Source organism: Myotis myotis, unplaced genomic scaffold (assembly GCF_014108235.1).
Source record: "Myotis myotis isolate mMyoMyo1 unplaced genomic scaffold, mMyoMyo1.p scaffold_m19_p_40, whole genome shotgun sequence".
NCBI lineage: Eukaryota > Metazoa > Chordata > Mammalia > Chiroptera > Vespertilionidae > Myotis > Myotis myotis.
Window position 1 is genome coordinate 1,665,566 of NW_023416347.1, and position 130,752 is coordinate 1,796,317.

A 130,752-nucleotide genomic window follows, 5' to 3' on the forward strand; every position below is an offset into this window, starting at 1 on the left:
CTGGGCCAGGGGACATGAGGCCGTGTCCCCAGCCATGGCAGGGCTTGACAGGGGACCTGAGGGCGGGCTGAGGGACCTGAGGACATGCCCCCTGCCCCAGAGCAGGGGCCAGGGGACCTGAAGCCGTGTAGCCCTGAGGCCAGGCCTGGGGACCTGAGGCTGCACCGCCCACTCCCGGTGGGGCATGTTGGGGACCTGAGTGGACCTGAGGCTGCGTCACCTGCCACGGTGCCGGGGCCGAGGGACCTGAGGCCAGGCAGGGGGACTTAAGGCCACGCCCCACACCCTGGCGTGGGGCCAGAGGATCTGAGGCTGAGCCAGGGGACCTGAGGACACACCTTCTGCCCTGCGGGGCTTGACAGATTTGGGGCCGGCTGAGTCTGGGTCTCACGATTTTGAGACACGCAAAGGTGGGCGCGGATTTGACTATGGGTCCCGCAGCATGCCGCAGCATGCCGCAGACTCTAACAGGAGGGAGATTTTCATATACATTTTACTAATTTTCTTTAGTCTCTAACACTTCTATTATAAAGGGCAAATAGCAATATTAAAATATTTCCTCTAATTAATTCCCTTTTAATGTGCACGTATTTTTTGCACCCCACCATTAGTCTATATGTATAAAAAGGCATAATGTATATGTATATAAAGGCCATAATGATCTAACAACCAGTCACTATGAAGACCACTGTGGCCAGCTAACCGACCCCATCAGCGGGTGGGGCTGATGGCCAAACTCATGGCCCCTCCCCCTGCTAGCCCGCCCCTGATCGGATTCTCACACCCAGATTAAGAGCGGGGTGTGCTGGCCAAATGTCCCCTCCCTTCTCCCTGGCCATACGTGCCCCTGATCAGCCTGCCCCATCACGATAGGCCTTCAGCCTCTCCCCCTGGCTGGCCTTCCCCTGATAGCACCCTCCCCAACCCAATAGGAGATGGGGCTGGGCAGCCAACCTCCTGCAGCCCCTCTTCCTGTCCAGCCCCAGCCCTGATCAGCACCCCACCTCAATAGGGGGTGGGGCTGGCCGGCCAACCTCCTACAGCCCCTCCCCCGAGCTGACCAGAACTCAGATGGGCCCCCACCACCCTGATCGGCCCACAGCCCATCCCTCTGGCCAACCTTCACCCATGATTGCCACCCCACCACAATAGGGGGCAGGCCCAGCCAGCCAACCACCCATGGCCCCTCCCACAGGCCACTGGTCCCAGATTGGCACCCTCCACCCACCCTATTTGGGGACAGGGCCCACCGGCCCACAGCCCACAGCCCCTCCCCATGGCCTGCCCCACCCCCAATTGGCCCCCAAGCCCAATTAGGACTGGGCCCGCTAGCCAATCACCCACAGTCCTTTCCCCCAGTTGGCCCGCCCTGGATCAAGGGCCCTGATCAGCACCCTCCCGCCATCTCCTGCTCCTGACAGGCCCGGCCCCGATCCACCCTGATTGAGGCCAGGACAGCAAGACCCTACCTATGCACGAATTCGTGCACTGGGCTCTAGTAAAAAATAATAGTGGGCACAGCTAGTGGCGTTCAGTGGTTGAGTATGTGCCCAGCAACCAACATATCGCTGGTTTGATTCTAGGTCAAGGCACATACGAGGTTGGAGGCTCCATCCCAGTGAGGGTATGCTGGAGGCAGTTGGTCAATGATTCTCTCTCATCATTGATGTTTCTTCTTCTCCCTTTCTCTCTAAGAAATCAATAAAGACATTTAAAAAATGAACAGTGTTAATATTGGTTTGACTCAACAACAACAAAGTGATTGTGGGCCATCACGTTTTCTTCCAACTCTTGTAAGCAAAACCTTGTCCTTTTCTGTCTTCATACAGGATGTCCCAGGCATAACTTTTAGGGAACAGGAACCAGCCTAGAGCTGGTCTGCCTCAGCTTGGCCTATAGTGTTTGAGTTCTTGACTTCATGCAGAAAAGATTTCACAACAGGAGTTCAGAAATTTCGAGAGAACATTTATTAAAAATGGGGATAATGAAAAATATCTAGGGCTTAGGATAGAACAAGGACCAGCAGAGAAACTAGGTGGGGCTCCTATGGCTCTCTAGAAACACCACTGTGAGCTCACTGGAGAATCAGAGAAAAGGAGGCCTTGAGCACAGGTTGAGGGGGTTCGCCCAGGATGAGCTGTCCCTGCTCATTGCTGCCTCAGTTGCAGGTCCAGCGGGATCCCTTAAAAGCTTAGAAGAGCCTGGCCGGTGTGTTTCAGTGGTTGAGCACTGACCTATGAACCTGGAGGTCACGGTTGCATTCCCAGTTAGGACACATGCTCAGGTGATGGGCTGGATCCCCATTGTGAGGCATGCAGAATGCAGTCTATCAGTGATTCTCTCTCATCATTGATGTTTCTATCCCTCACTCCCCGCTTCCTCTCGGAAATCAATAAAAATATAATTTTGCATTTATCTTTTAAATCAATTATACTTACACCAAAGTTTAAAAATGATTAAAACTTGCTACTTCCCTATTATTTTACTATTTTATTATGAAAGTTCTTGAGCATGTTTGTACCGACTGTATCAATAAGTTGGAAATAAAATATAATGATTTACTACTGAAGTCTTATCAGGCTCATGTTTAGTGCTATCACTTTGGAAGTCTGAAAGTGACGATGATGAGAGTATTTACACCAGAAAAAAAATGGACAAATACTACAAACCTTGACTTCACTTAATATACTATTGAATGCTTCAACTTAAACTGAATGGTGGAAAATAGTAGCAATGCAGGTTAATCTTATAAGTGTATCATGCAAGTGGGCTTTAAATTGTATATAGGATACAATTTTAGAAAAACAATGTTCCTCCCACTATTCAAGACTGATAGCTCCAAATGGCAAAGAAAGAAGGTGAGTCCTTGAGGACTGAGTGATGTCCCAGTCAGTAGGCCATGCGGGCTCATTTCCGTCAGCTAAACCATCACTATAAACGTTATTAGCGTGCACAGGAGTGAGTCCGTGGTGGGACTGCAAGTGGTCTTGCATCGTGGAGGCTACTCTAGGGGGCACTAAGGCTCGAGGGCTTATTAATTCCTTTCCACTTAGCAGTACAAGAACCACCGGAGGAATATACTGCAGAGACATCAATGCAGCTGTGGATCACAAGGTTTATTACATTCACACGGGGAACTTACAAATCTCCTGGTGCCTTGGGCACTGGCTCAGGGGACCCAGGTGCTGATGTTGTCGGGCCGGTGTCTCTGGGTGCAGCTGGAAGGGCTCGGGTTCTGGAACAGGCTGTGCCCGGAGCTCAGCAGTGCCCCGGGGAGTCTCCCTGGAGGAGCGGCTCAACCTGCAGCAGCAGGCGTCCGACCTCCACCAGGAGCGGAATCCATGGAGCCTTAGCCTTCCACGGGACTCAGGGTGCGGCAGCAGGTGTCTTCCATCCAAGGGCTGAGCACAGTGGCTCGGGATCCCCAGGAGAACTTGTATGCGTCTCGGGGACTGTTTCTGTAGCCAGTTTGCTTGCATGGCCCAGGGCAGCCCAGGCCTCCTCTGGGGGGAACAGACTGTGGGTGCGCTTATGGGGGCTGCGCCCTGTGCAAGGTGTGGCCAGCAGCCTCATTGCGGCCTGTCAAACGTCACTCAATCTTAAAGCGCTTCCCAATGTTCAGGTCTACTTTCTGTTACAATTCACACTTTAAATTCATGAATTATCACTGTCACACCCAGAAAAGACACAAATATTAATAATATTGGGGAAATTCTTACGCACTGATGGTCTGAAGATGACGTGAAATTTCTTCAACCTTCCACCCAGGAAATACCATCTGGAAAACATGACACATTTCTTCGTGGAACGTGTGTTAATTTTGCCAGCCAGCATTACTGTCCAGTTCCAGTATGTCGGTGAGGCCAGAGGAAAATCGCCTCAGTGGGTGTATGCAAGGGGACAAAGGCTCTCTTCCTGAAATGACCATTCAAAGGCCTGGAATTTAAAATTAGAAGTAACCTAGTGGCCTTGCCTTCTTTAAGCCATATTATACCCCAGAAACAACATCCTGGGGAGTAATGCAATCATGTGCCCTTTCCCTCTATGTGACTTACTTTCCTGTTACTCCATTTCTCTCACTCTAACGGTCACATTAAATGTTCTTTCTGAACCGCTTTGCTGTGAATGTCTAGGAAACAGCACAGTTAGCCTTCCACCTGGTATGAACAATAAGAAACCCCTCCCCAGAGGAAAATGAGAGGTACACTGAGCAAAGTTTTCAGTGGGACCCCAGCACTGAGGCCCTCCAGGACATAAGTAGTGTCAGCACTGCTTGTCATTCTGGTACAAGGGGGTCGCCTGGTTGCAGACACACCAGGAGAAACACAGATGGAGAACCACTGGGAAAAATCAGGGCTGATCTGTCCTCCTCATTGGATTTGTACCTCGTTTCCTCTTACATGCCCCCTCTACACTACAACCTTGATAACCTTGAAGAAAAAAGGTGTTTTAATCTTGTTTGTTTGTTGTTTTAAAATTCTGGTAAAAGTTGTGCCTTCCTGGCTTATCCCTCCCTTATTACACCAAGCGCCCCCTTCTCTCAGGAGTGACCACTGGTGCATTGACCCCTCTTTGTCGCCTGAATATATTAGTGGAAAATGGCAAAGGGATGTGGGGCCAGAAGATAGTCTGACCACAGCCCGAGAACCAGATTTCTTTCTAAACTGTCTTTCTAAGTGTTTACTTCAGCACTTCCTGTGCTTCCTGTCTGGCCAGCTGTGCAAATGCCCCTTCCTGGCTGTGCTCACCTCACCCCGGGGCAGGCAGCATCAGAGTGGGGAGGGGAGCGGCCACGTATTCCATCTGTGCATGGGGTGGGGACTCACCTGCTGTTCCCTTGCCCTCTGTTTGAAGTTCAGCTTTCCTTTGTGGGAACCTGGGAGTGGGTGGAGGGAGTGGAGTAGGGGTGGGGACAGGTGCACTCAGCAGTGTTAAATTGCTGTTTTCTGGCAAAGCTGCACAAAAGACATGCCTACAAAATTTGGCCTTCCCTTTGCTGCTCTCTTGTTTGGTCAGAGTAGAAGGGGAGCAATAAGGGTGCCTCTGTGTCCCTGCAGAACCCCCACGCACTCTAGGATGCAACGTAGGAGGGCTGCTGAGACGGGCCTTGAAGCCTAGGGTGTGGGCCCAGGTGGAGTCACTGCAGGTGAGGGATTCATCTAACTCAGCAGATACTGCAGGCAGGCATGACAGCAGCTAAATGGCTTGGCATCCTGGCCCTATGGGGCACATTAAGATTAAATCATGAAATTCCAGAAAATACCATTCTTATTGTGTTTATGCAAACAATCAGGCCTAATTGAATACAATAGATCAATTAGTCTTAATTTAGCTCTTTTAATAAACATAAGGGTAATTTTAAGGAGAAAAATTCTATTTCAATAGAAGTTATTAAAACTGAAATGTTGCCGAAACCGGTTTGGCTCAGTGGCTAGAGCGTCGGCCTGCGGACTGAAAGGTCCCGGGTTCGATTCCGATCAAGGGCATGTACCTGGGTTGTGGGCACTTCCCCAGTGGGGGATGTGCAGGAGGCAGCTGATCGATGTTTCTCTCTCATCGATGTTTCTAACTCTCTATCTCTCTCTCTTCCTCTCTGTAAAAAATCAATAAAATATATTTTTAAAAAAAACAAAAACTGAAATGTTTTCTTTCCCTTCCACCAGACCTTTTGTTGTAACCTTGCTATTTTAATTACTACAGTTTGTCTCTGCCAGGTCACAAGCCCAACCCCTTCTGTGCCCAGGCCTCATCATCCCTCTGACAGACAACAAGGATCTCTTGGCTTTGAAATAAAACTCCGTCCCTCTTCAGCATGGAAGTAGTCAGAGGAACCACACTGACGTCCATTTTCCCTGAAAGAATTCAGAGCCAGGATCCTTGAGGTAATATATTAGGCAGTAAGACAGACATGAGCAGAGCAAGGACGATGGGCCAACTAGCGCTACCAAATGTAACTAAGTCTTTCCACCTCTATGTATGGGAGACAAAGGAACTCCCCAGAAGCAAAAGGAAACTAGGCTACAGATAAAGCAGCCCAGGAGGCTGCCCTAAAACCAGTAGGGCCTCTACAGATTCTAGTGACTCTTCCAGACCCTGACCTACCCACCTCACCAGCTTACATGGAAAACCAATCTAGAAAAGCTGGAATCCTTAACCAATCTTTACTCAAGTTCTTACAGGCTTCTGGATTGCTTCACCTAGGAAGCAATCCAGAAGCACGTCCAAGATGCTCTGCCTGTGCCAAGTTCTCATCCAGTCCATCCTTTTCGCCCTGATGACTCTGTTTGGGTAAATAAATTTACCACTCAAGGACTGACTCCTGCCTAGAGGGGACCACATGCTGTTACCCTGACCACCCCCACAGCAGCCAAGGTCGATGGAATCCCGACACGGCTTCAGGCAGCACAGGCAGAAAGATAAAACTTTCACATGCGCCAGACTATGAATTCTCTTTATAGGACTTAGTAAATGGAGCCTCAAAGCTGAGTAAGTTAACGATGTTAACAACCCCCAAGAGTCAATGATTTGACTCATTTACATAAAACCAGTGGGGAACGAAGCATTGTAACCTCCATCTTGAATAAAAAACTGCTGTTTAAAATTCTCTGCTATTGGTAGATAATCCCTTGTCCTGCAAACTCTGTCACTTTAAGACAGTCTCTTATTCTATAAAATGACTTTGTTTTTAGTTTAAATAAAATAAAAAGATAAACTAAACTGTCTGATCTTTTAAGCTAGTCATCCAATGTAATAGACTAATACTGATAATAATTCCCATATTCTTATGCCAAATACTAACTCATTATGTATTCAAGGTTACAAATGTCTGTAACAATAACTCACTGAAAATTCTTTGTAATATCTGCAAACAAAGAGGCTCAAAAAGTATAATACGGAAAACTTCCTGTATGTGTTGCTCAGAGATTTGGAAGACACCTCCCTCTGGGCCACGAGAAATAAGCCAATTAAGGCATCTTGTATCTCATTCACTGATTTATGAAACAACATTATCAATAAATTAGTGTTGGGTGAATGAAGATCTACTTGTATTTGTTGTGCTTTTGTTGGTATTGGCTTCATTATAATTCTTTCTAAAATGTAACTTTCCCCTCTTTAAAATGGGGGTTGTTTTGAACAATGTACATTAAGTATAAAGTCAAGGAAGGAGAAGACATTTCTGTAAGTGTAGAGTCGTCATCTTTCTTGTTGGAGCTATGGTGGGGTAGGTGGCAAATGATTGCCCTCTTTCCCTTCTGATATTAGGACCTAGGAGTCAGGCAGATGGAGGTGAAATGACTAGCTTGGTTACTAACATGTCATAATGAATTGGAGGATGAGTTCAGATGTGCGGCCACATTGGTCTTTGGAACACAATACAAGAGAAAAAAATTTTTAAAAATTGTATACTTGGAGAGAACCAAGATGGCGGCATAGGTAAACACCGGAAATTGCTGCCTCCCACAACAAATTCAAAAATACAACTAAAAGACAAAACGGACATCATCCAGAACCACAGGAAGGCTGGCTGAGTGGAAATTCTACAACTAGAAGGAAAGAGAAAAGCACACTGAGACTCAGAGGAGGTGCGGAAGTGCAGAGGTACGGAGGTGCACGCGGCAAGGGTTGGCAACTGAGGACCCGGCTGTCTTTTTTTTTTTAATATATTTTATTGATTTTTTACAGAGAGGAAGGGAGAGAGATAGAGAGTTAGAAACATCGATGAGAGAGAAACATCGATCAGCTGCCTCCTGCACATCTCCTACTGGGGATATGCCCGCAACCCAGGTACATGCCCTTGACCGGAATCGAACCTGGGACCTTTCAGTCCGCAGGCCGACGCTCTATCCACTGAGCCAAACCGGTTTTGGCCCGGCTGTCTTTTTGAATCGGGAGGGAGTCACAAGCCCCCAACTGCACTGAACTCCAGTTCTGGGTGAGCCTCTGGGGACCTAGACTCATACGGAGAAACTGGACTGTCTGGCAGCGGGCAGAACTTGGAACTCGAGGGCGGCTTTCTCTCAAAGGTGCTTGCAGCGATTACCTGGACACTGAGACGCGGGGCCCCTTAGGGCAGGGCTGAGGATCAACCATAGCTGCTTGCTCAGCCCTGTTCATTCCCTGAGACCCCGCCCCACCCAAGCTGTGGCAGAAGTTTTTGCATATGAATGCCCTGGCCCTTTGCAATCTGAAAATTACCTAACAAACTGCAGCTGGGCCAGACAGACCTGGAACTTCCAAGAGAAGGCCCAAGGCCCCACAGCAGCTTGCATTGCTTCACAGCTGGGCCTCATTTGGGCACCTTCAAACCCCAAACAAGGAAGGGAAATCTGCAGATCTCTTCGTAGCTCCTGCTGGGTAGCCTCAGGCAGAGGCTAAATTAGCACCTCCTTAGAGATCCAAGTGCCAGTGTACCCAGTGGTCAGAGTGGGACCATCCAGATTACAACTCCTCAAATCCATAAGGGACACACTCAGGGGGCAGACTCAGTGAGCACCAAAGCTCCACTGAAGCAAGTCTTGCCTCATAAGGGTGTCTTCAGCAAAGAAGTTCTCCCACCATAGACACAGCTGATTCTCACAGCCAATTGGCCTGGAGGTCAATTCCTCCCAGTGATACCTACAACAATCAAGGCTTAACTACAACAAGACTGTGCACACAGCCCACAAAGGGGTGAGTGTTTGCAATAAAAAAAGTCCTGTGTTCTGGGTTTATAGAATAAATGCAAAGACAAAACAATGAAACTGCTCTTTGGTCTCTCCCCAGCACTGTGCTGCTTGGGCCTCCTTTCATGGGGCAGCCTTTTGGGGCTTTTGTCTTTGGTCCAGTTTCCCTGGCAGCCACCTGTCCTGTGGCTTTTCCTTACACAGTTGGGTGTTACCCACGTCATGAAGGGACGCAGCTTTGGTAAGCAACACAGGTTTCTCCTCACCCTCTGGGCCCACTGGCTGGCAGTCCTTCTCAAGCCCACTTCCCAGTTCTTGCCGTCCTCTAGGCGTCCTCTGCCCTTCCTTGTTGTACACTGTCTGCTCAGCTGCATGTAATTGTTAATACCAGGCGGATGTTCTTCAATTTAATTGTATTTCCAGTCTGGCTCAGGACGAGATGCACAAACCTGTGCCTATTCGACCACCTTTTATTTTATTTTAATTTTTTTTTACCACTTTCTGATCTTTGCTGTTAAAAACAGCCAGAGTGACCTCCTTACAATTCTCAAATGCACAGGGCATGCTCCCTGCAGGCACCCACCTGGAGCCTGCCACCCCTTCCCAGACTTCCTCAGTGAAGACCCCACTGACAAATGCTGGTTTCACCTCCCCCCATACCTGCTTTCACCTGTCACAGGTATCCTGGTCCATTGTGGACTGTCCTCCACTAGATGCCAGTTCCCAAGGGCAGGGGACTGTATTTGGGGAATCTGAAACAGTTAGACTCAACAGTATCCAAAGCCTCAATCTTTATGTGTCCCCCATGCCCACCCATGGCTGCTGACCCTCCATCCAGCCTGATTCAAGTTCTCATCCCTACAGCCTTCCCTCGGCCCACACACTCAAGGAACCTGGCCCATGAGCTGGCAGAAACACGTGTCACAGGCACCCAACCTCTCTGCCCCCTCAAACACACTCCAGCAGCACACTATTCCCCAGAATCCAGGAACTATTCCCTCATTGCAGGTCTTCCATGCACAGGCAAAACTTAGGGAGGGGGCACATCAACCGAAACCTATCCTCTGAATGTGGAATTATATTGAGACCAAGCCTCTCCTTCTGGAAACACTTGTATTGCAGAATGTTCTCACCATTGAAAACACACAGCACCATATCCTGGAGAACCCATGCTACCTCCAGGACTGGCTGTGCAATGGGGTGGGAGAGTGGCATGCTTTCTTTTTAAAAAATTAAAGTGTAAAATAATCCCTAAAATGAAAAAAAGTGACTCAAACACCAGTGGGCCTCAGAGTGTGAGTGGGTTGGCTGGAGGCAGGATTTTCTAAAGGTAAACTGATTTGGAGGCCCCTAGCATCAGGTGGATTCTCCCACAGTAGGTTCATTTGCAGCAGGCCAGGTGCCTGGGGGTGGGGAAGAGCAGGCTGGAGGGACCACTGGAATGGAGACAGAAGAGCCCTGGCCAGCACATCTCTGGCAGACACAGAACCCAAATCCCTCCCAGGGCCTTGCCTGGGCCTCCTCTCTGCCACACCCTGGGAAGGGCACAGTGAGCCCAGCTGCAGTGGGAACATCCCAGGAAAGGGCAGGAAAGAGTGAGCAAAGGAGGGCTGTGCAGGCAGAGGCCCCATCTCAGGACACCAGGGTGAATGCTTGGGTTTTTTTAATAATCCTCACCTAAGGATATTTTTCCATTGATTTTTAGACAGAGTGCAAGGGAAGGGGGACAGAAAGAGAGAGATTGAGAGAAAAAAAAATTAGATGTCTCCTACATAGCCCCATAGGGGCAAGGATCAAATCTGCAGATTAAAACCACAGAGTCACAGTCTTTATTTCAAGGCCTTGAGCAGCAATGCAATATGACTAATATTGGTCAAGGAATTATTTTCTTGCATTATGCTATCCCTCCTAAAGCACAGAAAGTTTGGATCCACACAATATCTGTTAACTCTACATGATGATAGATCACAATTGTGCTTGAAAATCATCCCTGGAAATGAATATAACAAATTAAAGGTGCAAAAGAAAAAAAACACCTTTACTGAATGATCATAATCCAGAACAGAGGACAGCAAGCTGTTTGCAGGTTGGTGAATTAGAACCTGAAACAATTCATCACAGCATAATATGAGAACCACATGTCCCTGACAGAAGCAGCACTTCTTAGCTGAGGACGGGTGCCCTTGATGAACCCAGGTGCATTACCTCCTCAGAGATAAAGGAATGAAGATCCTGTCAAGAGCTGGAGTAATCATAATGTTCTCAAGAACAAGTGAGAACACAGAATACCTTTCCCCTGAGCACGCAGGGGTTGGGACTGATACACACTCTTCAGGTGAGCCAGGTGGTAGAGGGGAAATTGTTACAGATAACCGGAATAAATCAAGCAAAGCTCAGAGAGTTTGGAGTCACACTTTATTCACCGCAGTGGGCTTAGAGGAAATGAATTCAAATTCTAAGCAGAGCTACAAGCAGAACTTCCCTTTTCATTAAAAAGCCAGCCCTATGTGTGCTTAGTGGTTATCTTGCTGGTGGCCTTGAAAACATTACAGTTCTATCCAATTAAAAAATACACCTGGCATGGCATTGAGAGTATGGGTGTATCTAGTCTCTGGCCGACAAGGTCAGACAGCTAAGTTTATCTTCCTCATTATTCAAGCAGGCTAAAGCAGGCTAGAAAGCAAGGTTATTTTTTTTAGAATAAGAGACCATCTAAAGAATGGCAGAGAATTCCAAACAGTAGTTTTACAAAATAGGGTTTAGCTTTCTCAAAATCTCTTCAGCCTCAAATCAATCAGGTATTAGTTCTGGGCATCTTACCAAGTGCAATGCACCTCCGTCAAGCCTCACTTGTACCAGAAACTTAGGAGGAATCTAGCAGAGTGTATTTTCCATTAAAAAGGGGTTTAAATTCAGGAAAATAGGTCCCAAAGAGTCATCATCACTGTTGTTATTCTAAGTGAATAAAATAAAACATTCCCCACACATTTAAAACTTCTCTCCAGTGTGAACTCTCAGATGTTTAATAAGACTATTTTTTTGGGTAAAAGACTTCCCACATTCAGTACATTCATACGGCTTCCCTCCATTGTGAACTCTGAGGTGATCAGTGAGATGAGCCCTTCGACGAAAGGACATCCCACATTCTCTACACTCATATGGCTTCTCTCCAGTGTGAACAGTCTGGTGTTCAATGAGGTGATCCCTTTCACAAAAGGACATCCCACATTCTCTACACGCATACGGATTCTCTCCAGTGTGAACTCTGAGGTGTACAGTGAGGTGAGCCCTTAGACGAAAGGACATCCCACATTCTCTACACTCATATGGATATGGCTTCCCTCCAGTGTGAACTTTGAGGTGCCCAGTGAGGTGATACCTTCGAGGAAAGGACATCCCACATTCTCTACACTCATACAGCTTCTCTCCAGTGTGAACTCTGAGGTGTCTAGCGAGGTTAGCCCTTAGACAAAAGGACTTTCCACATTCTGTACACTCATATGGCTTCTCTCCAGTGTGAACTCTGAGGTGTACATTGAGGTGAGGCCTTTGACGAAAGGATATCCCACATTCTCTACACTTATATGGCCTTTCTCCTATGTGAACTTTGTTGTGTTGTTTGAGGGTAAACTCATAACTGAAAAACTTCCTACAATGTCTGCACTCATATGGCTTCCCTCCAGTGTGAACTCTCTGGTGTTTAATGAGTGCGGGTCTTTTTCTGAAGAACTTCCCACATTCATTACACCCATATCGCTTTTCTTCAGTGTGAACGCTCTTATGTCGAATGACGTTCAAGTTTCGTCTAAACACTTTCCTACATTTGCTACACTCATAAATCAGTTCCCCAGAACACACACCCTGGCAGTGAACAACTTTCAGGTTGTGGCTGGCAGCGTTTTCACATTCACCCCACTGGTGATGACTTCTTGCATCAAGCAATTCCTGTGAAATCTCACTGCCACAGTGGAGCTCCTCAGTGTTGAGAGTGGCCTGGTGCTGGGGAAGCTCTGAGTTATACTGCAAGTCTTCCCCAACCTCCCTGCTGGCTGAAGGCAGTGAAGTTAAGGAGAAGCTGCACCTGCTTACAAAGGAGGCCCTGTCCATAGCTTCTTTCCAGGGCTCCTCTCCACATTCATTCCTCTGTTGCTGGTGAGGGTTTGCACTGAAACAGAAGTCTCCAACACATACATCAGTACAGAAGGCTTTCTGCTCAAAGTATGCTGCATGTGACCCAGTCAGGTGCAAAATATCTTTTAACACAAAGAAACACCGCTTACACAGAGGAATCTTCTGGGTGGCTGGAGCTGTCTTAGAAGCCCTGACCTTTGACTCTCCTTGTATAGATAAACTCTGAATTGAACAGGCCTCCTCATCTTCCATTTTATGCCAACAACCTGAAAAGTGAGAAATGGTGAGGAAATGACTGTTGAATGTGTGACAGGGGGACTTCCCATTGCAAAAGTGTGTTACACATCACACCTTGGTCCCATGAAAATGTCTGAAAATAAGAGATGTGCAGGAAGGATTAATAAGAGACTCTCGTGACTTTCTGGGCTAATGAAGATCACAACACGGGGAGGCCTCACCAGAAATATGACACAAACATGGCAAGCACCACATGGAATAGAATATGGATCTCCAGCTAATACTTCAACTAACAGCATTTAGCATGGCTTGTCTGCTGGGGATCAGGGCGAGCTGTGCAAGAGGTTGGTTCTGCCTTACTCCAAGTAAAATTCAATAACGGAGTAGCTGGTTTTGAGCATGTATGTGCACTTCATAACTCATGTGCAAGAATAATGTTGTAGAATACTGCAGAGGCACTGACAGTGCAGAGGAACAGGTGATATAGAAATGAGCAGTCACCACTGGGCCAGAGCAATACAGCTTGCTATAGTATTCAGGGAAGAAAATATTACAAACATTCGAATGGGGGCCTTACAAGAAGAGCCAATGGTTCATGTAGGTAAAGACGATAACATGGCACAGGTTGCCACTAAGAAACTTTACCCAGAGAAGGAGTGCAGAAGTGGAAGCAATGCATGTGGACACTATCAGCCTCCCATGAAGAGAAAGTGCAAGCTGGGACCCATTAAGCTCACTGCAAGACTCCTGATTCCCTAACACTTTCTGCACTTTTTGAGGTTATGGGTGTTAGGGATGTTCATGGAGTCCTTTACTCAGGGCTCCCCATCCAGCTTATCCCTGGCAGTCACAGCACATTTGACAGGACAGTGGGGGACATTAGCAGAGGCCATATTCTGGCTGTGGGAGAGAGAAAGCTACGGCTGAGGAATAAGGGAAGAGAGGTCATCACCTCAGGACACTGGGAGAATGCGGAGGTCTTACCTAGAGATGATACAAGGGCAAACACTTCCAGCATCACATCGCAGTACAGACGTCTCTGAGCCTCATCAAGGAGCCCCCACTCCTCCTGAGAGAAGGCAATGGCCACGTCCTCAAAGTTCATATCCTGGCATAATGGGGACAGTACAGCCCATGATCAGATTCACTCCTTAGATTATAAGTCTGTCATAATCCCCACCCTCCACACCCATCTGCTCTTCACATCAGATTAAATACCAGGCCTTCATCCCATGAAAGCCACTGTCTTATTTTCCTGCTGATATTTTTCTTCCCACAACAATTAAGGCAGTTGAGCAGATAGAAGATACCTGAGTTCTGGACCTCCCATGTATGCCACACTGCCTCTTATCAATAGAGTGGGTGTCAAAAGCATAGGTTAGAGAGGGATGTTGGCCATAAAGAGAGTGTGAGTGATTTGATACTGGTCTTCTCAGGAAATAGCCTTATAGTCCCTCCGACTGTTCCTCTAAGACAGTGGTCGGCAAACTCATTAGTCAACAGAGCCAAATATCAACAGTACAACAATTGAAATTTCTTTTGAGAGCCGAATTTTTTAAACTTAAACTATATAGGTAGGTACATTGTTATTAACTTAATTAGGGTACTCCTAAGCTGGCCTCTGCTTGATTGAGGTACGTTCGCTGAGGTCGACACCTTCCAATTCTCCCATCCACACTCGTCTTGTATACTTGTTTCATTTATCTCAGTGGTCGGCAAACTCATTAGTCAACAGAGCCAACTATCAACAGTACTTCTTCAAAATAGACTCGCCCAGGCCAAAAACCGACTTCTGGGCATGGGCCATGAAGTTTCAATCACACTGTACATGCGCGCCCCCACGTGGTATTTTGTGGAAGAGCCACATTCAAGGGGCAAAGAGCCGAATGTGGCTCTCGAGCCACAGTTTACTGACCACAGCTCTAAGACACCAAAAATGTGGCATCACAATCCACCCTCTTGACCCTAATCCAGGGGTGGGCAAACTTTTTGACTCGAGGGCCACAATGGGTTCTTAAACTGGACCGGAAGGCCGGAACAAAAGCATGGATGGAGTGTTTGTGTGAACTAATATAAATTCAAAGTAAACATCATTACATAAGAGGGTACGGTCTTTTTTTTTTTTTTAGTTTTATTCATTTCAAACTGGCCGGATCCGGCCCGTGGGCCATAGTTTGCCCACGGCTGCCCTAATCCCAAGGTGCTGAGGCCATCACTTTTCACAATCTGCTGCACATAGTTCTTTGAACAACTTCTCTCACACAGCTTCATTCCCAGAGGCACAACTTTAAACGTACTGCAAACATGCGGAGGCGTGGATGAATTTTATCCTAATCACCTTCTTTTCCAAAATTATAGTTCACCACCTCCATAATCTCGTTCTCTCTTACCTTTCTTCCTTACCCATGCCAGTGGAGATTTACAAGCCTGGGTAACACTGATGAATGCTACCTCATTCCCACCAACCAGTGTGTCACTCCCAACAACAAAAGGCAGGTGGTTAGTTAAAGAGCACCTAAGCTCTTACCCTAGAATGTAGCACACCCCTCCTCTTTACAGGCAATTATCCTAAAATTCACTTTCTTGTTACATCCAGGCATCACCAGAAATACACTCTTCCTTCATTCACTCTCATGTCAATGTCATGGTGCTGTGGCCATGAATCCACATTCCCTCTCCAAGTGCACATCACTCTTTATACCACACCTCTCTCAAGCCTGCACTCCCACAGCCCCAGCCCCCAAACTCACCTCCCGGCCTTTACTTATTACTCAGCATGTGTGCTACAGAGGAGGGTTGCCAGATTGAAACAGGATCAAGCACTGGCCAGACTCTGATAGTCCTCACTCACAGAGGCAGTCTTGAGTCCTGCTATGTAGGCCTCGCTCCATGACTGTTTTTTTTCTTCAACCTCAACTATTAAGAACAACAATCAGATCTCAGATATCCATAGCCCATCTCCTGCTACGTTGCACTTGATTTCCCTTCACTAGTCACAGCCAACATCTCTCCCTTAACCTTCACTCAAGTCCCAGCCCTGATGGCCCTCTGCAGCATGCCCAGTGAGTCTCACAGATGACCACTCAAGCCTCTTAGCTAATGTACAAGACTGACTGCAACTCCCCACAGCCAGGACACACCAAGGGTCACAACAAAATCCTGGTGAGAGTTTAGAAATGTTATGTACCAGCCCTAGTCTCATGTTTGAATTACTCTTTGGTCTCCATTTAATCTCAGGTCCACTCATCCTTTAAAGGCCTTCACCACTGCAAAACGATTATCTCTCCCCCACACTCTACATGAAAACTTCTGTCCCTATGCTATGTTGTGACAGCCACCTCCCACAAACAGTGGCCCAGGAAGAAAGGCAGTCCTGAGAAACCAAGATGGCGGCATAGGTAAACACCGGAAATTGCTGTCTCACACAACCAATTCAAAACTACAACTAAAAGATAAAACAGACATCATCCAGAACCACAGGAAGGCTGGCTGAGTGGAAATTCTACAACTAGAAGGAAAGAGAAAAGCATACCGAGACTCAGAGGAGGTGCGGAAGTAAAGTGCAGATGTATGGAGGCACATGTGGAAAGGGCTGGCGGCTGAGGACACGGTTGTCTTTTTCAATCGGGAGGGAGCCTCGAGCTCCTGACTGCTCTGAACTCCAGTTCCGGGTGAGTCTCTGGGGACCCAGACTCATACGGGGAGAGACAGACTGTCTGGAATCGGTCGGACTTCGAGGGCGGCTTTCTCTCAGATGTGCTTGCAGTGATTACTGGAACACTGAGAAGCAGGGCCTCTTAGGACAGGACTGAGGAGCAGCCATAGCTGCTTGCTCCACCCTTTTGATCCCCTGAGACCCCGCCTCGCCCAAGCTCTGCACCAGCTTTTGCATATGAAAGGCCTGGCCCTTTGCAATCTGAAAATTACATAACCAACTGCAGCTTACATTCCTGTACAGCTGAGCTCCTGCTAGGTAGCCTCAGGCAGAGGCTAAATTAGCACCTCCTTAGAGATCCAAGAGCCAGTGTAACCAGTGGTCAGAAATGGGACCATCCAGATTACAACTCCTCAGATCCATAAGGGACACACTCAGGGAGCAGACTCAGTGAGCACCAAAGCCCCACTGAAGCAAGTCTTGCCCCAGAAGGGTGTCTCCAGCACAGAAGTTCTCCCACTGCAGACACAGCTGATTCTCACAGACAATTGGCCTGGAGGTCAATTCCTCCCAGTGATACCTACAACAATCAAGGCTTAACTACAACAAGACTGTGCACAAAGCTCACAAAGGGGTGCACCAAGAGTGTCCACCTCAGATAATTGGGGAGGCTGAGCCACTGTGCGCTATAGGACACCTAGCACAGAAAGCCACTCTATCAACACAGGGAAGCATAAAAAATGCAGAGACAAAGAAACAGGTCACAAATGACAGAAATGGAGGAAAGCAAACTACTGGATATAGAGTTCAAAACCACACTTCTAAGGTTTTTCAAGAACTTTCTAGAAACCGTCGATAAATTTAGTAAGACCCTCAAGAAATCTAGTGAAACCGCCGATAAATTTAATGAGATCCTCAATAAGTCTAGTGAGACCCCTCAGGGTTGTGAAAAAGGACCAACTATAAATTAAGCACACATTGACCGAAATAAAGAATATTATACAGACTTCCAACTGCAGACTAGAGGATCGCAAGAATCAAGTCAAAGATTTGAAATACGAAGAAGCAAAAAATATCCAATCAGAAAAGGAAAAAGAAAAAATAATCCAAAAATATGAAGATAGTGTAAGGAGCCTCTGGGACAACTTCAAGCATACCAACATCCGAATTATAGGGGTGCCAGAAGAAGAGAGAGACCAAGATATTGAAAACCTATTTGAAGAAATAATGACAGAAAACTTCCCCCACCTGGTGAAAGAAATAGACTTACAAGTCCAGGAAGCGCAGAGAACCCCAAACAAAAGGAATCCAAAGAGGACCACACCAAGACACATCATAATTAAAATGCCAAGAGCAAAAGACAAAGAGAGAATCCTAAAAGCAGCAAGAGAAAAAAAGTCAGTTACCTACAAGGGAGTACCCATAGGACTCTTAGCTGATTTCTCAACAGAAACTTTGCAGGCCAGAAGGGAGTGGCAAGAAATATTCAAAGTGATGAATGCCATGAACCTACAACCAAGATTACTTTATCCAGCAAAGCTATCATTCAGAATTGAAGGTCAGATAAAGAGCTTCACAGATAAGGAAAAGTTAAAGGAGTTCATCACCACCAAACCAGTATTAAATGAAATGCTGAAAGGTATCCTTTAAGAAGGGGAAGAAGAAGAAAAAGGTACAGATACAAATTATGAACAACAAATACACATCTACCAACAAGTGAATCTAAAAATCAAGTGAATAAATAATCTGATGAACAGAAAAGAAAAAAAAATAAAGAAAGCCAGTCCTCATGCTCACACTGTCCTTTCTGACCTACCAACCTGCCCATGATTCCCTGTATTAAAGTGATGTACAGTTCTGGATGATGTGTCTCAGTTGATTCAGCATAGACCCATGCACTGGTGAGGTCACATCCCTGGGTGATGGGCTAGATCAACAGTAGAGATTGTGCAAGTGGCAACCAATCCTTGTTTTTTGTTCATCCCTATTTCCCTCTCTCTCTTCCTCTCCCTTCCTTTCTACATTGAATATCAATAAAAATATACATGTATTTTGAAAAATATACCTGCAGGTTCCTGAATCAGCTCACTCTTCACTGCTTGCCTTTGCACATTCTGGACCCTATGTCTGGAGGACCTCGCACTCATTACGCTGGTTGCCAGGAACAAGGTCCACGTCATGAAGCCCTACTCCTGGCCTCAGATGTCAGGGCTTAGTGTCTGTTCAAAGTCCGCAGGTCCAAGGGCTACAAGAGCGGCTGACAATCCCAGGACTGTACAATCTCAGAGGTCACAAGTTCCACAAACCCGTACACCTAATCGATTCTGCATTTGCAGGATTTTGTGGAAAGAAAATGGTCTGTTGAGAGCCGAGCAACCACCAGGCTCTATGGGCTCAGGCTGCTCAGTGCCCTTGCCCAGCCGAGTCCAGGTGCCCTCCAGATGCCTGTGTTATCTCAGGGCTCAGTCCTCAGGGCTCACTCTGCCAGTTCCCTTATCATTTACAGGACTTCCCCTTCCTGTCCACAGCTGCTGTCCTCTGTCTTCTAGTCTGTCCTTCCTCTGAGCAATGTCAGGAAAAATTAGAATCCTGCATCAGAAAATGTCCCTCCTTTTTTCACAACCATCTATGCTCCCAGCGTTCTGAGAGTGAAAGTAAAACTCCTCGTGCAAAACCACACCTCATCTCTTTGTTGCCTTTACACCCAAAACAGGCCCGGGTTTCCGAGTCCTCCCTGCGCAGTCGCACCATCACGTCCTTACAAGGCGGCCCTGCAGCCTTTCACCCTCTTCCCCCATCAGCCCTGTGTCACCCACGAGGGACTCACCATTCTGAGCGCTGGGACCTGGGCGGCGGGACCTGAGGGCCGGTCCCCAAGGCTGGAGGGTGAAATGGGGTCCGGCTGCGGGGACGCTGTGAGCAGGGAGGAGTCCGGGGGTCACGGGGACCCCAATCTCGGGCTGTTGGGCTCAAGGAGCCTCAGACACACCCCGCACGGCAGGCGCGCTGCCTCCCAGGCCGCCTCCTCCTCACGACCAGCGCCCTGAAGCCTGGGAGTCTGTGAACAAAGACCTAAAAAGCTAAAATGACCACCGGGAGGTGGAAGACGGAAGTCCCGCCCAAGCCGGATGCGCAGACACCAAAATGTCCTTTAGCCCCGCCCACATGAGTGCAGTTCCTTCTGGGTAATGTAGTTTTCTCAACCGCCCAGGACAGTGCTATCATCCCAGCCACTGACTTAGGTGAATAAAGGTGATGTGGCATAGAGAGTGACGCCTGGGGAGGGAATAGGTGGGACCAGAGGCCTGGCTGACTGGAGCAGACTAACAGATCTCTGAGGGGAAGAAGGTGGGAGAAATGCAAGAGATCCACCAAAGAATATACACAGAGGGGGGAAATGAGAGACATCGATAATACTATCACCAATAAAAAATACATGTACTTTTCATAAACTTTAAAATAATGTAGCCCAGCTGGTGTAGCTCAGTGGCTGAGCCTCGACCTATGAACCAGAAAGTTATGGTTTTTTTCATTTTATTTTTATTTTTTAAATTATTTACTGTTTAAAGTATTACATATACTATTACATATAACTCCTTTTTCTGCCCAGCCACCCCCATATCTCAGCACATGCCCTTTCCCTCCATAGTGTCTGTGTCCATTGGTTATACTTATGTGAATGCATATAGGTCCTTTGGTTGATCCCTTAACCCCTCCCTCCCCTGACTTCCCTCTGAAGTTTGACAGTCTGTTTGACACTTATGTTTCTGGATCTATTTTTGGTCATCAATTTATGCTGTGATTATATTCTACAAATGATGAGGTCATGTGATACTGTTTCTTTTTCTATTCAGGGCGCATACATGGACTGCAGGCTCAATTCCCTTTGTGGGGGTGGAGTCATGCATGAGGCAACTAATCAGCAATTCTCTCTCATCATTGATGTTATTATCCCTCCTTCTCCCTTCCACTCTCTAAAATCAACAAAAATATTTTAAACAAAGTATATACATATATACATAGGCCATGGACATAGACAATAATGTGTTGAGGGACTAGAAGCAGAGGGGGCAGGGTAGAGGGAGAAAAGCTGGGTGGGAGGAGTATGGCAGAAATTGGGAACATCTGTAATAGAGTCAGCAATCCTATATAATAAAGAGCTAATATGCAAATGGTCATCATGCCCTCGAGCCCATGTGCCCTTGCGCCAGGGCCAGGGGACCTGAGGCCATGCTGCCTGCCTTGGCAGCAGGACTGGGGGAACTGAGGCTGGGCCAGGTAACCTGAGGCCATGCCCATTGCCCCGGCACTGGGGCCGGGGCCATGGGACCTGAGGACACGCTGTGGGACCTGAGACCATCACCATCCCCCACCCCAGTTCCGGGGCCAGGGAACCTGAGGCCACAATCCCTGCCCTCCTGGTCTTGATGGGGGTGGGACCAGCTGGGTCTGGGTCTCGCGTGATTACGAGGTGTGCATGGGTGAATGCGGACTTGACTCTGGGTCCCACAGCCCACCCCAGACTCTGACAGGAGGGGGATTTTCATAAACATTTTACTGTTTCTCTTTCATCTCTGACACATCTATGATAGAGAAAGGGCAAATAGCAATATTAAAATATTTCCTCCAATTAATTCCCTTTTAATGTGCATGAATTTTGTGCACCTGGGCCACTAGTCTATTCATATAAAAAGGCAGCTACCATAACAACCATAACGATCTAACAACTGGTCACTATGATGCCCACTGTGGCCAGCAAACTGGCCTGATCAGGGGGTGGGGCTGGTGGCCAAACTTGTGGCCCCTCCCCCTGCCAGCCTGCCCCTTATCCTGAGCAGGGCGTGCCAGCCAAATGACTTCTCCCTCCCCCCCACACCCCCCCCACCCAGGCCAGCTGCAACCCCAGCCCCTCCCTGCAGCTAGCCCGCCCCTGAGAACACCCTCCCAACCCAATAGGGGATGGGACTTGGCAGGCAACCTCCTGCAGCTCCTCCCCCTATCCAGCCCCACCCATGATTGCCCCTCCACCTCAATAGGGGGTGGGGCTGCCTGGCCAATGTCCTGTAGCCCCTCCCCCCTGCCAGCAATGCCCCCGATGGGCCCCCACCACCCTCATCAGCCCACAGCCCCTCTCCTTGGCCAGCCCCAATCCTGATCACCACCACACCTCAATAGGGAGCAGGGATGTATGGCCAACCTCCTAAAGCCCCCACCCCCGGCCAGCCCCACTTATGATCCCCCCAAACCAAATACGGGGTGGGGCTGGCTGGCCAATCTCCTGCAACCCCTCCCCCCACTTGGCCCCATCCCAAATCGGCTTCTCCACCCCAATCAGGGACAGGGCTGGCCAGCCAACCACCTATGGCCCTTCCACCAAACCGATGGCCCTGATTGGCACCCCTCACTCACCCCATTTGGGGGCGGGGCCAGCAGGCCCACTGCCAACAGCCCCTCCCCAAGGCCTGCCCAGCCCCCAATAGGCCCTGCAACAAGAATCAGGGGCAAGGCACATGGCCAATTGCCCAAGGCCCCTTCACTCGGTTGGCCCAGCCCTGATTGGGGGCCCTGATGGGGCCCTGAACCAGGCATTCTGGCCAGCAACCTCCCACCATCTCCTCCTCTTGACAGGCCCAGCCCCGATCTGCCCTGATTGGGGCCAGGCCGGCCAGACCCCACCCATGCACTAATTTGTGCACTGGGCCTCTAGAAAAAATAATAGTGTGTACAGCTGGTTGGGCTCAGTGTTTGGGCATGTACCCATCAACCATCATATCAATGTTTCAATTCCAGGTCAAGGCACATACCCAGGTTGGGGGCGCTATCCCAGTAGGGGGAATTCTGGAGGCAGCTGGTCAATGATTCTCTCTCATCATTGATGTTTCTTCCTTCCCTTTCTCTCTAAGAAATGAATAAAGACATTTAAAAAATGAACTGTGTTAAGATTGATTTGACTCAACAACAACAAAGTGATTGTGGGTCATCACGTTATCTTCCAAGTCTTGTAAGCACAATCATGCCTTCTGTCTTCATACGGGATGTCCCAGGCACAATTTGTAGGGAACAGGAGCCAGCCTGGAGCTGGTCTGCCTCAGCTTGGCCTATAGTGTTTGAGTTCTTGACTTTATGCAGAAAAGATTTCACAACAGGAGTTCAGAGATTTTGAGGAACATTTATTAAAGATGGGGATAATGAAAAATATCAAGGGCTTAGGACAGTACAAGGAACAGCAGAGAGACTAGGTGGGGCTCCTATGGCTCTCTAGAAACACCACTGTGAGCTCACTGGAGAATCAGAGAAAAGAAGGCCTTGAGCACAGGTTCAGAGGGTTAGCCCGGGATGGGCTGTCGCTGCTCATTGCTGCCTCCGTTGCAGGTTGAATGGGATCCCTTAAGCTTAGGAGAGCCTGGCCGGTGTGTTTCAGTGGTTGAGTAATAATGACCTATGAACCTGGAGGTCATGGTTGTATTCCCAGCCAGGATACATGCTCAGGTGGTGGGCTGGGTCCTCATTGTGAGGCATGCAGGAGGCAGCCTATCAGTGATTCTCTCTCATCATTGATGTTTCTATCCCTCACTCATCCCTTCCTCTCTGAAATAAATAAATATAATTTTGAATGTATGTTTTAAATCAATTATACTTACATCAAAGTTTAAAAAATGATTAAAACTTGCCACTTCAAAGGAGACATATGTAATACTTTTTGTAATACTTTAAGCAATAAAACAATTAAAAAAAACACAAAAACAAACTTGCCACTTCCCAATTATTTTACTATTTCATTATGAAAGTTCTTGAGCTTGTTTGTACCTACTGTATCAATATGTTGTGAATAAAATATAATAATATACTACTGAAATATCTCATCAGCCCATATTCAGTGCTATCACTTTTGAAGTCTGAAAGTGATGATGATGAGAGTATTTACACCAGAAAAAAATGGACAAATACTACAAACCTTGACGTCACTTAATATACTATATTGAATGCTTCAACTTAAAGTGAATGGTGGAGAATGTTAGCAACTTAGGTTAATCTTATAAATGTATCCTGCAAGTGGGCTTTAAATTGTACATAGGATACAATTTGAGAAAAACGATTTTCTTCTGAGTTTTATGGTTCCAAATGGCAAAGAAAGAAGTTGAGTCCTTGAGGAATGAGTGAGTTACAAACAGATGACTTAGATGGTGAAATGACTTCCTATTGATTAAATCATAAATTCACTTTAAGAATTGGCAAAAGTTTCTGACCAGACTTTTCAGCTAAGGAGATAAAGACAGTGTAAATATTGCATAAGGAAATGCTCACCATCAAAATTTCTTAGGGAAATGGGGTGCCCGACCCCACCCCTGGCCCCTGACTCGGGACCCCCTCCCCTCCCGGGATCCCCTGGGATTCCCCACCCCTCCAGCACTGCCGGGGATCCGGCCGGCCTGGCGCGAGTCCCTGCCCGGGAGCGGAGCGGGGGAGGGGGGGGGGGCCGGGTCGGAGGAGCCCGGAGCCCGCCCTAGGAGCCTTAGCCCAGCGGAACAGTGACTGTAGTCGGGAGATCTCTGGCTTCCTGCTGCTCCTTGCACTTTCCAGGATCCATTCTTATGATTCTCAATGGAGAATGAAAACATAGATTCATAATGAAAACCAGCCCCCATCGGCCACTGATTCTCAAAAGACGGAGGCTGCCCTTACCTGTTCAAAATGCCCCAGGTGAAACATCAGAGGAGGAGCCTAAACGGCTCCCTGCCCAACAAGAGCCTGGTCAAGCACAGGCCTCCAATGAGGTGGCAGAGTCCACCTCTTGCAAGTTTCCGGTTGGGATCAAGATTATTAACCACCCCACTATGCCCAACACCCAAGTGGTGGCCATCCCCAACAATGCCAATATCCAGAGCATCATCACAGCATTGACCGCCAAAGGAAAGGAGAGTGGCAGCAATGGGCCCAACAAATTCATCCTCATTAGCTGTGGGGGAGACCCCACTCACCCTCCAGAACCCCAGCCTCAAGCCCAAACCAGCAATGATACCAAGAGGACAGAAGAGATCACCAAGACCCCGGGACCAAAACCTGCAGCTACGGATGGGAATCTTCCTAGACTACCTGAAGCCCTTCTCGGGCAGAGATGGGAGAACTGTGCTGGCAGTGAGGCAGCAGGCTGCACTCTTAATACCAGCTTGACCAGTGGCTTGGAAAGATGAGTTCTGATGGCCTGGGCTCCTGCAGCATCAAGCAAGAGATGGAAGGAAAGGAAAATCAGCACTTGGAGCCGAGTCAGGTTAAGGTTGAGGAGCTCCCAGGAGGGTCAACATCCTGGCAGGACTCCGTGTCTGAGCGGCCGCCGTACTCTTACATGGCCATGATACAATTTGGCATCAACAGTACCGAGAGGAAGCGCATGACCTTGAAAGACATCTACACGTGAATCAAGGACCACTTCCCCTATTTTAAGCATATGGCAAAGCCAGGCTGGAAGAATTCCATTCGCCATAACCTTTCTCTTCATGACATGTTTGTTCGAGAGACGTCTGCCAATGGCAAGGTCTCCTTCTGGACCATTCACCCTAGTGCCAATCGTTGCTTGACCTTGGACCAGGTGTTTAAGCAGCAGAAACGACCCAATCCTGAGCTCCACCGGAATGTGACCATCAAAACTGCACTCCCACTGGGCGCACGGCGGAAGATGAAGCCATTGCTACCCCGGGTCAGCTCATACCTGGTACCCATTCGGTTCCCAGTGAACCAGCCACTGGTGTTACAGCCCTTGGTAAAGGTGCCATTGCCCCTGGCAGCTTCACTCATGAGCTCAGAGCTTGCCCGCCACAGCAAACGAGTCTGTATTGCCCCCAAGGTGCCGCTAGCTGATGAGAGGGTCGCTCCTCTGCCCACTGCAGGGCCAGTGAAAGAGGAGAAATTCCTGCTTGGAGAAGGGCTGTCTCCTCTGCTTCCAGTTCAGCCCATCAAGGAGGAAGAAATACAGCCTGGGGAGGAAATGCCACACTTAGGGAAGCCTATCAAGGTGGAGAGCCCGCCCCTGATAGAGTGGCCCTCGCCGTGCCCATCTGTCAAAGAGGAGCTGTCTCAGTCCTGGGAGGACGACTCCCCTCACTCGCCCACTCCAAAGTCCAAGAAGTCCTACAGTGGGCTCAGGTCCCCAATCCGGTGTGTGTCTGAAATGCTGGTGATTAAACGAAGTGAGGGAAGGGAGATGAGCCGGTCTCGGAGGAAACAGCACCTACTACCTCCCTGTGTGGATGAGCCTGAGCTGCTCTTCTCAGAGGCCCCTGGGACTTCAAAACCAGCCACAGAGCTCACTCTCCCTTCAGAGCCCTCTGTGCCTGCCTCCCAGCTTGGCTACTCCCAGGAGGAGGGAGGACCTTTTAAGACACCCATTAAGGAGACGCTGCCCGTCTCCTCTACCCCGAGCAAATCTGTCCTCCCCTTGAGCCCTGAATCCTGGAGGCTTACACCCCCAGCCAAAATTGGAGGGTTAGATTTCAGCCCAGTACGAACCCCTGAGGGTACCTTTGGCCCCCTACCTGACTCCCTGGGGCTGACAGATTTCAGTACCACCCCACTGAAAAGTATCCCCCTCTTTGACTCACCCCAAGAACTCCTCAATTCTGAGCCCTTTGACCTCAACTCTGACCCCTTCAGTAGCTGTTCCCCCTCAGAAATGGAAGTCCCCAAGCCAGACTACCCCATGGTTGGGGAGCCACAGGTTGCCAGCCTTCCAGCCAACCGTTCCCTGACAGAAGGCCTGGTTCTGGACACAATGAATGACAGCCTGAGCAAGATTCTGCTGGACATCAGCTTCCCTGGCCTGGAGGAGGACCTGCTGGGCCCTGACAACATCAACTGGGCTCAGCTCCTGCCTGAGCTGCAGTAGAGACCTGACCTTACCCTTGCTGCTCAAGCTGTCCACTCTGGGCCATCCAAGAGTGGCTGGGCCATCCAAGGCCTGAGAAAGGACGGCAAGCAGGGACTGTCCGCCCTCTAGCCCCACCTTGTTATGCCAAGGCAGACATCGTGCCATAGTCACCACTGGGCCCGCTACAAGCCTCGAGGCCCTGGTATCTGAACTCTGTGCCACCCTATGCTCCCCTAGAGAATCTGATACCTCAATCCCCCTGTGAGAGCTGAAGGGTGGTCATAGCAGAAACAAGGATGAAAAGAGATTAGAAACTCCCAAAACTGTTTGTATTGTGCCCAGCAGTTTCACCTTCCCTGTTCCTTGCAGGGTGTCCTGTAAATAGTGTATACGCTCCAAATTATCCTCTAATTAAAAAAAAAATTTCTTAGGGAAATGGAGTTAAAACAAAACAATTTAACACTACTGATTTTCAGGCCTATAATTTAAAAATATTAAACAGCACATGTGCTCACAGGGAAAATGAACAACTAGAATTTTCATTATTGTGAGTGTCTGGGAAGGCAAAGAAAGGACCATTTTAGATCACAGTTCTGCATATCTTAAAAGTAAAATACTCACCTATACTGCAACAGCTAGATAAGAAAAAAAGATAAAGAACTGAACACAATATTCCCAGAAAATTTATTTATAATACCTCAAACCTGGAAATAACCAAAAACTATAGTCAGATCAATAGATAACATGATTATTCACAGAACACAATACTACTCAGCAATAAAAAAAAAAAAATAACTAACTTTTCACATAAGCATTAGTGTTGAACCTCAAATTAACTGTGTATCATGAAAGAGTCTCATACTTGCTAAAGAATACACACATTATAGTGTTTTTAACATTATGAAAAATATGGACTAATCTTGTAAAGGAAGGAAAATCAATGACTGCATTTAGAGCTGAGGAAGGCAGAAAGAGAGTTTATAAAAGGTAGGAGATAGCCGAAACTGGTTTGGCTCAGTGGATAGAGCGTTGGCCTGTGGACTGAAAGGTCCCAGGTTCGATTCCGGTCAAGGGCATGTACCTGGGTTGTGGGCACTTCCCCAGTGGGGGATGTGCAGGAGGCAGCTGGTCGATGTTTCTAACTCTCTATCTCTCTCTCTTCCTCTCTGTAAAAAATCAATAAAATATATTTTAAAAAAATAAAATAAAATATATGCGGATTAAAAAAAAAAGGTAAGAGATAAATATAGGGTGTGGTAAAGTAGGTTTAGGATTGTTGGTAAGGAAATTAATACAATAGTTAGTAAATAATAGCTGAAACCGGTTTGGCTCAGTGGATAGAGCATCGGCCTGCGGACTGAAAGGTCCCAGGTTCGATTCCGGTCAAGGGCATGTACCTGGGTTGCGGGCACATCCCCAGTGGGAGATGTGCAGGAGGCAGCTGATCGATGTTTCTCTCTCATCGATGTTTCTAACTCTCTATCTCTCTCCCTTCCTCTCTGTAAAAAATCAATAAAATATATTAAAAAAAATAGTTAGTAAATAATAAAACAAGAATAATCTCTTCTCTGGCCATTGTACTTCAGTTGTTTGGGCACCATCCCTTGCCCTGAGAGGTCACTGGCTCCAGCCCAGGTCAGGGCACACGCCCACCTGGATGCCTTGTAGGTGGCGGACAGGAGGCAGCAGTTAAATGCTTCTTTTTCTCATCGCCATTTCTTTCTCTCACCCTTCCTCTCTTTCAAAAAGTCAATAAAAATAGTTTAAATATATAGAAGACTTATTTAAAAAAGAGAATAAACTCTGTGTTTTGCATATTCACATCTGTAAGCCTACTTTTGACCTAACCTGTATATGTGTGAAAGATACGTTTATTTCACATGTGATGTATCCATATGTCCGAACTCACCACATGTACACATTAGAAAAAGTGCATTTTGTTGCATTTCAGTTACAAATATACTTAATAAAGCCTTAAGAAGCACTTCCAAATAAAGGCCTGGATATCTGTCTTGTTGGGAAATTAAAATGGGAACTTTACATGGGTTCTACCATCTCTCTCCTAATCTCCTGGGAGGACCAGTCTTACCTCAGGGGAACAAATATTGGCAGTCAGTGTAGGCTTTTGCCATCAGAATCCCCAGGAATGATGACAGGTTACAAAAAAATAAAACCTGGGACTGATTATAGGATTATCCTTCCTCAGCTCTGAGGTCTTGACAGTTGAGGAAACCTTGAAGTGAACACCCTAGATGGGCCAGGAGACTCCAAAAGAATGTGTGTTTATTTTTTCTGCCAATGACTTCAGCCACAGAAAACAGTAATGGAGGCCCTAAGAATGTGTGTAAGCAAACATCACAGAAGCCACAGACCGTTCATCATTTGTGGAAAAACGTTCAGAAGTGGCACTTTTCAACCAATTTACTGGTCTTTCCCGCTCACTATGAACACAGTGTTTCTGTTCTAATGTTAGTTCCATTTAAACCTCAGAGTCTTAACAAGAGACACCAGCCTATGAAATTTCATACATCATGGCACATGGCTCCTTTACAGTATGTGGGGAAGAATTCTCCTAAATCATTGTAAGTCACTGTAGTCTTTCCTACTCACTACTGTGGTTCCATCTAAGCATCAGTCTTACAACAAATGATATCAGCATATACAATTTTGTACATCATGGCACATGGCACTTTTCCAATATGCGGGGAGGATTTCCCCTAAACATTACTGAGAATTAGGTAATACATACTGTGAACAGAGACTGTAATTCACATTGTTCACACAATGATGGCAAAGGCCTCCTCTTCACGGAAAACATTGACCTCACCAATAAAAGAGGCACTAGACTGCAAATTAGAACCACAAAGTAATGCAGTCTCTCTTTCAAGGCAGCAATACAAAATAAGCCAACATTTGACAAAGAGGAGTGTTATGCTATCATGCTATGCCTTCCAAAGCAGAGCATATTCTTGTATTATTATTTATTAACTATAGGCCTGGTATACAAAATTCATGCACGGAGAGGGGGTCTCCTCAGCCCAGCCTGCACACTCTCTAATCCGGAACCCCTTGGGATTGGACCTAAACCAGCCGTCAGACATCCCTCTCACAATTCGGGACCTCTGGCTCTTAACTGCTCACCTACTTGCCGACCTGATCACCCCTAACTGCCCCCCCTTGCTGGCCTGGTCGCCCCATGCAGCCTGCTGTTTGGTCATTACTGTTACTGTGACAGCGCCCTGGACAATTTATTGTAGTATAGATAAATTATTATCTATTATTAGTATAGATTATATTTTTCATACCATCAAATCTAAACCTACATTGATGCCTCCTGCCCTTTTATAATTTCTCTGTTTTCCTCAGTCCTTAATGCAGTCATTGATATTCCTTCCTATACAATAGATTAGTTCATATTTTTCATAATTTTATAGGCACTCTAAGGTGTGTTGTTTAACAAATGGTCGTTTTCTTCATGCAATACAGTAATTTTGAAATTCAACTCTTGTCCTTATGTGAATAGTTAATTTTTGATTGGTGTGTAGTATTATGTTCTATGGATAATAACTTTGCATATTGATCTTTCTATGATTATGGTTATTTCCAGGTTTGGAGTATCATAAATAAACCAGAGGCCTGGTGCACAAAATTCATGCACTGGGGGGGGGGGGTTGTCCCTTAGCCCAGCTGCACCCTCTCCAATCTGGGACCCCTCAGAGGATGTCCAACTGCCTTCTTACAATCCAGGACTGCTGGTTCCCAACCATTTGCCTGCCTGCCTGATTCACCTAACCGCTTCTGCCTGCCAGCCTGATCACCCCCTAACTGCTCCCCTGCCAGCCTGATTGACACCTAACTGCTCCCCTGCCAGTCCGATCACTCTGAACTGCACTACCCTGCAGGCCTGCCTTCCCCCTCCCCCCGCAACTGTTCTCCCCTGCTGGCTATCTTGTGACAACATGGGGGTGGCCATCTTGTGATGCTAGGGTATGAGGGTCAATTTGCATATTACCTCTTTAATATATAGGATATGCTTGGAATATTTGTGTTCAGTTATCTCTACTTGCGTATATGTTTTACTTAATCAAACTGTTCTTGTGTGGGTGAATGTAACACACATTAAGATATGCAAAAATATGACACAATATGGTCATTGCTTTTGCCTTCCACAAAGCTATGGTATAAAATAAATCCAGTTTTTATGCAACTCTGCTAGCACCCGCAATTATTAATTGTTTTAAACAACACCTGGAATTGAGTCTAGTGTTAACTCACTTTTGTTTTAATTCTATTTACCTAAGAATTTTTTATGTTGAACATTTTTTTCATACATTTATTTACACTGTCTTTATCCTTTGTTATAATGTCAGCTTATAATCTTTTTCATATTGTTTAAATAAATTCATTATTTTAACCAGGAGGAGGACTGTGCAGCATCTAAGATATATATTTGCCTTTCACTCATTCCCTAATGACTCAAGTGACTTCTTTGTCATATGGAACCATAGGTTTAGAATACTGGAAGAAAAACTGTCTTTCTCAATTATTATCCTCTGTTCAATTTAAGCCAACTTGTAGCATATACTATACATTTAATCTGCATTATATACTTATACATTTAATCACATTCTCCAGTATCCTTTTTTAAGTCTAACATTGAATAATACATTAAGTGAAGTCTAGGTTTATAGTATTTGTTCCTTTTCCTGGTGTAAATATTCTCATCACTGTCCCTTGCAAACTGCTAAAATGATGGCACTGAATATGAACATGATAAGATATTTCAGTAGCACATCATTATATTTTATTTGCAACATGGCATCACATTAGCAACAAATATGTACAAGAACTTTCATAATAAAATAAAATTATTGGGAATTGTCAATTTTTTAAACTTTCTTGGAGAAACCAAGATGGCGGCATAGGTAAACACCGGAGTTTGCTGCCTCGAACAACCACTTCAAAAATACAACTAAAAGACGGAACGGACATCATCCAGAACCACAGGAAGGCTGGCTGAGAGGAAATTCCACAACTACAAGGAAAGAGAAAAGCATATCGAGACTCAGAGGAGGCACAGTGCGGAAGTAAAATACTAAGGTGCGGAGGTACATGCGAAGAGGGCTGGCGGCTGAGGGCGCGGTTGTTGTTTTCAATCGGGAGGGAGTCTCAGGCTCTGAGCTCCAGTTCCGGGTGAGTCTCTGGGGACCCGGACTCATACAGGAAAAGCGGGACTGTCTGGCATCAGTTGGAACTCGAGTGCAGCTTTCTCTCAGAGGGGCATGCAGCAATTGCCCAGACACTGAGAAGCGGAGCCTCTGAGACAGTCATAACTGCTAGCCCCGCCCTGTTGATCCTGTGGGACCCGCCCCACCCAAGCCCTGCAGGGAGGCTTTTGCTGGATAGCCTAAGGTAGAGGCTAGATTGGCACCTCCCTAGAGTTCCAGGAGCCAGGAGCCACCCAGAGGTCAGAGTGGGACCATCCAGTTTGCAGCTCCGTGGAACCATAAAGGACACACTCAGGGGGCAGACTCAGTGAGCACCAAAGCCCCATTGAAGCAAGTCTTGCCCTGGAGGGGTGTCTCCAGCACAGAAGTTCTCCCACTGCAGACACAGCTGATTATCATAGCCAATTGGCCTGGAGGTCAATTCCTCCCAGTGATACCTACAACAATCAAGGCTTAACTACAACAAGACTGTGCACAAAGACCACAAGGGGATGCACCAAGAGTGTCCTCCTCAGGTAATTGGGGAGGCTGAACCACTGGGCCCTAGAGGACACTTAGCACAGAAAACCAATTTATCAACACAGGGAAGCATAAAAAATGTGGAGACAAAGAAAAAGGACACAAATGACAGAAATGGAGGAAAGCAAACTACTGGATATAGAGTTCAAAACCACACTTTTAAGGTTTTTCAAGAATTTTCTAGAAACTGCCAATAAACTTAATGAGACCTACAAGAAATCTAATGAGACCCTCGAGGTTGTGATAAAGGACCAAGTAGAAATTAAGCATACACTGACTGAAATAAAGAATATTATACAGAGATCCAACAGCAGACTAGAGGATCACAAGAATCAAGTCAACGATTTGAAATACAAAGAAGCTAAAAACACCCAACTGGAAAAGCAAAATGAAAAAAAGAATCTAAACTTTCTTAAAGTTTGATGTAAGTATGTTTGATTTAAAGTATGTATTTTTTAAACACATGCTTCTGGTGTTTTCATGCATTACTGCATTGCTGAAAGCAAGATCCTTCTGCCCTTATATCAGTGTTTCATTCTCGGCATATAAAATAATCGATGCAAAAACACAGTCTGCCTTAGAAATAACTTACATAAGATATATCCATGTAAAAAAAGATACTTATGAAATTCCATGAATCGTATTCTAGCTTTCCACCACTATTTGATGGTTTTATATCTGTCTATTCTCAGGTACATTATTGGGATTATTGGATTATTTTACTTAAATTGCCACATTTGTCTGGGCATGGCCAAATAGTGCAGTGGGTCAGAGAAGCATCATGATAAAGCCAAGGTTGCAAGTTCTTTTCCCTGTAAGAGCAATTACAAGCATCAACCAAAGAAGGTATGAAATTATGGGGGGAAATGCTGTGTGTGGCTCTATCCCTGTTTCTCTCTCTCTCTCTTAAATATATATATTTTCAACCAGGCATTTCACACACATGTGAGCATCAGCACAGCCTAGGGACCCCATGGTGACCAGCAATGACCCAGGGAACAGTAAGGGAGGTGCCATCACTGTCAGTGTAGCAGGTAGGGAACCCAGGCTGAGCTGCACAATGACCCACAGGGCATGATACCATCAGTGTGGACCCTGGGACTAAAAGAAAAGCAGCTAGGAGAAGCTTTGAGCTAGGACATGTCCCTTGTGGTTTCTGCACGTTCCAGCCAGGGGTTGGGACTGGGCTATTTCACATTCAGGTGTTTGAGGAGCCCAGATTCCTCTCAAGTGACAAGGCTGGTGGCAGCTGGGCACATGAGTTTTGGGAGGAAAAAGCCCAGGGCATTTGCCAGGGAGAGTTGGTGCAGGGCCATGTGTGTGGCTCTGAAGCCCTCTCTAGTCACAGTCCAGGCTGATGGTCTCTCTGTTCTTTGGGGCTATGGATAGTGGGAAATGGAGCAAGCTCGGCTGCAGGAGTTCCGAGGGCGTCATGACCTGGGAGTGAGCATGTGCTCCAAGAAAACTTGTGACCCAGGCAGGGCCAACCTAGTCCACTGTATTGAAGGCTCCAGCCATTGACCTGCCCAGGGAGGGAGAGGAGCTGTCTCTGCAGAGGCTGATTCCCTATCTGCCCAGCAGGAGGGGGTGCAGGCTTCTGAGACACATGGTCCTCTGCTGGGCTGCAAGTGTCATGAAATGTAGTCACTAAAGAAGGTTCCAGATATTTATCCATCTAGAGAGAGAAAGTGTCCCTGATCTTTCCTTCATGAATAAACATCCACCCTGCTACACCCTGAGACTGGTCTACTGCCTGCACAGCCGCACTCCCTGCTACACTCTTTCCTGGCTGTGCCTGGGATGTTCCCACTGAAGGTGAGTCATGCTCCTGAAGTGAGTTGATGGACCCTGAACTCTGGGCATAGTGTGTTGCTGGGGTGTGTGGATGAAGGAGCAGAGAGGTTGGGGTCTGGGACAGGGATGGAGAGGGGCAGGGTCCTTGAGAAGGTGGGCTGAGGGAAGGCTCTAGGAATGAGAATTGGAATCAGACTGGATGTAGAGGCAGCAGCTAAGGGCGGGCACAGCTGAGACCTGTGAGAACCAGGGACATGAATACTGTTCACAAAACTGTTCCAGACTCCGGAGATACAGAGTCCCCTTCCCTTAGGAGCTTGTGTCCTAGTGGAGGACAGTCCACATACAATGAGCAGGACAGCTGTGACAGGCGACAGGAGCTCAGGCATAAGGAGAAGCCAGTGGTGGTCAGTGGGGGCCTCCCTGAAAAAAATCCAGGAAGGGCTGGCAGAGTCCAGTTGGAAGGCCTGCTGGGAGCATGCCCCTCCCCTCTTCCCGCCCCATTTGGGAGATGAAGGGAGGTCACTATAGCTGCTTTGGACAACTGAAATTAGAAAGGGGGGTCCTGGCTGGCATGTGGGCACTGTGGCAGGACTTGACCTTCTCCTCAGGCGGCCTCACAGTTTGCCTCCAGCCCCAGGCTGCCTTCAGAAGGGCTGGTGGGCAGCCCCTTCAGAAAAATCATTGCCGAAGGGAAATTCACAGTCCTGACTGCACATAAAGAATCCAGGGGCTTAAGGATGTTTGCTTATTTAGGAATAAAAGTGTATCTGTAAGGTGCTTTAGTTTACTCACCACAAGGATAGTTCTCTAGAGAAAATGACAAACACAGAAATGTACTAGGAGACAGTTATGATGGTAAGCTTCCACAGAATTTCAAAAAACTGGCTGGAGGATACAGTAATGGTGCAGGATATGCAATAGAAGAAATACTATTTGAGGTAATGAGGAGCCATAGGCATTTAAAATATATCTGTCTCAGAAATCATCTTTTAAATCCCAACACCAGCCTCCATGTGATCTCCAGAGGACTCTCTGCTTTAAGAAAGACTGCTAGTTGGCTGACTTGTGCCTCCTGTGTCCCTGGCTATATTTATAGACATTAAGACCTGGGTTTCACTAGGGAAAGCACAGTTTCTAGTTCACCATGGGCTCTGCTCACTCCAGTGTCTAAAGCAGGGGTCCTCGAACTATGGCCCACAGGCCACATGCGGCCCACGGAAAACATTTATCCGGCCTGCCAGGTGTTTTTGCCGCAGCTGCCTGTTGTTTAGGCCGCAGTGCGCATGTGTGGAATGTGCGCCGCACTCTCCGACTCCTTTCCTTCTTGCTGTCTCTCGACTCCTCCTCTCAGTCTCGGGTGTGATCGGACGAGTCACGAGCTTGCCTGTGCAGGGCCTGCTGCTGCCTGAAGACCTAGGTAAGAACAAGTTAGTATTTATTTTGTTTTTGAAGTTAGGAGGTCTATTTTTTATTTATTTTGCAGTTAGTAGGGCCTTTTTTTTGAAGTTAGGTGAGCCTTTTTTTTCTTGAAGTTGGTTAGTTGGTTGGGGGTGGTTTCTAGGGGGGGGGTTGCATCACAGTGATAACACAAATTGTCAGTGCTCAGAGGTAATGCAAATGGTCAGCGCTCAGAGGTAATGAAAATAGTCAGTGCTCAGTGGTAATGATAATTGTAAGTGCTCAGTGTTAATGCAAATGGTCAGCGCTCGGTATTAATGCAAATTGTCAGCGGTCAGTGTTATCACAAATGGTCAGCGGTCAGTGTTAATGCAAATGGTCAATGCTCAGTGTTATCAAATGGGAGCCCTAAACTGGTAATCTGCCTAGGGCCCTAAGGGAACTTAATCCGGCTCTGCAGACAGCCAAGGAGTAGGAACCCCAATTTAATTGACAGTAAGTGCATTTATATTTTGATTGCTATTCAGTTGTGTATGATGTTGTATGTTGTGTGCTGTGTAAGCCCCGGTTCACACTGTTGCAATCTCTGAGCAGTGCGAGTTCAGCCATATGCTTGTATGGCTGAACTTGCATTAGATTCGGAAGAAAAAAGGCATACGTGCCTTCTTTTTTCCTGCAGTGGAATCTGATCGCATGGGTCTTCTCACCCATGCGATCAGATTCCTGTGAGAGTTCGCAGATCACAGTGCGGTTCGCACAGGGTAACGTGAACTGAAAAGGTGGTGGAGGAACCGGCTCTGTAATAGTGCCGGTTCCCGCACCGCACCAGTGTGAGCCTGAGCCGGAGTTCCACCAATATGGGCACTGGTGAGGCTGAAATGATGTGGACTTGGAAGGCTGCATTAATGGACACTGATCAGACTGCATTGATGGGCACTGATCAGACTGCATTGATGTGCAGTGCAATCTGTATGTCTCTGTGTGGGCAAAGTTATTGTTGGTATATTGTTTTTGTAGCGATATATATATATATATATATATATATATATATATATATATATATATATATATATATATATATTTTACTAATAGCAATTTGGAATCCCTAGGAAACAATGATGTCAAGAAATAGAAAAATTGACTCGGAGTGTAGGATATTCAAAGAACAGTGGACTTATGATTACTTTTTCATGCAGTACAAGGAAAGAGCTGTGTGTTTGATATGCCAGAATATAGTGTCTGTGTTCAAAGAATACAATTTGCGTCGACACTATCAAACTCAACATAAAGATAAATATGATTGTTTGGTCGGAGAAGTGAGAAAAGATAAAATATTAAAACTGAAAAATACGTTGACAACTCAGCAAAATACTTTTGTGAAGGAGAAGCAGCTAAATATTTCATCACTGCCAGCAAGTTTTCAAGTTGCCAAGCTAATAGCGTGCACTGGCAGACCATTCGTGGAGGGAGAATTTGTTAAAGAATGCCTTCTTTCTGTTGCCAAAGAGATGTGTCCAGAGAAGGCCGAATTATTTAGTATAGTGAGTCTTTCAGGATCTACAATTACACAAAGGACTGAAGAAATGGGAGACAATTTGCATCAGCATTTGCAAAACTCCGCAAAAAACTTTCCTATTTTTCCTTGGCACTCGACGAAAGCAATGATGTTCGCGATTCTGCACAACTTCTAATTCTTATTCGTGGGACGAATGACTTTTTCGAAGTCACAGAAGAGCTTGCTGCACCGCAAAGCATCAAAGGAACAACTACAGGAGAGGATACCTATGAAAAGGTTTGCCGAACTGTGAATGGTTTGGAGCTGGCCTGGGCTACACTAGCCAGTGTGACAACTGATGGTGCTCCAAGCATGGTGGGGTCTAAGAAAGGAGTAATTGCCGCATTAACCAAGAGATGGACAAACAACCATGCTCATCCAATAGCCATACGCTGCCGCATCCACCAACAAGCGCTGTGTAGTAAATCACTGAAGTGGGGCTCTGTTATGAAAATGGTGGTATCTTGTGTTAATTTCATTAGAGCTAATGCACTAAACCACAGACAATTTCAGGAATTTCTGTCTGAGCTAAATGTTGCCTATGAAGATGTACCACACAGAGTCCATTGGCTGAGTCGAGGGAGAGTTCTGAAACAAATTTATGACTTACTTCCACAGATTACAGCTTTTCTGCTTTCAAAAAACAGAGTACCAGAGCTCAACGATGCAGAATGGAAATGGCACCTCGCCTTTCTGACAGATGTAACAGAGCTACTCAACAGTTTCAATGTGCAACTTCAAGGAAAGGGAAGCTCAGCTGTGATTGCAATCACATGTGAAAGCATTTGAAGTAAAATTAGGCCTCCTCATCAAACAAGTGAAGGAGGGAAATTTCTGCCATCTCCCCACAACTCAAAATCTGTTAGCGGAAAAACCGCTGATTGCATTCCCAAACAAAACACGTGGAGGTTCACTGGAAAAGCTGCAAAAGGAGTTCCAGTTTAGACTGAAAGAGCTTCATCTCCATAAACGGGACATACAGCTTTTCCGTAACCCATTTCCTATTGACATTGAAAATGTGGAGACAATTTACCAAATGGAACTGGAACTGGCCGAACTGCAGAATTGTGACTCTCTGAAAGACCCATTCAAGTCAAGCAGCCTTCCTAATTTCTATGCATCTCTCCCCTCTGAGACATATCCTAATCTCAAGAACCATGCACTCAAAATGGCAATCATCTTTGGCAGCACTTAGGTCTGTGAACAGACTTTTTCCGGAATGAAACATCTGAAAGCTCCAATCAGATCTAGACTAACTGATGCACACTTGCATCACTTGTTACGACGAGCAGTGACAACTATGGAACCGGACATTGACCATCTCATTAGCCAAAAGCAGGCCCATAGTTCCCATTGAAATACTGGTAAGTTTGTTGATTTAACTTTACTTGTTCTTCATTTTAAATATTATATTTGTTCCCGTTTTGTTTTTTTTACTTCAGAATAAGATATGTGCAGTGTGCATAGGAATTTGTTCATAGTTTTTTTTTTAAACTATAGTCCGGCCCTCCAACGGTCTGAGGGACAGCGAACTGGCCCCCTGTTTAAAAAGTCTGAGGACCCCTGCTCTAAAGTTATGTTGGAATCCCCCAGAAATAGCTTCTCCCGTGGGATAGTTAATATTTATCACTCAAAGACTAACCTAAGTTAAAAAAATAGATGACTTTAATCAGAAACCATCAGATTTTAGGGCTTAAATAAAAACAAGGTGGGGATCATGACTCTGACACTAATAATGAGGGTTTTTTCTGAAATCCATGATATTGATTCTTTTAGCCTCTTACATGAAAGGAGACAGACTTCTATGGAGTTCACATGATAATGATAACTGTTCTAGAGAGAGAGAGCTTTAGATTTAACTGTATGTACTTGAAACATCAACACCTTCGTTTATTTAATTTGCTCTTGGGGAATAGTTTATTGATTTGAGAGAGAGAGGATGGGAGAGAGAGAGAGAAAGAGAGAGAGACATATCGATGTGAAAAGAAATATGGATCAAATGCCTCCTCTATGCTTTCTGAACAAGGATCAAATTTGCAACCTAGTTATGTGCCCTTACCAGGAATCAGGCATGGTTTTAGGGGGGGGTGCTTTATGGGAGAATGCTTCAACCCACTGCGCCCCTGAGCAGGATAGCACCTTAATTCTTAATGTTTCCTTTAAGAGAGTAAATTAGGCCCGAGCTGTCTTGGCTCAGTGGAAAGATTTGGCCTGTGGACTAAAGGGTCTCGGGTTCAATGCAGATAAAGGGCACATGCAGTCGGTCGTGAGCTCAAATCCCAATGGGGGGCGTGCAGGTTTCAGCTGATCAGTGATTCTCTCTCATCATTAATGTTTCTATATCTCACCTCTCCCTTTCTCTCTGAAATCACTTTAAAAAAACTATTTTTTTAAAAAAGAGTAAGTTAGTATGCCAGCATTCATGGGGTCTCAAACTTTATGTGCTTTGGAAGGCACATAATAATGGCAGAAAATCACTCTTTGTCCAATATTGGGTTATTTTGCATAGCTGACCAAGGCCTTGAAAGAACGTCTGCATGACTTTGTGGTTCTAATATGCATCCTGGTGCCTCTGTCATTGGTGAGTTCAATGGTCACCCAGGATAGGAGTCCTTTGTTGTGCCTGTATGAACAATATGAATTACAGTCTCTGTTCACAGTAAGTATTACATAATTCTCAGCAATTTTTAGGGGAACTCCTCCCCACACACTGTTAAGGAGTCATGTGCCATGATGTATGAAATGTCATAGGCTGGTGTAATTTGTTCTAAGACTCTGAGGCTTAAATGGAACCACTATTAGGACAGAAACACTATTCATAGTGAGTGGGAAAGACTGCAGTCAATTGGAGGAAAAGTGCCTCTTCTGAACGTTTTCCACAAACGATCACAGGTCTGTGGCTGGTGTGATCTTTGTGTACAGACATTCTCAGGGCCTCCATAACTGTTTTCTGTGGCTGAAGTCATTGGCAGAGAAAATAAACAGTTATTTGGAGTCCCCTGGCCCTTCTAGGTTGTTCACCTCAAGGTTTCCTCAACTGGCAAGATCTCAGAGCTGAGGAAGAATAATCCTATAATCAGACCCAGGAATTATTTCTTGTAACCAGTCAGCATTCCTGTGGATTCTGATGGCAATAGTCTACACTGCTGCCAATATTTACTGAACCTGAGGCAAGGCTGGTCCTCCCAGGAGATTAAGAGATGGTATAGCCTATATCATTTTAATTTTCTAACAAGACAGGGATATCCAGGCCTTTATTTGGAAGTGCCTCTTAAGGATTTATTACGTATGTTTATAACTGAAATGCAACAAAATGCACTTTTCTAATGTGCACTACGTGGTGAGCTTGGACATATGGATAAAGCTCTAAAAACATCACATGTGAAATAAAAGTATCTCTCACCCATTTACAGGTTAGAGCAAAAATAGGCTTACAGATGTGAGTATGAAAACACAGAATTTATTCTTTTTAAAATAAGTCTTTTATATATTTAAACTATTTTTATTGAACTTTTAGAAAGACAGGAAGGGAGAGAGAGAGAAATGGTGATATGAGAAAGAAACATTGAGCTGCTGCCTCCTGCACGTCACCTACAGGGCATCCAGGCAGGCGTGTGCCCAGACCTGGAATGGAACCAGTGACCTTTCAGGGCAAGGGATGGTGCCCAACCAACTGAAGTACAATGACCAGGGAAGAGTTTGTTCTTGTATTATTATTTATTAACTATTGTATTATTTTCCATACCAACAACCCTAAACCTACTTTACCACACCCTATATTTACCTTCTGCCTTTTATACTCTCTCTGCCTTCCCCAGTTCTAAATGCAGTCATTGATTTTCCTTCCTTTACAAGATTAGTTCAGATTTTTCATAATGTTATAAAAATTATAATGTGTATATTGTTTAAAAAATATGGGACTCTTTCATGCTACAGTTGTTTTGAGATTCAACACTAATGCTTATGTGAAAAGTTAATTGCCTTTTTATTGCTGAGTAGTATTGTGTTCTATAAATAAGCACTTTATCTATTGATCAGTTTATGGTTTTGGTATTTTTAGGTTTGAGATATTATAAATACATTTTCTGGGAATATTGGGTTCAGTTCTTTATATAAATGTATGTTTTTCTTATCTAACTGTTGCAGTATATGTGAGTGTTTAACTTTTAAGATATGCAGAACTGTGATCTAAAATGGTCCTTCCTTTGCCTTCCCAGCACATGTGCTGCTTAATATTTTTAAATTGTAGGCCTGAAAATCAGTAGTGTTAACTTGTTTTGTTTTAAATCCATTTCTCTAAGAAATTTTTAGAGTGGCCATTTCTTTATGCATTTATTTGCACTGTCTTTACCTTTTTATTGAAAATTCTGGTCAGAAACTTTTGCCAATTTTTAAAATGAATTTATGATGTGATCAATAGGAAGACAGTTCAGCATCTATGACACCTGTTTTCACTTCACTCATTCCTCCAGGACTCAACTTCTTTCTTTGCCATTTGGAACCATATGTCTTGAATACTGGGAGGAAAATTGTTTTTCTAAAATTGTATCCTATGTAGAATGTACAGGCCACTTGCATGATACACTTATAAGGTTAACCTACGTTGCTAACATTCTCCACCATTCAGTTTAAGTTGAAGCATTCAATAGTATATTAAGAGAAATCAAGGCTTGTAGTATTTGTCGTTTTTTCTGGTGTAAATACTCTCCTCATCATCACTTTCAAACTTCCAAAGTCATAGCACTGAACATGAGCCTGATAAGATACTTCAGTAGCAAATCATTATATTTTATTTCCAAGTTATTGATACAGTAGGTACAAACATGCTCAAGAACATTCATAATAAAAAAGTAAAATAATTGGGAAGTGGCAAGTTTTAATTTTTTTAAAACTTTGATGTAAGTATAACTGATTTAAAACATACATTCAACACTATATTGATTTCAGAGAGGAAGGGAGGAGAGATAGAAACATCAGTGATGAGAGAGAATCACTGATTGGCTGCCTCCTGCATGCTTCTCAATGGGGATCCAGCCTACCACCTGAGTATGTGTCCTGACTGGGAATGCAACCGTGACCTCCAGGTTCATAGGTCAATGCTCACCCATTGAACCACACCGCCAGGCTCTCCTAAGCTTTTAAGGAATCCCCATTAACCTGAAACGGGAGCAGTAACCTGCGCTCAAGGCCTTTTATTCTCTGATTGTCCAGTGAGCTTACAGCAGCGCCGCCCCCCTCCCACCCCCAACCCCCACCCACCCCCCCCTTGGCTCATTTATTTCCCACAATGTTTCTAGGAGCCAAAGGAGCCCAGCCTAGTCTCTCTGATGTTCCTTGTTCCATCCTAAGCCCTAGTTTTTTGTTTTCATTATCCCCAGCTTTAATAAATGTTCCCTCAAAATCTCTGAACTTGTGTTGTGAAATCTTTTCTGTATAAATTCAAGAACTCAAATACTCCAGGCCAAGCTGAGGCAGATCCGCTCCAGGCTGCTTCCTGTTCCTTAAAACAGTTATGCCTGGGACATCCTCTATAAAGACAGAGTAAGGCATGACTTTGCTTAGAAGACTTGGGAGAAAACGTGATGGCCCACACTCACTTTGCTTTTGTTGATTCAAGTCAATCTTAACACTATTCATTTTTTAAATGTCTTTATTGATTTTTTAGAGTGAAAGAGAAAGGAAGAAATATCAATGATGAGAGTCATTGACCAGCTGCCTCCTGCATCCCCCATACTGGGATGGAGCCCCCAACTTGGCATGTGTGTTGACCTTGAATTGAACCAGCAATATCATGGATCATGGGTCCATACCCCACCACTGAGCTCACCAGCTGTGCACACTATTCTTTTTTATTGTTAACCCTTTACAGTTGTTCCCAATTTTTCCCATACTCTTCCCCCCTTTTCTCCCTCCACTCTGCCCCCACTGCTTCTAGGCCTTCACCACATTATTGTATATGTCCATGGCCTATGCATAGCTACACTAATAAAAGAGGAAGATGCAAACTGACCATACCTTTGTGATGCCCACCAGCCAATCAGCAGTGACTATGAAAATTAACCCAACAAAGATGGTGGGTTAATTTGCATACACAGGTGCCAAGTGGCTGGGGGTGGTGCAGGACACCCCCAGCCACTCTGGCCTCTGGTCAGCATGCGAAGGCAGAAAGGCGGCTCCAGGCTGGGACGAAGGCAGAAAGGTGGCTCCGGGCTGGAGCAAAGGTGGTGCCAGCAGCCAGGGAAGTATGGCCCATTCTTGCATGAATTTTCATGCATCAGGCCTCTAGTATGTATATAATTTATTAAAATATTTTTTATTCATTTTAGAGAGTGGAAGGGAGAAGGAGAGATAAAAACATCAATGATGAGAGAAAATCACTGGTAAACTGCCTCCTACACCTTCCCACCCCACACTGGAAATTAAGCCTGCAACCCATGTATGTGCTCTGACCAGGAAAAGAACCAGTATCACATGACCTCATCATTTGTCAGATATGATGAACAGCATAAATTCATGAACAAAAATAGATTCAGAGACATGAAAGCATCGAATAGATAATTGAACTTTAGAGATCAACCAAAGGACTTTTATGCATGCATATAAGCAGCACCAATGTACACAAACACTAGGGGGGTGAAAGCATGTGCTGAGGAGTGGGGGTGGCTAGAGAGAGGTCAATGGAGGAAAAAGGAGACATGTAAAAATACATGTAATACTTTAAACAATAAAGAATTAAAATATAAAATAAATAAAGGACTCCTCCCTCTCCCCCCCCCAAAAAAAGAAAAGGTCAAGGCTCAACCAATGAGCTACACCATCTGGGCTATATTATTTTAAAATTTAAAAAAATACATGCAGTCCTAAACGGTTTGGCTCAATGGTTAGAGCATCAGCCTGTGGACTGAAGGGTCCTAGATTCAATTCTGATCAAGGGCATATACCTTGGTTGCGGGCACATCCCCAGTAGGAGGTGTGCAGGAGGCAGCTGATCAATGTTTTTCTCTCATTGGTGTTTCTAACTCTCTATCCCTCTCCCTTCCTCTCTGTAAAAAAAATCAATAAAATATATTTAAAAATTTAAAAATACATGTATTTTTTATTGTTTTTAGTATTACAGATGTCTCCCATTTCCCCCCTGTGTATATATTCTTTGGTGGATCTCTTGCATTCCTCCCCACCCTCTTCACCTTAGAGATGCCTCCGTCTGTTCCAGTTAGCCAGGCCTCTGGTCCCATGTTGTTCCCCCCAGGCACACATCACTTTTATTCCCCAAGTCATTGGCTGGGGTGCTAGTACTCCCCTGGGCGGCGAAGAAAACTACATTACCCAGAAGGCCATGCGCCGACGTGGGCGGAGCTAAAGGGCATTTTGGTGCCTGCGCATCCGGCTAGGGCGGGACTTCCGGCTTCCTCCTCGCGGTGGTCATTTTAACTTTTTAGGTCTTTGTTCACAGATTCACAGTCTTCAGGGCGCTGGTCGTGAGGAGGAGGAGGCCTGGGAGGCAGCGCGCCTGCTGTGCGGGGTGTGTCTGAGGCTCCTTGAGCCCAACAGCCCGAGATTGGGGTCCCCGTGCCTCCCGGACTCCTCTCTGCTCACAGCGTCCCCGCAGCCGGACCCCATTTCACCCTCCAGCCTTGGGGACCGGCCTCTCAGGTCCCGCCGCCCAGGTCCCAGCGCTCAGAATGGTGAGTCCCTCGTGGGTGACACAGGGCTGATGGGGGAAGAGGGTGAAAGGCTGCAGGGCCGCCTTGGAAGGACGTGACGGTGCGACTGCGCAGGGAGGACTCGGAACCCGGGCCTGTTGTGGGTGTAAAGGCAACAGAGAGACGAGGTGAGGTTTTGCACGAGGAGTTTTACCTTCACTCTCAGAACGCTGGGGCCATAGATGTTAGGGTCGCGGAAGGAGGAACACACGGGGCCAAAAGGAAGAAGAATCATGGATTTATTAGGCCACCTGGAAGGCCCGAAAACGGTCCTGTTGGGGGACCTGGGAGGCAGAAGCTGGTCCCGAGGCTGCCACAGCCTCACTTGTCTGCTTTTGCTGCTTTTCTGGGCCTGGAGCTGAAATGCAACTGAGGCCTAGATGTGATCCTTAGGGAGGAAAAGGTCAGGGGTCTTAGTTGCCTGACTTGTTATTTGCTAGGGGAGGGGAGGTTACCCTGGGGGCGAGGTTCTTGTTCCCCAGTTTTGTCCCTTGCTTTCTTGTAGGTCCTGGAGACAGGATTTCCAAACGGGAAGAGCAGTGGTTAGGCCCCCTGTGCCAGTTCCATCCTCTGCTGTGATGCCCAGGGTTATGAGGGGAGGGATTATCTGAACTGCCCTTTTGAGTCGCATATGGTCGGTTATGGGGACAGGTAAAGACTGATATTGGGGCTACATCTGCATTGGGTGAGCGATGGATGAGGGTAAGGTGGGGTCTGGTGGCCCAATCTGGTGGCTGTAACAGGGGACTCGAGCTCACGTAATGGAGGTGTTCCTGGGATGGGTTTTAATCTGGAAAGGTGGAACCACGGGGTTTGCTCTGATAGTTAGCTGCAGTGGGGTGGTTAGGAGTACCTGCTAAGAGCTTTGCAATTTGGGCTGTAAATTATTTGATGGGTGGGTTTCCTTTAGGACGACCCAGTCCCCTGGCTGTAGAGGCTTAGCGGGATGTCTCCTGTAGAAGGTGGAGGGAGGACTTGATCAGCATGTTCTCTCAGATATTGTTGGACGAGATTTAAAATGGGGACATAGTCTCTGAGGGGGGTCTCTGTGGAGGGAAGTTTCCTAATAAGATGGGTCTTCCATACATGAGTTCAAAGGGACTAAGACAGGGGGGTGCATGGGGGGAGGGGATTGCCCTGATGTGCATACAGCCTAGAGCAGTGGTTGGCAAACTGGGGCTTGCGAGCCACATGCGGCTCTTTGGCCCCTTGAGTGTGGCTCTTCCACAAAACACCACATGCGGGCGCCCACATACAGTGCGATTGAAACTTCGTGGCCCATGCGCAGAAGTCGGTTTTCGGCCTGGACAAGTCTGTTTTGAACAAGTGGCATTAGAAGAAGTGGGGGGTGTCGGTTGGTCGGTGATGGGAGACCCGGCGCAGGCGGGCCGTGGATACGCAGCACGAGGAGGCGCGCGCAATTCATGCACGAGTTAAGTGAACCAGTCAGTCAGCAGTCTCATGGGCAGTGGTTAGTGCTAGTCGTGTCCGCAAATTGCGCGTGGGTGACAAAAGTACCTACTCGAAGCATAAAGTTACCTGTATTTTTCCAACCAACTGCAAATCCTAAAGGTATTTCTGTCGTCAGCTTAAGAATTGTAATTCTTTTGTGTTGGTGGCTTTATTATTGTAAAATGAAACATTTTTTTAGGTGCCCTGTTTGAGATGGCTACAAAGAAGAAGCAAAGAAAAATGGAAGACGAAAACCATGAATTTAAAGTTGAATGTACCTACCTATATAGTTTAAGTTTAAAAAATTTGGTTCTCAAAAGAAATTTCAGTTGTTGTACTATTGATATTTGGCTCTGTTGACTAATGAGTTTGCTGATCACTGGCTTAGAGATAGGAGAGGAGTTTAAGGATCTTTAGTTTCGTGAGTTAATTTGGTTAGGTAGGACTTCATTAAGGAATTTGCCTTTTCTACCTTGCCTGTAGATTGGGGCTGGTTGGGGGGAGGTGTACATTCCACAGGATGTTCAGAGTGGAGGAGACCTGTTGAGTTATTTGAGGTATGAAAGCAGGTCCTTTATCTGATTGTCATGAGGTGGGGAGGCCAAATCTGGGAATGATGTGCTGAGTGGGAGCTTGTGTCATCTCAGAGGACCTTTCAGACACAGTGGGGAGTGCTTCTACCCAGCCTGAGAAGGCATCTACGAGGGTTAAGGGATATTTGTTTTGTTTTTCTTTTAATAGGAGGCATGTGAGTGAAGTCAATCTGCCTGTCTTGTCCAGGGATTTGGCCCCTAGTCTGATGAGTGGGGAAAGAAGGAAGTCTAACCTGTCCTTGGGGAGATACTGAGTGACAAGTAGAACAGGTCTTGGTGACCTCTTGCAGTAGGAAGACTAGGCTAGGACAGGTGATGAGGGGTTGTAGGAGTTGTAAATGTATCTTACACAGTAGGGAACTGTGAATAGCCCATAAGATATCACGGGCCTGTCCCTGGGGAAGGATGTATTTTCCCTGAAATGTTAACCATGGATCTTCCTGCATAGCCCCAAGAGCTACTAGGGACTGAAGTTCCTCTGGAGCAGGGGTCCTCAAACTACGGCCCGCGGGCCACATGCAAATACAGATATTGTATTTGTTCCCATTTTGTTTTTTTACTTCAAAATAAGATATGTGCAGTGTGCATAGGAATTTGTTCATAGTTTTTTTTTTTAACTATAGTCCGGCCCTCCAACGGTCTGAGGGACAGTAAACTGGCCCCCTGTTTAAAAAGTTTGAGGACCCCTGCTCTGGAGTATATTTGGGTGTTAAATGGGGTGTAGCTAAGAGTTTTGGAGACAGAGGCTTCCTCTGAGCTGCTGCTTGGCCTCCTGGTCTACTTTATTTCCCTCTATTATGGGATCATTCCTGACTTGGGGTCCTTTGCAGTGTGTGACTTTTAAGAAGACTAGAAAAGGGAAGAGAGGTTCCTAAATACCAAGCAGGAAGACCTGTTGATGCTTTCAATGATAGTGTCCAGGACTGTGATTGAGCGGTGGAAATAAGATAGTCTAGGCCAGTGATGGCGAACCTGTGACACGCGGGTCTGAGGTGACACATGAACTCATTTTTTTGGTTGATTTTTCTTTGTTAAATGGCATTTAAATGTATAAAATAAATATCAAAAATATAAGTCTTTGTTTTACTGTGCTTGCAAATATCAAAAAATTTCTGTATGTGACACGGCACCAGAGTTAAGTTAGGGTTTTTCAAAATGCTGGCACACCAAGCTCAAAAGGTTCGCCATCACTGGTCTAGGCTCAGAAATCAGGACTTAAGCCACAGGAGAGCCTGGGTGGGGCTACTTTAGCATATGAGGAGAGAAGGGGTCCCTTCGGACATCAGGGGTGATCAGATCCTGACTCACTGGAAACACAAACCTTCTACCCATTCACAAATAACACATTTTAAAGACACTCTTACTTTCAAGAAAATATATACCCAACAAAGTACAAGAGACCTTCTGTAATCAAAACTAAGGGCAAGTGAATTAAAACCTGTGATGTTTACCATTTAACCCAGCAATGCTCCAAAGCCTTTCAGTTACCAAAGACTTTGGAAAATTATGTGTAGGCACATCAGGCTTTCGAAAAGGCAGGGAGAGGAGGGAGCAGGCCTTGTAGCCTGTGCCCAGGCCTCCAGACGCTTGGATTTAAAACTGTCACATTTTGTCCTAGACAGCTTAGCTCAGTGGATAGTGCATTGGCCTGCAGAGTGAAGGGTCCCAGGTTTGATTCTGGCCAAAGGCACATGCCTGGGTTGTGGGTTCATGCAGGAGGCAGCCAATCAATGACTTTCTCTCATCATTGGTGTTTCTAATCTCTCTTCCTCTCTGAAATCAATAAAGAAATATACTGTGTATTTAAATAATTTTTAAAAATTTAAAAACTCTTAAAAACAAACAAACATAAACTGCCATATTTTCCCTTAGGGATAACATGCTAAGGTTTCAGTGATAATGAGTTCAGCTTCTGATAGTACCCAGACTGTGAAACAGGCATTCCTAGTTTTGCAGTAAAAAAAGTTCTTTGGGAAAGGTGCGGGGGAGGGTGAATAGGCACTGAGGTGAAAGCAGTTTTCAGAGCATTAAAGGGGTGAGAATCTGACCTAAACGCTCAATCAGGGAATTCCCTTCCCATGTCATGTCATAGAAGAGCTTGTGGGAAAACTGAGGTTTGGGACTCTGAGGGGAGAGTACCCAGCAAGCCTGAGAAAGGAGAGTATTTCTTGTTCAAAGGAGGGAACAATCATGGAGGAGATAAGGCATTTACAGTCTAAGGAATTAGCTCAGCTTTGTGGGCTGAGAGTGAAACTGAGGTAGGTGGCTGTCATTTGGGACAACTGGGTCTTACGAGGGGATGTGCTGTAACCCTGGTAGGGCACCGAGGTAGAATGAGAAAAGAGTTGATTGGGTTGTTTAGTAAGATACAGTGTGGAGGTGAGGTGGCTAATGACTAGTCCATCAATCCCCATAATAGAGACTGAGGAGGGGACAAGGGTCTGAATTCCGAGAGGGCAGAATTGTGGGGAGCCGGCACGGCCATGGCATACTCAGCCCCAGGGCACCTATGTGCCATGCCAGCTCAGCCTGGTTCAGTGACCCTGAGTGAGGGGGTGAAAGGATTGAGAAAAGACAGACATGAGAATGAAAGCTGGATCTCGGTGGGATGCTGCTCCCTGATGAGGAGACAGCGCCCACAATCGTGTCTTTATTTTATAGCAGATGCCATGAGGCAAAGTAGGGGCGTGATCACGTTTACAGCATTCTCGTGAGTTTCAACCTCACTCAACTACATGCACTCGAACTCTATCACAGGCATGTGGGGCTACATGTTTGGACCATAGGTTCGAGCTTACAACAACAGCTGTTGGCTATAATTGTGCTGGGAGGGCCCTGCCCTCCACCTGGGACTTGCACGTGGCAATTAGAGGACCCTGTCCTTTCATTAGTCCGAGGCTCAAGCTTACAACAACAGCCGTTGGCTATAATTGTGCTGGGAGGGCCCTGCCCTCCAGCTGGGACTTGCCTGGGCAGCTTCAGTCTTTGGTGGCCATTCCCAGGAGGTCTGGGAGCTCCAAAGAGGATCCAGAGGGCAGCCTTGCTCGGATGGTTGATGTCTGATCTGGAGGGGCCAGATTTCAGTCTGATTTCCAGTGGCCTTTCCTTCTGCACCGTGGGTAGGGCCCAGGCGGGGGTCTCGGGTATGAGCTGGACTGGGCTCAGTGTCTTCCTTGCTGCATTTGAAGCATGGGCCCGATGGAGGCTTAGCCCCTGACTTACCATTGGTTGAAAGACCGGCATTTCATTTGGGGTTCTAGAGAGCGGTGGCTAGGAGCTGAAAGACCTTCATCTGAGCTTCAGCCTTGGCCTGATCTCACCTTTGTTTTTGGATTTTGGTCTCCTCATCTCTATTATTAAAGACCTTAAAGGCCAGGTTAACAAGGTCTTTTTGAGGGGTTTGATGACTTGTGTCTACTTTTTGAAGTTTATGGTGTATGTTGAGGGCTGATTGAGATAGTAAATGGGTGTTCAGAAGAAGGGCTCCCTCTGGGGAGGTGGGCTCTAAGGTGGTAAATTTGTGTAAGGCTTCCTTGAGGCAGGAGAAGAAGAGAGCTAAGTTTTTGACAAGGCCCTGAGTGATTTCATTAAGTTTGACATAATTGACTGCCTTATCAGCAGCCTTTTTGCGTCCAACGATGAGACGGGCTACAGAGCCTGCACCCTGGAGTCCCATCTTGGGAACTGGCCTGATAGTCCCATCTTGGGTCAGTTCGGGGTACCGCATTAGCACCAACTGGGTTGGCCACTGAGTCCTGTCTATGAGGGCACAGCATGGTCCTGACCTGCTAGTCAGACGTGCTCCTTCTCCTCTGGGGTGAGAGAGGACAACGGGATGACTTAGATGTTGTGCCAGTTCAGGTCATAGAACTGGGTCCGGTACTTAAATTCCTTAGTACAGGTGGTTGGGTTGGTGGAAAAATACCTGAGGTGCCTTTCAATCTGTGCGAGGTCAGACATGGAAAATGGGATGTGTACCCAGCCAGTACCCTCGGTTCCTGCTCCTTCTCTCAGGGGTAGAATGGGTGATGGAATAGAAGCAGCTGTTGAGGAAGGCAGTCTTGGTGTGGCCTGAGTGCAGGTGTTAGGTGAAGAAAGGCTGTATTGGAGCTCAAGTACTTGGGATTTGGGCTCTTAGGGGCTGGGGGAGAAGGTGGTTGCTGGTTAGGATGATCTGGGTTTTGGGAATCTATTGCAGGTGAGGGAAGGGATGTATAAGGGGATGGAGGGCGATGTTCTGCTGGGTCAAACGTAGATTCAGAATCAGAAGTGTTAGGGGTATGATGTTTTGTGTGAAGGAGAAAGATCTGATGGGTGGAACATAACTGAGAAAATTGGGACTGAAGGGTGAAAAAGGCCTGGGCATAGGGAATCTCTCATCAATTTTCATTGCAGTGACAGCAGTTACCTAAATTGTGCAATGTGTTAAAATTAAAAGTGCCATTTTTAGGCCATTGAGACGTATTCATCTAGTTTATATTGTGGCCAAACAGTGTTACAAAAGAAAATGAGGTGGTTGGGCATGATCTCCCCTGTGCGTGTGAAAGAGGGAGTGTGGCATGGCCCACAAGAGAGGAAGGGTGAGTGACAGACCATAAATCCAAAGGTGACTGTTTAGGTGACTGTTTAGTGACTGTTTGCATCCCCACTCCTAAACCAATCACCATGAGACATGAGAGGTGATCCTCTGGACTAGGCGCCCCCAATCTAGAAGGACCCAAAGCGAAATGGCTGAGGAGTCTTCTGGACTAGCATTAGGACTTTTGAGACAAGAGACTTTCGAGAAGTTAGTGAGACAGCGTGGGCAGAAGACTCGAGACAAGGGAAATTGTGGAACATCACTTACCTAGAGAAGATTGGCTGGTGTGGGATGGAGGGACGGACAACAATGGAGAAAGGGAGGGTCCTGATCCAGCATCCTCCTTGGCTGGCTCTGGAGGGTCCATAAGGTCAGGAGGCCTAATCGAGGCCAGCAATCGAGTCACTGGCATAGGATTTGGAGGTAAGCCCAGGTAGAGCTGCCGCTGCCGCTGCCTGCTGCTCTACGAGCAGCAAACTTAGGGTGACTGAAACTGGGGCGATGGCTGCCTATTCCCATAGAACAGAACCCTTCCAGTTTCAGCACCAAATGTTAGGTTGCTAAAGGAGGAATGCACGCAGCCAAAAAGGGTGAAGAATTATGAATTTATTAGGTCATCTGGATACCAGATGGGATGAGCCCCAAAATGGCACCAGCACCCAAAGACAGGGAGTCAGAGGTTTTTAAAGGATTCTGGGCAGAGAATTCTGTTTATGTCTGGATTCTTGGAATTTCCAGAGGGGAGAGATAATGGTCTTAGCAGGTGGAATGTGATCTAAGCAAGTGGAATGTCCATTGTGTAGTGGCCAAAATGTCAGTTCCCAGAGGAGGGGTATTAATTCAATTATTTGATCAGACCTAATAATAGATGGTTATGGAAAAAAAAGGGGGGACATTTTCTGAGGTAGGGTTCTAACTTTAACATTAATCAGAGGAAGAACAGACTAGAAAACAGAGGACAGCAGTTGTGGACAGGAAGGAGAAGTCCTGTAAATGATAAGGTAACCTGCAAGAGTGTGCACTGAGGACTGAGCCCTGAGATAATAGAGGCATCTGGAGGGCACCAGGCCTCAGGGCTGGGCAAGGGAACTGAGAAGCCTGAGCCCATAGACCCTGGTAGCAGTTGCCAGGCCCTCAACAGACCATTTTCTTTCCACAAATTCCTGCAAATGCACAATCAATTAGGTGTACCGGTTTCTGGAGCTTATTTCAGGGCCTCACACTCTTGTGGCCTATGAGATAGTGGTGTCCTGGGATGGTCCAGCCACTCTTGTAGCTTGGACCTGGGTGCTTTGAAGAGACACTAAGCCCAGAATCCTAAGGTCACAACCAGGGCTTCATAAAGTGGACCTTGTTTTTGGCAACCAGTGTGATGAATGGGAGGTCCTCCAGGGCAGCAGTCAGCAACTGGTGGTCCGCGGATGACAGGTAGTCCGTGAGGTCCGAAAGGTTGGCAACCACTGCTCCAGGGCATAAGATCCAGAATGTGCAAAGGCTTGGAATGAAGGGTGAGCTGATTCAAGAACCAGCAGGTGTGATATATCTATATCTATATCATCTATATCTATCTATCTATATCATCTATGTTTATCTATATCTATCTATCTATCTATCTATCTATCTAGATATAAAAAAGCCCAGCGATCAAATGGTGGGACGACCAGAATGACTGGTTGAACAGTTGCTATGATGTGCACTGACCACCAGGGGGCAGACACTCAATGCAGGAGCTGCCCCTGGTGGTCAGTGTGCTCCCACAGTGGGAGCAGCCGCTTTGAGGGCGGGTCCACAGCTGCTCAGCTGGCTGGGATGAGTGGCACTCCCACAGTGGGCCGATCCCCGCAGACCACATCCCTAGTGTGTGTGTGTGTGTGTGTGTGTGTGTGTGTGTGTGTGTGTGTGTGTGTTAAGGAAGGAAGAGGGATAGAGATAGAGAAACACTGATGAGCAAGAAACAGGGATCAGTTGATGCCTCCACAACTCCTACTATAAATCCAGCCCACAAGCCAGGCATGTGACTGCACCAGTGCAGGGGTCTATGCTCAACCAACTGAGACCCATCAGCCAAGACTGTACATTATTTAATATAGGAAGTCATGGTCAGGTTGGTAATGGTAGTAGCAGTTCAGAAGGGACAGTGTGAGCCTGAGGACTACCTTTCCTGCTGGGGCCACTGTTTGTGGGAGGTGGCTGTCACAACACAGCATAGGAACAGAAGTTGTCATGTAGAGTGTGGGGGAGAGGTAATCATTTAGCAGTGGCCAAGGCCTTTAAAAGATGAGTGGACCTGATATTATTTAGAGGCTGAAGAGTTATTCAAACAAAGTGAGACTAGGGCTGGTACATATTAACTTCTCTAAACACTCACCAGGATTTTGTTGTGACCCTTGGTGTGGCCTATATGTGGGGAGTTACATTCAGTATTGTGGATTAGCTTAAAGGCATGAGTGGTCATTTGTGAGACTCCATGGGTATGTGCAGAGGGCAATCGTGGCTGGGACGATTAAGTGAGACATTTTGGCAAGTATTCTCTGGACAACACATACTGAGTAATAAGTATGAGGACAAGGAGAGGACTGTGGGGTCTAAGGCTGTGAGAGTGCATGTGTGAGAGAGGTGTGGTAAAGAGTGATGTGTACTTGGAGAGAGAATGTGAATTCATGGCCATAGCACCCTGACATAAGAGTGAATGACGAGATAGTCCACCTCTGGTGGTGTCTGGATGATCCAATACAGTAACTTTTAAGGTGATTGCCTGTAAAGAGGGGTGTTTTGGTGCTACATTCTAGGTACAGAGCTTCGTTGCCATTTAACTAACCACCTGCCTTTTGTTGTTGAGGGTGACACACAGGTTGATAGGAATGAGATAGCCTACATCAGTGTTACCCAGGCTTCAAAATCTTCACTGGCGTGGGTACGGGTTAAGGGTAAGGATAAATGGATTATGGAGGTTCATATAATTTTGGAAAAGAAGGTGATTAGGAGCCAATTTGTCTTCGCCAAATCAAATATGCATTACCTTTGAAGTTGTGCCTCTGGGAATGAAGCTGTGTGAGAGAAGTGTTTTGTTCAAAGAACTATGTGCAGCAGGTAGTGCAAAGTGATGGCCTCAGCACCTTGGGATTGGGGTCAAGAGAGTGAACTGTCATGTCATGTATTTGGTGTCTTTGAGAAACAATATAAGGTACTATAAGGTATTGCCTGACAAGACCAGTATCATATCACTTAATCACTCTTTATGGCCAGCATCTCTCTTTAACCTATTTTTCTTAAACATCTTTTTATTGATTTCAGAGAAAAGGGGAGAGGGAGCGAGAGATTGAAATATCAGTGATGAGAGTGAATCATTGATCGGCTGCTTCTTGCACATGCTCTACTGGGGATTAGGCCTGTAACTGGACATGTGCCCGTGACAAGTATTGAACCTGGGACCCTTCAGTCCGCAGTGCAACAATCTATCCACTGAGCCATACCTGCTTGAGCAACCTATGTTTTTGACACCCACTCTATAGATTAGAGTCAGTGTGGCTCACATGAGAGGTCCAGAGTTCAGGTATCTTCCATCTGCTCAATTGCCTTTATTATCGTGGTAAGACAAAATATCAGCAGTAATATAAGAAGAAAGTGGCTTTCATGGGATGAAGGCCTGGTATTTTCTCTGATGTGTGGAGTGGAGAGAGCAGATAGATGTGGAAGGTGGGGACTATGACAGACTTAGAATCTTAGGAGTGAATCTGATCATGGGTTGTACTGTTCCCATTATGACAGGATATGAACTTTGAGGATGTGGCCATTGCCTTCTCTCAGGAGGAGTGGGGCCTCCTTGATGAGGCTCAGAGACGTCTGTACTGCGATGTGATGCTGGAAGTGTTTGCACTTGTGTCATCTGTAGGTAAGTCCTTCACGTTTTCCCACTGTCCGGAGGTGATGACTTCTCTTCCTTTACTCCTCAGGCATAGCCTTTTCTCTCCCACAGCCAGAACATGGCCTCTGCTACCTTCCCCCACTTTCCTGTCAAATGTGCAGTGGTTGCCAGGGATGAGCTCTATAGAGAGTCCTGAGCAAAGGACTCCATGAACATCCCTAATACCTGTTACCTCAAAAAGTGCAGGAAGTCTCAGGAAGTCAGGAGTCTTGCAGTGAGCTTAATGGGTCCCAGCTTGTAGTTTCTCTTCATAGGAGGCTGACAGTGTCCACATGCATGGCCTCAACTTCTGCACTCTTTCTCTAGGTTACAGTTCTTTATGGCAGCCTGTGCCATGTTGTGGTCTTTACTTACATGAACCATGGGCTGTTTTTGTAAGACCCTCGTTCAGTTGTTTGTAATATACTCTTCCCTGAATACTGTAGCAAGCTGTGTTGCTCTGGCCCAGTGCTGACTGCTCATCTCTTCATCACCTGTTCCTTTGCACTGTTGCCTCTGCAGTATTCTGCAACATTGACTTGCACATGTGTTATGAGGTGCACCTACATGCTAAGTAGTCCATGAAACCAGCTACTCCTTTATTGAATTTTACTTGGCGTAAGACCTAACCAACCTCTCCCATAGCTCGCTTCCATGTCCAAAAGACAAGCCATGCTGAATGCTGTCAGTTGAAGGATTAGTTAGAGATCCATATTCTCCTCCGTGTGGTGCTTGCCATGTTTCTGTCATATTTCTGGGGAGGCCTCCCGGTTTTGTGATCTTCATTAACCCAGAAAGTCACAAGAGCCTCTTATTAATCCTTCCTGCACATCTGTTCTTTTCAGACATTTTCATGGGACCAACATGTGATGTACAACACACTTTTGCACTGGGAATTCCCCCTGTCACCACAGACAACATTTATTTCCTCACCATTTCTCACTTTTCAGGTTGTCGGCATAAAATGGATGATAAGGAGGCCTGTTCTGAGCAGAGTGTATTTGTACAAGGAGAGTCACAGGTCAGGGCTTCTAAGACAGCTCCAGCCACCCAGAAGACCCTTCTGTGTAAGCGGTGTTTCTCTGTGTTACAACATATTTTGCACCTGACTGAGTCACATGCAGCATACTTTGAGCAGAAAGCATTCTGTAGTGACGCATGTGTTGGAGACTTCTGTTTCAGTGCAAACCCTCACCAGCAACAGCAGAATGAATGCAGGGAGGAGCCCTGGAAAGAAGCTATGGACAAAGCCTCCTTTGTGAGCAGGTGCAGCTTCTCCTTATCTTCGGTGCCTTCAACCAGCAGGGAGGTTGGGAAAGACTTGCTATACAACTCAGAGCTTCCCCAGCACCAGGTAACTCTCAACACTGAGGAGCTGCATTGCGGCAGTGAGATTTCACAGGAATTTCTTGATGAAAAAAGTCATCACCAGTGGGGTGAATCTGAAAACATTGGCAGCGACAACTGGAATGTTATTCAATGTGAGGGTGTCTCTTCTGGAGAACTGATTTATGAGAGTAACAAATGTAGGAAAGTGTTTAGACGAAACTTTAACCTCATTCGACATAAGAGAGTTCACACTGGAGAAAAGCTGTATGAGTATAGTGATTGTTGGAAATCTTTCAGACATAAGTTTAACCTCAATCAACATGACAAAGTTCACACTGTAGAAAAGCCATATGAGTGTAGAGAATGTGGTATGTCCTTTCGTCGGAGGGCTTACCTCACTAGACACCATAGAGTTCACACTGGAGAAAAGCCGTATGAGTGTAGAGAATGTGGGATGTCCTTTCGTCGAAGGGGTCAGCTCACTGTACACCTCAGAGTTCACACTGGAGAAAAACCCTATGAGTGTATACAGTGTGGGAGGTCCTTTCGTCAAAGGGCCCAGCTCACTGCACACGTCAGAGTTCATACTGGAGAGAAGCCATATGAGTGTAATGAATGTGGGAAGTTCTTCAGAGAAAGGGCTACACTCATTAACCACTATAGAGTTCACACTGGAGAAAAGCCATATGAGTGTAGAGAATGTGGGATGTCATTTCGTCTAAGGGCTCACCTCACTTACCACCTCAGAGTTCATACTGGAGAGAAGCCCTACGAGTGTAGACAGTGTGGGATGTCCTTTCGTCAAAGTGCTCAACTCACTGCACACCTCAGAGTTCACACTGGAGAGAAGCCATATGAGTGTACTGAATGTGGTAAGTTCTTCAGTATAAGAACTACACTCATTAAACACCAGAGAGTTCACACTGGAGAAAAGCCATATGAGTGCAGTGATTGTGGGAAGTTTTTTAGTGATAAGTCTTACCTCAAACAACACCACAGACTTCACACTGGAGAAAAGCCCTATGAGTGTACCGATTGTGGAAAGTTTTTCAGTGCAAAAACTAAACTCATTAAACACCAGAGAGTTCACACAGGAGAAAAGCCCTATGAGTGTACTGATTGTGGAAAGTTCTTCAGTGAAAAAACTAAACTCATTAAACACCATAGAGTTCACACTGGAGAAAAGCCGTATGAGTGTAGAGAATGTGGTATGTCCTTTCGTCGAAGTGATCACCTCACTGTACACCTCAGAGTTCACACTGGAGAGAAGCCATATGAGTGTACTGAATGTGGCAAGTCTTTTAGGCAAAACTCTAGCCTTATTCATCATTTGAGAGGTCACACAGGAGAGAAGCCATATGAGTGTAGTGATTGTGGGAAATCCTTCAGTTATAAGTCTCATCTCAAACAACACCAGAGAGTTCATACTGGAGAAAAGCCGTATGAATGTAGACAATGTGGGATGTCCTTTCGTCAAAGTGCTCACCTCACTGCACACCTCAAAAGAGTTCACACTGGAGAGAAGTGTTAAACGTGCAGGGAATGTTTTATTTTTCTCACTTAGAATAACAACACTGAAGGATACTCTTTAAGACCTATTTCCCTAAATTAAAATCCCTTTTAATGGGAAATAAACTCTGCTAGATTCCTGCTAAGTTTCTGGTACAAGTGAGGCTTGAAGGAGCTGCATTGCACTTGCTAACATGCCCAGATCTAACACCTGATTGATTTGTGGTTGAAGAGGTTTCACCTCTGTCACCTGGCTCACCTGAAGAGTGTGTATCAGTCCCAACCCCTGCATTCTCAAGTTAAATGTATTCTGTTCTCACGTGTGCTTGAGAAAATTATGATTACTCCAGCTCTTGACAGGATCTTCATTCCTTTCTCTCTGACGAGGGAATACACCTGACTGAGGGTTCTTCCAGGGCACCCATCCTCAGCTAAGAAATGCCTCAGCCACACAGTGATTCTCTCTCGTTGATGTTTCCATTTCCCTCTCCCTTCCTCTCTGAAATCAATAAAAATATATTAAAAAAAGAGAAGTGCTACCTCTTTCAGAGACATGTGGTTCTCAAATTATGCTGTGATGAAATTGTTTCAGGTTCTAATTCAAGCTGCCAACCGCTCTCTGTCCTCTATTCTGGTTTACGATCTTTTAGTAAAGGTGTTTTTTCTTTTGTACCTTTATATTTTTGGTTATATTCACTTCCAGGGATGGTTTTCAAGCACAATTGTGATGAACATCATGTAGAGTTATCAGATATTGTTTGGATACCAACATTTCTGTGTTTTAAGAGTGACAGCAAATCACTCTTCAACCAGTACTGGCATATAGTGCATTGCTGCCCAGGGCCTTGAAAGACTGCATGATTTGGTAGTTCTAATTTGTAGGTTTGATCCCAGCCCCTATGGGGCTATGTAGGAGGCCTCTAATTTTTTCTTCTCTCTCACATTAATCTCTCTCTCTCAATCTCTCTGTTCCTCTCCCCCTTCTCTTGTGCTCACTAAAAATCAGTGGGAATATATCCTCAAATGAGGATTACCAATAAAACTCAAACATTCACCCCAGTGCCCTGAGGAGGGGCCTCTGCCTACACAACTCAACTTTCCTCACTCTTTCCTGCTTTTGCCTGGGATGTTCCCACTGCAGCTGGGTACACTGTGTCCTTCCCAGGGTTTGGTAGAGAGGAGCCCAAGGCTAGACCCTGGAAGGGATTTGGGTTCTGTGTCTGCTTGAGAGGTGATATCCAGGGCTCTTTTGTCTCCATCCAGAGGTCCCTCCAGCCTGCTCTTTCCCCTTCTCCCAGGCACCTGGAACTCTGCAAATGAACCTAGTTTTGTATCTTGGAGGAGCCACCTGATGCTTTGGGCCCCCAAATCAGTTCACCTTTAAAAAAATCCTGCTTCCAGCTAAGCCACTCACACCTCTGAGACCCACTGGTGTTGAGTCGCTTTTCTTCATTTTAGGTATTATTTTGCACTTGAATTTATTAAAAATGAAGCATGCCTCTTCCCCCACCCCCGCACCCATCTAGTCCTGGAGGTAACCCTGATTCTCCAGGATATGATGTTGTGTATTTTCAATGTTCATAATATTCTGCAATACAGGCGTTTCCAGAAGAAGCTTGGTCTCAATGTAATTCCACATTCAGAGGATCAGGTGTGATTGGTTTACCCCATCCCTAAGTTTTGCCTGTGCATGGAAAACCTGAAATGAGGTAATAGTTCCTGGATTCTTGGGAATAGTGTGTTGTTGGGGTTTGTGGTTGAGGGGGCAGAGAGGTTGGGTGCCCGTGTTTCTGCCAGCTCATGGGCCAGGTTCCTTGAGTGGGTGGGCTGAAGGAAGGCTGTAGGGATGAGAACTTGAATCAAGGCTGAATGAAAGGTCAGCAGCCATGTGTGGGCATAATGAACACATAAAGAGGCTATGGAGAGAAACCAAGATGGTGGCATAGGTAAACACCTGAAATTGCTGCCTCGCACAACCACTTCAAAAATACAACTAAAAGTCAAAACAGACATCATCCAGAACCACAGGAAGGCTGGCTGAGTGGAAATTCTACAACTAGAAGGAAAGAGAAAAGCACACTGAGACTCAGAGGAGGTGGGGAAGTAAAGTGCAGAGGTACGAAGGCTAGAGCACGCACAGAAAGGTGCTGGCAATGGGGGATGCCAGTGTCTTTTGCAATTGGGAGGGAGGCACAAGCTCCCTACAGCCCTGACTCCAGTTCTGGGCAAGTCTCTGGGGACCCAGACTCATACGGGGAGAAACGACTGTCTGGCACCGGGCGGAACTCGAGGGCGGCTTTCACTCAGAGGTGCTTGCAGTGATTACCAGGACACTGAGACCCGGGACCTCTTAGGGCAGGACTGAGGAGCAGCCATAGCTGTTTGCTCCATCCCGTATTCCCTGAGACCCCACCCCACCCAAGCTGTGCACAGAGGCTTTTGCATATGAATGGGCTGGCCCTTTGAGATTTAAAATTACCTAACAAACTGCAGCTGGGTCAGAAAGACCCAGAACTTCCAAAAGAAGGCAGCTGGGACTCATCTGGGCACCTCCAAAACCCAAACTAGGAAGAGGAATCTGCAGATCTTTTTGTAGCTCCTGCTGGGTAGCCTCAGGCAGAGGCTGAATTAGCACCTCCTTAGTGATCCAAGAGCCTGTGTACCCAGTGGTTGGATTGGGACCATCCAGATTACGACTCCTCAGGTCCATAAGGGACACACTCAGGGGGCAGACTCAGTGAGCACCAAAGCCCCACTGAAGCACCCCATAAGAGTGTCTTCAGCACAGAAGTTCTCCCACTGTAGACACAGCTGATTCTCACAGACAATTGGCCTGGAGGTCAATTCCTCCCAGTGATACCTACAACAATCAAGGCTTAACTACAACAAGACTGTGCACAAAGCCCACAAAGGGGTGCACCAAGAGTGTCCACCCCAGGTAATTGGGGAGGCTGAGCCACTGGGCACTATAGGACACCTACCACAGAAAGCCATTCTATCAACACAGGGAAGCATAAAAAAATGCAGAGACAAACATCACAAATCACAGAAATGGAGAAAAGCAAACTACTGGAGATAGAGTTCAAAACCACGGTTATAAGGTTTTTCAAGAATTTTCTAGAAACCGCCGATAAATTTAGTGAGACCCTCAAGAATATGAAGAAGGACCAACTAGAAATTAAGCATACACCGACTGCAATAAAGAATACTATACAGACTCCCAACAGCAGACCAGAGGATCCCAAGAATCAAGTCAAAGATTTGAAATATGAAGAAGCAAAAAACACCCAACCGGAAAAGCAAAATGAGAAAAGAATATAAAAATGCGATGATAGTGTAAGGAGCCTCTGGGACAGCTTCAAGAATACCAACATCTGAATTATCGGATGCCAGAAGAAGAGAGAGAGCAAGATATTGAAAACCTATTTGAAGAAATAATAACAGAAAACTTCCCCTATCTGGTGAAAGAAATAGACTTACAAGTCCAGGAAGCGCAGAGAACCCCAAACAAAAGGAATCCAAAAAGGACCACACCAAGACACATCATAATTAAAATGCCAAGGGCAAAAGACAAAAAGAAAATCTTAAAAGCAGCAAGAGAAAAAAGTCAGTTACCTACAAGGGAGTACCTATACGACTGTCAGCTGATTTCTCAACAGAAACTTTGCAGGCCAGAAGGGAGTGGCAAGAAATATTCAAAGTGATGAATGTCAAGAACCTACAACCAAGATTACTTTATCCAGTAAAGCTATCATTCAGAATTGAAGGTCAGATAAAGAACTTCACTGATAAGAAAAAGCTAAAGGAGTTCATCACCACCAAATCAGTATTATATGAGATGCTGAAAGGTATTCTTTAAGAAGAGGAAGAAAAAAAAGGTACAGATACAAATTATGAACAACAAATACGCATCTATCAACAAGTGAATCTAAAAATCAAGTGAATAAAGAATCTGATGAACAGAGTAAACTGGTCAATATAATAGAATCAGGGGCATAGAGAGGGAGTGGACTGATAATTCTCAGGGGGGAAAGGGGTGTCCGGGTGTAGGAAGAGACTGGACAGAATTGTACACCTATGGATGAGGAAAGTGGGGGGAGGGGGATAAGGGCAGAGGGTGGGGTGGGAACTGGGTGGAGGGGAGCAATCGGGGGGGAGAGGAACAACTGTAATAATCTGAACAATAAATATATTTTTAAAAAAGACTGAGGCTGTGGATACTGTTGTGTCCAACTGTTTCAGACGCCCCAAAACAGAGTCAACTCTCCTTGAGAACTGGCAAGTTGAAGGAATCATGGAAGCCAAAATTCGGGCAATTTTGTGGGATATATTGCTAGAAGTGTGAGATGCTTAAGCTTCCAAACCTAAGCAGTCATTTCTCTTCATACGAGCTTGCCCCTCCCAGTAGGCTCAGGTAGGAGACACATCCTGCCACACCTTGCATTTCGAGCTTTACAGAGGAAACAAAGGCAGAAGCCAAGTTTACGGGTCTGAATAGTACCAAAGTGCACTCAGTGAGTGGATTGGAAAGAGGCTGATTCACTCTGCTATTCTGGGAATCAGACTGATAAAAACTCCAGGTTGTTAGCCAATGCCATTGGTATCCATATAAGGATCTCTAACCAACCAAGGCCAGAGTAATATTTTGGGACACACATGGAGGAACAGCTCTGAGTCAGGGAAAAACCCATCTTATTCCCTGAATGAGAAACAGCACCATCCCCACCTAAAGCTCTGTCAGAAACAGATGCTTGGGTGATAAGCCTGACAGCCTGAAAACAGTCAAAGAGGGCAGCTTGGCCATGCCTGCCTACAGCCAAGACCTGTGGAGACAAGCACAAACAGAGGACTTGTGGATCACTTGGAGCCTCAAGCAGAGAGCTAAATAGAAAAGACAGTGACTAACAGTGGTCAGCACCTTATTACCTAATAGGAATCCCAGAATTATCAAACAGAACAGAATAGTGGGGCCCTAAACCAGCATCCATGGATCATTCACATCAGCTGAAGTGAACGACACTTGACTTTTTATTTCTATTATTTTAAATTTTTTATTTTTATCTTACTTTTTGCACCTTTTTTTATCGCACTTCTCTTACTTCTTCCCGTTTTTCATCTCCTTTACCCATTTTAGTTTTTCTATTTCCTTTCTTTTCTTCCTTTTTAAAAATGGATCTTCTTGAGACCATGCCATCTTGAAGGGGAGAGTGGCTGTTATCGGAAGTCTAAAAATCCTGGAAATCTACAACACCTCCACCCAGGGAACAGCTGCGAACCCAGGAACACTGGACCCCAAGCAGCGCAAATATGTGGACTCGGAGGAGCTCTGAACCTTCTCACGGAAAGGAGAGAGAGAACTACATAACCAAACACCTGGAGAAGAAAGATCATGGGGAGACAAAGAAACAGCTGCACATGAAAGAAAAGGAGACTTCCCCAGAAAAAGAAGTAAACGAAATGGAGGCAAGCAACCTGTCAGAGAAATAATTCAGAGAAATGGTCATAAGATGGCTGAAAAGAATGGAAGACAAATTTAACAATATGTGGAACAGGGGTCCTCAGACTTTTTAAACAGGGTGCCAGTTCACTGTCCCTCAGACCGTTGGAGGGCTGGACTATAGTTTAAAAAAAAACTATGAACAAATTCCTATGCACACTTCACATATCTTATTTTGAAGTAAAAAAACAAAACGGGAACAAATACAATATTTGTATTTGCATGTGGCCCGCGGGCCATAATTTGAGGACCCCTGATGTGGAAGAACCAAGAAGAAATGAAAAATGACATCACTGCTATAAAGAACTCAATAGGAAGCATCAATAGTAGACTAGAAGAAGCAGAGGACTGCATCAGTGAGCTAGAAGACAAGGTAGGAAAAAATACCCAAGCAGAGCAGCATCTAGAAAAAAAATTAAAAAACAGGAGGAGAGCCTAAGGGAACTTTGGGACAACATGAAACAAAACATCCACATAATAGGGGTGCCAAAGGAGAGGAAACAGCAAGCAATAGAAAACCTGTTTGAAGAAATAATGACAGAAAACTTTCCTGATATAGGGAAGAAAAAACTCACATAAAAATGGATCTTCCTTATCTGATTTATTGATGTGCTTTATTCTAGTCTCTGTTGGTTTATTCATATATGTAATTTCCTCTTCCCTGATGCTACTCCATTTCCTCTTCTCTTCTTTTTCTTCACAATGCTTTTATTTTCTTTCTCGTCTTGCTCTTTTCTTCTCCTAATTTTTTTTTAACTTGTATCACTTCTTAAATTTAGGCCTTTCTGCTGTTTCCTCTAATCCCCTTTTCAAAAAATATTTCATTTTCTTTTTCTATTTTATTTTTGTCTTCTCATTTCTTTTCTCATCCTCTATTCTAAACTGTGGTCCTTCCCTATTTATCCAATTCCTTAGCCTTAGCCTTTTTCCCTCTATTTACGCCCAGCATCTACAGATTCTGCTATTTCCACCCGGCCCCACTCAGGTGTTTCTTGTTTGAGCCTTTTGTTTATTTGTTTTGTTGTGTTTTCTTCCCCTATTTTTTCTGTTTTTTTTTCATTCCTCACTATCATTCTTGCTCTCTTTTCTCTTTTGAAATCATCTTTTATCTGATGATCACTTTTATTGGGGTTATACATGTCTTGTGTACATTAGTGTTCTGTTCCTTCTGTGTCATGTCTTGTCCTGTTATATGTTATGCATTTGGTTCAGTGCCTCCACAACTTTTGGCATAAGGTAGTAGGAAGCAAGCCACATAATCAGAAACCCCGAGAGGAGGCTCCATGCACAAAATGGACAATAATATTCAAGACCTAACTATATCAGAATAACCCAAACTTTTATAGGAGGATTCCTCCCTAGAATACCCAGTGCTGGTGACCTGAGAGACTGCACCACTGGGTCCTACAAAACATCTAATACAAAAAGCCAATTCAAAAAATTTGGGTGGCATAGCAGTTTGATTAATACATAGAATCAATTACAAAGGAACGGCAAAAATGGAGAAACAAAGAAACAACCCCCAAATGAAAGAAAAGGAGGAATCACTAGAAAAGGAAATAAATGAAATGGATGCAAGCAATTTGTCAGAGAAATAATTCAAAGTAATGGTTATAAAGATGCTCAAATGTCTGGATGAGAAAATCATCAACAGGTGTAGAATCAAAAGGAAATGAAGAATAACATAGATACAACAAAGAACACAATGGAAAGTTTCAATGGTAGACTAGAAAAAGCAGAGGACCAAATCGGGCAGATAGAGGACAAGGTAGAAAAAAACCCATGCAAGCAGTGCAGTAACTGGTAAAAAATTAAAAAGCAGGAGGATAGTCTAAGCCAGCTCTGGGACAATATGAAATGAAACAACATGCTCATAACAGGGGCGCCAGAAGGAGAGGAATCTGAGCAAGGAATACAAAACCTGTTTGAAGAAATATGAGAGAAAACTTCCCTGACATTGGGAAGAAAACAAGTCAAACCAATTCAAGAAGCACAGTGTCCCAAATAAGATGAACCCAAAAAGAATGACATTAAGACACCTTGTACTTGAATTGGCAAACATTGTTGAAAAATTAAGAATCTAAAGGCTGCCAGAGAGAGACATAGTTACCTACAAAGGATCTCCCATTAGACTATCAACTGATTTCTCAACAGAAACACATTAGGCCAGAAGGGAATGTAATAAAGTATACAAAGTGATGCAAAGCAAGGGACTGAATCCAAGAATACTCCATCCAACAAGTCTGTTATTCAAAATTAAAGATAAAATCAGGAGATTTACAGGCAAAAATAAATAAACAAATAAGGGAGTATATTACCACCAAGCCAGAAATACAAGAAATGCTAAAGGGACTTCTGTAAAAAAAAACAAAAACAATAAAGAAAAGAAAAGAAAAAAGAAAGAGAAGAAGGAATTAGGGCATAAACAATAAAAATAGCAACAAGCAAGTATCTACAAATAATAACCTTAAACATAAATGGATTAAATGCTCCAATCAAAAAATATAGGGTAGCTGAATGGATAAGAAAACATGACACATATATATGCTGTCTACAAGAGACCTACCTCAGAACAAAGGATTCACACAGACTGAAAGTGAAGGGAGGGGAAATTTTCAGGCAAACAAAAATGAACAAAAAAAAAGCTGGGGTAGCAATACTTATATCTGATAAAATAGATCTCAAATGTGGAGGCCATTACAAGAGATACAGAATACCACTTCATAATGGTATGGTAGACAGGGATCTATACAACGAGAGGCTATAACTTGGGTAAACATATAAGCATCCAATATAGGAGCATCTAAATATATGATAAAATTGCATGATATCAAGGGAAAGATTGACAGCAATACAGTCATAATAGGGGACTTTAATACCCCAGTGACATCACTGAAGAAATCTAGACAAAAAGTCAACAAGGAAGCTGCAATCCTAAATGACTCACAAGAATAAATGGAACTACTTGACATCTTCAGAACATTCCACCCAAAGCTATGGTGCATACATTCTCTCAAGTGCACATGGAACATTTTTCAAGATAGATCACATGTTAGGGCACAAGCTAAGTCTCTACAAATTCAAGAAGATTGAAATCATATCAAGCATCTTCTCAGACCACAGTGGCATGCAATTAGAAATCAGCTACAATAAAAATGCTCAAAAACAGTCAAATACATGGAGGCTAAATACCATGTTATTAAACAATGAATGGGTTACCAAAGAGATCAAAATAAGGGAAAAAGATTCTGGATACAAATGACAATGAAGACACAACAATCCAAATCCTATGGGACACAATAAAAGCAGTCCTGAGAGGGAAATTCATAGTACTACTAGCCTAACTCAAAGAACGCAGAAAAACTGATAATAAGTTATCTAACACTACAACTCAAAGAATTAGAAAGAACAATAAGAAATACCCACAAGAAGTAAAAGTATGGAAATAATAAATGTCACTCTTTATTTTTCAGACATAGCATTTTCTCTCTCAAGGCAAGACTTGGTCTCTGCTGTTTTTCCCCACTATCTTGTAAAATGGGCTGTGACTGCCAATGCTGAGCTCTGTGGAGAGCCCTGAGCAACAGACTCCATAAACTTCCCTAACACGATTTGCCTCAGAAACTACATGAAGTGTCTGGGTGTCAGCAATCTTACAACCAGCTTAATGGGTCCCACCTGCTCTTACACTCCCAGGGCAGGTGACTATATCCAGATACATGACCTCCACTTCTGCACCTTTCCTGTAGATAAGGACCTTGGTGAATGCCTGTTCCGGGTATCTTCTTTACATACATGAACCACGGGCTGTTCTTGTAAAACCCTCCTTCAATTGCTGTTTATAATATTACCTTCTCTGAATACTATTGCAAGCCGAACTGCTATGGGCAAGTGATGGCTGCTACCTCTGTTGCCTTTCATTGATACTCAGAATATTTAGTTTGTGTGTGTTTCTAGAGAAGGAGGTACATGGGGAAACCTTGGTTTTTTCACACAGTGAATGTACAGGATGGTATCAGAAGATGCCTGGTCCTTCAGAGTGGCAACTGGGGGAACGTATGACATAATGGCAGTGTTCAGATTACACCAAGAACTTGCTCCTGTCCAACAGTGTTTGGTACAGGTCCCAGTGTCCACAACTCATTTATACTTTTCCTTTTCCATACTTGATTCTTTGCTGACTTGTCATTTCATCAGTGACTTCTTAGCTTTGGCTATCTTTGCCTTTGTGTCCTTTTTACATCATCTATTCCTCTGCACATCTCTCTCTTCAGTATACTGCAACATGGACCTGTGCAAGTATTATGAGGTGGTAAATACTCCTAAAATCCCAGCTACTTGTTTATTGAATTTTACTTGGAATAAGATGTAACCAACCTTCTGCACAGCTTGCCCATGTCACCAGCAGAGATCTGCTGAATGCTGTTAGCAGAAGAATGAGCTGAACATTCCACTTCTCTTCCATGTGACGTTTGCCATTTGTTTGTTATATTTCTGTTGAGGTCTCCTTTGTTTTGTGATCTTCAGTGGTCAAAAACTTCACAGGGGCCTCTTATTAATCCATCCTGCAGGTCCTTTATTTTCAGCCAATTGCATGAAACCAATGTAGTGTGTGCAACACGCTTTTATAATGGGATTTCCCCCTCTCACCATAGTCAACATTTATTTCCTCATCATTTCTCTGTTTTCAGATTGTGGGCATAAAATGGATGATGTGGAGGCCTATTGTGAGTGGAGTGTATCTGTAAAAGGAGATTCACAGGTCAGGGCTTCCAAGACAGCTCAAGCCACCCAGAGGACCCATCTGGGTAAGCCATGTTTCTCAGTGTTAAAAGATATTTTGCACCTGAGTGAGTTATAAGTGATATACTTTGAGAAGAATGTGTCCTTAAGTGATGCATGTGTGAGAGACTTGTGTTTCAGTGCAAACCCTCACCAGCAACAGAAGGATGCCAGTGGAGAGAAGCCCTGGAAAGAAGATAAGGAGAGTGCCTCCCTTGTGACCAGTTCTTGCTTCTACTTATCTTGGGTGCCTGCAGCTAGTATGGAGGTTGGGGAAGACTGCCCAGCCATCTCAGGGCTTCTCCAGCGCCAGGCCACTCTTAACACTGAGGAGCCACACAGTAACAATGAGACTTCACAGGAATGTCTCAGTGGAAAAAGACATCACCAGTGGGTGGAATGTGAAAAACTGCCAACCAGAAACAGAAAATTGCTTATCAGAAAGGTCTCTGCTCTATAGATATGATTTATGAGGATAATAAATGTGGGAAAGTGTGTAGACGAATCTTTAACCTTCAACATGGGAGAGTTCATACTGGAGAAAAGCCCTGTGAGTGTACTGATTCTGTGAAGGCCTTTAGTGAAAGCACTGCTCTCATTAAACACAACATAGTTCACATTAGAGAAAGGCGGTATGAGTGTAGTGATTGTGGAAAGTCCTTCAGTCACAGGTCTGATGTCACTAGATACCACAGAGTTCACACTGGAGAAAAGCCATATGGTTGTAGCGAATGTGGTAAGCATTTCAGTTGAAGGACTGACCTCACTACACACCACAGAGTTCACAGTGGAGAAAAGCCTTGAGTGTAGTGAATGTGGGAAGTCCTTTCGTCAAAGGTCTCACCTCTCTACACACCACAAGAGAGTTCACACTGCAGAAAAGCCATATGCGTGTAGTGATTGTGGAAAGTCCTTCAAATATAAGTCTAACCACCATCGACACTGCAGAGTTCACAAAAACTCTATGAGTGTACCAATTGTGGGAAGTTCTTCTGTTGAAAGTCTATCCTTACTAAATACCACAGACTTCACACTGGAGAGAAGCTATATGATTGTAGTGATTATGGGATAGTCTTCAGTCAAAGGTATGATGTCACTAGACACCACAGAGTTCACACTGAAAAAAAGCTATATGGGTGTAGAGAATGTGGGATATGCTTTCGTCAAACGTCTCACCTCACTAGTCACCACAGAGTGCACACTGGAGAAAAGCCATGAGTGTAGTGATTGTGGGAAGTCCTTCAAATATAAGTCTAGCCTCAATTGACACTGCAGAGTTCACATTGGAGAAAAGCTCTATAGGTGTACCAATTGTGGGAAGTTCTTCCATTCAAAGTATATCCTCACTAAACACCACAGAGTTCACACTGGGTAGAAATCACATGATTGTAGTGATTGTGAGATGACCTGCAGTCAAAGGTCTACCCTCATTTAACAACAGAAGGTTAGCTAGGTGTTTATTTGGATCCACATTTTAAGGCATACAATGAAATGCACTTTTCTAATGTTTACTATTTGGTGAGGTTAAACATACGGATAAAGCTGTCAAACTGTTACAGGTGAAATAAGCTTATCTATTCTCCATTTCCATGATGGGGCAAAAGTAGGCTTACAGTTGTGAGTATGCAAAACACAGGGTTTATTCTCTTTCTTTAAATAATTATTTTACATAATTTAAAAGGTATTTTTATCAATTTCAGAGAGGAAGGGAGATAGAGAGAAACATACATCTTCTGCCTCCTGCCTCCTGTAAGCCCACCCAGGAAGACATGTGCCCTGACCTGAAATTGAACCACAGACCTTTCAGTGAACGGGATGATGCTTAACCAACTGAACCACAATGGGCGTGGCAGTTTATATTTATATTATTATGTATTAATTATTGTATTATTTTCAGCACCAACAACTCTAAACCTACTTTTGCCACACCCTATATTTACCTCTGCCCTTTTCTAATAATTCTTCCTCCTCAGCCCTCCATGCTGGCATTGATTTAACTTCCTTTACAATAGAGGAATAAATGTAATTATTGTAATAATTATTTTTAGGCAGTATAAGGTATATAATCTTTACCAAACACTGGATTCCATCATGCTACACAGGTATTTGGAGATTCAACACTAATGTTTATGTAAATAGTTAATTTTTTATGGTTAAGAAAGATTGTATTCTATGGATAACCACTTTATCCATTGATCTATGTTGTCCCTTATTTCCATGTTTGGTGTTTTATAAATAAAACTGCTTAAATTATTGTGCTCAGTTCTTTGTACAGGTGTATATCTATCTGTAGCAGTGTCAGTGAATGTGTTACATTTTAAGGTATGCAGATCTGTGATCTGAAATGGTCATTCCCTTTGCCTTCCCACCCACCCACAGTAGTGAAAATTCCAGTTTTCCCATAACTCTGCCAGCATATGTGATGGTTAATTTTTTTAAATAGTGGGTCTGGAAATGAGTATGTTAACTTGATTTCATTCTAATAACATTTCCCCAAGAACTTTTGACGGTGAGAATTTCTTCATGCATTTACTTATACTGTCTTCATCTCCTTTGTTAAAATGTTTGCTCAGGATCTGTTGTTTACTTTTAAAGTTAATTTATTTTTCTAATTAATAGCAGGATAGTACAGCATATAAGACATATGGGTGAGTTTCACTCATTCCTCAATGACTCCTGTGACTTCTTTGCCATATGAAACTATTGGTTGTAAAAATTCTAGAAAATAAATTGTTTTTTTCCATTTTTATCCTATGGTCAATTTATAGCCCACTTGTACCATACACTTATACATTTAATCTGCATTGTTAATTCTCCACCAGTGTTCTTTAAGTTTAAGCATTTAATGATACATTGAAGTCTAGGTTTGTAGTATCTGTCAATTTCCCAGGTGTAAATACTCTCATCGTCAACAGATTCAAACTGCCAAAATGATGACACTGAACATGGACAAGATAAGATATTTCAGTAGTACATCATTATATTTTATTTTCAGCATACTGATCGCAATAGGTGTGCTCAAGAGCATTCATAATAAAACAGCTGAATTATTAGAAAGTGGCAAGTGTTAAACATTTGTTAAAGTTTGATGTAACTGTACTTGATTTAAGACATACATTTTAAACACACACACACACACACACACACACACACACACACACACACCTCCAAACTATGGTTTACCTAATGTCAGCAGCCACTTGGTACAGTGTTATTTTCCATGCTTCCCCTTCCACGGTTTTCCCATCAGCCACTCTTACTGTGATCACATCGCTTGTACTCTCCTTGCTTCCATCAGTGGCACGTAACAGTTGATGCTCTTTCTTCAATATTTCAAAAAGCATCAATCTTTCCTTTATGAAGTCTGCTTGATTTTTAATCTGAAAATCATTAGAATGTACCAAGGTTAGCATTCACACCCCACTTTTTTTCTTTTTAAATGTTTTTATTGATTTCAGAAAGGAAGGGAGAGGGAGAGAGAGAGAAACATCAATGAGGATCGAGTCACGGATTCACTTGCCTCCTGCACACCCTAAACCCTGGGTAATTCACTACATGAGCATATTTCACTTGATCTTAGCCAAAAGGCCGAGAAGCGATTACATGAGTATATTTCAAATACAGGTCAGGCACCCTTTCCTCCTCATTTTGAATGTCCTTTTCTTGGTTTTGACTAGAAGGAAGTTGGAATAAAAGGTAAATTGTAAACAGCTCACACTAATGACAAGAAAGACCAACACATCTGAGACCCAAGGGAGGAGGGGGACATGCCAGCAGGCAGCAAGTGTCTCCCCCACTTTAAAGGCTCTTAGCTAGACTCTCCTGATACCCTAAAACCTCAATGGGCAAATTGATTTCTGAGGTTTGGTCCTTCCTGTCTGGGCATTCTCCTATATTTTCGCTAAGATCAGGTAATATACTTTAATGTACTTTTTGTATTTTAAATATACATACATTTAATGTATTTTAAAGTTTTCCCCCCTACACTTCAGACAAATGTCCCTGGAAAATGGTTGTGTAGCTCCCACCAGAGACTGTAAACGCATTATTTCATGAAGATGTTGCTTGGGGCACCATGATTTTCAGGAGCTGAAGAGCCCGGACAGCCAGGCTCAGTAGTTGAGCACCAATCTATGAACCAGGTCACAGTTAGATTCCTGGTCGGGGCACATGCCGTGTGGGGCGTGCAGGAGGCAGCTGATTCTGTCTCATCATTGATGTTTCTTCCTCTCTCTCCCCCTCTCCCCTCCTCTCTGAAATCAATAAAAATGTATTTTTTAAAAAGGAACTGAAGAAGACCCCCAGGTCTGAGAAAGCCTTCAGAACTTAGGAAATTTATTATGTTACAGGAAAAATAATTTGTCCTTCAATGCAGTAAAACAGTGAAATCCTGTATGAAATAATGTTCAATATACAGACCTCAAGACAACAAAACCCCAACCTGCCAAGCGAAGAACAGAGCTTCCAACACGCCAGCATTTTTCCAAACAAAAGAAATGGCTATTCCTGCTCCTACAGAAAAATGGGCAGCAGCCATGGAATGGGAGAGCTGAGCAAGTGCACCCGGAGGTCAGCCTGGCGGCTGCGGGGAGGACAGGGCACGCCCTGCAGGGACCAGGAAGGACCGCGCCCCGCACACCCGTCAGGGCGCCGCCGGCACCCGCACCCGCACCCGTCCTTCCAGGGGAGAAAAGCGCTCAGTGTGCGCCTCGGGGCGCCCTACCGAGTCCCCCGCGGGGAGTCCCGCCACCCGCTACCTGCGCACCCACAGCCGCCCGGTGGCTCCGCTCCTCAGCGAGGCACAGCCGCCGGCGGGGCAGACGGTGCCGCAGGTCGCCCGCAGCGGCGCCACCTCCGGGGCGGGAGGGCCCCACGGCCGGGCCGCGGGCAAGCGCAGCTGCGCGTCTCTCAGGCGCTGGACCTCGGCGCACAGCCAGCGGACGTCCTGCTCCTGCCCCTGCGGGCGCGAAGCCACCGCCTCGGCCGCCAGGGCACCCGCCTCCCTCAGCAAGGACGCCGCGCGGGGTGTCGGGGGCGGCGGGGACTGGACACCCTGGGGGCGGAGGGGGCAGGGGAAGGGCGGCGGGGAGGGCCGGGCCAAGGGAACTGGGGAGGCGGGGCGACGGGGAGAGGCGGGGCGACGGGGAGAGGCGGGGCGACGGGGAGAGGCGGGGCGACGGGGAGGGCCCGGGCTAAGGGAACTGGGGAGGCGGGGCGACGGGGAGAGGCGGGGCGAGGGCTACATACAGCGAAGGGGCGGGGTTAAGGAACGGGGAGGCGGGGCGACGGGGAGAGGCGGGGCGACGGGGAGAGGCGGGGCGAGGGCTACATACAGCGAAGGGGCGGGGTTAAGGAACGGGGAAGCGGGGCGACGGGGAGAGGCGGGGCGACGGGGAGAGGCGGGGCGACGGGGAGAGGCGGGGCGCCGGGGAGAGGCGGGGCGACGGGGAGAGGCGGGGCGAGGGCTACATACAGCGAAGGGGCGGGGTTAAGGAACGGGGAAGCGGGGCGACGGGGAGAGGCGGGGCGACGGGGAGAGACGGGGCAACGGGGAGAGGCGGGGCGACGGGGAGAGGCGGGGCGACGGGGAGAGGCGGGGCGAGGGCTACATACAGCGAAGGGGCGGGGTTAAGGAACAGGGAGGCGGGGCGACGGGGAGAGGAGGGACTGCGGTTGTGCAGACCGCAGGGGCAGGGGCGGGGCCGAGGCGGGGCACACGCAGGGCATGGGGCCACTGGGTGCGATACCCCGCACTGGCCTGGGCCTGGAGGGTGGTGAGGGTCCCGAATAAGCTCAAGGTCCTTTCAGGGCTCTTTGCTTGTCGCCATGCGTCGGTTGAAACGCAAATGGTCCAAAACCTTGGTAAGGCTAACATCTCCCTTCCTGGAATGGCTCCTGTCTCCACCCGCCCGAATTCTGGCTTCCACGATTCCTTCAGCTTGCATCAAGGTTCATAAAAGCGGCCATTGAGAATCAGACTTCTTTGGCCTTCGTGGCCAAGTGCAGAGGCTGCTGAGCCAGGCTACATAGAAGAGCTCTAACAAACATTCAAATCTGACAGGCAGGTGCTAGTTCATCAAGGCCAGGGCAAATGTCACGTACATCTTTGGTATCGCTCATCTGCCATCCGATTTCTGCCATGACCTTTGCATTGCCAAATGCTGTGACCCTGCGTAGGCGCCCCACGCATTTCCTCTGGCTTCTTTGCTATTTGTCTTTCCTGGGCCTCCACCCCCAGTCTGTGGTGCCTTTGTTATGGCAGAAATCAGGCTGGCGGGAAGCGACAAACCAAACGCACTGGAGGGTTCAGAAAAGGACTATATATTCGCACCAGTGCTCTCAGTGGAGTCCCCTCCAGAGGTTGAGCACCAAACACGGCAGGGTTTTTCCTTACATTCTAGTATATCCCTAGGTTCTTTGTCTCCCATATATGGCACACATACACATTCTAGACATTCTTTCTAAGTTACCTGCTAAGCTTCCAGGTAGCTGTTGCAGTTTGGGGAGGAGGGGCCGGCGGCGCAACCAAGCAGAGCTCGGACCCTCTGCGCCGGTGCAGCCCCTCTAGAGTCTCTCCCACTTCTACGCGCCGCCCGCCCTCCCACTGTTGCCCGGTGCTCTCGGCTGTTTCTCCCGCAGCATCGCACCCGCAGCCACCTGGAGCCTGCGGCCGGGGCCCTGGGGTGCTGCGCGGGCCTCAGCGGGGCCCAGTGCCCCACCCGGGAGGATGTGGTTGGGGTGGCCGAAAGCTGAGCAGCGCTCCTGCGCCGCTGTCCCGCCCCCGACAGACATGACTTCCAAGCCTCATTCCGACTAGATTCCCTGCAGTCTTAGATCATGAGGGCAGCAGCCTGAGACAGCAGAAGCTTGACCGGCAGTGGGCACTGCTGGAGCAGAAGCAGAAGCAGAAGCAGAAGCAGAAGAAGGGAGATTACAGAAGCTGAGGCGTGGTTATGGTGGTGCACGCAGGGAGGGGGCTTGCCATCTCACTGTCTGTCACCATGGGTTAGTTTACAGTTTTTAGAAATTTCTGTAAAGGAAATCACACAGTATACTCCTTTTGTTTGGCTTCTTTCCCTTAACATAATAACTTTGAGATCTACCCACGTTGTGGGGTGTATAACAAAATCAAATTTCCCATAGGCTAATGCATACAAGGAAGCATTAAGTTTCTACGCCATCTCATCAACGTTATAACAAAATGACATTGGATGAAATTATGTTGAGGGCCTGCTGTACGTTCTGTTGGACTTTGCTGTGAACCTAAACCTGCTCGAAAAAACGTTTTTTTTTCAAATGGCCCGAAAAACTGCAAAAGTACCACAAGATGGCACCATTTCCCTCAGAATTTTCTACTTGGCTCCCAGTGACCTCAGGGGCTTGCTTGGAGGAAAACAGCCAATTCTGGGACTGCTTGTTCAGTCTTCATGAGGCTCAAAGTGCTTCGAAATATTGCCACAGCCCAGCCCTAGGCATGTACTTGCAATGGATATTTTAAATGTAAGTTTATGCCCTTGCCGATTTGAGTGGATAAGCATGGGCCCACGGACCGAAGGGTCTCAGGTTTGATTCTGGTCAAGGGCACGTATCTTGGTTGGTTGCAGGCTCGATCCCCGGTCCAGTTGGGGCTTGTACAGGAGGAAACCAATATGCAGCCAGCCCTACCTGCTGTCATTTGCAGCAACACAAATCCGAGAGGCCCCAAAGCAATAACGTCCAAAGGGAACAAATGAATGGGGGGGCTGTGCCTCAGGGCAGCCAGCAGGGCTCCAGCATCAAAGCATCAAGGGCCTCTTGTGTCAGCTGGATTCCTGATCAGCTGACTCTGCAGAACACTGTGAGCCCAGCTACTCTTCATCCTGCCTATGTCCCTTTGCAACTGGCTCCGCTGTGAATCCAGACCAATCAAATGTGCAAAAGACACCCGGCGTGCAAGTCTGCCCAGGCCAGAGTGCCCGTCACTCCTTGTTTGGTGATACTGGCCCAACTCCAACTTGCCCAGAAGTTAGCAAAGATATTACAGGTTGTGAACAAAGAAAACCATGGGCAATCCTGCAAATTCAACCTGGGTTTATTCTTTCTCCCCCCACCCCTTCACCCCCCTTTAAGTCCCAGAGTGCCAGTTCCTTACAAAGTAGCTTTTGCAGGCATATTTAAATAAATTATGGGATTGGAGGGGAGCTCATTTTTGCACTTGATTTTAGCCAAAGAGCCAAGAAGCAGTGGAAGCTAATTGAATTGTGGTAGTGCATACAACATTTACCATTTTCACTGTCTTATAGAATTCAGAGGCATTTAGTCCACGCATGTTATAGAGCCACCACCACAATCTAGTTTCAGAATTATGTGTGTTGTTGCTGTTACTCCACACTCGAGAATATTTTTTTCCCCATTGATTTTTAGAAAAGGGTGGAAGGGAGGGAGGGAAAAAGGGGGAGAGACAGAGTCAGAGAGAGAGGGGGAGAGAGATGAGCGAGATGAGGGGGAGAGAAAGAGAGAAATATTGATGCAAGAGAGACACATGCACACAACCCAACAGGGACTGGAGGATCAAACCTGCAACCCAGGTATGTACCTTGACTGGGAATCGAATCGAAGACCCTTCAGTATACGGGCCATGCTCTAACAACTGACCCACACTGGCCAGTGCCAGGATCAATTTTCAAAAGACTCTGCAATTCCAACAATCTTCTTTCCTCTTTTATATATTAAAGAAAATTTTGTTTTTCTTACTTTTGTGTGTGTTCAACAAGAATCCATTTGATCTATTTAGTCTCAAAGATTTCATGCCATTTTTGCACTAAAGACAAAAGGTGAATGTAGATAAATATCTGGAACTTTCTTCCCACTAAATGTAAGCAAAGGACTGTTTTTGTGTGTGTTAATCCTCACCCAAGGATATTTTCCCATTGATTTTTAGAGAGAGCGAAAGGGAGGGAGAGATAGACACAGAGAAAAACATCAATGTGAGAGAGACAAATCAATTGGTTGCTTCTTGCACTCACCCTGACCAGGACCAGGGATTGAGCTTGCACCCCAATTACATGCCCTGACCAGAATCAAACCAGGACCTTTCAGTCCATGGATCAATGCTCTAATCCACTGAGCCAAAGTGGCCAGGGCAAGGACTATTTTCAATTCATGAATAGTCTACATTTTTTTTTATTCTTACACTAGGGGCCCAGTGCATGAATTCGTGTACCTTGAAAGGAACTGTGGGCAGCAAGGCTGCAGTGGGCACAAGGGTGGATCTCAGTCCATCCTCCGCGCCCCCACCCGGCCCCTCCTGCCACAGCCCTCAGCCACCTATCTGCCATCAGCCAGGCTCCCGCTGCCGCCACTCCCACTCACTGATGGCACTGGCTCACTTGCACCCGCTGACAGTGAGGAGTGATTTGGGCCAGCGCCCGCAGTGAGTATGAGTGGCAGCTGCTGCCCTGATTGCCCCTTAGGAGCAGGAGATGGAGAAGAATGGGACCCATTTAGGTTAGTGGTCTTCAGGAATAATTGAAATGATTCTTTTCACCTCATGGAGCATTCTGAAATCACAGAATCTGAAATAATAGATCAAAACAGGAGATAGGTTGCAGACAGGACTTCCCAGAAACCTGCCACCAGCCGCCAAATCCTACAGTTATCATTTCCCAGCACCACTGGGGGTCTGCAATGCCAATATTTGCAATGATCAGTCAGTGATTGGGATCCTAAGCCACCTGCTGTGCCTGAAAAAGTAAGTTACCCAAAGGGCAATGCACCTAATGATGGCTGCATTTAGCCAATGAAAGCCCAGGACAGGTGTATTATCAGTGCTGATTGGTTTGGGTGTTACTTCCTGCAACTTTCTCCACGTGCTCATTTTTACCTCTTTGTTCTGTTAACATAGTCAGAGGCTCCAAATGCTGGGTCACAATGAGGACCAGGCATCCGAAGCACTGGCCTAGCAGTGCAGTGGTTTGTCTGAAGCTTATTGAGCAGCAACAGTCAGTATTGAGGCCTTTATGCCTCCCAGACTCCGTTTTGCTTGCAGAGATCTACTCAGCCTCACTCCATTTACCCTCCATCCTTGGGTGCTGGTGCCTTTCGGGTCCTGAGGCCCAGGTCACAGCATACAGAACAGTGAGTCACTTGTGGGTGATACACGGTGTGATGGGTGACAGACAGTGTCAGACTACAAAGCCACCCTGTAAAGTTTTGGTGGGTGTGAGCTGGGAGGATTTGGGAAACCAAGGTCTGTTTCGAATCCAAAGGCAACAGACAAGATGAGGCCAAGTTTGTGTGAGGAGTTTTACCTAGGGCCATCGGTGGTGGAGAATAAGAGAGTGACATTGTCTGAAGTAGGGTTCTAAATTTTTCCCAACTGCTCAGAGGAAGAACAAATTAGAAGGGAATATGGGACAGGAAGCAGAAGTCCTTTGAAAAATAGGCTAGAAGTGCAATGAAGATTCTGGACTGAGGTAATGCAGGCATCTCCAGATAACCTGGCCTGGGGCTGGCAAGCATACTGAGCGGCCTGAGCCCAGGGATAACGGCGGTGGTTGCAATGTTCTCAAAAGACATTTCTCTTTCCACAGATTCCTGCTAGTGCAGAATCGCATAGAGGTACTGATTGGTGCAGCTAATTTCAGGGCCTCACACTCTTGTGGTGTCTGAGATAATATAGTCCTGGGACAGTCCTGCCACTCTTCCAGCCTTTGGTCCTGGGAATTTTTAACAAACACTAAGCTCAGAACCCTAAATCTGGATCTGGAGTTGTATGAAGTGCTCCATGATATTGGCAACCAGTGGAATGAGATGCAGGAGGTCCTCCCAGGTAAATGTGCAAATGCTTGGAATAAAGACTGAGCTATTTCAGGGACATGCAGGTATCCTTCTTTTATATTTTCCTAAAAAAAAAAAAAGTGGTAACAACAGGACAAGAGACAGGTCTATTGCAGCCTTGTGGCAACTTGGGAGTCGGTTCTTCAGGTGATGGGATCACTGAGATCATTGGAGCAGTGGAGGCAGGTGATCCGACCCAGGTCTCATTAGACGCCTGGTGGCTGCAGCATGATGAACAATACGCCCGAGACGGGGAGGTAGGAAGACGAGGAAGCAAGCAGCTGTGATAGACTGTGTGAGTGTGATGGTAACTGGCTCATGATGGTGGCGGTGGAGGTGGAAGTTGCAGTTGCATTCAGGATCAGTGATTTAGGTGTGGCCATCTGGATTTTCTAATGTTGAGTTTGGGAAACAGTCAGAAATGAAGTCAAGGTTAGAAATTAGCAGCTGGAGGTATGACATCAACATCAACTGAGATGGAAAAATTCATCATATAAGATTAATGTTCATTGGGGATACAGAAACTTTTATTTCTGTTTGGCTAGGTTATTTCAGAGAACAGTTCATGAGCATCTAGAACATTGATGAACAGTTAGATAAGAAGACGTCTTAAAAAGGTAGTGGAAAGTTAATGGGGGGAGTTCTAGATATCGCTTTGTGTTGTTTTTAATTAGATGCCAACGAGTATTTCAAACAAGAAGACCCTGGGGTTGGTACATATTTCATTCTCTGAACTCTTACCAGGATTTTTTGGTGACCATTTTTTGGTGTGGCCTGGGGAGTTGCAATCAGTTTGTTGAAATTGCTTATGGGCATGGGACTCACTGAGCATGGGTTAGCAGCGGTTCTCAACCTGTGGGTCGTGACCCCTTTGGAGGCCAAACGACCCTTTCACAGGGGTCACCTAAGACCATCGGAAAACACATATATAATTACATACTGTTTGTGATTAATCACGATGCTTTAATTATGTTCAATTTGTAACCATGAAAATACATCCTGCATATCAGATATTTACATGACAATTCATAACAGTAGCAAAATTACAGTTATGAAGTAGCAACTAAAATAATTTTATGGTTGGGGGTCACCACACATGAGGAGCTGTATTAAAGGGTCGCGGCATTAGGAAGGTTGAGGGTTAGAGGGACATACGCAATGGGACTTGAGTGATGAAGGCTGTGACTAATGAAGGGACATCAAGTGCAGCACCAATGAAGGTGGGCTCTCAATATCTGCGATCTGATATGGTTCATTAGGTGAGGTTGAAGTAAAAACCAACCAAGGAGGGAGGCCGTTATAGCAGGATTCAAGGCTGCCTCTAGGAGTGTGGACTATCACAGATGGGGTATTATTTCATCCAGTTTTAATTTGCCAGGCATTTATTCTATGGGCCACACATGCTGAGTAATGAGTAGGAGGTCAAGATGACTATGGGGGATAGGGCTGTGGGAGTGCAGGTGCGAGAGAGGTGTGGTAGAAAGACTGATGTGCAGTTGGAGAGGGTATGCTAATTCATGGCCACAGGGCCCTGACATTGACTTAAGAGTGAATGAAAAGTGAATCCATTTTTGGTGGTGACTGGATGTTAATATGTGGAATTTTAGTGTAATTGTCTAAAAAGAGAGATGTTGTTTTTTAAAATATATTTTATTGATTTTTTTACAGAGAGGAAGGGAGATAGAGAGTTAGAAACATCGATGAGAGAGAAACATCGATCAGCTGCCACCTGCACATCTCCCACTGGGAATGTGCCCGCAACCAAGGTACATGCCCTTGACCAGAATCGAACCTGGGACCTTTCAGTCCACAGGCCAACGCTCTATCCACTGAGCCAAACCAGTTTCGGCAAAAGAGGGGTGTTTTTGTGCTACATGCAATGTCCAGAGCTTAGGTGTTATATATGTGCACACCTGTCAGTTGTTGAGGGCTGATGCAGTGATCATTAGTGATACAGTGATATCAGTGAACACGATAGCATACATCAGTGTCTCCTGGGCTTGAAAATCCCTACTGGTATAGGGAAGGCAGTGGGAAGAAGAGAAATACATTATGAAGTGGTGAGTTAGAATTTTGGAAAAAGTGATTAGGAAAATACCCAACCTCATGACAACATATTTGTGTTATCTTTGAAGTTGTGACTCTGGGAAAGAGGCTGTGTGAGAGGATGGTATTCCAAAGAACTATGTGACAGGCAGTGCACAGTGATGGACTCAGCATCCTGGGATTGAGTTCCAAAGGGTGAAGTGTGATGCCATGCCTTTCGGGGTCTTGAGGGACAATCTGGGGCACAAGGGGAATGCCTGGTAAGACCAGTGTCAAATCACTCACATTCTTTATGGACAAAATCTCTCCATACCTTACACTGGGGACATCAATTCTATTGACAAGAGGAAGTGTGGCCTACATGTGAGGCACAGAGCTCACATATTTTCTATCTGCTCATCAGCCTTTATTGTTGTTGGAAGACACAGTATCAGTTGGAATATAAGGAGAGAGTTACTTGATGGGAATAAGGCCTGATATGTCCTCTGATAAAGGTAGTAGAGGGAGAGGATGGATGTGGAGGGTGGGGAATATGACAAACTTATAATTATAGGAGAGATGCTATCATGGCCTGAACTGTCCCTATTATGACAGGATATGAACTTTGAGCACGTGGCCATTGCCTTCTCTCAGGAGGAGTGGGGGCTCCTTGATGAGGATCAGAGACATCTATACTGCAACGTGATGCTGGAAGTTTTTGCACTTGTATCATCTGTAGGTAAGACTTTCACATTCTCTTAGTGTCCTGAGGTGATGATCTCTCTTCCTTTATTCTCCAGATGTAACTTTCTCTCTCCCACAGCCAAGCCACAGGCTCTGCCAATTTTCCCCACATTCTTGTAAAATGTGCTATAGATGCAAGTGCTGGGCTGTGTGGAGAGCCCTGAGCAATGGACTCACCAAACACCCCTAACACCCATTGCCTCAGAGAGTGCAGGAAGTGTGTGGAAGTCATGAGTCTTGCAGACAGTTTAGTGGGAACCACCTTAACTGCCTCTTCCTGGGACAGTGACTAAGTCCAGATCCCTAACTTCCACTTCTGCACCCTTCCTCCAGCTACGGGTCATTGGTGACCGCCTGTGCCTGATTATGCTCTTTATTTACATGAACCATGGGAAGTTCGTGTGAGACTCTCCTTCCACTGTTTGTAATATTCTCTTCCCTGAATACTTTTGCATGCTGAGCTGCCCTGGGCCATTGCTGGCCGCTCACCTCTGTTGCCTTTCATTGATACTAGAAGTATTCAGGTTTTATGTACTTGTAGAGTAGAAAGTGCAGGAAGAACCCTGTTTTTTTCACAGGGTGAACATGCAGGATGATCTCAGAGGAAGCCTGGCCATGCTGAGTGGCAACCTGGAAAAGTATGACATAAAGGGTGTGTTCATATCATACCAGGAACCTGCTCATTTCCAACAGTATTTAGGTGCAAGTGACACTAACAACAGCTCATTCCTACCTTTTCTTTCCCATACCTTATACATTACTGACTTGTCATTTCATCTGTGAGTTCCTGGCTTTGGCTACCTTCACCTTTGTGGCCTTTTTGCATCACCTGTTCCCCTGCAAGGCTTTGTCTGCAGTATTCTCCAACACTGACCTGCACATGTGTTATGAGGTGTACCTTTGTGTGGAAATTACCGAAAAATCGGTACAGTGGTCTGGTAGGGTTAAGTAGACTTCAAACACAAGATAATCATTTATTGAATTTTACTTGGAATAAGATGTAACCAACATTCTGCACAGTTGGCCCATGTCACCACAGACAAACCGAGCTGAATGCTTTTAGCAGAATGAGCAGGTGATCCCTCTTCTGTTCTAAGTGGTGTTTTCCATGCTTGCGTCATATTTCATTTGAGGCCTTCTTTGTTTTTGATCTTCAGTAGCCCAGAACTTCGTAGCAGCATCTTATAAATCCTTCCTGCAAATCTTTTATTTTCAGTCAGTTGCATGAGGCCAAAGTAATATGTGCAACACACTTTTGTAATGGGACATCCCTGTGACGCCACAGTCAACATTCATTTCCTCACCTTTTTCCTGTTTTCAGGATGTTGGCATAAAACAGATGAGGAGGAGGCCTGTTATGTGAGAGTGTATCTCTACAAGTAGAGTCAAAATTCATAGCTTCTAAGACAGCTACAGCAACCCAGAGGACCCGTCTCTGTAAGTAGTGTGTCTCAGTTTTAAAAGTTATTCTGCACCTGACTGAGTCACAAGCAGCATACTTTGAGCAGAAAGCCTTCTTCAGTGACACATGTGTTAGAGACTTCTGTTCCAATGCAAACCATCACCAGCAACAGAGGGATACCAGTGGAGAGAAACCCTGGAAAGAAGCTATGAACGGGGCCTCCTTTGTGACCAGGTGCAGCTTCTACTTGTCAGGGGTGCCTTCAACTACTAGGGAGGCTGGGAATGACTGACCAGCGAGCTCAGGGCTGTTGCAGCCCCAGGCATCTCTCAACACTAAGGAGCCTCAAAGGGTTAGTGAGATTTCACAGAAATTTCTCAGTGGAAAATGTCATCACCAGTGGAGCAAACATGAAAATGCTGCAAGCCACAGACATAAATTTGTTTAACATCAATATGTCTGCTCTGGCGAAGTGGAATATGATTTTAACAAAAGTGGGAAAGTTTTTAGATGTATCATTAACCTCAATCAGCATAGGGGAGTTCACACTGGAGAAAAGTCCTATGAGTGTGCTGATTGTGGAAAGCCCTTCCCTCAAAGGTCTTCCCTCACTAAATACCATAAAATTCACATTTGAGAAAAACCTCTTGAGTTTAGTGAATGTAGGAAATCATTTAGGCACAGTAATAACCTCTTTAACCACAGGAGAGTTCACCCTGGAGAAATACATCAATGTAGTGATTGTGGGAAGTCCTTCAGTCAAAACTCTAACCTCATTCAACATCACAGAGTTCACACTGGAGTTCACTCTGGAGAGTTCACACAGAGTTCATATGAGTATACTGATTGCAATAAGTTATTCGGCGAAAACTGTAATCTCATTGAACATCAGAAAGTTCACACTGGAGAAAAACCTTATAAGTGTAGTGAATGTGGAAAATGTTTTAGGTACAACAGTCACCTCCTTAACCACTAAAGAGTTCACACTGGGGAAAAGCTATATCAATGTAGTGATTGTGGGCAGTCCTTCAATCATAGCTCTAACCTCTTTAAACACCAGAGTTCACACTGGAGAAAAGCCGTATGAGTGTAATGATTGTGGGAAGTCCTTTAGACAAATCTCTGCTCTCATTAGACATCAGAGAGTTCACACTGGAGAAAAGCCATGAGTGTAGTGAATGCAGGAAGTCATTCAGACAAACCTCTGCTCTCATTCTATATCAGCAAGTTCACACTGGAGAAAAGCCATATGAATGTACTGATTGTGGAAAGTCCTTTAGTGGAGACTTTACCCTCACTCAACACCAGAGTGTTCACATGTGTGAAAAACCTTATGAGTGTAGTGACTGTGGGAAATCTTGTAGATGCAATAATCACCTCCTTATCCACAAAAAAGTTCATAATGCATAAAATCTATATGAGTGTAGTGATGGTAGGAATTCCTTGAGCCAAAGTTCTAACTAAACTCATTAAATACCACAGGGTCCAGGCTGGTGAAAGACCTCATGAGTGCTGTGAATATGGGGAATGTTTTAGCAGTAAAGCTAGCCACCTTAGACACCTAGTGCTCATACTGGAGAAAAGCCTTCAATGTGAAAATATGCAGGGAATATTTCTTTTTCTCACTCACAATATCTACACCAAAGGGGAGTCTTTGATACATATATACATGAATATAATCCCCTTTTATTACAACATACATGTGATAGATTCCTCGTAAGTTTCATGTACAAGTGAGGCTGTAAGGGGCTGCGTTGCACTTGCTAACCTGTTCAGGCTTACTATCCGATTGATGTCGCTGCAAGTATGTATGTGTGAAGCAATTTTTCTCTCCTACCTCACTCCCCTGAACCATGTGCACGAGTCACAACCCTGTGTGCTCAGGGTAAATATATTCTGTGCTCTCACTTGTGCTTGAGGAAATTATGTTTACTCCGAGCTCTTGGCAGCATCTTCATTCCTTTATCTCTGATGAGGGAACGGACCTGACCAGGCTTTGCCCAGAGTATCCATCCACAGCTAAGAAGTGCCACCTCTTTCAGGGACATTGTGGTTCTCACATTACGTGGTGATGAACTCTTTCAGGTTCTAATTCACCAACCTGCACACTGCTTGCTGTACATGGGTCTGATTTTGATCTTTTAGAATAGGTGTTTTTTTCTTTTGTACCTTTAATTGTTATTGTTCTATTTACTGCCTGGGGTTATCTGAAATCACAGTTGTCATCTGTCTCCATGTAGAGGTCAATATATACTGTGGGGACCTCAGACATTCTGCACGTCAGAAGGGACACTATGCTGGGAGAAAAACCACTTTGTGCAATATTGGCCTATTTTGCCTTCCAGCCCAAGGCCTTAAATGAAAGACTGCATGACTTTATGGTTCTAATTTGAAGCCTGGTGCCTCGATTACTGAAGAGAAAGATCACCTAAAGAAAAGGTCTTTGTTTTGCTTCCATGAACAATATGAATTATATTCTCTGTTCACAGCACGTGCTACATAAGTCTCAGCAAGTGATCCATAAGCTATGATGTATGAAATTTCATAGGATGGTGTCACTTGTTTAATACTCTGGCACAACAATTAGTCAAGAAAAACTGTATTATTGGTGAGTGGGAGAGTCTGCAGTAAATGAGATAAAAAGTTCCTTTTCTGAATGCATATCCAAAATTATTCTGGGGCCTGTGTGATCTTTGTGTATGGGCATACTCAGGACCTCCATAACTGTTTCCTGTAGCTGAAATCATTGGCAGAGAAAATAACTGAAAGGACTGTGGCTTCTTCTGACCTCTCTAGGGTGTTCACCTCAAGGTAAGCTCAATAGGCAAGAACTCAAAAGTTAGAGGAAGGATAATCCTGTAATCAGTCCCAGGATGTGTCTTTTGTAACCAGTCAGCATTCCTGTTAATTTCAATAGCAACAGTCTTCACTGCTTGCCAATATTTGCTGCCACTGATGTAAGGCTGGTCCTCCCAGGAAATTTGGAGAGAGATGGTAGAGCCCATACAGGGTTGCCATTTTAATTTTCTAATGAGATAGGGATATCTAGGTATTTGGAAGCACTTTTTTAAAAAATATATATTTTATTGATTTTTTACAGAGAGGAAAGGAGAGAGACAGAGAGCCAGAAACATCGGAGAGAGAAACATCCATCAGCTGCCTCCTGCACACCCCCCACTGGGGATGTGCCCGCAACCAAGGCACATGCCTTGACCGGAATCGAACCTGGGACCCTTCAGTCCGCAGGCCGACGCACTATCCACTGAGCCAAACCGGTCCTAGCTGGAAGCACTTTTTAAGGCTTTATTTAACCAGTTAACGGCCAAATGCCATGATACTTTGAATTTAATTAAAAAATCAATTTTAATGAATATTGAAAAAATATATTACTTACAATTCAGGTATTCTTGAATATTTTCAGCTGAAAATTCTCACAAAAAATGATTTTAAAGTTGGTCAGGGCTGCCACTTAGGGAAGATCTTTTTTTTTTTTTTATAGATGCGTGTGGCATGTAGGAAGGTCCACTGCATGCGTCTACAGACACTTATATGTACAATGGGCTAAGTGTATTTATAATTGACATGTAACAAAATGCATTTTCTAATATGTGCTATTTGGTGAGCTTGAACATCAGTATGTATAAAGCTGTAAAACCATCACTCGTGAAATAAACACCTCTCACATTCTCTTACCCACATACAGTTAGGAGGGCAAAAGTACACTTACACATGTGAGTATGTAAAACAGTTTATTCTCTTTTAAAAAAAATAGGTATTTTGTATATTTAAAAATATTTCATTGACTTTTTAGGAATAGAGGAAGGGAGAGAGAGAGCGAGAAATGGAGATATGTGAAAGAAACATTGAACTGCTGCTTCCTGCCCACCACCTACAGGGCATCCAGGCAGGCATGTGCCCTGACCTGGACTGGAACCAGTGACCTTTCAGGGCACGAGATGTTGACCAACCAACTGAGGCACACTAGCCAGGGAAGAGTTTATTCTTGTATTTTTATTTTTTAATTATTGTCTTAATTTTCATACCAACAACCATAAACCTACTTTACCACACCCTGTAGATACCTCTTGTCCTTTTATAATCTCATCCTGCCTTCCCCCGCCCTCCAGGCAGTCATTGGTTTACCTTCCTTTACAATAGATTAGTTCATATTTTTCATATTTTTAGGCACTATAAGGAGTGTACTCTTTTTTAAAATATATATATTTTATTGATTTTTTACAGAGAGTAAGAGAGAGGGACAGAGAGCTAGAAACATCGATGAGACAGAAACATCGATCAGCTGCCTCCTGCACACTCCCCACTGGGTATGTGCCCGCAACCAAGGTACATGCCCTTGACCGAAATCGAACCCGGGACCCTTGAGTCCCCAGGCCGACGCTCTAGCCACTGAGCCACACCGGTCAGGCTGTATATATTTTTAAATCAATAGGAGGAAGTGCATCATCTAAGACATGTGTTTGAATTTCACTCATTCCTCAATGACTCAAGTGATTTCTTTGCTTTATTAGACAACAGGTTTTGAATACTAGAAGGAAAACTGTCTCCATTTTTATCCTAGGTACAATTTAGAGACCATTTGTACCACATGCTTATAAGTTTCTTCTGCATTGTTATCATTCTCCCCCACTCCTTTTTAAGTCCAAGCATTCAGTAATACATTAAGTCTAGGTTTGTTGTATTTGTCACTTTCCCTGGTGTAAATCTATCATAATCATCATCATCATCAGTTTCAAATTGCCAAAATGATAGCACTGAACCATGGACATAATAAGAATTTTCAGGAGCCCATCATTATACTTTACTTCAAATATAATGACACAGTAGCAGCAAACATGCTCAAGGACATCCTTATATAATAAAAGGCTACTATGCAAATGGATCAAACAGTGGAACAAACAACCGGTTGCTATGATGTGTGCTGACCACCAGGGGGCTCGCGCAAAGTGCAGAACATGGTGGGCATCAGTCACAGAGGGATGGTGGAGCAGGTGAGTGGGGGCACCAGACCAAGGAGTAGCACCTGTCACTGTCATTGGGGTGAGTCTCTGGTGGTTACTGAAAATTCTTTGCTCCTGTGCGCCCCAGTCCCGCCTGGCTCTTGCACCTGCTGCCAGTGCCTGATCATCGCTGAGGGCTTCTCCACTTCCCCCTGCTCCTGAGGGGCGGTCAGGGCAGCAGCCACTGCTTGAACAAGCTGCTGGTGCTGGCCCCAATCACTCCACGCCATCAGCGTGTGGGAGTGGGGCTGCCGGCAGATGGGACCAAGGGCTGCAGCAGGAGGGGCTGGGTGGGGGCACAGAGGATGGGCCGAGACCCACCCCTGTGCCCACTGCAGCACAGTTGAAGCCCACAGTTCCTTTCAAGGTGCACGAATTTGTGCACTAGGCCCCTAGTTCTTAATAAAACAGTAAAAAGTTGTGAAGTGGCAAGATTCAAATATTTGATTCAAGAATAATTGATTTTTTAAAAATATATTTTATTGAATTTTTATAGAGAGGAAGAGAGAGGGAGAGAGAGTTAGAAACATCAATCAGCTGCCTCCTGCATACCCTCTACCTGGGATGTGCCCGCAACCAAGGTACATGCCTTTGACTGGAATCAAACCTGGGACTCTTCAGTCAACAGGATTCTTCAGACACTCTAACCACTGAGCCAAACCAGTTGGGGCAAGAATAATTGATTTTAGGAAAAAACCAAGATGGAGGCATAGGTAAACACCGGGAATTGCTGCCTCACACAACCACTTCAAAAATACAAGTAAAAGACAAAACAGACATCATCTAGAACCACAGGAAGACTGGCTGAGTGGAAATTCAGTAACTAGAAGGAAAGAGAAGAGCACACTGAGACTCAGAGGAGGTGTGGAAGTAAAGTGCAGAGGTACGGAGGCGCATGTGGATAGGGCTGGCAACTGAGGACGTGGTTGTCTTTTTCAATCGGGAGGGAGATTCAAGCTCCCGATTGCTCTGAACTCCAGTTCCAGGCGAGTCTCTGGGGACCCAGACTCATACGGGGAGAAACTGGACTGTCTGGCATCCGTCGGAACTCAAGGGCGGCTTTCTCTCAGAGGTGCTTGCAGCGATTACTGGGACACTGAGACGCAGGGCCTCTTAGGGAAGGACTGAGGAGGAGGCATAGCTGCTTGCTCTGCCCTGTTGATCCCCTGAGACCCTGCTCCACCCAAGCTGTGGGCAGAGGCTTTTGCATATGAAAGGCCTGGCCCTTTGCAATCTGGAAATTACCTAATAAACTGCAGCTAGGTCAGAGAGACCCAGAACTTCCAAAAGAAGGCCCAAGGCCCCACAGCAGCTTGCATTGCTTCATGGCTGGGCCTCATCTGGGCACCTCCAAACCCCAAACAAAGAAGAGGAATCTGCAGATCTCTCCATAGCTCCTGCTGGGTAGCCTCAGGCAGAGGCTAAATTAGCACCTCCTTAGAGATCCAAGAGCCAGTGTAACCAGTGGTCAGAGTGGGACCATCCAGATTACAACTCCTCAGATCCATAAGGGACACACTCAGGGGGCAGACTCAGTGAGCACCAAAGCCCCACTGAAGCAAGTCTTGCCCCAGAAGGGTATCTCCAGCACATAAGTTCTCCCACTGCAGACACAGCTGATTCTCACAGCCAATTGGCCTGGAGGTCAATTCCTCCCAGTGATATCTAAAACAATCAAGGCTTAACTACAACAAGACTGTGCACAAAGCCCACAAAGGGGTGCACCAAGAATGTCCACCTCAGGTAACTGGGGAGGCTGAGCCACTGGGCCCTATAGGATTCCTAGCACAGAAAGCCATGCTATCAACACAGGGAAGCATAAAAATGCAGAGACAAAGAAACAGGTCACAAATGATAGAAATGGAGGAAAGCAAACTACTGGATATAGAGTTCAAAACCACACTTATAAGGTTTTTGAAAAATTTTCTAGAAACCACCGATAAACTTAGTGAGACCCTCAAGAAATCTAGTGAGACCCTCAAGGTTATGAAAAAGGACCAACTAGAAATTAAGCATACACTGACTGAAATAAAGAATATTATACAGAGTTCCAACAGCAGACTAGAAGATCGCAAGAATCAAGTCAAAGATTTGAAATATGAAGAGGCAAAAAACACCCAACCAGAAAAGCAAAATGAAAAAAGAACCCGAAAATACGAAGACAGTGTAAGGAGCCTCTGGGACAGCTTCAAGCACACCAACATACGAATTATGGGGGTGTAGAAGAAGAGAGAGAGCAAGATATTGAAAACCTATTTGAAGAAATAATGACAGAAAACTTCCCCTACCTGGTGAAAGAAATAGACTTACAGGTCCAGGAAGTGCAGAGAACCCCAAACAAAAGGAATCCAAAGAGGACCACACCAAGACACATCATAATTAAAATGCCAAGAGCAAAAGACAAAGAGAGAATCTTAAAAGCAGCAAGAGAAAGAAACTCAGTTACCTACAAGGGAGTACCCATACAACTGTCAGTGGATTTCTCAACAGAAACTATGCAGAAGGGAGTGGCAAGAAATATTCAAAGTGATGAATACCAAGAACCTACAACCAAGATTACTTTATGCAGCAAAGCTATCATTCAGAATTGAAGGTTAGATAAAGAGCTTCACAGATAAGGAAAAGCTAAAGGAGTTCATCACCACCAAACCAGTATTATATGAAATGCTGAAAGGTATCCTTTAAGAAGAGGAAGAAGAAGAAAAAGGTAAAGATACAAATTATGAACAACAAATACACATCAACAAGTGAATCTAAAAATCAAGTGAATAAATAATCTGATGAACAGAATAAACTGGTGAATATAATAGAATCAGGGGCATAGAAAGGGAATGGACTGACTATTCTCGGGGGGTGGGGGAAGGGGTGTGGAGGTGCTGGAAGAGACTGGATAAAAATTGTACACCTATGGATGAGGACAGTGGAGGGGAGGGGGGTAAGGGCAGAAGGGTGGGTGGGAACCGGGTGGAGGGGTGCTATGGGGGGGGAGGGGAAGAGGAACAACTGTAATAATCTGAACAATGAAGATTTAATTTAAAAAAAAGAATAACTGATTTTAAATGTACATTTAAAAAATATCTTCACCCCAGGATATTTTTCCATTAATTTTTTAGAGAGGGTGGAAGTGAGGTGGTAAGAAGGAGAGAAACATTGATGTGGGAGAGACACATCCATTAGTTGCCTCCTGCATGCATGCACGCTGATGGGACCCAGGAATCAAGCCTGCAACCAAGTTACATGCCCTTGACAGTAATTTAACTCCAGACCTTTCAATGCCCAAGTCAACACTCTATCCATGGAGCCAAACTAGATAGGGATAAAATGTATATTTTTTAATGTACACTTTTGATTTTTCCATATATGCCTGCAACCCTGCAACCAAGGTCCTCTTGCCCTTATCATTGCTTCTTTCATGGCATATAAAATAACTGATGCAAGGGCATATTCTGCCTTTGTAATAGTTTACTTGAAATATATTCATATAAATACAACATTTATGAAACCACATGAATCCTATCCTAGCCTTCCATCATTGTCTATAGTCATGGAGGTTCATGGTGGTCCAAACTTAGGGAGGGGGGCACCAACCACCACGCACCCTCCCAACGTGATATCATGTTGGGACCAATCCTCTCCTTCTGGAAAAGCTGGTATCGCTATTCCATGGAATGTTCTTACCATTGTTGAAAATGCTGTGTATTTTCCTTTCTCTTTTAAAATATATTTTTATTGATTTCAGAGAGGAAGGGAGAGGGAGAGAAGAAACATCAATGATGACAGAGAATCATTGATCAGCTGCCTCCTGCACGCCCCACACTGGGGATCAAGCCCACAATCCAGGCATGTGCCCTGACTGGGAATTAAACCTGTGACCCTTCAGTCCTCAGGCCGATGCTCTATCCACTGAGCCACACCAGGTAGGTAATGCTGTGTATTTTCAATGGAATGCTCTTTCCACTGAAAATACACAGCACCCTTTCCTAGAGAATCCATTATACCTCCAGGACTGGCTATGGCAGGGGTGTGCAGGGACGGGGAGGCTTTATTTTTAATAAAATCAAAGTGGAAAATTCCCCCCAAAATGCAAAATCAGAGCCTCAAGCCATACCACTAGGCCTCAGAGGTGTGAGTGTTCTGGCTAGAGGCAGGACTTTGCAAAGGTGAACTGAGGTGTGGGTGCAAAGCATCATGGGCTTCTCCCAGATACAGAAGGAGGTGCAGCTGCAGTGAACCAGGTGCTGGGGGGATGAGGAGGAACAGGCTGGAGAGACCTCTGGATGGAGACAGAAGAGCCCTTGCCAGCTCCTGTCAGGCAGACACAGAACCCAGGTCCCTCCCAGGACCTTCCCTGGGGCTTCTCTCTGCCAAATCTTGGAAAGTACATAGTGAGCCCAACTGCAGGGGGAACATCCCAGGAAAAGGCAAGAAATAGTGAGGAGGGGTTGGCTATGCAGGCAGAGGAACCCATCTCAGGGTAGCAGTGGTGGATGGCTCTTTTTTATATATAACTAGTGGCCCAGTGCATGAAATTCATGCACGGGGGGGGGGGGGCGCTCAGCCTGGCCTGCACCCTCTCCAATCTGGGACCCCTTGGGGAATGTCTGACTGCCGGTTTAGGCCCAATCCCACAGAGACCACTGGCTCCTAACCACTCATCTGCCTGCCTGATCACCCCTAACCACTCTGCTTGCCAGCCTGCTCGCCCCCAACTGCTACCCCCACTGCTGGCCTGACTGTCCCCAACTGCCCTCCCCTCCCCTTCTGGTCTGATCACCCCTAACCACCTCTGCCGGCTCCACCACCATGGCTTTGTCTGAAAGGACATCCAAAAGGTCTCCCAATCTAATTAGCATATTACCCTTTTATTAGTATAGATCCTCACACGAGGATATTTCTCCATTGATTTTTAGTCAGAGTGGGGTAGGGGAGAGAGAGAGAGAGAGAGAGAGAGAGAGAGAGAGAGAGAGAGAGAGAGAGAACGAACATGGAAAAGAGAAACATGGAATAGAGACATATTAACTGGAGAACTTCTGCACGAGCCCCAATAGTGTCTGGGAATTAAACCTGCAACCCATGTACATGCCCTTGACAGGGAATCTAATTCTCCACTCTTCAGGTGTTTCTGCTGATGCCTTTACCATTGAGGCGCACTGTCTAGGCCAGGATGAATGTTTACCCCGTAAGGAAAGATGAGGACCACTTTCTCTCTCTAGATTGACAAATATCTACAACCTCTTTCAGTGGCTAAACTTCAAGACACTTGCAGACCAGGAGAGGACCACCTGGCTCAGCAACCTATAACCCCTCCTGCTGGGCAGATAGGGAATCAGCCTCTGCAGAGACAGCTCCTCTCCCTCCCTGGGCAGGGCAATGGCTGGAGCACCTCATTACAGTGGACGAGGTTGGCCCTGCCTGGGACACATGTTTTCTTGGAGCACAAGCTGGCTCCCAGAACATTACCCCCAGGGAACTTACGCAGCAGAGCTTGCTCCACTTCCCACTCACCATGGCCCCAAAGAACAGAGCGGCCACCAGGCTTCACTGGGACTAGAGCGGGCCTCAGAGCCACACACATGGCCCAGCACCAACTCTCCCTGGCAACTGCCTGGGCTTTGTTCTGCCCACACCCACCTGCCCAGCAGCCACTGCTGCTCCCAGCCTTGACACCTGAGAGGAACCTGGCTCCTCAACCCCCTGAATCCAAATTAGCTCAGGCTCAACCCCTGGCTGGAAGGGGCAGAGACCACAGGGAGCATGCCCAGGCCGAGCTTTTCCCAGCCCCTCAGGTTGTAGTCTCAGGGAGCACAAGTGTCATCATCCCCTGTGAGTGAGTGTGCAGCTCAGCACCAGTCCCTAACAGCCACACTGACAGCAGGAGCACCTCCCCTCCTGTTCTCCCCCTCACTGTGCTCTGTCCTCAAGGGAAGCCTGGCTGCTGTTTCATCACTGGGTATCTCATCTGTGCTGATGTTTACATGTTCTAACTAACTGGATGAGAAAAACATTAAGACCTTGATTTGAAAGTGAGAAAAATTTGGAGAGAAACATCGATTTGTCGTTCCACTAATTTGTACATTCATTGTTTGATTCTTCTATGTGCCCTGACCCAGAATGCACCTTGTAACCTCGGTGTTATGGAGATGATACTCTGAGTTACTTTATCAGAGCCCCAAGTATCTGTAGTTTTAAGAAAAATCACCTGAGAATAGATAGATACAATGACCATCATGATTACAAACAGTAATGGAAGGCTAGAATAGGATACATGGCTTTCCTAAGTGTTTTTTTTTAATATGGATATATTTGAAATAAGGTGGTACAACAGTGGATTATATTCTTGATGAGTAATTTTTTCTGCTGAGGAAGCCCTGAAAAAGGCAGGAGGAATTTATTTTAAGAGATGCAGACATGTATGGAAACATCAAACAAATATCTAAATACCTGATATAGTTTGGTGGGTGTCACTCAGTGTTTTGAGTGTTGACATATAAACCAGGAGGTCATGGTTCCATTCCTGGCCATGGAATGTTCTCAGGCTGCAGGCTTCATATCAGTAGGGGGAATGCAGGAGGCAACCGATCAATGAGTCTCTCTCACCATTGATGTTTCTATCCCGCCCTCTCTGAAAGCAATAAAAATACAGTGGGGCCTTGACTTACGAGTTTAATTCGTTCCGAGACAGAGCTCGTTAACTCAAATTACTCTATCAACTCAATGCAAAAAATCGGCCGAGAGACAGCTGGTATCTCAAAAAACTCGTTAGTTGGGACACTCGTAAGTCAACACCCCACTGTACATTTTAAGCCCAGGCCGGTTTGGCTCAGTGGATAGAGCATCAGCCTGTGGACTGACGGGTCCTGGGTTCAATTCCGGTCAGGGGCACATGCCGGGGTTGCTGGCTCAATCCCCAGTAGGAGTGTGCAGGAGGCAGCCAGTCAGTGATTCTCTCTCGCCATTGATGTTTCTATCTCTCTCTCCCTGTCCCTTCCTCTGTGAAAGCAATAAAAATATATTTTAAAATATACATATATATTTTAATGTATGTTTTAAAGCAATTATACTTAAAGTTTAAAACTAGCCACTTCCTTATTATTTACTATTTTATTATGATTGTTCTTGAGCATATCTGTACCTACTGTGTCAGTAAGTTGGAAATAAAATATAATGATTTGCTACTGAAATATATTTTCATGTCCATGTTCAGTGCCATCATTTTGGCAGATTGAAACTAACCATGATAACGGTATTTATAATAGGAAAATTAATAAAGATTAGAACTTAGACTCTTCACTTAATGTATGAGTGGATGCTTAGACTTAAAAAAGAGTGTTGTAGAATGTTAACAATGCAGCTTAAACCTGTAAGTATATGGTACAAGTGAGTTTAAATTGTACATAGAATAAAAATTGTAAAAAAAATTTCCATTCCAATATTCAAAACCTATGGTTGCATAGAGCAAAGAAGTCACTTGAGACACTGAGGGATGAGTGAACTTCAAACAGGTCTTAAATTGTGCACTGTTCTCCTACTGGTTAGAATAATAAATTCATTTTAAAAATCGGTAAAAGATTCTGAGCAGACATTTTAACGAATATGATAAAGGCAGTGTAAATAAATGTATGAAAAAATGCTCACCAGCAAAAATTCTTAGGTAAATTGAATTAAAACAAAAGTGAGTTAATACTCTACTCATTTACGGTGTTAGTATGTAAAAAAATTAACCGGGGCATGTGCTGACATGGTTGCAAAAGTACTGGAATTTCAATACTGTGGGTGGGTAGGTGTGAAGGCAAAGGGAATGGCCATTTTAGATCACAGTTCCACATATATTACAATGTGAAACATTCACCTACACATCAACAGTTTGATAAGTAAAACATATATCTATATAGAGAAGTGAACACAAATATTCCCAACAGATTTATTTATAATACCCCAAACATGGAATTAACCAAAATCATAGATAGATCAATAAAGTGGTAATTCACAGAACACAATACTACTCAGCAATAAAATAATTAACTATTCACATCAGCATTAGTGTTGACTCTCAAAATAACAGTGCAGCATGAAGGAAACCAATATTTGTTAAAGTGCACACACCTTCTAGTGCCTATAAAATTATGAAAAATATGCACTAATGTGTTGTAATGGAAGGAAAATCAATGCCTCTATGGGGGGCTGGGGAAGGCAGAGGGATTATAAAAGGGCAAGAGGCAAATATGGGGTGTGTGGAAAGCAGGTTTAGAGCTGTTGGTATGGCATGAAATAATAATAATACAAGAATATACTGTGACCTCACCAGTGTTGCTCAGTTGGTTGGGCATTATCCCTGACCCTTCAAGTTCACTAGATCCATTTCAGATCCTTGAACCCCAGTAGGGGGTGTGCAGGAGGCAGCAAATCTCTCTCATATATACGTTTCTCTTTCTCCCTCCCTTCCTATCTCCCAAAAAGAATCAATAAAAATGTTTTAAAAATAAACTCTCTATTTTGGGTGCTCATACCTGTAACCTATTTTTGCTCCACTGTACATAATGTTGACAGATAAGTTTGTTTCATGTGCGACAGTTTCACAGCTTTATATGTACATCAAAGTTCACCAAATAGAACACGTAAGAAAACTGCAGTTTTTTGCATGTCAGTTCTCATATCATAGGAGGAATAGCCTTGCCTTAGTGGCAGCAAATATCAGCAAGCAGTAAAGACTTTTGCCAGCAGAATCAACAGGGATGCTGACAGGTTACAAAATCCACAACTTAGGATTGACTACAAGATTATCCTTCCTCTACCTTTTAGATCCTGTCTATTGAGCATAAACCTTGAGGTGAACACCCTCGAGGGGCCAGCAGAAACACCACCACCATAAGAGTATTTGCTCTACCAATGACTTCAGCCACAAGAAAGTTATGCAGGTTCTGAGAATGTCTGTACACAAACATCCCACAAGTCACAGGCCCTGGAAAATTTGTGGAAAACATTCAAAAGAGGCATTTTTTAAACCAATTTACTGCAGTCTCTCGCACTCGCTATTGATTGGAGCAGTGCTTCTGTCCTAATTGTGGTTGCACCTAATCCTCAAATTCTTACAACGAATGACACCGGTTTATGAAATTTAGTGCATCATGGTATGCAGATTATTGCTGAGACTTATGTCATACACACTGTGAATGGAGAATATAATTCATATTGTTCACAGAAGCACAACAAAGTGACCTTTGACCTCACCAATAATAGAGGTACCAGGCTGCAATATAGAACCATAAAGTTCCGCAGTCTTGCTTTCAAGACTTTGGGCAGAAATGCAAAATAAGCAAATATTGGGAAAAAACTGATTTTCTGCCATCGTGATGTCCCTTCAGAAGCACTGAAAGTTTGGGATCCCCACAATATCTCTTCACCTCTACCTGCCGACAGATCACAATTGTGCTTTCAATTCATCCCAGGCAGAGAACAGAACCAATAAATTAAAGGTACAAATGCAAAAAGCACCTTTAGAAAAAGATCATAAACCAGAGCCATATACAGCAAGTGGTTTGCATGTTGGTGAATAGCTACCTAAAAAAATTCATCACAGCACAATGTGAGAAGCACAATGTACCAGAAAGGCATAGCGTAGCGATTCTCAACCTGTGGGTCGCGACCCCTTTGGGGGTCGAACGACCCTTTCACAGGAGTTGCCTAAGACCATAGGAAAACACATATATAATTACATATTGTTTTTGTGATTAATCACTATGCTTTAATTATGTTCAATTTGTAACAATGAAATTGGGGGTCACCCCAACATGAGAAACTGTATTAAAGGGTCGCAGCATTAGGAAGGTTGAGAACCACTGGCATAGTGCATCTTAGGATGGTGGTCTGGGGGAAACAATGGTTAGGTCCAGTCCTTAGTCAGAGACAAAGGAGTAAAGATCCTAAGAGCTCGGAGTACTCATCATTTCCTCAAACATAAGTAAGAATACAGAATTCATTTTTTACTGAGCACACAGGACTTCCCACAATCAGTACACACATACAGCTTTTCTCCAGTGTGAATGCTCTGATGTTGAATGAGGGCAGAGAACTAAATAAATGACTTCCCCCCAGAGGCACATACTGTTCAGGTGAACCAGGTGGTAAAAGTGAATTACTTTCAGCCACATATACTCACAGTGACATCAATTAGGTAGTAGGCCTGGGTAGGACAGCAAGTGCAATGCAACACTTTAAAGGCTCACTTACAGCTGAAACTTAGGAGGAATCTAGCATAGTGTATGTTCTGATAAAAAGGGGTCTAATATCAGCTAAATGGGTCTGTAGGAATCTCCTTCAGTGTTGTAAAACTGAGTGAAAAAATATGTCATTCCCTGCATATTGAAGGCTTTTTCTGCAGTGTGAAGGCTTAAGTGTCTAACCAGGCTATATTTCTGACTAAAACATTTCCCACATTCACTACACTCATAAGGTTTTTCACCACTGTGAACTCCCTTGTGTCGAGTGAGGTTACTGCTTTTACTGAAGGACTTCCCACAATCAGAACACTCATAGGGCTTTTCTCCAGTGTGGACTCTGTTGTGTTCATTGAGGTTAGACCTTCTTTGGAAGGACATCCCACAATTGCTACACTCGTACGGATTTTCTCCATTGTGAACTTTGTGGTGTTGAATGAGGATATCACTGTGTGTAAATGACTTCCCACAGTCACTACACTTATATGGCTTTACACCAGTGTGAACTCTTTTGTGGATAAGGAGGCTATTACTGCGGGTAAAAGATTTCCCACATTCACTACACTCATAAGGTTTTGCACCACTGTGAATACTCTGGTGTCGAGTGAGATTACTGCTTTTACTGAAGGACTTCCCACAATCAGAACACTCATAGGGCTTTCCTCCACTATGAACTCTCTGATGTTGAGTGAGGGTACTGCTATGCCTAAAGGACTTCTGACATTTACGACACTCATATGGCTTTTCTCCAGTGTGAACTGTCTTGTGGATAAGAAGGTGATTACTGCAGGTAAAACATTTCCCACATTCACTACACTCATAAGGTTTTTCACCACTGTGAATTCCCTTGTGTCGAGTGAGGTTACTGCTTTTACTGAAGGTCTTCCCACAATCAGAACACTCATAGGGCTTTTCTCCAGTGTGGACTCTGCTGTGTTGAATGAGGGTATAACTGTGTGTAAATGACTTCCCACAGTCACTACACTCATAAGGTTTTGCACCACTGTGAACTCTCTTGTGGATAAGGAGCTCACTATTGCGGGTAAAAGATTTCCCACATTCACTACACTCATAAGGTTTTGCACCACTGTGAATACTCTGTTGTTGAGTGAGGTTACTGCTTTTACTGAAGGACTTCCCACAATCAGAACACTCATAGGGCTTTCCTCCACTATGAACTCTCTGATGTTGAGTGAGGGTACTGCTATGCCTAAAGGACTTCTGACATTTACGACACTCATATGGCTTTTCTCCAGTGTGAACTGTCTTGTGGATAAGAAGGTGATTACTGCAGGTAAAACATTTCCCACATTCACTACACTCGTAAGGTTTACCACTGTGAACTCTCTTATGTCGAGTGAGGTTACTGCTTTTACTGAAGGTCTTCCCACAATCAGAACACTCATAGGGCTTTTCTCCAGTGTGGACTCTGCTGTGTTCACTGAAGTTAGACCTTTTTTTGAAGGACTTCCCACAATCGCTACACTCATACAGATTTTCTCCATTGTGAACTCTGTGGTGTTGAATGAGGGTATAACTGTGTGTAAATGACTTCCCACAGTCACTACACTTATATGGCTTTACACCAGTGTGAACTCTCTTGTGGCTAAGGAGGTTATTCTTGCGGGTAAAAGATTTCCCACATTCACTACACTCATAAGGTTTTGCACCAGTGTGAACTCTCTTGTGGATAAGGAGGTTATTGTTGCGGGTAAAAGATTTCCCACATTCACTACACTCATAAGGTTCTGCAGCACTGTGAACTCTCTTGTGGAAAAGGAAATGACTATTGCAGGTAAAAGATTTCCCACATTCACTACACTCATAAGGTTTTTCTCTAGTGTGAATTCTCTGGTGTTGAGCGATGGTACTGCTTTGATTGAAGGACTTCCTGCACTCATGACACTCATACAGCCTTTCTCCAGTGTGGCCTTTGTGTCGTTGAATGAGTTTGGACCTCAGGATGAACTTCCCACGATCACTACACTCATATGGCTTTTCTGCAGTGTGAACTCTCCTATGACGAATGAGGTTAAAGATTTCTCTAAAAGCTTTCCCACATTTGTTACACTCACAATTCACTTCTCTGGAGCCGACACCCTGATGTTGAACAACTTTCTGGTTGTGGCTGGCAGCTTTTTTACATTCACCCCACTCGTCATGACTTCTTCCACTGAGAAATTCCTGTGGAATCTCACTACCACTGTGTGGCTCCTCAGTGGTAAAAGTGGCCTGGAGCTGGAGAATGTCTGAGATGGCTGGCAAGTCTTCCCCAACCTCCCTAATGGTTGAAGGCAGCCATGTTAAGTAAAAGCTGCACTGGGACACAAATGAGGCCCTGTCCATATCTTCTTTCCAGGGCTTCTCTCCACTGGCATCTCTCTGTTGCTGGTGAGGGTTTGCACTGAAACTGAAGTCTCTCGCACATTTGTCAGTGAAGAAGGCTTTCTGCTCAAAGTATGCTGCTTGTAACTCAGTCAGGTGCAAAATATCTTTTAACACTGAGAAACACTTACAAAGATGGGTCTTCTGGGTTGCTGGAGCTGTCTTAAAAGCCCTGACTTGTGACTCTCCTGGTACATATTCACTCTGCTCACAATTGGCCTCCTCATCATCCATTTTATGCCAACAACCTGAAAATAGTAAAATGGTGAGGAAATGAATACTGTGGTGACAGATGGAAGTCCCTTTAGAAAACTGTGTTGCACATAACACGTTGGTTCCATGCAACTGTCTCACAATAAAAGATCTGTAGGAAGGATTTATAAGATGCTGCCATGAATGTCTGGGCTATGGAAGATCACAAAACGAGGAAGACCTCAAACGAAATATGACACACACATGGCAAGCACCACATGGAAGAGAAGCAGGATTGTCAGCTCATTCTTCTGCTAACAGTGTTCAGCAAGGCTTGTCTGCTGGTGACATGCGCAAGCTGTGCTGAAATATGGTTGTCTTATTCCAAATAATATTCAATAACTTAGTAGCTGGTGTTCGAGAACTACTTAAGCATGTATGTGCATCTCATAACACATGTGCAGGTCAATGTTGGAGAATACTGCAGATGGAGCAATGCAGACAAACAGGCGATGGAAAAAGACTACAAAGGTGAAGGTAGTCAAAGGCCAGGAAGTTACAGATGAAATGACAAGTCAGCAAAGTGCTCAGTATGGGAAAGAAAAGGTAGAAATCTGCTGTTGCCCATGGTACTTACACCTAATCACTGTTGGAAATGAGCAGGTGCTTGGTATCACCTAAACACACCCTTACATCATATCTAGCCCACAGTTGCAACTCAACTGGGCCAGGCCTCTTCTGAGACCATCCTCTGAAAAAAACAGGGTTCTCCCTGCACATTCTTCTCTACAAATACGTACAACATAAATATTCCAAGTATTAATGAAAGACCACAGAGATGAGCATCCAGCACTGGCCTAGAGCAATTTGGCTTACAACAGTATTTATAGAAGGTAATACTACAAACAAGAACTGAAGTGTGATCTTGTAAGAAGAGCTCAAGGTTCATGTAAGTAAAGGCCATAACCTGGCACAGGCAGTCACCAAGGACCTTTGGCTAGAGGAAGGAGGTAGAAATGGAAGCCATGGATCTGGACATAGACGCCTGCAAGGGAGAGGAACAGCAGGTGGGACCCATTAAGCTGTCTGTAAGACTCCTGACTCCCAGACACATCCTGCACTGTCTGAGGCAGCTAGCACTAGGGATGTTTGTGGAGTCTATCACTCAGGGCTCTGACTAGACCTCACCCATGGCAGCCACAGCACATTTGACATGACAATGGGGGAAATAAGCAGAGCCCATGGTCTGCTGTAGGAGAGAAAAAGCTACATCTGAGGAATAAAGGAAGAGAGGACGTCACCTCAGACACTGAAAGAATGTGAAGGTCTTACCTACAGATGATACAAGTGCAAAAACATCCAGCATCACATCGCAGTAGAGAAGTCTCTGAGGTTCATCAAGGAGCCCCCACTCCTCCTGAGAGAAGACAATGGCCACGTCCTCAAAGTTCATATCCTGTCATAATGGGGACAGTACAGCCCATGATTAGATTCATTCCTAAGATTCGAACTCTGTCATACTCCCCACCCTCAATATCTATCAGCTCTCTCAACTTCACACACCAGAGAAGATACCAGGCCTTCATCCCATAAAATTCACTGTCTTCTTATATTCCTACTGATATTTTGTCTTCCCACAACAATAAAGGCAGTTGAGCAGATAGAAGATACCTGAGCAATGGGCTTCCCATGTATGCTGCACGTCGTCTTGACAATAGAGTGGGTGTCAAGAACATAGGGTAGGAAGAGATGTTGGCCATAAAGAGAATGTGAGTGATTTGATACCAGTCTTGTCAGGCAATACCCAATACCTTTGTGTCCCTCAGATTGTTCCTCAAAGACACCAAAAACATGGCATCATACTTCATCCTCTTGACCCCAATCCCAGGGTGTTGAGACCATTGCTTTGCACTACCTGCTGCATATAGTTCTTTGAACAACACTCCTCTCACACAGCTTCATTCCCAGAGGCACAACTTCAAAAGTAATACAAATCTGTCCCAGCGAGGATGGGTTGTTTCCTAATTCCCTCATTTTCCAAAATTATAGATTAATACCTCCATAATCCATTTCTCTCTTACTTTTCTCACTTACCCATGTCAGTGGAGAGTTTACAGCATGGGTAACACTGATGTATGCTATCTCATTCCTATAAACCAGTGTATTTGCCCCCAGCAACAAAAGGCAGCTGGGTAGATAAATGGCATCTAATCTCTGTACCTGGCAGGTAGCACCAAAACACCCCTCTTTTCAGGCAATAAAGCCTAAAATTTTCCTTATTTTATCATCCTTATTTTACCACCAGATATGGACTCTCCCTTCAACTCACTCTTAGGTCAATGTCAGGGCACTCTGGCCATGAATTCACACTCCCTCTCCAAGTGCATATCACTCTTTGTACCACACCTCTCTCACACCTGCACTCCTACATTTCCGGCCCCCAGAGTCATCTCCTTGCCCTCTTACTTATTACTCAGCATGTGTGGTCCAGACACTGCTTGCCAAATTCCAAGAGGACCAAGTTTTGCCCAGATACTGATAATCCACACTCATACAGGCAGCCTTGAGTCCTGCTATGAAGGCCTCTTTTCCTGACTATTTTTTCCTTCAACCTCATCTATTAAGAACCACAATCAGACCTCAGATATCCAGAGCCCACCTCCCCTGATGCTGCACTTGATGTCCCTTTACCAGTCACAGCCAACATACCTCAATGAACCTTCACTCAAGTCCCAGCCCTGATGGCCCTCTGCACCATGCCCAGTGAGTCTCACAGATGCCCACTCAAGCCTCTAAAGCAGTGGTTCTCAACCTTCCTAATGCCGGGACCCTTTAATACAGTTCATGTTGTGGTGACCCCAATTTCATTGTTACAAATTGAACATAATTAAAGCATAGTGATTAATCACAAAAACAGTATGTAATTATATATGTGTTTTCCGATGGTCTTAGGCGACCCCTGTGAAAGGCGACCCCTTGTTCGAGGCCCAAAGGGGTCTCGACCCACAGGATGAGAACCACTGCGCTAAGCTAATCCACAAGACTGTCTGCAACTCCCCACAGCCAGGCCATACCAAGGGTCACAACAAAATCCTGTAAGTGTTTAGAGAAGTTAATATGTACCAGCCCTAGTTTCATCTTGTTTGAATTATTGTTCTGCTTCCAGTTTATCTCACGTCCACTCATCTTTTAAAGGCCTTGGCCACTGCAAAACCATTATCTCTCCCCAAACTCTACATGACAGCTTCTGTCCCTATGCTGTGTTGTGACATCTGCCTTCCACAAACAGGGGCCCAAGCATTAAAGCCAATCCGTAGGCTCACACTGTCCCTTCTGAGCTATTACTACTATTATCATCCTGACCATGATTCCCTGAATTAAAGTGATCTACAGTCCTGGCTGATATCTCTCAGTTGGTTGAGCATTGACTCCATGCACTGAGAGGTTGCAGGTACCAGTACTGGTCAGGCTGGATCCCCAGCAGGTGTCATGCAGGAGGCAACTGATCCTTGTTTCTTGCTCATTGATGTTCTCTGTCTCTTTCCCTCTTCCTTTCTTTCAACATCTATTATCAATACACTACAGGCCTGGTGCACAAAAATTTGTGCACTGGGGGGGTGGCCCTCAGCCCGGCCTTTGCCCTCTCGCAGTCTGGGACCCCTCGGGGGACGACCACTTGCTGGCTTAGGCCTGCTCTCCAGGGGATTGGGCCTAAGATGGCAATCAGACATCCCTCTGGCAGCCCAGGAGCCCTCGGGGGATGTCCACTTGCCAGCAGGGAGCAGGCCTAAGCTGCAGTCGGACATCCTTAGCGCTGCTGAGGAGGCAGGAGAGGCTCCCACCACCACCGCTGTACTGGCAGCCATTAGCCTGGCTTGTGGCTGAGCAGAGCTCCCCCTGTGGGAGAGCACTGACCACCAGAAGGCAGCTTCTGCATTGAGCGTCTGCCCGCTGGTGGTCAGCGTGTGTTATAGTAACCAGTCATTCCCAGTCTTTTTATTTTTTATTTTTTTAGTAAATCTTTATTGTTCAGATTATTACATTTGTTCCTCTTTTTTCCCCCCCATAACTCCCCTCCTCCCAGTTCCTGCCCCACCCTCTGCCCTTACCCTCCCACTGTCCTCATTCCTAGGTGCACAATTTTTGTCCAGTCTCTTCCCGCATCTCCCACACCCCATTCCCCACCAAGAATAGTGAGTCCATTCCCTTTCTATGTCCCTGATTCTATTATAATCACCAGTTCATTCTGTTCATCAGATTATTTATTCACTTGATTCTTGGATTCACTTGTTGATAGATGCATAGTTGTTGTTCATAATTAGTATCTTTACCTTTTTCTTCTTCTTCCTCTTCTTAAAGGATACCTTTCAGCATTTCATATAATACTGGTTTGGTGGTGATGAATTCCTTTAGCTTTTCCTTATCTGTGAAGCTCTTTATCTGATCTTCAATTCTGAATGATAGCTTTGCTGGATAAAGTAATCTTGGTTGTAGGTTCTTGGTATTCATCACTTTGAATATTTCTTGCCACTCCCTTCTGGCCTGCAAAGTTTCTGTTGAGAAATCAGCTGACAGTCGTATGGGTATTCCCTTGTAGGTAACTGAGTTTCTTTCTCTTGCTGCTTTTAAGATTCTATCTTCGTCTTTTGCTCTTGGCATTTTAATTATGATGTGTCTTGGTGTGGTCCTCTTTGGATTCCTTTTGTTTGGGGTTCTCTGCGCTTCCTGGACTTGTAAGTCTACTTCTTTCACCAGGTAGGGGAAGTTTTCTGTCATTATTTCTTCAAATAGGTTTTCGATATCTTGGTCTCTCTCATCTTCTGGCACCCCTATAATTCTGATGTTGGTACGCTTGAAGCTGTCCCAGAGGCTCCTTACACTATCTTCGTATTTTCGGATTCTTTTTTCATTTTGCTTTTCTGGTTGGGTGTTTTTTGCTTCTTCGCTTTTCAAATCTTTGCCTTGATTCTTGCGCTCCTCTGGTCTGCTGTTGGGAGTCTGTATAACATTCGTTATTTCAGTCCATGTATGCTTAATTTCTAGTTGGTTCTTTTTTTTTTTTTTTTTTAATATATTTTATTGATTTTTCACAGAGAGGAAGGGAGAGAGACAGAGAGAGTTAGAAACATCGACGAGAGAGAAACATCAATCAGCTGCCTCTTGCACATCCTGTGCCCGCAACCCAGGCACATGCCCTTGACCGGAACCGAACCCGGGACCTCTCAGTCCGCAGGCTGACGCTCTATCCACTGAGCCAATCCGGCTTCGGCTCTAGTTGGTTCTTTATCACAACAGCGAGGGTCTCATTAGATTTCTTGAGGATCTCAATAACTTTATCGGCGGCTTCTAGACAGTTCTTGAGAGACCTTAAAAGTGTGGTTCTGAACTCAATATCCTCCATTGACAGTTTTGTCCTGTTTCTTTGTCTCCACATTTTTTATGCTTTCTTGGTGCACCCCCTAGTGGTCTTTGTGCGCAGTCTTGTTGTAGTTAAGCCTTGATTGTTGTAGTTAATACTAGGGGGATTTGACCTCCAGGCCAACTGGATGTGAGAATCAGCTGTGTCTGCAGTGGGAAAACTTCTGTCCTCTAGGGAGGTGCTAATCTAGTCTTTGCCTGAGGCTATCTGGCAAATGGCTCCGTGCAGGGCTTGGGCGGGGCAGGTCGCACGGGATCAACAGAGCGGGTGGAGGGAGCAGTTATGGCTGCTCTCAGTCCGGTCCCCAGAGGCTCTGCCTCTCAGAGTCCCAGCAACCGCTACAAACCTCAGAGAGAAAGCTGCCCTCGCGTTCCAACCGATGCCAGACAGTCCCGCTTCTCCCGTTTGAGTCTGGGTCCCTAGAGACTCGCCCAGAACTGGAGCTCAGAATCTGAGACTCCCTCCAGATTGAAAACGACAACCGCGCCCTCAGCTACCAGCCCGCTCCGTGCGTACCTCTGCACCTTCGTATTTTCCGCACTGCACCTCCTCTGAGTCTCGTATGCTGTTCTCTTTCCTTCTAGTTGAAGAATTTCCCCTCAGCCAGTCTTCCTGTGGTTCTGGGCGATGTCCGTCCGTCTTTTAGTTGTATTTGTGAAGTGGTTGTTCGAGGCAGCTAACTCCGGTGTTTACCTATGCCGCCATCTTGGTTTTTCCTGTCGACATATTCCCAGTCTTTATGCTGTTAGGGTCAGTTTGCATATTACCCTTTTACTATATAGGATAGAGGCCTGGTGCACGGGTGGGGGCCGGCTGGTTTGCCCTGAAGGGTGTCCCAGATCAGGGTGGGGGTCCCGCTTGGGTGTCTGGCCAGTCTGCGTGAGGGGCTGATGGGTGGTTGCAGCTGGTCACACCCCCTTCAGGGTGGGCTCTCCACTGGGGTGCCTGGCCAGCCTGGATGAGGGGCTGATGGCTGTTTTCAGGCTGGCCACACCCCCTTCAGGGTGGGGGTCCCCGGCCAGTCTGGGTGAGGGGCTTAGGGCCATTTTTAGGCTGGTCAGCAACTGAAGCTCCCAGCCTCTCCTTTTTTTCTTTCTTTTTTTCTTTTTTTTAATTCTGAGATTTATTTACCTTCTATAATTGAAACATTGTTGCCGTCACTGGTGCTCCCAGCTCTGTGGCCACAGCTGGCTGAAAGCAGGTATCTGGGGTTTGTTTAGCTTCTATAATTGAAACATTATTGCTTTTGGGCTCAGAGCCGGCCCTGGCAGGCAGGGAACCTTGGCTTCCTCCATCACTGGAGCAAGCAAGTGTCATGTTCGCTTCAGCTGCATGGCTGTCGGCCGCCATCTTTGTTGGCAGTTAATTTGCATATCGCCCTTATTACCCAATGCGAAGCATACCGGAGGTACGGTTAATTACCCTTTTTGTCTTTTATTTGATAGGATTGTAGCCTGGTGCACAAAATTCGTGCACAGGGGGTGGTGGGTGGGGGAAGGGAGGTTCTCTCAGCCCAGCTTGCATCCTCTCCAATCAGGGACCCCTTGGAGGATGTCCTCCTGTTGGTTTAGGCCCGATCACTCTGGGACCATGGGCTCCTAACTGCTCACCTGCCTGCCTGCCTGATCGCCCCTAACTGTCTCTACCTGCCTGCCTGATCACCCCAATCCCTCTGCCTGCATGCCTGATCGCCCCTAACCCCTCTGCCTGCCTGCCTGATCGCCCCTAACCCCTCTGCCTGCCTGCCTGATTGCCCCTAACCCCTCTGCCTGCCTGCCTGATCGCCCCTAACCTCTCTGCCTGCCTGCCTGATCGCCACTAACCTCTCTGCCAGCCTGATCACCCCTAACTGCCCTCCCCTTCCAGCCTGATCGCCCCTAACTGCCCTTGCCTGCCAGCCTGATCTCGCCCCTAACTGCTCTCCCCTGCCAGCCTAATCACCCCTAACTGCCTCTGCCTGGCTGATTGCCCCTAACTACCCTCCCCTGCCGGCTTGATCTTGCCCCCAACTGCCCTCCCCTGCAGGTCTAATCTCACCCCCAACAGCCCTCCCCTGCAGGCTTGATCTTGCTCCTAACTGCCCTCCCCTGCAGGTCTAATCTCACCCCCAACAGCCCTCCCCTGCCGGCCTGTTTGCCCCCAACTGCCTTCCCCTGCCAGCCTGATCTCACCCCCAACTGCCCTCCCCTGCCAGCCTGATCACCCCTACCTGCCTCTGCCTCGGCCCCCACCACCATGGCTTTGTCCAGAAGGAAGTTGGACATCCGGAAGATGGCTGGTCGACCTGGTCTAATTAGCATATTACCCTTGTACTTTGTTGAAGGTATATTTTTTTGAAAGTAAGAGTGTATTTAAAGTGTGTTCATAAATGTTAATCTAAGAAATGCTGGCTGTTTACTTTTTGCTAATCATTGGACAATTAAGGTTTCTAAGAGCTGACAATAGAAGGGATAGGCATGGACATGCATTTTGAAGGAAAAAGAAAGTGAGTTAAAGTTATAAGAATCTTTACGAAAGTTAAAGGTTTGTTAAAAGAAATGTTAAAAGGAAGTTATATAAATGACACAGGCCAATAAGCGAGGATAAGCAGAACAAGGAAACTGAGATAGTAAAAAAGCAGTTCGCAACCACCTACAAAATCCAGATGCCAAAGTTTGCAGCCATATAGAAAACCCTATCTTCTCTAAACCAAGGACACTTAAGAGTAAATGATTTGAGGATACACCTCATTTTGGTATATTAGATTACAGCCCTCCAAAGTAATGTCTCTTTCCTTCCAGCTTTTGCCCCAGTAATACTAAAATTTATAAAACAGTTTGTCTCCACCAGGTTACAAGCCCTACTTGTACTCAGGAAATACCACCCCTAGATACCATTATAACCTCCTTTTGTGCCCAGGCCTCATTGTCCCTATGACTCCCAGAGCAAGGATGATGGGCCAGGTACAGGTATAGGAACTCACTGGGCCAAAAAGCTCTGGATGCCAGCAAGGGGCAAAACTGGGAAAACAAGAACCTCACCCCCAGGGTAACCTACCTTCCCTAGCAAATAACTAGTCAGGCAACTAAGACCCCCTGACCTTTTCCTCCCTAAAGATCACATCTAGGTCTCAGTTGTATTTCAGCTCCAGGCCCAGAAAAGCAGCAAAACCAGACAAGTGACGCTGTGGCAGCCTCAGGACCAGCTTCTGCCTCCCAGGTCCCTCAACAGGACCGTTTTGGAGCCTTCACCAACCGGTCTCTTGGGGAAATCATGCTGCTGCGACCCTTCATCCAGCCCACTGCTTTCAAAGTCCATTCCTCTCTGATCTCGACGTCCCCCTCCGCAGGAAGTAAATACAGAAGATATGACCTTCATCCCTATTCCATATAACAAAAAGGCTGGGATGTTAGATCTGATGAAATAAATGAATCGATACTCCCTTCCCTGGGAACTGACCTTTAGGCCACTTCACAATGGACATTCCACTCGCTTAGACCATTATCTCTCCCCTCCGGACTTTCCCAGAATCCAGACCTGCACCCAGAAAAAGCCCTCCTAGGATACTTTAAAAACCTCAGACTCCCAGTCTTTGGGAGCTGGCGTGAGTTGGGGGCACAGCCCATCTGGTATCCAGATGACCTAATCAATTCAGAATTCTTTTTTTTTTTAAATATATTTTATTGATTTTTTACAGAGAGGAAGGGAGAGAGATAGAGAGTTAGAAACATCGATCAGCTGCCTCCTGCACATCTCCCACTGGGGATATGCCCACAACCCAGGCACATGCCCCCGACCGGAATCGAACCCGGGACCCTTCAGTCCGCAAGCCGACGCTCTATCCACTGAGCCAAACCGGTTTCAGCATAAATTCAGCATTCTTTACCCCTTTTGGCCTCCTGTGTTCCTCCTTCAGCGACCTTAACAACCTTGTTATCAGACTTTGAGCCCCTGAAGGCTGGACTGCAGACTCTACCCTCCCCTTCCCATGTTGTACTTGTAGCTCGCAGCTGCACATAGCTAGCTATCTTCTCCCTCATGTGTATAGAACCAGCCAACTGGCAGGGGGGTCAGTACAGATTTTTGTGGGTGACTAACTGCTCCTCCCACGCTGCCGGCAGGATTGGAATAAACGCTCATATAGGAGTCAACCCTGTCTCTGCTTAATTGGCTCAAGTAGTGACAGGCAGCCCAGACCCCTTGGTTGTCTGATTATAATTTCAGAGAGGAAAGAGGAGGGAGAGAGAGACAAATGTTAATGATGAGAATCATTGATTGGCTGCCTCCTGCACACCCCCTACCATCAAGCCCACAACCCAGGCATGTGCCCTGACCGGGAATGGAACAGTGACCTCCCGGTTCACAGATAGATGCTCAACCACTCAGCCCTGCTGGCCAAGCAAAAGATCATATTCTTTACTGAAGTGTATCCTCTTTCCTTTTTCAGAAGTTCAAATCACCTTCTTAAAAATGTTCTTAATATAGTTCTTAAACTTAACAGGAACCAACGCTGATCAACCTGTTAAATGTCATAGAAACCAACTTTTATCACACCAATAAAAATGAATTTAAACTATCAAGTCTTAACTTAAAAGCAAAGTTATTTATTAATCCCACTATTGAGCAATAAATTGCCGAGGTCCCCTGAACGAACAGCTAGTAAGAAATCAAACGGCAAAAATATAAACAAATTTAAAGCTGGAATCCACAGTGTTACGAGAATCATACACAGTGAACTTGTAGCTACACTTAAAAATGTTTAAGAGAAATTAACAGAATGTATAAATGGTATGAATTGTTTGAGGGATTTACTTGGCTAAATGTATACACTGAACATTTAAAAAATATTTTTATTGATTTAAGAGAGGAGAGGAGCCCTAGCCGGTTTGGCTCAATGGATAGAATGTCGGCCTGCAGACTGAAGGGTCCCAGGTTCGATTCCGGTCAAGGGCACATGCTTGGGTTGCGGGCTCGATCCCCAGTGGGGGGTGTGCAGGAGGCAGCCAATCAGTGATTCTCTCTCATCACTGATGTTTCTAACTCTCTCTCCCTCTCCCTTCCTCTCTGAAATCAATAAAAATATATTTAAAAAAAAAAAAAAAAGGAGAGGAGAGAAGGAGAAAGAGATAGAAAGGTCAATGATGAGAGAGAATCACTGATTGACTGCCTCCTGCACGCCCCACACTGGGGATCGAGCCCGCAACCCAGGAATGTGCCCTGAGCAGCAATCAAACCATGACCACCTGGTTCAGAGGTAGACGCTCAATCACTGAGCCACATCCAGGCTAAACCTAGTATTACTTCATCTCACATGGTTGTCTTTTGGCCTGCACAGCTTTTTTAAATTGTTAATTAATTGCCAAAATTTCAGTAATAGGAAATCTGGGTTTTGGACATTCCTTCCCCCCAAATCATGAGGATCTAGGCCAGTGGTTCTCAACCTTCCTAATGCCGCGACCCTTTAATACAGTTCCTCATGTTGTGGTGACCCCCTCAACCATAAAATTATTTTCGTTGCTACTTCATAACTGTAATTTTGCTACTGTTATGAATCGTAATGTAAATATCTGATATGCTATCTGTGTTTTCTGATGGTCGCGACCCACAGGTTGAGAACCGCTGATTTAGGCAAACCACAGGTTGGAGTGAGACAGAAATAGACCACATGGGGCCCATGTCACCATCCTCACTACCTACTGAACATCTGTTCATTCAACAGGAGCACCTACTGTGTGTCAGGCAGTGTTTAAAAGGCTTAGGAAGCCACAAGGGATAAACAGGACAGTTAATGATGAGACAGTTCTATGTGCTAGGAAGGAATTTTAATTGGGTGCTCCAGAGGACTTCACCTCAAATGTATTTTTCTCTGCTCCTCTACATGCCACATAATGATCTAGGCAAGACGAAGCTAGAGCAGCAGCACACAGCTGGTGTGGCTCAGTAGTTGAGCATCAACCTATGAACAAGGAGGTCATGGTTCAATTTCTGGTCAGGGCACAAGCCCGAGTTGCGGGCTCGATCCCCAGTGTGGATAACTTGGGGATAACTTGTGCAGGAGGCAGCCGATCAATGATTCTCTCATCATTTATTTTTCTCTCTCTCCCCATCTCTGAAATCAATTTTAAAAAAAAAGAACGGGGGAAAAAAAAGAAACTAGTGCAGGGGAGAGGTGTACCCACGGAAGCCATACCCCTGAGAACATAAGCGCAGACGGACCTGGGAACACAGTGGATAGAGCATCCAGGTGTGCGCTGTGCTCTTCACACCTGGGAAACAGAGGTGCACCCAGGCCTTCACTGCTGATTCCTCTGGACTTGGGAATTGTGGCCCATAAAGGATACGACGTGGATGACATGAGATGACTCAGGTATCGGGTTCACTAGGAAGTACCCAAGTTATCCACACTGAGTCAGCAGCATCTTCGACCAGGGACTAGGGATGAAGGAAATGAGCAGGAAGCACATGCTGGCATCATCCAGTGGATCAGGGAGGACAGCCTCACCCAATGGATCAGGGAGGACAGCCTCACCCAATGGATCAGGGAGGACAGTCTCACCCAATGGATCAGGGAGGACAGTCTCACCCAATGGATCAGGGAGGACAGCCTCACCCAATGGATCAGAGAGGACAACCTCACCCAATGGATCAGGGAGGACAGCCTCACCCAATGGATCAGGGAGGACAGCCTCACCCAAAGGATCAGGGAGGACAGTCTCACCCAATGGATCAGGGAGGACAGCCTCACCCAATGGATCAGGGAGGACAGTCTCACCCAAAGGATCAGGAAGGACAGCCTCATTCAAAGGATCAGGAAGGACAGCCTCACCCAAAGGATCAGGAAGGACAGCCTCACCCAATGGATCAGGGAGGACAGTCTCACCCAAAGGATCAGGAAGGACAACCTCACCCAATGGATCAGGAAGGACAGCCTCACCCAATGGATCAGGAAGGACAGCCTCACCCAATGGATCAGGGAGGACAGCCTCACCCAAAGGATCAGGGAGGACAGTCTCACCCAAAGGATCAGGAAGGACAGCCTCATCCAAAGGATCAGGAAGGACAGCCTCACTCAATGGATCAGAGAGGACAACCTCACCCAATGGATCATAGAGGATTGCGTCATCCAGTGGATGAGAAAGCAAGTCAGAGGAACACCACTGGGCTCAGGAAGGTCACTGCCACTAATGCTGTGATCAAAACTCATGAGGATGACCTTGGGAATGACAGGGAAGAGTTCAGGGAATAGTTAAGTATTTAGTTAGAATTGTAACAATGCCAGTTGCTTCCCCTACCTCCCCCCACCACACACACACAACTCAACACCTCCCCAGGTTTCTACTGAAAAGCAAATTCCAATTCTCCACGCTTTACTGATGGAGACTCTTTAGAACGTGTTCATCTATTATTTAGTCAGTTTTTTTTGTTAATCCTCACCTGAGGCTATTTTTTTCATTGATTTTTAGGGAGAGTGGAAGGGAGAGAGACAGAGAGAAAGAGAAACATTGATGTGAGAGAGACACATTGATTGGTTGCCTTCACACGCACCCTGACCAGGGCCGAGGATGCAGCCTACAACAGAGGTACGTAACCTTCACCCAAATTGAACCCTGGACCCTTCAGTCTGGAGGCTGATGTTCTATCTACTGAGTCAAACCGGCTAGAGCTCACCTATTATTTAGGCAAATAAAATAGTGTATCTGTTCTGTTTATTGGCAGTTTTCATTTCTGGGCAAAGTATGCCAACCTTAGCTCCTCCCAATACACAATATGCCCCCTACTTTGAGAAATATAACTTATCTTCAATTTGTTAATAAAACTAAAAAATTGAAAAAAAAATCGTGCCCCTCCCCAAATCCCTGCTTTCAAATGCATTTTTAAAAAATATACTTTTATTGATTCCAGAGAGGAAGGGAGAGGGAGAGAGAGATAGAAACATCAATGCTCAGAGGGAATCATTGATTGGCTGCCTCCTGCACACCCCTATTGGAAATCGAGCTCACAACCCAGGCATGTGCCCTAGCCCGTATTTGAACATGTGACCTCCTAGTTCATAGGTCGATGCTCAACCAGTCAAATCAAATTCCAAATGATACCATTTTTAGAGGTAAGAAATGTTTGGATGGTACTGTGTCCTTAAGATAGTACAAAAATCAAATCAATTTGGTTTGAACATCCATGTGGGCACCCTGACTTAAAAATAATACCAGCCCTGACTGGTTTGGCTCAGTGGATAGAGCGTCAGCCTGCGGACTGAAGGGTCCCAGGTTCGATTCCAGTCAAGGGCATGTACCTTAGTTGCGGGCACATCCCCAGTAGGGGGTGTGCAGGAGGCAGCTGATCGATGTTTCTCTCTCATCGATGTTTCTAACTCTTTATGCCTCTCCCTTCCTCTCTGTAAAAAATCAATAAAGCATATTTTAAAAAAAAATAATACCAAATAGATTTATGAATTTACCAAACAATCTATGTGGAAGGGAGCAAGAATGCTTTAGCTCAATTTTTTTTTAAAAAAAAATATATTTTATTGATTTTTTACAGGGAGGAAGGGCAAGGGATAGAGAGTTAGAAACATCGATGAGAGAGACACATCGATCAGCTGCCTCCTGCACACACCCTACTGGGGATGTGCCCGTAACCAAGGTACATGCCCTTGACCGGAATCAAACCTGGGACCCTTCAGTCTGCAGGCCAACACTCTATCCACTGAGCCAAACCGGTCAGGGCTTGATCTATTTTCTGATGCACCTGAGAGAAAAATAAATAAATCCTTATGGGTTTTACAAAGTGCATCTTTATCTTTGTCTCAAATGAGAAAAAGAAATGAGACATTCATTGCCTCCCTAGAGAGTCTCATAATTTACACAGAACATCCTTCTCAGAAGTGTTTACCCAGAGATGGCCAGCCTGTCACTAGGGGTACATATCCTGGCCCCTTGTGACCCCTCGTTTTTTTGATTAAGGCTTTAAAAGAGTAAGGGCATCGGGCCGGCGTGGCTCAGTGGCTGAGTGTCAACCGTCTGATTCCCCATCAGGGCACATGCCCGGGTTGTAGGCTCCATCTCCAGTAGGGGGTGTGCAGGAGGCAGCAGATCAATGACTCCCTCACATTGATGTTTCTATCTCTCTCTCCTTCTCCCTGTCTCTTTGAAATATAAACAAACAAACAACCTTGTCAACTCTGCCTTTCTCTGAAATACTTTTAAGTGGCTTACTTAAAAATTTCAGAACTGGGACATATACACCTATATACATACACACACTATATGAAGCTATAAATCAATACCATACAATTTGCCCACTAAGTGAGCAATTCAGTGCTTGGTTGTGTATTCACGGATTTGTGCAACCACCACTGCAATCAATGTGAGAAGACACACAGCTTCTAAGTCCCCTAATATGTCACACAGAGAGATTAGAGTGGATAGAGCGTTAGCCTGTGGAGCAAAGGTTTCTGGGGCACATACCTCTGTTGCAGGCTCCTCCCTGGCCCAGGCCCTGATCCGGGCTCATGGAGGAGGCAACGAATCAGTGTGTCTCTCTCTCACATCCATGCTTCTCTCTCTCTCTCTCCCCCCCTCCCTTCTAATCTCTTAAAATCAATGGGAAAATATCCTTGGGAGGGGATTAACAACAACAAAATGACAAAGAGAAACATCTACCATTCCTTATTACCTTGGTCCCTCTTATATTAAACCCAGCCCAATTTCTCCACCAAATCCGCATCATTGCACGATTATAGGCGCTTAAACTAAACCAACTCATCACTAGTCTAGTATTTCTCCAATACCAATGACTTCCTAAGATTTTAATCATTTGTCATGCTGGTCAGTGGTCAGAAACCAACCTGAATTATCCAAGAGCTACATCTTGGTCATCTCTTAGATTTGCTCCTAAGATATTAATACCCAGTAAAAGCAAAGTTTTCAAAAGAGGAGGTAAGCCCAGCCGATGTGGCTCAGTGGTTGAGCATTGACCTATGAACCAGGAGGTCACGGTTTGATTCCCCATCAGGGCACATGCCTGGGTTGAGGGCTCCATCCCCAGTGTGGGGGGGTGCAGGAGGCAGCCAATCCATGATTCTCTCTCATCACTGATGTTTCTATCTCTCTCTCCTCCCTTCCTCTCTGAAAGCAGTAAAAATTATCTACACTAATAAAAGAGAAACATGGTAATTGGTGTACGACCGCTACCCTTCCCATTGGCTAATCAGGGCAATATGCAAATTAACTGTCAGCCAAGATGGCGGCTAGCAGCCAGGCAGCTTGAAACTAACATGAGGCTTGCTTGCTTCAGTGACGGAGGACTCCAATGTTCACCGCCTGCCACTGCAGGCCTCTGAGCCTGCAGTTTCAAACATTGTAACAAATACAGAAGCTAAACAAAACTCTAGAAACCAACTTTCAGCCGGCTGGGATCTCAGAGCTGGAGTTGATACAGAGTTTCGAGAACCGAAACAAACCAGATACCTGCTTTCAGGAGTTGAGGCCTAAGAGCTGAAGCCTCAGAGCTAAAGCTGGCCCAGAATAAAAAAAAATAAAGAAAAAAAGGAGCAGTTGGGAGCTTCAGTCCCAGCCTGAAAACAGCCCTCAGCCCCTCACCCAGACTGGCCAGGCACCCCAGTGGGGACCCCCCCCTGAAGGGTGTGTGACCAGCTGCAAACAGCCCTCAGCCCCTCACCCAGGCTGGCCAGGCACCCCAGTGGGGACCCCCACCCTGATCCAGGACACCCTTCAGGGCAAACCAGCCGGCCCCCACCCGTGCACCAGGCCTCTATCCTATATAGTAAAAGGGTAATATGCCTCCCAGCACTGGGATCAGCGGAGCCACAAGGCCTCCCGGCACCGGGATCAGCATGACAGGGGACAGCGCCTAAACCCCCTGATCCCCCTGCGGCTCTGTGTGTGACAGGGGGTGGGGCCACAACCTCCCTATCCGCCCTGCTCTGTTCGTGACAGGGGAAGGCGCCCCAGCCCCCTGATGGGCCCTGCTCTGTGGGTGATAGAGGGCGGCGCCCCAACCCCCTCCCCCCTCCCCACGGGCCCTGCTCTGTGTGTGATGGGGTAGAGCCATAACCTCCCCATCGGCCCTGCCCTGAGTGTGACAGTGGTGGCACCCCAACCCCCTGATCCGCCCTGCTCTGTGTGTGACAGGGGGTGGTGTGCCAACTCCCCTATCGGCCATACTCTGTGACAGGGGGGAGCTCCTCAACCCCCTGATGGGCCCTGCTCTGTGCATGACGGGGGGGAGGGGGGGAGCTCCCCAACCCCCTGATAGGCCCTGCTCTGTGCGTGACAGGGGGTGGCGCCACAACCTCCCCATCGACTCTGCCTTGAGTGTGACAGGGGGCGGTGCCCCAACCCCCCAATCGGCCCTACCCTGAGCGTGACTGAGGGTGGCATCGCAACCTCCCAATGCCCTGCTCTGTGCATGACAGGGGGCGGCGCCCCAACTCCCCAGTTGGCCCTGCTCTGAGCCCAACCAGGGGCTGCACCTAGGGATTGGGCCTGCCCTCTGCCATCTGGGAGCAGGCCTAAGCCAGCAGGTTGTTATCTCCCAAGGGGTCCCAGACTGCGAGAGGGCACAGGCCAGGCTGAGGGACCCCCCCCCCCCCAGAGTGCACAAATTTTTGTGCACCGGGCCTCTAGTCTCTATAATAAAAGGCCAGAGGCCATAAGCGTCACGACCGGAATGACCGCTCAACCAGGCACCATGAGGTGGCACTGACCACCTCTCAGTCCCTACACCCCCCACCCATGGCCGCAAGCAACGGCAGAGTGGGACTGGGGACTGGTGAGCAGGCTGAACGGCTGACCTCTTGGTCCATGTCCCCGGCCCTCAGGCTCCAATGGATCAGCGATGGTGAATGGGGGAATTGGGGTGGGTGGCAGGAGGACTGGACTGGTTGTTGGGATCACCAGCTCATCCCTGGCTGCTTGGGGGCTCAGGCCTGAGGGAAAGCGTGTGCCGACGACTTCTCACCTCCAAGCACGTGCGCCAGGCCGGCCACTGATGGAACACACTGCCTGCTCGGGCCGCTCACGCCAGGGCGGGTAGGTTGTGGGCATGCCCTGTAGCTTCTGTCAGTGCCCCAAGCCCCAGCGGCAGCGGCAGCAGCGCCGTCCCATCAGCGGCCAGCCCAGCGCACATGCATGGAGGTGAAGTCTCCGGCACCCGCTTTCCCACAGGCCTGACAGCCCGGCGGTGGAGGTGGTGTTCAGCCTGGGGACTGGCAAACGGGCAGAAGACGGCCCTGATTGCACGAGGCTAGGCCTAGGGACCCTACTGCAGAATTTCATGCACTGGGCCTCTACTGTACATATTAAAAGAGGTGAGTTCCCTGTGAAGGAAGCTGGTGTGACAAGCCTAATCACAGTGCACCCCACCTGAGGTCGCTCCTCAATGCCTAGCTCAGAGCCCCACTGTGGACATCCCTTTCTCTGGGTTTCCATGACACCCTTCTCTCCCCTGAATTCTCCTATCCTTCCTTCCCCCAACCCAAAGTTTCATTCATTCTGTGGATATAAACTGAGTGGCCACACTCATCAAGTACTGCACTAAATATGTCCCTAGTCCCTAGTTAGCTCATTGTGCATTTTCTCACTTCCATTTGCATATATATATATATATATATATATATATATATGTATATACTTTTAAATAAAGTTGATTTTTATTATTTTTAAAATTTTTATTGATTTCAGAGAGGAATGGAGGAGAGATAAAAACATCAATGATTGGCTGCCTCCTGCACACCCCAAACTGGGGTTCGAGCTTGCAACCCAGGCATGTGCCCTGACCAGGAATGGAACCTGCGACCCTTCAGTCTGCAGGCCCTTGCTCTATCTACTGAGCCAAACCAGCGAGGGTTGCACTTATATTTTTAAATCTCCATTTAGGCTGGAAAGGCCAAAAGAGTATGTCTCGGCCTCACACCCTTTGTCCCAGGTCAGGAGATACACGTGCCCCCAGAGACCCCTCAGAGCGCCCAGGATCAGCAGGGAGTCCATCTCCCCTCCCCATCTGATCCTCCTGTAGGACTATCTCCCAGAAGAGCACCCCTGTCCACACAGGGCAGCCCCAACATCACCCAGGCAGCATCCAGGGAAGGGGAGAGATGGAGGACAGAGAGAGCCTAGGCCTGGGACTGAGGCAACAAGAAGAGAACCCGCTCATCCCAGCAGCTTTTCAGGAGCCAATGTGTGGAGGCGCCGGGTGAGATCTCAGGAATGTGTATTCCAAAGGCTGTCCCTCACCTGCTTCTAGCAACATTGGGGGGCGGTGGGGAGGGGGAGCCGGAGTGCAGGTCCAGGGGTGCAGGATACGACAGGTTTTACAGGGAGAGCCCTGCCGTGGCCGGAAGAGGCTGCAGGATTGGAATACAAACTGGCTTCTCCACACACACCAACGTCCACACACACACACACACACACACACACACAACCTCACGCCTCCAGGCCAGTTGTCCTGCTTCCTCAGCACAGAACGCCCTTCCTCCTTTCCTCCCAGTCCCCGACCCCCAATTGCTCCTCCTACTTCATTCTCCCAGGACCAAGATCTCTCCTCCTCCGGGAAGCTCTCAGGGACGGCCCCCGCCCCCCTCCGGCGATAACAATCCTCTGCGCATGCGTGAGGGGGTGTCTAACACTGAGGACGCGTCCGTAGGGCCTAGGTGTCCCCCCACCTGGGGGCCAGGTCGGAACTCCTGGGAGAGACGGCGTGGGGAGGACGGACGGCGGTGGGGGACCCTGGCCCGAAGGGAGGCGCAGTCCAGCGGATCCATCGCTAGGCGCACGCGCAGGGAGCCCCCGGGGGGCGGGGCCCGAGGCAGGGGGTGGCGGGGGGGGTCCCCGGCCCGCACGTGCCCGGGGGTTACCCAGCATTCCCTGCGTCCTCCACCCAGCCCAAGGCGGGGGGAGGCACAAGCGGGGTCCGCGGTCGGCCCCCCTCTCCGCGCGGGGACGCTGCGGCCCGCCACATTCTCAGCCCCGAGACCCTGACTCCACCCCCGCGCACTCTAGGCCGGCAGATCTGGAGCCTTCAGGTCCCGGAGCGTCGGGGACCCAGCCCCCCACTTTCCTGCGCCCCGCTCCGCGCCCCCACCTGGCTGGCTTGGAGTAACTGCTTCTTCAGCGTCCCCACCGACATCGCGGCCGCGCGCTCCCGGAAGTGCGTGGTCTCTGCGCTGGGCCGGGCCTCGCGGCCGCGCGGCGCCGGCGGAACGGGAGCCAGGGCCGGTCCCCCGGCGCTGGGCTCCGCCGGGCCCGCCTCCAGGGCCGCGGCCACCACCTCCGCCTCCTCCGGGTCACGCCCGCACCTCGCGCCCGGGCGGTTGGCAACACCGCGTTCCAAAGCCCCCAGCGCAGCCCATTGGCGGAGCCGCGGCGTATGCAAATGAGGCCACTGGCGCCGCCCCAGCTCCATTGTTGCGTGGAGACTGGGAAGACCCGCCTGGGAAGCGGGGCAGGGGATGGGGGGAGGGGGGAGGAGGGAGGGGGAAGGGCGTCACACGCGCTTTTGCTGGCGGGCGGGCTGAGGTGCGCCCGGCTTTGTGAGGGCCGTGTTTGGGGAGCTGGATCCGCGCCTCTCGGACTTAACCTGGTTTCACTCACCAGCAACAGTGCCCCCCTCTGGCGCAATTGGGGAAGGGACGCTCCAAGAGGTGCGCTTGGGGCGGTGGGGTGGGAGCGGGGCGCGGCGCAAACAGACCCAGGGACCCGCCGTGGGAGGAAGAGGCCCATGGGCTGCGGGGTGGTTCCTTCTGTCCCCAGGCGGTGCTCTGGGCGCCATCCCCCTGGAGTCCGGGTTACTGCGTCTTTGTCTGATCAATATCGCGCTCTCCTCCCTGGAGCGCTGAGCCCACTGTCACTTGCATTTAGAGCAACCATCTCCAGGCCTGGCTGGTGTGCCTCAGTGGATAGAGCGTCGGCCTGCGGACTGAAAGGTCCCGGGTTTGATTCCCGTGAAGGGCGTGTACCTGGTTGCAGGTTCCCTGGCTCTGGTCCAGGAGTGTGCCGGGGACAACCAATGATGTATCTCTCTCACATTGATGCTTCTCTGTTTTCTCCCCGTTCTCTTCCACTCTCTCTAAAAATCAATGGAAAAATATCCTTAGTTGAGAATTAAAAAGGAGGTGGAGGAGAAGGAGGAGGAGGAGCGGGCCCCACCCATCCCCTCTAGTTTAAATGTATTTTTATTGATTTCAGAGAGGAAGGGGGGGTGGGGAGAGAATCAAGGATCGGCTGCCTCCTGCATGCCCCCCCACTGGGGATTGAGCCCGCAACCCAGGTATGTGCCCTTGACAGGAATGGAACCTGGAACCCTTCGGTCCTCAGGTCAATGCTCTATCCCCTGAGCCAAACCAGCCAGGGCAGGAAGGGGTGATTTTATAAAATAACTTTTTGGCTTTTCTTCATGGTTGATAGTATATTCATTCACGTTTCCCTCTTCAGTTAATTTTGATGATTTATCTCTTCATTTAATCAAGTGTAAATTCTACATCAAATCAATGATGAGAGTGAATCATTGATCAGCTGCCTCCTGCATGCCCCCTACTGGGGATCAAGCCAGCAACCCAGGTATGTGCCCCTGGCCAGAATCGAACCTGGGACCCTTCAGTCCACAGGCCAACACTTTATCCACTGAGCAAAACCGGCTAGGGCTCTTTTTTTTTTTTTTTTTTTAAATAGGAAAACTTGATACTTTATTTTGTATAAGTAAAAAAAAACCCATGTACTTTCGTTTCTTGTTCAAATAGCATTTCATGTCTATTCATTATAATAAAGCCAAATCATAGGCAGACATTGTTTCCATTTTGCAAAAATAAGTGCCTTCACATCATCTATTTTATATATCCAATGAATGAGCTACAAATTAAAGAAAGGGAGAGTTCAAGAACATTGTTTATTTGTGTATTTGTGCCTTTAATATTGTAATCTTTTCATTCTACATGTGGGATGCATGTTGTTATGAGTGATGACACTGAGTTGTTGCCAACCAGCCATCTGAGTTTAAGTCTGGGGTCCATTCAATTTTATGCCTAGCTTAGTCTCAAAGGTCTTCAAATTTATGAATCTAGCTCTCATTTTTGGTTACACATTATTTGATAAAGACTCTCATAAGGTACAGTTGTCTGGTTGGCAGAGTACAACATTGGTCAGATCTGGTATTTAAGTTCTTTGATATACTGTTGAAAGAAGAATTTGTGTTTTTGTGTTTTTTTGTTAAATTAAATCTTTATTGTTCAGATCATTACATTTGTTCCTCTTTTTTCCCCCCATAACTCCCCTCCTCCCAGTTCCCACCCCACCCTCCGCCCTCACTCCCCACCCACTGTCCTCATCCATAGGTGCACGATTTTTGTCCAGTCTCTTCCCGCATCCCCCACACCCCTTCCCCCCTGAAGAATAGTCAGTCCATTCCCTTTCTATATCCCTGATTCTATTATAATCACCAGTTCATTCTGTTCATCAGATTATTTATTCACTTGATTCTTAAATTCACTTGTTGATAGATGCGTATTTGTTGTTCATAATTTGTATCTGTACCTTTTTCTTTGTCTTCCTCTTCTTAAAGGATACCTTTCAGCATTTCATATAATACTGGTTTGGTGGTGATGAATTCCTTTAGCTTTTCCTTATCTGCGAAGCTCTTTATCTGACCTTCAATTCTGAATGATAGCTTTGCTGGGTAAAGTAATCTTGGTTGTAGGTTCTTGGCATTCATCACTTTGAATATTTCTTGCCACTCCCTTCTGGTCTGCAAAGTTTCTGTTGAGAAATCAGCTGACAGTCGTATGGGTACTCCCTTGTAGGTAACTGAGTTTCTTTCTCTTGCTGCTTTTAAGATTCTCTCTTTGTCTTTTGCTCTTGGCATTTTAATTATGATGTGTCTTGGTGTGGTCCTCTTTGGGTTCCTTTTGTTTGGGGTTCTCTGCGCTTCCTGGACTTGTAAGTCTATTTCTTTCACCAGGTAGGGGAAGTTTTCTGTCATTATTTCTTCAAATAGGTTTCAATATCTTGCTCTCTCACATCTTCTGGCACCTCTATAATTCGGATGTTGGTATTCTTGAAGCTGTCCCAGAGGCTCCTTACACTGTCTTCGTATTTTCGGGTTCTTTTTTCATTTTGCTTTTCTGGTTGGGTGTTTTTTGCTTCTTCTCATTTCAAATCTTTGACTTGATTCTTGGGATCCTCTTGTCTGCTGCTGGGAGTCTGTATAATATTCATTATTTCAGTCCGTGTATGCTTAATTTCTAGTTGGTCCTTTATCACAACATCGAGGGTCTCATTAGATTTCTTGAGGATCTCACTATATTTATCGGCGGTCTCACCAGTCTTTTTGAGGGCCTTACTAAATTTATCAGCGGCTTCTAGACAGTTCTTGAGAGACCTTAAAAGTGTGGTTTTGAACTCTATATCCAGCATTTTGCTTTCCTCCATTTCTGTCATTTTTTCCTGTTTCTTTGTCTCCGCATTTTTTATGCTTTCTTGGTGCACCCCCTAGTGGTCTTTGTGCACAGTCTTGTTGTAGTTAAGCCTTGATTATTGTAGGTAACACTGGGGGGGATTTGACCTCCAGGCCAACTGGCTGTGAGAATCAGCTGTGTTTGCAATGGGAGAACTTCTGTCCTCTAGGGAGGTGCTAATCTAGCCTTTGCCTGAGGCTATTCAGCAAATGCCTCTGTGCAAGGCTTGGGCGGGGCGGGTCCCAGGGGATCAACAGGGCGGGCAGAGCGAGCTGCTCTCAGTCCCGTCTCGGAGGCTCTGCCTCTCAGTGTCCCAGCAACTGCTGCAAGTACCTCAGAGAGGAAGCTACCCTCGAATTCTGACCGATGTCAGACAGTCCCACTTCTCCCATATGAGTCTGGGTCCCCAGAGACTTGCCCGGAACTGGAGCTCAGAGCCTGAGACTCCCTCCCGATTGAAACAGACAGCCATGCCCTCAACTGCCAGCCTGCTCCACACGCACCTCCACACCTTTGTATTTTACTTCCGCACCGCGCCTCCTCTGAGTCTCGGTATGCTTTTCTCTTTCCTTCTAGTTGTAGAATTTCCCCTCAGCCAGCCTTCCTGTGGTTCTGGGTGATGTCCGTTCCATCTTTTAGTTGTATTTTTGAAGTGGTTGTGCGAGGCAGCAATCTCCGGTGTTTACCTATGCTGCTATCTTGGTTTCTCTGAAAGAAGAATTTGATCAAATCCTCAAACATCTGTGAAGCTAGAGAAATGATCACAAACTAGCTGTTAATTCTGATTTTAAGAAAGTATGATTCTGTTTTTTGTACTTTTTTCTTTCAATGGGAATATAATATCTTAAAATTTCTAATATTAATACCTAATATTAAGATTATTAAAAATTGTGTTGGTAAATGACAATTTGTATATGTTAATGATTTATAGTAAATCCTAAAAAGAGAGAGTGGGAAAAAAATATAGATAATACTGGTAAGTCAAATGAAATAAAATGTCCTAATATAAATCCAAGTATATGTGGAGATTTAAAGGAATATAGGCTTCATCTCATACTTAGTGTAGAATAATACATTCATTAAATACACTGTGATAACTAGCCATTTGAGAACAAAGAAGATGACTCATTACATTCTCTACACCAATACAAATTTCAGGTAGGTTAAATATTTACTTACATACAATAAAATCACAAAGTATTGGAAGAGAATGTTTTCCTTAATGCTAATGTAGTGGGGAAGTCTTAAGGCATAATGTGTCTCAAACATAAGACCTCTATAATTCAAAGATCTTTTTAAAAGGCAACCAATAGGGAATCAATAAAAAAGCCAAAATCTGTTGATAGAAGAAATTTAAATGACTCATACATGAAAAACAAATTCACAAATAGACAAAAATATCCACATAAGTTAAGCTTTTACTTTTCATAGTGACACAAGTTAAAAGATTGAAACTTTATTTTGGGGCAGAGATGTACTCAAACGGACATAGTAATTTAACATTGGTTGAGGTTATGTAATTCATTGTAATTTTTGGGAGACAATTTTGCATGGTGTTTTTTTTTTTTTTTAATCTTTCTTTATTGGTTAAGGTATTACAAGTGTGTCCTCATCCCCCCTATTAACCCCCAACCTCACCCCTACACACACTCATGCTTTCATCCCCCTGTTGTCCATGTCCATTGGTTTGGCTTATATGCACGCATACAAGTCCTTTGGTTAATTTCTTCCCCTTACCCCCACCCTCCTCTACTTTCCCTCTGGGGATTGATAGTCTGATCCTTGTTTCTCTGTCTTTGGATCTGTCCCTGCTCATCAGTCTATGTTGTTCTCTATATTCCAGAAATGAGTGATATCATGTGGTATTTATCTTTCTCTGACTGGCTTATTTCACTTAGCATAATGCTCTCCAGCTCCATCCATGCTATTGCAAATGGCAAGAGTTCCTTCTTTTTTACCACAGTGTAGTATTCCATTGTGTACCATAGTTTTTTAATCCACTCATCTGCTGATGGGCACTTAGGCTGTTTCCAAATCTTAGCTATTGCATGGTGTTTTTTATTGTAGCTATATCACTTTTGATTTCTTCTGATTTTTGCATAGGTTGTTGATTTTCTCATCCATCCAGTGTATGAGCTGTACAACCATTACCCTGGGTTCTTTTTCTGTCATGTTGCATGCCTCCATTTTACTTATTTCCTTTCTTGGTGATTCCTATTTTTCTTTCCTCTAGGGATTGTTTCGTTGTCCCCCCATTCTAACTATCACCAGAAGGGCCAGACGCTGAGTTGCAGGGGCCTGGGCCATGTGCAGTGGGAGCTTTGTGCCACCTGAGTGTCACTGAAGAGCTCCAACACCAAGATGTGTGGTTGCTGTGGGTTGGTGGGAGCCATGCTCACCCAGGAACAGAGTCACTGGTGATCAGTGCAGCCTCATGCACACACCTAGAATCAGGGACCCCACCCGTGCCATGCTGAAAAGAGACCCCACTGGGGTGTGCCAAAAATCATAATCCCCTGGCATTGACAGGAGTCAGAGTCCCCCTGTGCCTGTGCTGAGAATCGGAGTCTCAGTTGCTTGGTGTGGCCTCACGCCGAGAATCAGGGTCCCTGCCTGCGCGTGCTCCAAGAATTGGAGTCACTGGCTCTTAGTGTGCATGCACTGGGAATCAGGGACAACGAAACAATCCCCAGAGGAAAGAAAAAGGTTTTTCTCCAGTTTTAACTCTGTGGTATTCAGTAAGAGAAGAATTTTAATGAAAGGGCTTCTTACCATCAGCACACTCATAGGACCTTCTCCAATGTGAACTCTCCATTGTCGATTGAGGTTAATGACACATGTAAAAACTATCCCACAATTGTAACCTTCATATTTCACTTCGCCAGAGCAGACATACTGATGTTGAACAAATTTATGTCTGTGTTTTGTAGCATTTTCACATTTGCTCCACTGGTGATGACCTTTTCCACTGAGAAATTTCTGTGAAATCTCACTACCACTGTGAGGCTACTCAGTATTAAGAGATGCCTGGGGCTGCAACAGCCCTGAAATGGCTGAGAAGTCTTTCCCAGGCTCACTAGTGGCTGAAGGCACCCCTAAGAGGTAGAAGGTGCACCTGCTCACAAACAAGGCCCTGTCCATAGCTTCTTTCCAGGACTTGTCTCCACTGACATCCCTCTGTTGCTGGTGATGGTTTACAGTGAAACAGAAGTCTCTCACACATTGTCACTGAAGAAGGCACAAAGTATGCTGCATGTGACTCAGTCAGGTGCAAAATATATTTTAAGACTGAGAAACACCGCTTACACAGATGTGTCTTCTGGGGTGCTGGAGCTATCTTAGAGGCCCTGACCTGTGACTCTCCTTGTACCAATACACTCTGCTGAGAACAGGCCTCCTCATCATCTGTTTTAAGCCAAAAACCTGAAAAGAGAGAAATGCTGAAGAACTGAATTTTGACCATGTGAAGTCCCATTACAAAAGTGTGTTACACATATTCTGTTGGATTCATGGAATTCGCTGGTAATAAAATATCTGCAGGGCAGATTTATAAGATGCTGCAGTAAAGTTATGGGCCATTGGCAATCACAAAACAAGGAAGACCTCAAACAAATATGATACAAACATGGCAAGCACCACATGGAGCAGAAGCAGGAACGCCAATTCATCCTTCTGCTAACAGTGTTCAGCAGGGCTTACCTGCTGGTGATATGGGCAACCTGTGCAGAAGGTTGGTTACATCTTATTCCAAGTAAAATTCAATAAATGAGTAACTGCCGAAACCGGTTTGGCTCAGTGGATAGAGCGTCGGCCTGCGGACTGAAAGGTCCCGGGTTCGATTCCGGTCAAGGGCATGTACTTGGGTTGCGGGCACATCCCCAGTAGGAGATGTACAGGAGGCAGCTGATCGATGTTTCTCTCTCATCGATGTTTCTAACTCTCTATCTCTCTCCCTTCCTCTCTGTAAAAAAATCAATAAAATATATTTAAAAATAAATAAATAAATAAATGAGTAACTGGTGTTTGAGGTCTACTTAAGCATGTGTGTGCACCTCAGAACACATGTGCAGGTCAAGGTTGGAGAGTAATTCAGAGAAAACCTTGTGGGGGATGGGTGATGCAAGGCCACAGGGTAAGGGTAGTAAAAGCCCTTAAGTCAAAGATTAAAAGACACATCTGCAAAGTGTCCAAGTGGGAAATAAAAGGCAGAAATTAGCGGTTGCCATTGGCACTTGAACCTAAACTCTGTTGGACATGAGCAGGTTCCTGGTATGATCTAAGCACCATCTTTATGTCACACATTTCCTCAGTTGAACTCAACAGAGCCAGGCCTTCTCTGAGATCATCTTACATGTTCCCCTGTAAAAGAACCAGGATTCTCCCTGCACCTTCTACTGTACAAGCACATAAAACACAAATATTCTGAGTTTTACTGAAAGACAACAGAGGTGAGCAGCCAGCACTGGCTCTGATCAACACAGCATGTAATAGTATCCAGGGAACAGAATATTACAAACAATGGAAGGATGGTCTTATAAGAACCTTCCATGGTTCATGTAAGTAAAGACACAGTCAATAACAAAGAACCTTTAGCTGAAGGAAGGGGGAAGACGTGGAAGTCAGGTATATGGATATAGGCACCCTCCCAGGAAGAGAAAGTGCAAACTTGGATCCATTAAGCTGTTTGCAACAATCCTGACTCCAAGACACTTCCTGCACTATTTGAGGCAATGGGTTTGAGGGATATTCATGGATTCCTTTGCTCAGGGCTCTCCACACAACTCAGCACTCTTAGGCACAGCACATTTGATAGGACAGTGGTGAAAACTAGGGCTGTGGGAGAGAGAAAGCTATGTTTGGAGAACAAAGGAAGAGAGGACAATAACTTCAGGACACTAGGAGAGATGTGAAGGTCTTACCTACAGATGATACAAGTGCAAAAACTTCCAGCATCGTCTTGCAGTACAGAAGTCTCTGTGCCTCATCCAGGAGGCCCCACTCTTCCTGAGAGAAGGTGATGGCCACAACCTTTAAGTCAGCGGTTCTCAACCTGTGGGTTGCGACCCCTTTGGCGGTTGAACGACCCTTTCACAGGGGTTGCCTAAGACCATCCTGCATACCAGATATTTACATTACAATTCATAACAGTAGCAACATTACAGTTATGAAGTAGCAACGAAAATAATTTTATGGTTGGGTCACAACATGAGGAACTGTATTTAAAGGGCCAGAAGGTTGAGAACCACTGCTCTAAGTTCATATCCTGCCACAGTGGGCACAGTTCAGTACATGATCAGCTTCTCTCCTAGGATTTTATGTTTATCATACTCCCCAACATCCACATCCATCTGTTCCCTCAACTCACGTGAGAAAAGATACCAGGCTTTGGTCCCATCAACCTCACTCTCTCCTTATATTCTTATTGATACTGGGTCTTCCCTCAACAATAAGGGCAGATAAGCATATACCTGGTAGATGATACCTATCTCTGGGACTCATATGTATGAACTGCCCCTTTTCAATGCAGTGGGTATCATGAACATAGGGTACGGAGAGATGTTGTCCATAAGGAGAGTGTGAGTGATTTGACACTGTTCTTATCAGTCATTACTCTTGTTGTCCCCCAGATTCTCATTTCAAGGCCCCCAAAATTATGGCATCACACTTCAACCTTTTGAATCCAATCCCAGGGTGCTGAAGCTACCACTTTGCACTGCCTACTGCACATAATTATTTGAACCACACTTCTCTCACATAGCTTCATTCCCAGAGGCACAAATCAAAGGTAACACAAATATGCCATGATGAGCACAGTTTATTTCCTTATCATCTTCTTTTCCTAAATTCGAACTCACCATCTCTGTAATGTATTTCTCTCTCACCCTTCTCCAAGCTAGTGGATATTTTCAAGCCCAGGTGACACTGATGTATGCTACCTCGTTCCTATTGACCACTGTAACAACCATCAACAAGAAAAGGCAATGTGCACATAAATTTCTCCTAAAATCTGGACCAGGAATATACCATCATAACACACCCTCTTTTCAGGAATTAAACTGAAATTCACCGTATACTACCCAGACATCACCAGAAATGAACTCATCATTCATTCCCTCTTATGTCAATGTCAGGGCCCTGCAGCCATAAATATACATGCCTTCTGCAAGGGCATATCACTCTCTGTACCACACCTTGCTAAGAGCTGGGGAGATGGAAGCTTTGGCCTCCTGGTCTGCTTTGTTATTTACCTGTATTATGGGATCATTCCCTACTTAGTGTCCTTTGCAGTGTATGACTTTGAAGAAGGCTAGAAAGGGGAGGGATGTGAGCCTGGGAGGGGTTGCTTTCCTACCCATTCACTGGCTTAACTTCTTATTTTTTTTTTTTTATTGCTTAAAGTATTACAAAGGGTATTACATATGTGTCCATTTTATCCCCCCGCCCTAGACAGTCCCCTAGCTTAACTTCTTATTTTTACTGAACCTTAATCCTTGTTGTTTTTACTTTTTTTTAAGATTTTATTTTTTTTAAATATATATATATTTTTATTTCAGAGAGGAAGGGAGAGAAAGAGAGAGATAGAAACATCAATGATCAGAGGGAATCATTGATTGGCTGCCTCCTGCATGTTGGACCGAGCCCGCAACCCAGGCATGTGCCCTTGACCGGAATCGAACCTGGGACCTTTGGGTCCACAGG

At 45.8% G+C, this 130,752-nt stretch overlaps 4 protein-coding genes and 1 pseudogene across 6 annotated transcripts; 3 read left to right on the forward strand and 2 right to left on the reverse strand.

Annotated features, from left to right (window-relative positions):
• Positions 1–11,295: 11,295 nt before the first annotated feature.
• On the reverse strand, positions 11,296–100,793 carry LOC118654962 (zinc finger protein 501-like). Of its 3 annotated transcripts, none has more exons than XM_036306263.1 (3): positions 100,690–100,793; positions 14,016–14,139; positions 11,296–13,060 (listed from the first exon to the last, which is right to left on the reverse strand). In XM_036306263.1, exons 2-3 carry the CDS (start codon positions 14,134–14,136, stop codon positions 11,652–11,654), a joined length of 1,530 nt encoding a protein of 509 aa, XP_036162156.1. In that variant the 5' UTR covers positions 14,137–14,139; positions 100,690–100,793; the 3' UTR covers positions 11,296–11,651. The 3 variants fall into 3 exon arrangements, with proteins under 3 accessions (XP_036162156.1, XP_036162154.1, XP_036162155.1); XM_036306261.1 differs by lacking the exon at positions 100,690–100,793 and adding an exon at positions 19,514–19,791; XM_036306262.1 differs by lacking the exon at positions 100,690–100,793 and adding an exon at positions 18,752–19,494.
• Positions 24,315–26,566, forward strand: LOC118654957 (forkhead box protein M1-like). The gene is given in 2 exon segments (XM_036306245.1): positions 24,315–24,855; positions 24,858–26,566. Coding segments are annotated over 2 exon segments (2,250 nt in total).
• LOC118654958 (zinc finger protein 260-like) lies at positions 44,430–60,133 on the forward strand. The gene is made up of 3 exons (XM_036306246.1): positions 44,430–44,730; positions 55,141–55,264; positions 56,227–60,133. Exons 1-3 carry the CDS (start codon positions 44,728–44,730, stop codon positions 58,134–58,136), a joined length of 2,037 nt encoding a protein of 678 aa, XP_036162139.1. The 5' UTR covers positions 44,430–44,727; the 3' UTR covers positions 58,137–60,133.
• On the forward strand, positions 81,855–84,019 carry LOC118654980 (annotated as a pseudogene).
• On the reverse strand, positions 96,298–120,911 carry LOC118654956 (zinc finger protein 420-like). The gene is made up of 3 exons (XM_036306244.1): positions 120,690–120,911; positions 102,524–102,647; positions 96,298–101,247 (listed from the first exon to the last, which is right to left on the reverse strand). The coding sequence occupies exons 1-3, from the start codon at positions 120,732–120,734 to the stop codon at positions 98,690–98,692; spliced, it is 2,727 nt and encodes a 908-aa protein (XP_036162137.1). The 5' UTR covers positions 120,735–120,911; the 3' UTR covers positions 96,298–98,689.
• Positions 120,912–130,752: the final 9,841 nt, after the last annotated feature.

What these genes read in the sequence shown, in the direction of transcription:
- LOC118654962 (XM_036306261.1), bottom strand. An exon ending in TGCCCTTGTATCATCTCTAG is followed by an intron (nt 13,061 to 14,015) that starts GTAAGACCTCCG and finishes CTCACTTTTCAG; the next exon opens with GTTGTTGGCATAAAATGGAA.
- LOC118654956 (XM_036306244.1), bottom strand. Translation starts at nt 120,734, where the DNA reads ATGTCGGTGGGGACGCTGAAGAAGCAGTTACTCCAAGCCAGCCAG. An exon ending in AGTTACTCCAAGCCAGCCAG is followed by an intron (nt 102,648 to 120,689) that starts GTGGGGGCGCGG and finishes CCATTATGACAG; the next exon opens with GATATGAACTTTGAGGACGT. An exon ending in TGCACTTGTATCATCTGTAG is followed by an intron (nt 101,248 to 102,523) that starts GTAAGACCTTCA and finishes TACTATTTTCAG; the next exon opens with GTTGTTGGCATAAAATGGAT.
- LOC118654958 (XM_036306246.1), top strand. An exon ending in TGCACTTGTGTCATCTGTAG is followed by an intron (nt 55,265 to 56,226) that starts GTAAGTCCTTCA and finishes CTCACTTTTCAG; the next exon opens with GTTGTCGGCATAAAATGGAT.